Genomic DNA, 142,263 nt, shown 5'->3' with positions numbered 1-142,263 from the left:
TTTTTTTTTTAAGATTTATTTATTTATTATATGTAAATAAACTGTACCTGTCTTCAGACACTCCAGAAGAGGGAGTCAGATCTCGTTACGGATGGTTGTGAGCCACCATGTGGTTGCTGGGATTTGAACTCTGGACCTTCGGAAGAACAGTCGGGTGCTCTTACCCACTGAGCCATCTCACCAGCCCGATTGGAGTTTCTTAATGCCACTTCTAGGCCATTTCCAGATCTGTTTGTGCATAGTATGGTTCCATAACCTGCATGTTCTGAGGTACCTGGGAACAGAAGAGGACTCTTGTGGCTCTGGTACATGCTAAGCAAGAACATGCTTTACCACAAACCCTAGGCCCATGGTAGGTTTCTTGTGGGTACTTACTTGGAAAGTACCTGCAGCATGGGTCATGGGGACTTTTATTTATCTATTTCTGCTGTGTAGCCTGTACTGGCCTGAAATTCATTTATGATCCTCTGTCCACTTCCAAACTGTTACAGGAGCAAACCACTAGTCCTATGGGGATTTAATTTAAAAAGCACAGAACCAGGAAGCCTGGGAGATTATGTGGCTGGACTTTCTGGCATAGGGTGAGGGAGGCTTACAGAAGAGGAACTGTGGAGCCTGGCTGTGGACTTTCCACCTCAGTCAGGAGCTCCCCCCCCCCAAATACTTCCACCCCCTGGAGGGAACAGAGCAGATATAAGATCTGCTCTACCCTGAGCCTTACAGGGTCCCTGCCAACTGAATGTCCTGGCCTCCATTCCACAGGGTCTCCACAAACAGGAAGCAGAGGCCTATAGATGCTAGGTCTGCCCATATACACACATAGTTGACACAATAGATTTTGGTTAAGATTCTAACTGCTTACAGAGTGGCCCACGGTCTCTGATGGATCCCTATGAGGCTTGCTCCTCTCAGGTCTGTGCCTAGCTGAGGTCATCTCAGATGAGCTGATGCAAGAGTCAGATAAGCAGGCATAAAACTTTAATATCAGTGACATTAACACGTCCTTTGGGTTCCTGGACAAGGAATGAGGGCTGCAGAGGTCAGGCAGCCTATAGGCTGGCTAGGCTGCTTCTGAGTCCTGCTCCCCACCCCCACCCCAGCCAGCCTACCCAGGTTTTGCTCCCAAGACTTGTTTAGTCACTCTAGGCTGATGTTTTGACAAAAATTTGACGCTACTAGTGATCATTTATTTCTTCAGTGTTTTTGTTTTTTAATATAAATATATAATTCCTGGAAAAGTTCATTGGTCTTCCACCTTGCCCATTTCATGCTAAATTTAACCGAGGTTCTTGTAGAGGCCTGAGGTCAACCGTGAAGCTACTCATCAGGAGTGGATCTTCATACTCCCTTCCTGATGGTTCTTCCAGGTACCAACAGGGTCTACTTCCCGTCCTGGCACAAGAGAGCTTCCTGGAGGTGGCAGGAGACCAGGCCTTTGTCCCTTACTTGTTGCGGGGGGGCGGGGAGGGCGGGCGTGGACCTCTGGAGAAGAGCCTCCGGGGCTGGATGACGTGGCTGGGCACCTGGGGATGCCGCCCATTCCTTCCTGTATTCCGGGGGACAGGAGGAGGGGCCAAACCCGCAGAGGGGCTTAGGAAATGACTGCGCTTGTGTGGCGGCAGAGTCCGCCCGCACCCCTTCTCTCCGCCCCGAAGAGGCCACACCCACGCAGGTCCGGCCAGACACGCCTCCATAGAAGTCCTGCCCCTGCCAAATCACAGACCAGGCTAGTTCACGCTATCCAGGCCCCGCCTCCTAGGTCCCGCCCACACCAGACCCCCACAGGCCACGCCCCTCCTATTTGCTCGTAGGCCCCGCCCATTCCGCGGACGCGGCTGGCTGGCAACCAGCCCAAGAGAGGCAGCGAGGCTTGGGCTGGGGTGCTCCGCTTGGGGGTCTGGGTTGTGGGCGCCGGTGCCCTCTGAGTCGCGTCACCCCGGCCGGACAATCGAGGGCTCGGAACGCAGTGTGCCAGGCGGGTGGCGGGAAGGTCATGGCGGAGCCCGCGGCGCGACACCTGTCGCTGCCCTCGGGGCTGCTGGAGTTGTGCGCGCTGCTGGGCGCCTCTCAAGACAGCCTCCGCGGCCTGGAGCAGGTAAGGGGCGAGAGGGGAAACTGAGTTGGGCTGGTGGGGATAGAGAGGTGCCAGCCAGGTTTGAGTGGGGCTGGCTTCAGAGGCTACGCACCCCTGCGGCGCCAAAGCCTCAGGGTCAGGTCCCAGCTGTGAGGGATGAGCATAGCTCATAGGGAAACTGGCGGCTGGCCTTTCCTCCCTCCGGGACTGGGCGGCTTGGACTTGGTACTTGTGGTGGTGCAGACGAGCTTCTGTGCACTGAAGCGTTCCTCCACACTCAGGATGCAGCCATCTGGGGTGAGGTGCTGGCCCAGCGGGACCTGCTGAGTTCACGGGCAACTAGACAAGGTCTTCTCCCAGTAGCGACTAAATGGTTCCCTTCACTGTACAGAGAGCTTCACTGCCTAAGTGATGAGTTCTGTACTCCGTGCCGAATTGTGAGGTTTCAGGTGTTAGAGTCAACCACCAGCTTTGAATATTCCACTTTTAGTCGGGCTTGCTGCATAGCCATTTTCTTCACTTGCTGTGCAGTCCCTCCCTTCTCTCCGTCTGTGCCTAGCAGCCAAAGATAGGTTCATCTCCCTGTCTCTGGAAAGACAGCGGCGGCGTCTGAACATCTCATACTCCTGATTTCTGCGCTGTGTTTTCTTTCGTTTTTATTCTGGAACCCAGGTTGTTTTCTCCCAATCCATTGGTGCCTCAAATTTTCTTTTGAACCCGGCATGATTGGGAACTGCCATTTTCTCAGCGATTTCCGTAGTATCCCGTTAAGTGTCTGGAGAGATCATCTGAGTGTTGCATATCGATGTGATGAGTGGTGGAGACAAAACAAGAAAAGTTAAACGTCAGTAAAAGTAGCCGAATGAATGTTAAAGCTTAGATAGTTTGGGCTGCTGAGATGGCTCCCCGGGTAAGAGCACCGACTGCTCTTTCTAAGGTCCTGAGTTCAAATCCTAGCAACCACATGGTGGCTCACAATCATCCGTAATGAGATCTGATGCTCTCTTCTGGTGCGTCTGAAGTCAGCTACAGTGAACTTACATATGATAATAAATAAATCTAAAAAAAATAAAGCCTAGATAGTTTCTTCCCTAGGTGAATGTGACCAGTAAATGACCCTTGTCCCTATGAAAATTTGTCATTCCTCTGATGTCCCTTATAAATGCCAGTGCGTCCTCCATTGTCTTTGTGCCTCTAAGTTACCAAACAGCACTGCCTTTTTTTTCTTAGAATCGGAAATGACCTGGTTTCACTGTGGTCTCTCTGGGCATCCGTCCGTGTCTTTGTGCCCTGGGTCTTGCAGTATGATTCTTGCCTGTTGGGTGTGAGGCATGGCTTTGAGAACCGGCTTAGTCAACTGGGGGATTCAGAATGGTACTTTCCTGAATTAGGCAGTCAGTAGCTCCCAGGTGAGAGGGGGAAGTTTCAGGCTGGTTTACCTCATTGTGTGCTCTGCTAGGAATTTCAAAGAGAGAGGAGAAAAAAACCAGTCCAGGTTTAGGGGGGAAAGGAGAGTTAGAGATGGACTAAAACTTTAGAATAATTTCATTTTATGTCAACATCACTGTTAGAGTTAGTCAGATTTTATTCAGTTTATTTTTTGTAGTAATTCTCTTTCGAATGTTCAAGGTTTTAAATTTTTGTTTGTTTGTTTGTTTTGTTTGTTTTTTGGAGACAAGGTTTCTCTGTATAGCCCTGGCTGTCCAGGAACTCACTCTGTAGACCAGGCTGGCCTCGAACTCAGAAATCCACCTGCTTCTGCCTCCCAAGTGCTGGGAATAAAGGCGTGTGCCAATAAAGGCGGCAATAATTTTTAATTTTACTTTTTAAAAAAGGCATTTTACTGAGTGTGGTAGCTTGCTCCTGTAGTTCCAATCCTCGAGAGCCGGAGGCAGGAGGACCGCTGTGAGTTTGAATGCAGCCGAGGTTATAGAGTGAGTTCTAGGTGGGTCAACCTGGGCTACAGAGTGAGATCCTGTCTTCAGAAACAAAGCAAAACAAACAAGCAAGCAAACAAAACTTTATGGTGGCACAAATCTATAATCCCTGTACTTGCAAAGTAGAATTGGGAGGGTAAGAAAGGAGCCCAGAGAGCGGGGCGTGGTGGCGCACGCCTTTAATCCTAGCACTTGGGAGGCAGAGGCAGGCGGATTTCTGAGTTTGAGGCCAGCCTGGTCTACAAAGTGAGTTCCAGGACAGCCAGGGCTATACAGAGAAACCTTGTCTCGAAAAACCAAAAAAAAAAGAAAGAAAGAAAGAAAGGAGCCCAGGATGGCCTTGGTGGCAAAGTGATTTCAGAAGCCAGCCTGAGCTACATGAGACCCTGTCTCAAAAAATAGTTACCATTTCTCTGTAATCTGAATATTCCTATTTGGTGACTCAAAAAAAACAGAAGGCTGGAAGTATGAGAAGAAATAATCCAGTTTAAGGTCAAGAGATGTAGAGCCCTGTTTATTTCTTAGAAGGTGCCTTATCTCTGTGGTGTTTCTTAGGCGGGGGTGGGGGTGGGGTAGGGAGGACCAGTCATTTGTTGGACATCCTGACAGGTACTTCAGAGTTGACCAGTCCCCCTGTGATTCAGTGCGGTTAGTTCTGGTTTCCCCTTGACTGAGGCTGGATCCCTGTTTTGGTTGCTGGATGCTGTGAACTCATCCAGGAGTGGGCGACGTGCTCACACTGCCTTCGGAACCATACCAGTGAACTGGCCTTCTGTTCTGTGGGCAACAATACCAACAAAACTTCCCTGGACCGTGACAGTGTTCTCCATTAGTACCGTCCAATACTGTACTCACTAGCCAAACATGGCTACTGAACCCTGGAAGAATGGCTCGTGTGTTGGGGAACACTGGATTTTACATTTAATTAATTAATTAATCTTAAAAATAAATTCTGTTAAAAGATTTATTCATGTTATGTATATGAGTACACTGTAGCTGTCTTCAGACACACCAGAAGAGGGCATCAGCTCTCATTATAGATGGTTGTGAGCCACCATGTGGCTGCTTGGAATTGAACTCTCTGGAAGAGCAGTCGATGCTGTTAACCACTGAGCTATCTCTCCAGTCATTTTATTTTATTTATTATTTATTTATTTATTTGCCAGGTGCTGTGTACACACCTTTAATCCCAGCACTTGGGAGGCAGTGGCAAGTGAATCTCTGAGTTCGAGACCAGTCAGGGCTACACAGAGAAACTTGCTCAAAAAAACGAAAAAGAAGTTTAAAAAAAAAAAACAAACCCAAAACAAACAAAAACAAACCCCAAACCAACCAACCAACCAAACATTTATTTTTTTTTTTTATTTTATGTGTAGGTATTATGTGTGTATGCATGTATGTGCATCATGTGCATGCAGGGCCTGCAGAGGACAGAAGAGAACATTGGACTGGGGCCATTAGTTGTATGAGTTATCATACAGGTCATGGGATTTGAACCTGGGTCCTCTGGAAGAGTAGCTAGGGTGCTTAACTGTTGGAGCCATCTGTCCAGCACAGTTTTAATTCCTTTAGATTTCAGTGGCCTCCTGCTGTGACTGTGTTGAATAGCACAGTTCCAGAACATTAAACACATCTGTAATCCTCCAGGGAGGAGCATTGCTGCTTTGTAAGAAGACTTAGAAATAAATCTGTGGGGGCTGAAGAGATGGCTCAGTGGTTAAGAGCACCGACTGCTCTTCCAAAGGTCCTGAGTTCAAGTCTCAGCAACCACATGGTGGCTCACAACCATCCATAATGAGATCTGATGTCCTCTTTTAGTGCATCTGAAGACAGCTACAGTGTACTTAGATATAATAATAAATAAATATTTAAAAAAAAAAGAAATAAATCTGTGACCTGTGAGTTAGGCTGCTGTGGGTTTCACTTGTGTTTTTAAATTTTTATTTATTTATTTATTTATCTATTTATTTATTTTGGTTTTTCGAGACAAGGTTTCTCTATATAGCCTTGGCTGTCCTGGAACTCACTCTGTAGATGAGGCTGTCCTGGAACTCAGAAATCTGCCTGCCTCTGCCTCCCAAGTGCTGGGATCAAAGGTGTGCGCCACCACGCCCGACTTCGGTCATTATTTTTTAAAAGCCAATTAAAAAGTGAAACCCAGGGCTCAGAAATGGCTCAGTGGTTAATAGCACTGTCTGATCTTCTAGAGGTCCTGAGTTCAATTCCCAGCAACCACATGGTGGCTCATAACCATCTGTAATGGGATCCGATGCTCACTCTCTTCTGGTGTGTCTGAAGACAATGACTTTGTGTGTGTGTGTGTGTGTGTGTGTATACTGTCTTGTTAATCCAATCAGAAAGGCAGAAGTGTTTTCCATGTGAAATGACAGTTGAGACAGTAAGTTAGATTTTTAACACATTTTTTTTTCTCGATCTATAACTCAGGTTGGCCTAGAACTCACAGGGACCCACATGCCTCTGCCCCTTGGATCCTGGGATTAAAGGAGTGAGCCACTGTTCTGGCTAGTTTAACGTCAACTTGACACAGACTAGAGCAGTGGTTCTCAACCTTCCTAATGTTGCGATTTTTTAATACAGTTCCTCATGTTGTGGTGATCCCCAGCCATAAAATTATTTCCATTGCTGCTTCATAATTGTAATTTGTTATTTGAAGTTGTAAATATCTGGTATGTGACCCCCGTGGAAGGGCCATTCAACTCCCCAAGGGCTCAACGGCCCACAGGTTGAGAACTGTTGATCTAGGGTCATTGGAGAGATGGGAACACTCAATTAAAAATTGCCTCCATAAGATCAGGTTGCAGGCAAGACTGTAGGGCATTTTTTTAAAGATAGTGACTAATGGGGAGAGCCCAGCCCATTGTGGGTGGGGCCATCCTGGGCTGATGGTCCTGGGTTCTATAGAGCAGCCTGGCTAAGCCATGAATGCAAACCAGTAAACAGCACCCTCCATGGCCTCTGCCTCAGCTCCTGCCTCCAGGTTCCTACCCTGTTTGTTTTCTATCCTGACTTCCTTTGATGAGGAACTGGGATGTAGAAGTATAATTCAAATAAACCCCTCCCTCCCTTTGGTCATGGTGTTTTATCACAATAGTACCCTTACTAAGTCACCCTACCTAAGTCCATTATTATTTTTTTTTATTTTTATTTTTTTTTAATTTTTAATATTTTTTATTACGTATTTTCCTCAATTACATTTCCAATGCTATCCCAAAAGTCCCTCATACCCCCCCCCACTTCCCTACCCACCCATTCCCATTCTTTTGGCCCTGGCATTCCCCTGTATTGGGGCATATAAAGTATGCAAGTCCAATGGGCCTCTCTTTCCAGTGATGGCCGACTAGGCCATCTTTCGATACATATGCAGCTAGAGACAAGAGCTCCGGGGTACTGGTTAGTTCATCATGTTGTTCCCCCTATAGGGTTGCATATCCCTTTAACTCCTTGGGTGCTTTCTCTAGCTTCTCCATTGGGAGCCCTGTGATCCATCCAATAGCTGACTGTGACCATCCACTTCTGTGTTTGCTAGGCCCTGCCTAAGTCCATTATTAATTTTTTTCTGATTTATTTATTTTTTATGTGTATGGGTGTTTTGCCTACATGTACGTCTGTGTGCCAGATATGTTCTGTGCTCAAGGAGGCCTGAAGAGGGCATCAGATTCCCTGGGACTGGAGTTACAGATGGTTGTTGGCTGAGCCGTGTGGGTGCGGGTCACTGAACACACCACTTCTGGAACAATAGCCAATAAGCTGAGCTGCCGAGCCATCTCTCCAGGCCCTTGAACACACCATTCTAAGTGGCCAAAGAGAGAATGACACAGGCTTTGGTGCGATGTCACAGTGTATGATCCAGACTGAATGAGGGCTCGGGATGACCAGCTGCCAGAAATGCAAACCCAGGGACAGTATCACCTGAGGGTCACTTGTGCTGCATGACGGGAACAGAGAACTGTATAGCCTCGTCTCTGACTTTCCCACCTTCACGACTGTGATGATGGCATAGTGTTGGTGAGGCAGAGAAACCCGAAGCTCTGAGAAGTTGAGGTCTTCGAGGAGACCTTGAAGCAGGGCGTGGTCCTGGAGGGGGAGGTCTGGGAGGAGGCCCTGTAGGCTCTCTGGTGGTACAGGTCTGTAATAGATTACCTTCTGGCTCCTGTCTGGTAAATGAATAATATGGGAGCTAAAGGTCTTTCTGGTGAGAAGGTAGTGTGGGCAGGGAGTTTGAGAGTGCCAAGCCATTGAAGAACAGCAAAGCCAGTCAGTTGGCAGAGGTACTGTATGCTTCAAGACCCCTGAGAGGGTAAGTTGTACGTGACATTGGGGTACAGGTTATCATTTTGCTCAGGGCACACAGTGCTGTGATACATGCACACATATGATAGTGTTCACGGAAGGGATAATGACAGTGATATTCAGACACTGGAGTGTGGCGCAGGGACAGATGGGGGCCTGCAGGGCCTCTGCCTCCCTCAAGGCACCTGGTGTGCTAATTAGACCCTGTGGCTCTCTTAGACGAGTCTAGATGCAGATGCTGGTGGCAGCCTTGTACCAGGTACAGGAGGTGTCTTCACTCTTCAGGCAGAACCACGAGAAGTTTGCTTCTGAGACACAGGCTCTCTGGTGATCATTTGCAGTCGTGGTGGCGTCATGATGGCCGGGAGCCTTGCTCAGGCCGGTGACAAGGTGGAGTTTGCCTATGGTGAGGGGAGGATGCAGTGTCCACAGGGCTGGAGTTCTACGCCCAACATCCCAACCTCTTTCATCCTCACTAAAGAAATCATTGGTGTGGAGGAGTGAGGGGTTTCAGCTTCCCCGAGTCCCTCCTCTGCTTTTCTGTGTGTGTTTCTGCTGTGTGTTATTTTTCCACCCCTAAGGAAAGCCTTTCTTCTTTTTTTTTTTTTTTTTTGAGACAGGGTTTCTCTGTATAGCCCTGGCTGTCCTGGAACTCACTCTGTAGACCAGGCTGGCCTTGAACTCAGAAATCCGCCTGCCTCTGCTCCCGAGTGCTGGGATTAAAGGCGTGCGCCTGGCAAGGAAAGCCTTTCTTGAGTAGCTGAAAGCAAAGGAAAACTGTATGTGGAAGTTAGAGAGTCTTGGAAACTAGCAGTGTATGTAGCCTTGAACTTGAAAGGGGTCCCTGATCCTACATGGATATGCAGGGAGGCAGCTGAAAATACCTGAGCTGGAGCAGGAGCCCGGGAGCTGTCTGCATTTGCTGCAGATGTAACTTCACAGGAAGGTAGCCTACCTTGGGAGCCTGGAGTCTGAGCCCGAGGACTCCAATCTGGGGAGAAGGCCCTGCAGTGAGCCAGACTGGAGTAAAGAGGAAAAGACTGGGATCAAGGGGGTCCCAGAACACAGTCTCCCACGTTACCTGGGGCAAACTTGGTTAAGCTTGTGACTGGTGATTCCTGGTATAGAGACCCTTCCCTCTGTCATTGTAGCTCTAAGGGGAGCAGGTGGAAGGTAGATCATGTCTTCAGTTAACATAAGACCCCTGACTCTCTGCTTCTGTGACTGGAGCCATGCTAGGTTGTGGGCCTGCGTCTGCTCCGCCACTGGGCACGGCCGCTTGGGGACCAGGCTGACCCCACATGGTCCATGACCCTGTAGAGCCACAGGCAATCTGGTTTTTTGGTCTCCAGCCCCACAGGTTTGTTTTCCCCTGAAAGGTGAAGCGGTCGGTAGTAGAACTTGAGTGAACCGGCATCCGTGACTGCAGAGAGTTTCCTGTCTCTTTGCTAACAGATGTTGCTCAGGGAATACTGCTCTTGTGTGAGGCGGGAGCTCTCATTCTTTCCTCTGATTGTTGTTTTTGTTTTTTGGTTTTTTTTTTTCAGTTTTTAATATGTATTTTGTGTGTGTGCCACGTGTGGGGACATTTTAGTGGCATGCCATGTTGTGGAGCTCAGAGGACTGGTGGGAACTCCTTGTCTCCTTCCACTGTATGGGTTCTGGTGCTGGAACTAAGGTCCTTGGGCTCAGTAGCAAATGCCTTTCCCTGCTGAGCCATCCTCCTATCCCACTTTTTAATGGGACTCTTAGCTCAGCTGACCTAAAGCCACTATGTTACGGAGAATGACCTTGAACTCTAGCCCTCCTCTTATCACCTCCAGGTGCTGAGATCTGTGCCACCATGCTAAGGTGATCCCCTGGTGTCTTAGTCAGGGTTTCTATTCCTGCACAAACATCATGACCAAGAGGCAAGTTGGGGAGGAAAGGGTTTATTCAGCTTACACTTCCACGTTGCTGTTGATCACCAAAGAAGTCAGGACTGGAACTCAAGCAGGTCAGGAAGCAGGAGCTGATGCAGAAGCCATGGAGGGATGTTACTTACTGGCTTGCTTCCCCTGGCTTGCTCAGCCTGCTCTCTTATAGAACCCAAGACTCCCAGCCCAGGGATGGCCCTACCGACAAGGGGCCCTCCCCGCCTTGATCACTAATTGAGAAAATGCCTTACAGCTGGTTCTCGTGGAGGCATTTCCCCAACTGAAGCTCCTTTCTCTGTGATAACTCCAGCCTGTGTCAAGTTGGCACACAAAACCAGCCAGTACACCTGGCTTTTTACTAAATATTGACTTGTGCTGGTTCCTTTTTGGCTGGTCATGATCCCATCTCTTTTGAGACAGTGCAGTCCTTCCTGTCTGCAGTCCTCCCTCTCCCCATTCCCAAGGCACCAGTGATTGCCCAGTGCCTGACATACTATACCCGCTTTCCTTTGTTTTGCAGTAGTGGGATGGGACTCCAGGCCTTAAGCAAGCCCTCTGCCACCCAGCTACACCACAGCATTCCAATTTGGGTTTACAAGAAGCTGGACTATTTGTCCGGCTTTTACTGCTTCCAGAGAACCATGTGTCCAGCAGAGATAGATCTGTTCCTGCACTCTGATTATCAAGGCCTTGCCCATTTCTCTGCTTATCTGTCCAGACTGGCACCAACTGGATATAATGTGAGTGACAACTCGGGGTGCCTGAATATAACGCCGATGCAGGTGTTTGTGCAATATGGCGAAGCTGAGAACTTCTCGGTGTCTGCGCTCCCCCCTCCCCCCCTGCTACTCTTGTTTCAGACACATACAAGCACTCCTGGGGCTTCCCCTGACTGAACCCTTGACCCATGTGCTCATTTGTTTGGTGCACTCAGCTGGGAGAGGAAAATGCAGGTGGAGTGGCTTGCTTCCAGCAGCTCGGGGCAGAGCTGGCTGGCATTTGAAGTCATTATCTGTACATCAGAACCCAGATCTAAATTGTGGTACGTCGTACCGACAACCGGACAAGTTGCTTCTGAATGTCCAGCCTCTGGGGCACATGTAGGGTCTGGGAAGAGTCATTTGCTGACCTGAGTCTTAAAGGGCAGGGTTCCTCTGCCAAAGCCTGTGTGTACGGAGGAGAAGCAGAGATGTCCACAGGAAGCCCACCTAGAAAGGGTGTCATGAATGAGGGTGGCCACAGACAGTAACTTTTTTTTTCCTTTTTGCCTTTAGCTCTGTTCACATGTATGTGGCTGTGTGTGTATATGTGTATGTGGGTGCATGCGTGTACATGCGTACATATGGAGGTCAGAGGTTGATGCTGGGTATCTTCTCTGTCACTTTCCACTTTAGTTACTGAGACACTCACTGTTGCTCACCAAGTCACCTAATCTGGCTAGCCAGTTTGTCCTAGGGACCCTCTGTCTATGCCTCTTGAGTGCTGGGGTTACAGCTCGGGCATCTTTTATGTGGGTGCTGGGAATCTGAACTCCTGCTCTCCCATTTGCACCTCAAGTACATTACCCCTCTGAGCCATCTCCCCAGCCACACACACACTGTGACCTCTTATTTTCCTTCTAGATTGCCCAGAAACGAGGAGTGAAGAATGCCTCTTCCCTTGTCCCCGAAGTTTTGTCTGTTTTTGTGCCTCCTTTCACCACAAAAGAGGATGGCCAGGTACCGGGAGCCAGCTGTGCTCTCGGCAAAGGCAGGAGGCGTTCCTTCCGGAAGAAGCGAGAGAAGCCCAGGATGGAGCCCTGGAAGAGCCACCCTGGAGACCCTAAGGGGCCCGATTCTGAGGATGTCACCATCCCAGGAGGTGTGGACCTCCTTGCTCTGCCTCAGCTCTGCTTCCCAGGTATACTGTCTGTGGTGGCAGCCTGCAGTGGCCTTGGGCTGGCTCCTCACTGAGTATTCCACTCCAGAGGTGTCCACACTGGGGACCACAGGACCTTGGCTTTGTCTGGGGCTGGTTAATGGGATCGAATTTCTCTTTTTCTGTCTCTGTCTCTCTCTGTCTCTGTCTGTCTCTCTTTCTTTTACTGTTTTTTTTTTTTGTTTGTTTGTTTTTTGGTTTTTCCAGACAGGGTTTCTCTGTGTAGCCCTGGCTGTCCTGGAACTCACTCTGTAGACCAGGCTGGCCTCGAACTCAGAAATCCACCTGCCTCTGCCTCCCAAGTGCTGGGATTAAAGCATGTGCCACCACAGCCCGGCTCTTTTACTGTTTTTTTGAAGCACAATCTTGTTCTGCAGTCCAAACTGGCTGAAACACTGACTTTTCCAGCTTTAGCTTCCCAACTCGGGTTAGAGACACACTCAGAACACCTGGTCATCAATCTTTTTGTCTGGGGAAGTTAAAACTAGAGAGGCCCAGAGGGTGCCCGCACCTCCCTCTCTGTCCCCTGCTTCCTGTTTGTTAGAACAAAGGGAACAGGTCCGTCTCTGAGCTCAGCAGTGACAGATGAGAGTGTGTTTGCGTGTGTCTCTGCTTTATGTCTCTGCTGGTCTTTAGAAACATTAAAGGACTGGTGTGGTACACTCAGCCGAAGGGCTGGGTCCGGTCCGGTCCCTCCTCGAGCCTGCTGCCCTTTCCTGGCTGCAGGAGTTATAACAGAGGAGCAGGTACCGGTTAGTCTGCTGTGTTCAGAAGCATGGTGTGTGTGTTGCTGCACCGCACGTGTCTACTGGGGCAGGGGGTGGGGGGACTGTGGAGAAGCTGCAGGTTGGGGGAGTTTGAGAACGGGAGCTGGCTAGATCAGGCCCAAGAGCGTCAAAGCTCCGGGTGGTTAGTAGGGGAAGTGTAGGTCTTTGATGCATGCAGCAGCCACCTGACTGGCTTCCCCCTTCTTTCTGATCTCCCTCCAGGGTGTGTGTGTGTGGCTTCGGAACCCAAAGAGGATTACATCCATTTCCTGGTGCTCACGGATGTCTGTGGAAATAGAACCTATGGTGTGGTCGCCCAGTACTATCGACCCCTGCATGTAAGTGGACCTGTTGCTGTCCTCCAAGTTTGGGGTGGGCCTTTTCTCTTGATGTTAACTGTGGTATGGTGATACGCCCGTCACTTTTTCAGCCATTGTGTCTTGTGTGACTCTGAGACGTTGTGTTTCCAGTGTGTGGGACCTCCGGAACATTTTCTTCTCCAGCTCTAACTCAGCCAGCTCTCACTGTCACCTCCATCCCCCCCCCCCCCCCAGCCCCAGCAACGACTCAGCTGCTCTCCCTCTCTGGATTTGTCCTCTGCACACTCCAGGTTGTAGATCTGCCTGGTGCTGGGCCTATTGGAATGTCACTAAAAGCTGTGTCGGGTGTGCCTTTGTGTTCTAGCAGCATGTCCCTGTTCGTTCCAAGGCTGGAGGTCTCTAGGGTAACTACCTGGTCCTTGCTTCCAAAAACCCAGTGTTGCATAGTGTGACCCTTTGTAGGGCCAATCTATGTGGATTGGAAGGCCAGAGCTGATGAAGACCCTTCCTTCTATGCTGTTTCTGGATGAGATGCCAACTGTTCTCAGTCTGGGGCCTGTACTGCCAGCACAGGAGGTGACAATGTGTCTTTGTTGCTCTTTGTCCAGGATGAATATTGTTTCTACAATGGCAAGAGCCACTGGGAGCCCAGCGTGATCTCAGCTAGGTGCTTTGTGCCTTTTGCAGTGTGTGTGGTGTCCCGATTCCCGTACTATAACTCCCTCAAGGACTGCCTTTCCTGGTAAGTTGGGGCCAGGGTTGTTAGTAAGAGCTAGGTCAAGTGGGCCATGGTCAGGGGGGCCCAGGAGCACTGTGGGAAGCCTGAGTTTCTGTCAGCACAACATGGAATCAAGATGGCGGGAGGAAGGCAGCACTGAGGGCTTCAGCTTTATTATTCTTTTTTTAAAAAGAACATGGTTGGTGATGGTGGCAGCGCACGCCTTTAATCACAACACTAGGGAGGCAGAGGCAGGCGGATCTCTGTGAGTTTGAGGCCAGCCTGTTCTGCAGAGCAAGATCCCGGACAGCCAGGGTCACACAGAGAAATCCTATCTTGACTCCACTGCTACCACCACCACCAAAAAAAAAAAAAAACCATAGCTAGGCATGCGGTACATGTCTTTAATCATAGCACTTGGGAGGGTGAGGCAGGAGCATTGCCTTGAGTTTGAGCCTAACCTGCCCTATGTAGTGAGTTCCAGGACAGCCAGGGCTACACAGAGAAACCCTGTCTCGAAAAAACCCAAAAAAAAAAAAAAAAAAAAAGATAAAAAGAAGTGTATTTGAAGAAAACTTTGGGCTTCATGACCTGAGAGAGTCAACTGCTTGCTGGATGGTTTGGTGACATTCACAAATCCATCAAATCTGGCATTGACAGCCTCTTCTGCTACTAATGAGTGAGAATTCTGAGGATATAGGGTATTTCTGAAAGACCAGGAAGGCATTTGCTGGGGCTCAATGGATGCTTATAAGCAGAGGCTGTGATTGAGAAATGGGTTAGGGCCGGGCTGTGGTGGCTCACACCTTTAATTCCAGCACTTGGGAGGCAGAGGCAGGTGGATCTCTGTGTGTTCGAGGCCAGCCTGGGCTACAGAGAAGTGGGATGGCGTCCTCCCTGGGCATTAGCCAGGCTTGGAGTCCTGTGAGTTGACATTTCAGAAACTGTGGTTCAAGAGTCAGGGTGTAGTTCCGCTGGTAGATTGTTTGCCCAGCCTTCGCAAAGCCGTGGCTTGCATCTTCATAAACCTGGCCTGGAGAGTGTGCCTGCCGTCCCACCACTGCAGAGACAGAGGCAGGAAAATCAAATGTAATTCTTAGCTACACAGGGAGTTTGGGACTAGCCTGGACTACATTTAAGGAAGTCATGGTCTTGGAATTGGCACTTCTGGTTTGACTAAAGACAGAAGGTGGCAGGCAGCAGCAGGTCCCAAGACAGAAGAGCAAACCTCAGCGTCACCGAATTGCTAAAAGGCATTTGGTGTGTCTTTTTAAGACACACTTGCCGGGCAGTGGTGGTGCATGCCTTTAATCCCAGCACTTGAGAGGCAGAGGCAGGTGGATTTCTGAGTTCGGGGCTACTGAGTGAATTCCAGGACAGCCAGGGCTACACAGAGAAACCCTGTCTCGAAAAACCAAAAAGAAAAAGAAAAAATTAAAAAAAAGACACACTTAATCTTTACACTTAGGTCACACAGTGAGACAAGTACCTGCTGGCTGAGCGGGAGTCTCAGCCTGAGTTCCTAGCATCCGTGTTTGAATTCCAGCCCTTTAGCCGTTCACTTTTCAAACAGAGCTGCCTCTTAGACATAGTTCATTGCTGAGTCTGCGGTAGACAGTGTCTTTGTAGAACGGAAAGCTTGGTTGGTCTTAGGGAGGGAGATGAGGAATTGACTGCTTACGGAAAGGTCTGGCAGCTCAGGGAGAGATGGAGGGGCCTTAGGAGTGGCTCCCCTCACCTCCTCACTGATGGTCTTCATTTCTGGGAAGTGGACAGCCATGCTCTCTCTCCCAGGCTCTCTTCCACAGAGCAGGTGATGCTTGTCACCCTTTGCTGTTAGAAGTTCACGGCAGGAAGGTGTGTTTTCTCATTCTTCCTGGGCCAGTTCTCTGTGCCAATTAAGCAGCTGACTAATGACGTGGTGGCAAACCCTCCTGCTGGGTGCCAGGGCAAACATGTGATATCAAAATGTCCACTGCCATGTGTTCTGGGTTCCCTCCTTTTGGGGTCACTGCTGCACTCTTGGAAGTGAAAACAGCCAGAGAGGAGCAAATGACAGAATTGCAGAGTTGTAGCACATGTGGGGTGTGGAGGCCCACACCTGCCATCCCAGCCCTCCCTGGGGAGGGGGGCGAGCATCAGGAGTTCAAGTCATCCTTAACTAACAGGCAAGTTTGAGGCCAGCAAGGGCTCTAGGTGACCCTGCCTCAACCAACCAACCAACCAACCAAAGTGACATGTCTAAACAGCCTTTGGACACACATCAGAAACAATACATTTATGCTGGGGGCAGTAGATTACAGACAGTTTTATTTAAAAAATATTATCTTGATGCTATTATGTTTTTACAATATATAAAAATAGGAAATACTGAGCCAGGCGTGGTGGTGCACGCCTTTAATCCCAGCACTTGGGAGGCAGAGGTAGGCAGATTTCTGAGTTCGAGGCCAGCCTGGTCTACAGAGTGAGTTCCAGGACAGCCAGGTGATACAGAGAAACCCTGTCTCGGGGGGAAAAAAAAAAAAAAAGAAATACTGGCTTTTTTTTTTTTTTAAAAGATTTATTTACTTTTTGTAGTGAATACACTGTCTTTATACCAGAAGAGGGCATCGGATTTCATTAAGATGGTTGTGAGCCACCATGTGGTTGCTGGGAATTGAACTAGGGACCTCTGGAAGAGCAGTCAGTGCTCTTAACTGTGGAGTTATATTTGGTATTTGTGTAAAATGGGAAGTGCTTGACTGTGGTTGTGATGGGGGGAAGCTGTCTTTCCTGGGGACTGCCTGACAAGCTGGGGCCCCATGGGTACTTTCTTAGCCCCATGAAAACAGCACGTTCTCCACTCAACCCCACTCAACCGTAACCTCTAGGCTCTTTATAATTCTGTAGGCAGAGTCACTCTCTTTCCTGGTCAGAGCTCCCTCCTTAGGGCCAAATTGTCACTGACCCAGTCCCCTGGGGTACCAACTGCACTTTCGCATACAGTAATGAAGATCAAGTTTCTGTGTAGGTTCCCCACTTGTATCCTCTGTGACTACCTCCAAGATCTTCTGCCTTTCAGTTAGGGCCTCTGATCCAAGGCTGCCACTTTCCTGTTTTGTTTGTTATTTCTCGATTGACTCAGTGTTTTGTTTTATTTTTCGTTTTTGACATGACCTCTCTGTGTAGCCTAGGTTGGGTCCTCCTGTCTCAGCCTGACTGCTGGGGTCATAGTTCTGTATGCCATCCCTGGCCACCCCGGACATTTTCAAGTTTTACTTTAGAAGTACAGATGCACTTCAGAATGTCATGTTTCTCACGGAAGCGTACCGTGCATTCTGTTATACATACACATTCAAGCCATCTTTTCCCCACAATCCCCTGAGTGATTAGCACAGCTAAACGAAGGGTGGCCGTCGGAGTGCAGTTGTACTTTGTGACATTATTGTTTGTTTGTTTTTTGAATTTCAGTTTATTGACTCATCTGAAGCTCTGTAAAGATTTTGAAGTTGACAATCACATAAAGGATTTCGCTGCACGACTGTCCTTAATACCTAGTCCACCGCCTGGGCCGCTCCACTTGGTAAATGAGACCTGGAACTGGGCTGGGCTCTTCTGTAGTGTGTTGAAGGCAGCAGAATCTAAATGTGTGAAACTGTTTCAGGTTTCAGCCATGTTTAGCCTGCTCTCCAGATGCTGGTCCCCTGGAGCCCTCACTGAATGGCTTCGCATGTTCACCTGAGGGTTTTGCTGAATGGTGTGACTGGCAGAGCTGGCCACATGTGAGGGGTCTGTTAGTATTAACGCATGAGATCCCATTTCTTGCTCTTCAGAAACTACATAGTCCAGTGTTCAGTCTCAGGAAGTCCTTTTAGTTTACCTAAGTTCGAAGCTTCCTTTTCATTTTCATGTCTTGGATGTTGGGTACCAGGCTTGCCTTACTGCATTGTTTAACAGCAGACAGGTATTTCCCCACCTGGGTTCCGGCCAAGAAATGTTACTGGCTCTTTCAGGCTCCCAGAGGGACAGCTCTGGGGACTGTCCCATCCTGCTGGGAGCTGAAGGCACAGTGCTGTTCTTGGCAGTAAGAATGTGTGGCAGTGCCTTCGAGTGTAAGGAGGCAGAGGCTAGACTAAGTCTGGGCTTTAGTGGCCAGAGGCCCACCCACAGCTCTCTTCCGTCATCCTGTCCTCAAATCTCTTTTGGTTTTTGTTTTTAAGACAGAGTTTCAGAACTGCTGCCCTGACTGTCCAGGAACTCACTCTGTAGACCAGGCTATCCCTAAACTCAGATCCAGCTGCCTCTGCCTCCAAAGTGCTGGGATTAAAGGCACATGCTACCATGCCTGGCTTAGCCCTTATTTGCCCAAACTGAACCACAAGCTGGGGATGAGGTATACAACAAAGAGCCTGTTAGGTGCATACCACATTCAGGCTGTAACAGAAGTCAAGTCAGAGATGGGGCAGCCTGCACCTACCTTTTCATGCTCCCCTTTTTTGAGTGGTAGGTGAGGCTGTGGAGCTGTGCAAATGGGTACTGCTCATCACTTCCTGTCTGCTCTGGACACACAGACTATATGATTCCACTTTTTGTTTGTTTGTTTGTTTTTTATTTTTTTATTTGTTTGTTTGAGATAGGGTCTCATTCTGTATAGCCTTGGCTGGCTGAAACTCAGACCAGGCTAGCCTTGAACTCAGAGATCTACCCAGAGGCTAGGATTAAAGGTGCGGGTCGCCAAGCCTGACCTGACATGTATTTTGTTTTATTTTATTGAGACATCACAAGGAATGTAGCCATGATGTAGGTGCAGGCTGGGGAGTCCTTCATCTGAACTGCTTGGCACCACAAACCTTTAGAATGTGTGTGTTTACAAGCCTGGACCCCAGCACTCTGGAGGCAGAGGTAGTCAAATCCCTGAGTTTGAGGCCAGCCTGGTCTATAAAGTAAGTTCCAAGGACAGCCAGGGCTACACAGAGAAACCCTGACTTGAAAAATGTAAAAAAAAAAAAAAAAAAAAAAGGAAAAGAAAAAGAGAAAAGGAAAAGAAAAGAAAAGAAAAAAGTGTGCATTTACATAAAGAACTATATTAGGGAAGGAACTCAAGTTGAAACACAAATATGCTCCTGTCTCATACCTTACCCCACAGCCTGGAAGGAATCTTACCCAGCATTTTCATTAATACATTGATAGATTGCTTTCCTGTGTACAGGTGTTTTGTCTGTACTGTTCCCTTCCATGTTTATTTTCCATTGACATGGCACTAGCCTTCTCACATGGGATTAGAAGGCACAGCCCGCTTGCTAGCTGGCTGGTTCTCCCTTCACATGTCCCCTGCTCAGAGGCTACAGACAGCAGAAAGGCTTCTAAGCCCCATTCTATTTTTCTGCATGAACTCTCAATGGCTTCCCACTGCACATCTTTAAAATGTTTTCAGTTTAATTTCATGTGTATGATGAGTATTTTGTCTGAATATATTTATGTATACCCCGTGTGTATGCCTGGTGTCCACAGAAGCCAGAACACATAGGATCTCCTGGCACTGGAGTTTGTAGGTGGTTGTTAGCTACCATGTAGGTGATGGGATTCAAACCTGGATCCTTTGAATGGGCAACAAGTGCGCTTTTGACCCCTGAGCCACCTCTCCAGAGCCCCCATCTTTAACTCAGCCCTGCATCCCTGCTTTGGCTCACTGTCTGGTGCCTGTGCCTCGCATCCCCGGCCCACTGGGCTCCAGCTTCACACATGCACATCGATCCCATGGGTACGGCCACTGGCTTTTCCTCTGCGTTCTTAAAAGAGGCTGCAATTTAGCTCTTCTACTCATGTTCTCCCGTCTCTCTTCTATTGTGTAGCTATTCTGCTGGGTGCATACACTGCCTTACAGTACTTCGCAAGCATTCTTTGACTTTCAGACAGGAACTTCCTAAATTACTCAATCTAGCCATGAACTTACTATGTAGCCCAGGCTGGCCTTGAACTATTACTCCACTGCCTCAATTTTTCAAATAGCTGGGATTATAGGCCTGAGCCACAAGGCTCAGCTAATGTATTTTATTCCTTTGCTCTGTGGTGCTGAGTATTCAGATGCAGGGATATGCTAGGCCAATGTTCAACCATGAGCCCCACCTGGCCCACCTGGCCCACTCACCTCATTTGATCCTGGAGACACCCTGGCCCTAGCAATCACAGAGTCCCTGTGTGTTATTAGGATGCACGAGGTGGCACTGTCACCTCCAAGAGGCTATCATTTTCTTTTGTTTTCTTTTCCTTTCCCTCTCTCTCTTTCTTTCTTTCTTTCTTTCTTTCTTTCTTTCTTTCTTTCTTTCTTTCTTTCTTTCTTTCTTTCTTTCTTTCTTTCTTTCTTTCTTCCGAGACAGGGTTTCTCTGTGTAGCCTTGGCTGTCCTGGAACTCACTCTGTAGACCAGGCTGGTCTCAACCTCAGAAATCCACCTGCCTCTGCCTCCCAAGTGCTGGGATTAAAGGCGTGGGCCACCACGCCCGGGTATTATTTTCTTGTTTTCCACATTTTCATAGGAAGATAAACTCGACACAGGGACAAGCATGAGTGTTGAGAAGTCTGAGGAGTGTGTGTCCCCAACTCCTTTGGCTTTGTGTCATCAGTACTGCCCCCCATCTGATCTGATGCCCATCGTGGTCCTGATGTCTGCTTTGCCTGCGCCCAGATCTTTCTACTCTCTCTGGGTAGAGAAAGGCACACAGCACCGTGGGTAGAAGTATAGCCGCACATCCATGTCTTGCTGCAGGGACCAAAACTTCTTCTCAATTTCTCCCATGACCACTTTGGGTCTCCTAGCACGCTTGGGCATTCTGTGAACATGGAGTTGAAGTTGAAGTGTTATTTCAAAATAATAAGAGTAACAGGTCTTCCATAAAGTGTTCTGAGCTACAAGTTTGAAAAGAACTGTGGGTATTCAGTGAGAATACTTAGGCTATGTGCTTTCAGTAGTTAATACACGCACATAATACCCCAGTGTTCTTCCAGCATGCTCAACTTAGCTCAAGACGCTGGGACAAATGTCTGGGTTAAGACTAAGGTTTGTTCTTTGGTGACCAGCATGCTGACTAGTTTATGGGCTAAGAAAGTTAGATGTAGGGAGATAAGGAGGTCAAGGTCATTCTTTGCTAGATTGTGAGCTCAAGGCTAGCCTGGGCTACACAAGACCCTATCTAAAAGACAAGACAGAATGTCACTTAAGGGCTGGCATGTGAGTTCATACAGAGCACTTGGCTGGCCTGTGCTAGGCTTGGGTTCAGGTCCCAGCATAGATCACTGGGACCTGCCTTTCTGCCTGACTGTCATCTAGCCAGTCCTGTCCTAGGCTGCCCTCTCTGGGTGCTTTCCTTTCTGTGCAGTGAGTATGTGTGTTCGTGTGTGTACAGGTGTGTGTGTGTGTGTGTGTGTGTGAGCTCATGCCTATGAAGGTCAGAGGGCAGCCTCAGACAGCATTTCTCAGGGGCTCACCGACTTTTTTGGGTTCCAATTAGGCCACACTGGTTGGCAAACAACCTCCAGGGATCCTACTGTCCCTGCCTTCCTGGGGCTCCTACTGTCCCTGCCTTCCCAGAGATCCTACTGTCCCTGCCTTCCCGGGGCTCCTACTGTCCCTGCCTTCCCAGGGATCCTACTGTCCCTGCCTTCCCGGGGCTCCTACTGTCCCTGCCTTCCCTGCTCTGCGATAATGGTGATTTTCCTTTTTATTTAAGTTTTTTAGGTTTTATTTTTTTAGTGTGCAGAGTGCTTTGTCCACATGTATTTCCGTGCACTATGTGTGTGCATGGTGCCCATGGAGGTTAGAAGAGGCCATTGGGTCTCCTGGAACTGGAGTCACAGATGGTTATGAGCCACCGTGTGGCTTCTTGGAACCAAACCCAGGGCCTCTGTAAGAGCAACAAGTGCTCTTAGCCGCTGGACTCTTTCCAGCTACTGGTTTTCTTCCTCCTCCTCTTCCTCCTTTCCTCTTCCTCCTCTTGTTCCTCCTCCTCCTCCTTTAGATAGGGTTTCACTGTGTAGCATAGGCTGCCCTGAAACTCACAGAGGTCTGCTAAGCCTCTTCTTCCTGAGGGCTGGGGTCATGTGCCGCTGTGCCCAGCCTCCCACTGGGGTTATAACCATCACAGTTGGGTTTCTGTATGGGTGCTAAGGATCTAACTCAGAACTTCATGTTTGCAGGCAAGTGCTCTGTCAGCCAAGCCATTCCCTAACCCTGGCGACAGTTTCTAATGTTGTTTTTCTGTGCCCAAACAGTGAATGTAGAGTATGTTGACCCCGGTTCTAGACTGCTCTCCGAGTTAACAGTAGCCCTTGGTCCTCACAGATATTTAACATGAAGCCGCTGCAGGTCGTCTTTCCCTCTCGAGTGGACCCCGAGAGCCCCATCATCGACTTGGACCTTCACCTGCCCCTGCTGTGCTTCCGGCCTGAGAAAGTGTTGCAGGTGTGTGGGTGCCAGGAGCGGTGGTTGTTAAGACAGGATTGGACTGGGTTTTATAGTGGGGGTGGGGAACTGGCCTCAGCCTCTGGGTGTGAACCCCAGAACTGTCAAAAAGGAAGCGCAGAACCAGGAACCCAGGAACCTGTGTACTCAAAGTATTCGTGCCCTGTGCTTAGACCCGACACTTAATGCAGCAGTGTCTCTAAGCATCTCTGACTTTGATTTTGTAAATAGGATGCAGGAAGAGGCTAAATAGCAGCCTCTGGTTTGGGGGAGGGGCCTCCCACGTCCGGCCGGAAGCAACTGGAAGCAAACAGTGCTCTTGCTCCCCTAGATCCTGACCTGTATCTTGACGGAACAGCGCATCGTGTTCTTCTCCTCAGACTGGGCCCTGCTGACGCTCATGGCCGAGTGCTTTGTGGCCTACCTCCACCCGCTGCAGTGGCAGCACACGTTTGTGCCCATCCTGTCGGGTCAGATGCTGGACTTCGTCATGGCTCCCACGTCTTTCCTCATGGGCTGTCATCTCGACCACTTTGAAGAAGTCAGAAAGGTTAGGGAGGGAACTTTGATGGGGAGGAATAAACTCATGTGACTTCATTGTGCAGGAAGCTGCGTTTGAAAGCGCTCTGCGTCTCCATGCAGTGAAAAACAGAGAAGAACGTGCTTGCGGTTCGGGGGTGCACCACTGTTATGTCTGGAGGCTCCCGTGCTCTGGGCCCCACACCACACACATGTGTCTACACGCAAAGACACCATGGAGTGTACCATGTCCTCTGCTCCTGGGCTCTTATGAATGTGTGCATACAGTGCAGTCTTCTTCACTCTCTTTCCTTTTTCTCTCTGCCTCGGGATGTGTTTGAAATCAGAACCCCTGCAATTCAAGGACCAGAGCCTTGTGTTACCTCCCAGTCCGCTTAGGTTCAGAGCAGTGCCGGGGGCTTACAGTAGACTTTGAGGGGGGGACAGACATTCAGGCAATGGTGTTACTTCCAGCCTCTGTTGCTAATCAGCCCTGTAGCCTGGATGAATCAGTCCCTCTCTGTGAAGGGAGGCAGCAACATGTTAGGGACAGGGCTCCCTAACAGCTGGCTTGTCGGTGGCCACTCTGTTGTCACCGCAGCATGCTTTTTGTTTTATGTGTGTGGGTTTTTTTTTTTTTTTAGATTTATTTATTTAATGTATATAAGTGCTCTATTTGCATGTATGCCTGCAAATTGAACTCAGGACAGACCTCTGAAAGAGCATCCAGACAGAGCTCTTAACCACTGAGCCATCTCTCCAGCCCTGCTTTGCTGTTTTAACTGTCTCCACTGTGCTTTGGTAACAGTTGGCATGAATTGCACAGCAGGCCGCTCACAGTGTTAGAAGCATCCACTGGTCCTGGTGTTTGCCCTGTGTGGCTCCTACTTACTGAAGTAGCAAATTTCTTTCTCTCTCAGCCATCAAAGGACAGCAAATCTGTCAACCTTGTTGCTACAATGAAGATCAAAGGAGACACAGCGTAGCTCCTGGCATACTATAGGAGTTGAATGGAGCGTCACTGTGCAGCTGATTGCAGATAGTGTGTGTGTGTGTGACAGAGTGTCACATTGTGGCCTCCTAGGGCACTCAAGCCCTCTCTGCATTCTTCTGCCTCAGCCTCCCCAGTGCTGGCTCTGGGATGTGTTTACATTGTGATCGGGGTAGACGGGTCCAACTGTCAGCTTGAAGATGGTTGACAGATGACGCGATCATTCCCTTTTAGCTGTAATGGCAGTGCTGCCGAGGACCTTCTGAGGCCTTGCCAGCCTCTCCCAAGGCAGCTGCTGGACTTGAGGACACAGAAGCAGTCCTGTCTCATGGCGATGCCTACTGTTTCTGGTCCTGGTGCTCCCGTGGGTGGGAACCTGGCAGCTCAGTGCTGGCCAGTGTTCATTTACTTCCAGTTACCAGTGGCATCTGGTATCTTTTTATGTGCGCACTGACGGTTCCGTAGGACAGGGAGAATGACATTGAATTGGCTTCATTTTGTTCCTTTTTAAAAATTTTATTTGTGCGTGTGTGTGTGTGTGTTTATGTATGTATGTATGAGGTGGTGGTGGGATACATGCCACATGCCTCGCCATGTATGTAGAGGTCAGAGGACAACGTTGAGAAGTCAGTTCGCACTGTCCACAGCGAGACAGGATCTTTCTTGGTTCTGCCTCTATGCTGTGAAGGCCAGGCTCCCTGCCTAATGAGCTTCTGAGTAATTCCCCTGCCTCCACCCTCCATCTCACCGCAGAAGTGCTGGGATTATAGATTTGTGTCACCACATCTAACTTTTTTTTTTTTTTTCCGAGACAGGGTTTCTCTGTATAGCCCTGGCTGTCCTGGAACTCACTTTGTAGACCAGGCTGGTCTCAGACTCAGAAATCCACCTGCCTCTGCCTCCCAAATACTGGGATTAAAGGCGTGCACCACCACTGCCCGGCTTTGGGTTTTGTTTTTTTTTTTTTAGAAAAATTTATTATTTTAAAGTATGTTTGTGTGTGTGTGTGTGTGTGTGTGTGTGTGTGTGTGTGTGTGTGTGAGAGAGAGAGAGAGAGAGAGAGAGAGAGAGAAAGAAAGAAAGAAAGAATGAATGAATGAATGAATGAATATGGGAGGGGGCCTCGATGTGTAGCTCAGGTTGGCTCAGAACTCACTGTTGAAGCCCAGGTTGGCTTTGAACTTATGATACCCCTGACGTATTCACCATATCCTGCATTTGACTTTGTGTTCTGAGCACTCTGTGTATGGGCAAAAGCAGAGAAGGGGACACACTGGACACCCAGTGCTCCTGGGCTTTCTGGCTCTGCTCTCAGCCTCTTTCAGATTTTTCTTTCCTTCTCACCATTTCCTAGAAACTTAGAAGAAATCCCGCCTCCCAGGCTGTCCCAATTCTCCTCTGTGGGTGGACGGGTGGGCAGGCTTGTATATTCTTGCCAAAGCCAGTGACTCACTGTGGAAAATAACTTAGGAAGAGGCCATTCAGACCTCCCCCAGGGGGTTGTAAGCAGAGAACCTCACCCCAAGTGCCTTATGGACCAGAAAAGATGGGCAGTGCTCTGATGTTTAAAATCGTCTCTCTCTCTTCTTCTTTTTTTTTTTTTTTTCATGTCGCTCATGAAAAGCCGTCTTGTTTGGGCTCTTCAGGCAGGAAGTTTTTTTTTTTTTTTTTCCCTTCCCCAGACATATTTACTTAGCAATTCCGGTCAAGAATCTTGCAGGAAACTAGCTTTGTGATTTATTTGTTCTGGAAGATTCCAAGAGCAGCAGTTTGGGCCTGTTTGATGTTAACAATTCTCATGGATGGGGTTAGCAGGGAAAGAACCTAGGAGCCCCTGGAGCAGTCCAATCAGGTCACCTCTTGCACACACAGCACTGTGTGCCTAACCTGAGGACCCATGTTGGCCTAGTCAGACTTGGGCCCAGAACAAGTTGTGTTTGCACAGGTTACATATGCCACCCAAGGGTGGAGATCAGGGTCAAAGCAGGAGTGGTATCTTCTGAGTGTCCCTGTCTCTCTCTGCAGACTTAAGAGTCTTGGGGTCTAGACCTATGGGCATGCCAAGTACTTGCTGTCCCAGATAAGACTTTAGAAGTCCCCCAGTGTGCATATTTTCGGAAATTCCACCCCTGTATTGAGGTCACTTCGCCTTGTGGTCTGGGTCCTGGGAGGCAGAGCTGTCTGGACAGCAGAGTGATACACTAGGCAGTGAGTGTAGTAGTACACTTGGGGGAGTTCCAGAATGCTCCTTCAAGGCGCCTTGAAGTACTACGTGTAGTGTTTGTCCCAGGGATGACGGAATCTTGACAACCTGCTTGGCTTCTAAACTCAGAGAAGGGCTGTGGTCCACATACAGGTGAACGGCTCTGTTTTCACAAGGAAAGGGATTCTGAGCCCTGGTACAATCCAGACGCTCCTCTAAGACAGTTGAAAGACAAGGCATACTTGGTGAGCTCACTCACAGGGGCTCCTTAGAGCGGTCAAAAATCATAGGAACCCAAAGTAGAATGAAGGATGCCACAGGCCAAAGGGAGGAAGAGACAGTGAATTAACCTGGAGTGGGAACACGGCAGACTCAGAGGTGGGTAGCTATGAAGGTTGTAGAGTAAACAGAACAGATACTGTCGTAAAGCGTGCATTGTGGCCATTTTCTTGCAGTTCAGAGAAGTAAGAGACAGGCACATTGAATCAGATTTACCCATAGCCAGAACTCCCAGCACCCTGTGCTTCTGTGGAGGTTGCATGGAGCAGGATGACCTAACCCTGGCACTGCCTCAGGGACTGCAAGTACATGTGTAGGATTTTCAAGCCGTGTGCCGAGTCGGAGTCTTACATTTTAAAGGTGTGTGCAGACTTGGAGTCTTAGGTTGACCTCTGCCTTCCAGGAAGCTGATGGTTTGGTCCTGATTGACATTGACCACGGGAGTGTCACCTGCTCCAAGTCTTCTGACGACAACATAGACATTCCTGATGTTCCCCTTCTGCTGGCACAGACCTTCATTCAGAGGTAATGTGAAATGGTATGTTTGAGCATGCCTGGGTTCCAAGTCTGTGTTTGCCACTTCCTTAATTTCTCATTGGGATGTATATTTTATGTAGTTAGGATTTGGGCATTGTATTAAATAATTCTCTTCCTCCTCCTCCTCCTCCTCCTCTTCCTTCTTCCCCCCCCTCTCCTTCTTCTTTTTTTAAGACAAGGTCTTACTATGTCGTTCTAGCTGTCCTGAATCTCTCTGTATAGACCAGGCTGGCCTTGAACTCAGAGATCCACCTGTATCTGCCTTCTGAGTGCTGGGATTAACGGCATGAACCACCATGGCTTGGCTCTAGGGGTCGCACCAGGACGTGTGTGTGTGTGTGTGTGTGTGTGTGTGTGTGTGTCAAATGCTCACCTGCTGAGCTACACGTATAAGCTCCCAGCCCTTATATGTGTTTTAGGCAGGGTCTCACTATGTAGTCAAGGCTGGCCTCAAACTCCCAATCTTGCTATTTCTGCCTCTGAGTGCTAAGGTATAGATGTGCTCTCTGGTCCCCTTTGGTCCTCCTGTTGGGGGCCCTGGAACGCTGGGCTGGGAAGCCAGGGCATTGTGTTTGAGCATGTCTGCTGGGCTTTCCTGAGCTCTCATGCAGGCTCTGTGGATATTCCCTTTCCTGGATGGTGCCTGCTAATTATTGGTAAAGTATCTCTAGTCTGAAAATCCAAGCTTTAAAGTACTTCAACATCTGTATTATTTTGAATGCTGACTCTGTGCCAGGAAAAAAATGTTTCATCCAATCTCATGTGACAGGTCACATTCAAAACACAGGTTTATGAGCCAGGCGGTGGTGGCACACACCTTTAACCCCAGCACTCAGGAGGCAGAGGTTAGTGGATCTCTGAGTTCAAGGCCAGCCTGGTCTACAGAGTGATTTCTAGGACAGCTAGGGCTACACAGAGAAACTCTTTGCCTAGAAAAATAAACAAAACAAAACAAAAACCAAAACCGTGGTAAAGTGCCTTCATCTATCTATGTCTTCATATAAATGTCCTTGGTGTTTAGGTTTGGGTCCGGCACTGAGATGTATAGTATATGACGAATATATACATATTCATAGGTGTATAGACTATATGCATATATGTTTAGGTACATGCAGGTATTCAGACTTTCACACCTGAAACACCTCTGCTCTCAAAGCTGGGTTCTTTGCTCTGGGGTGGGGTTAGAACCCAGGGCCTCAGCACATGCTAAGCCACATGAAAGACTCCACAGTCAGGCTGGAGAGATGGGCCAGCAGTTAAGAGCACTGGCTCTCTCCTCTTCCAGAGGACTCAGGGTCAGTCCCCAGCATCCACATGGCAGCTCACAGCTGTCTGTAACTGTGTCAGGGGATCTGACTCCCTCACACGGGCATGCATGCAGGCAAAATACCAGGTAGTGGAAAACATGGGGAGTTCACGGCTGCGGGAGCTACAGTTATAGCCATCTTCCTGCAGCGGCCTGGGGGGTTGGCTCAGGCTTCTGAGTGGATTCCTCTTGATAAGCATGGCAGAGTCATTCCATGCTGGCCTGGCTGTGCTGTTTGCTTTGGCGGAAGAACCTAGCATGGTTGGCATGCTTGCTTTTCAGAACTCAAGTACAGGGGTGTGGGGTTGGGTCCCTGCTGTGGCTGGCAGCCTCCTCCCCCCCCCCCCATGTGCCTGTGGGTGAAGCATCTTACAGAGTTTCAGTCCAGGACCACTGTTTTATAAACCTGACAGATCTATATACTTCTAAGCCCAATCCAGGCCATTGTGGGGGCTCCTTAACTGTCCTAGAAGACAGAGCAACACCTATATACACACATGTTTGGCTGGAGGGACACAGGGTAGGGTTTTTATCTCCCAGAATCCCCTAGAGGTCCTGGGCCACAGTGCTCTTCCTTTTCTTCTGATAAGAAGCTTTCTTCACTGTAGGTCAGGAATAAGGGCCCCTTTTTTGGTAGTGCCGGCTCTGTGTATGTGTATGTGTATGTGTATGTGCATGTGTATATGTATGTGTGTGTGTGTGTGTGTGTGTGTGTGTGTGTGTGTAGGACAAGGTTCTACAGGGAACAGCTTCTTACTCCCAACTGTGCCCAAACAGAAGACCACCACACTGCAGGCAGCACCGCTGTGTTTCATTCAGGGGAGTCCCTGGTGTTCTGTCCCTCCTGTCCCCTGCTCTGTACTCTGCCTGGCGAATGTCAGTTTGGTGTTATGTGCAGTTGCCGTAACCCTGTCACACGGGGAAGGACCTGTGAGGCCTCACTGGTTAGGTCAGCAGGGCTGGGACACTCACCCAGGGCAGCCACACCAACCCGCACCTGCTCCTTTATGGTTCATGTGGTTTTGAATCATGCCGGGCCCTGCAAGCTCACTGTGCTCATGGCAGGGCTGTGGGCACCCAAGAGCATCTCCTCCGCCTTACCCCTAGGGGCCATGTACCTCTCTTCTTACAGAGCAGGGTCAGACTCTGCCTTTTCACGGTCATAGCCTCACCACAGGGAGTCTCCACTGGCCTTGATTATGTCCTGCTCTGTGGCTGGCTTCTCTTTTTTTCTGTTTCCCCCTATTCTGGCGTAAGATCCATGCAGTAGGGCCTCTGCCTGGTCCATACTCACAATCTGTGCCTGACCCACAGTGGGTGCACAAAGAACATTTGTGGAACAGACCTTGTGTTGCTCCTGCCTGTTTTAAATGACAGGCTTGTTTGCTGATGCCCAGGGCCTCCCTTGGGCAGATTTCATGTCCTTGAAATGCTGAGGACTGAGCCTATATCACCAAGCTTTTCTCAAAACATGGGCTTGAATGCTGATAGGAAGGCCTAGGCCTGGGTGGTGGCTTTGGCTTTGGGTGAGTTCCTCTGTGCCTGAGGACCTGCAGATGAGCCAATGGCTGCTCTATGCTAGAGCACTGAGTGGTGGCACTCAGGACCAGAGTGCTTCCGGTCCTGCCTGGGCAAAGGATGTTGCTGGGTCGCTGATGGGGCACTGTTGGGAACTATGGGAACCATGGGAACTCCTGGCAGCCCTGACACAGAAATTTCTTGTGTCCTGGAAGGAGGCCTGCTTGAATCTGAAGCAAGGCCTTCATGTGGTAACATTTGGAATTGGGAATTAACTTTTGTAGCCCTGGGCTCTTAATGCCCTCCCTCACTGATGACGGGCCTCAGAGCATCTTGAACTGTCTACTTGGCCTCTGCCCACGTCACACCAGGTACTCAGCTTCTCCTGCTTTTCCTCAGAGTCCAGAGTCTCCAGCTGCACCCGGATTTGTACCTTGCCCACCTGAGTGCCAGCACAGACTTGAACGAGGGCCGAGCCCGCCGCCGAGCCTGGCAGCAGACTCTCAACTGCAAGATTCAGCACATTACTCTACAGCTGCTCGTTGGCATCTTCAGGTATCACAGATCTGGGAGTGGCTACTGAATTCATTCCCCAGCCTTTCCTCATGACCAGCACAGCAGGGTCTGCTCTGACCTTGCCCAACACCCTCCCAGTCTTCACCATCTCTCTCTCCTATCACTGGATACACTTAAATGGCCATTTCCAAGGTGGCTTCCTGGGAGATGGTGCCTGTGTGCTCTGGCTGAAGGCTCAGGGTCAGTCCAGGGAAGGTGTGTCCCAGAAGTGAAGAGATACTGGGGAGGGTGGGGGGCATAGCCACAGGACTCAGAAACCAGCCAGTGCGCCATCCAAGGGGCTCAGGACAGATGAGTGTGTGCTTTGCTGCCGGGAAGCTCTTTGACATTGCCCACTTCATGGTGTGTGCCTGTGCTGCCTGAGCCCCGGGGCATCGGCTAAGTAGTCAAGTACAGTTTGTGTGTTGAATGTGACACTGTATAGGCGCTGAGTTCTTACTTCCAACAACTCAACCCGCATCGATTAAGGAGTTGTATCACGGCTTGGGGCCTTTTCTTCCTTCCAACTCTTACTTCTGTAGCATCCTGCTCCTCTCTTGCTGCTTGCTTCCTGCATCCACAGAGAAGGAGGCTCTGATGCAGGTTCTGGTCTCTTCTGACGGGTTGTCCACTCAGGGGAGGGGGTTGGCAGAGAGCCATGGCCCTCCCAGTAGTACTCTGATTATTTCCAAACTGAAACTTAAACAGCCTTGTCTTTTTGATGTCTTCACTTACAGAAAGCAAATTGATTAGTAAGAAAATGAAGTGGTATGTCAGAGACAGATTATATTGGTTTTTGTTTGTTGGTTTTTGTTGTTTTTTTTTTTGTTGTTGTTGTTAAAACTGTGGTCCTGGATATGTTTCTTTTTTATTCTTGGGAGGTACATTTTTTTGTAAAAAGATTTATTTATTTATTTATTTATTTTATGTATATGAGCACACTGTTGCTGTCTTCAGACATACCAGATGAACACATCAAATCCAATTACAGATGGTTGTGAGCCACCATATGGTTGCTGGGAATTGAACTCATGACCTCTAGAAGGTCTCTTATGCTCTTAACTGCTGAGCCATCTCTCCAGTCCCAGGGAGACCAATTTTTTTTTTATAACTGAAGCTGAGTTTCATAACTGAGTGTCTTTATTTATTTTTAAGCAAAACAACAACAAAACAGTTTATAACCAAGTATCCTGGTGCAAGCCTGTGATCCCAGAATTTTAGGAGGGAGGCAGAGGTAGGAAGACCCATAGTGCAAGGTGTATCCTCCAAGTTTGAGGCCAGCATGAGCAACATGAGAGACTAGTCACTCTGCCCCACACAAAACAGCTGGAAGAAAAGAAGATTCCAGGCTGTAAGACTCTGTCTCTCTAAGGAAGACACCAGGCACATCCACCCGGCCATACCCTGCAGGCCGTCGAGTATTTATAGCATGCCTCTGTAGCTTGGGGATATTGTAAACTGAGGTCCCATGGGCTGGTGGGACAGGTTATGGAGTGGAGAAGCTTGGCTGAATAGACTTGTGGCTGCATTGTGGGCAGCATTTTCATGCCCTCTACCTCCAAATTGACCTCTGCACCCAGTGGCTTTTGTAGCACAATAGCTGATTGTTGAGTCTTAATTGGCATAAAGAGCTGAGGTCCAAGGAGGCAGTGGCCCTGTCTCCCAGCTTCTTCCTGGTTAGAGAAGTGATGAGGACCACACAGTCCATCCTGATGCTGTCATCCTGGGATGCAGTGAGCTCCGAAGAGTGTGTTGCTCAGCACCATTCTGCTGCTGGACAGCATGACTTTGGGCATTGTGGTGGTTGAGTGCGTGGCCCACCTTCTCTTTGCTAGGGAAGTGAAGAATCACTTGAATTATGAGCACCGTGTCTTCAACAGCGAGGAGTTTCTCAAGACAAGGGCGGCAGGGGACCAGCAGTTTTATAAGCAGGTAAGAGGGGCGGGGCTGGGAGGCTCCACCCACTTATTCCTCCTTGTTGAACCGTTTCTCAAAGGCCTTTCCTGATCTAATCATGTCTTATTGTATTGGTCTTTTCAGAAGTTTTTTTGTTTTTGTTTTTGTTTTTGTTTTTGTTTTTGTCTGATTCCATTGCTACCTCATTTCTAAATTAGCTTTGTAGTATAGTACATTAATTAAGAGACACAGGATAAAGCATGCGGTTTGATGGACTGTGGCACATGTGCCTTCCTGGGTGACCATGTCCTCAGTCAGGGCATCAGGTCCCCTCTCCCTGACTTCAGCCTAGGCAGCCTTTGCTCTATGTGTGAGGAGAACTTGGCCCTGGGAGGGTTCCTTGCCATTGCCTTGCTAGTCTGAGAGCACCGGTTCTTTCTCTCAGAGACGGACCTTAGCTGTGTCTTGGCAGCTTCCTGACATTAGCCTAGGTTTGTGGGGGAGCCCTCTGTTTCTGCCCAACCCTTAGTGACTGGTTTGTCCAGTGTACAGAGCACAGGGGTCTTTGATCTGGCAGGCAGCCCTGTGCCCCCCCCCCCATGGGTCTGTTGTGACATATTTAAGGTGGGAAGAGCTGCCTGCCTCCAGGGTACAGCCCAGCCACTGGGTTAACTGGTATGACTCCCTCATGGCGCTTAAGTATGCCTCTCTTCTCCTTTTCTGCCCTGTGACCCTCCTGGTGTCCTCTGCTTTCTTATAGTAACCCAGGTCGGTTTGTGGACCCACTATCCGGGACAGGGCTCTCCATGCCAGCGCTGGGTTCTCTAGCTATTCAGACTGTTCCCTTCAACCTTTGTGTGGCCTATTTCTCTTTTGCATCTTCCTGCCTTTGCATACCTGGCTTGGGTATTCCTGGAACCCCACCTTGTGCATCTGGGTACCTTTTACCTCCTCTTCCTGCCTTTGTTGGGAGGAACCTGTAGTCCGAGAGCTTGCTTGCCTGTCAAAGCAGACAGAGCTAGTCTGGGCGCTGTAGAGTGTGCAGAGGTTCCTGGGATGCGGGGCACATATACCACAAGCACAGCTGGCCTAGTGGCCAGGCGACCTGGGCTTTTTTAGCTTTCGTGTTTTTTCAGGTGCAGGTCAGGAATCTCTGAGTCCATACGAACCAATTGCAAGCCTAGAGAGCTGGCTCAATGGCTAAGATTGTATTCAGTTTCTAGCACCTACCCTGAGCCCATAATCTCAGATATGGGGGATCTGACTCCTCTGGCCTCTGCAGGCACCTGCATATATTCACAGACACATTACTAAAAATAATAAAAATAAAAATGCATCCATTGTGAAGTTTCCTGTTTGTGCAGACTCCTGCCCAGTGGAGCCGGTGGGGGAGAGGCCATGCCTCAGTGGGGCTGCTGTTGGCTTTGGATGGAGGCCGGAGGACCATGAGCGCAGCATGACAGCCTTTCTCACATGCAGGTTTTGGACACCTACATGTTCCACTCCTTTCTGAAGGCCCGGCTCAACGGCAGGATGGATGCCTTTGCTCGGATGGACCTCAACACTCAGTCTGAGGAGGACAGGTGCCTAGCTCTGTTCGAGGTCCTCTTTGGGGGACTGAGGGTTCATATGTCCATTTCATTTGGACATACAAATGATCAATTCAGTGGGCTATTGAGCAGTTCACTAGGAACCTCCAAAGGTGCATCCTCTGTGTGTCCCCATTGCGTGCAGGCAGGCTTTGTGTGCCTGGCAGAGCATCCTGCCACACCCTGATCTCTGTCCGTCTTCACTTCCTTCCCATGTTCCCCACTCACCGGCCTATTTTTTTTCCCCTATGTTTTCCTGATTTCTCGTGTGCATCACCCACGGCCATGCCCTGTCCATCTCTGGGACTGTGGGCTGAGAACCTCTGTCCTTTCCCCCTGAGCTACTTGAGGCTGGACTTAGTGACAGGTTCTTACCCGTGCATGCCTCTCACCCTGCTCATTGCTCTGGGTGCCATAGGGAGTAGAGGCTCACGCTTACATCTTTGTGCCCATGAAGTGAACTCTTGCTTTTCCCTAGGATAGACAGGATGCTGATAAGTCCAAGGAGACCTACTGTGGAGAAGATGGCCTCTAGGAAGGCCTCACCCCTGCACATCACCCACAGGCGCATGGTGGTCAGCATGCCCAACCTGCAGGACATCTCCCTGCCCGAGCTGCCGCCCAGGAACTCATCGCTTCGGATAATGGACACCTCAAACTGCAGAAGCAGCAGTCCAGGTGAGGTGCTACACTCCTGCATCTATTCCCCCAGTGTTGCAGCTTAGAGATCATAGCCTGCTTCTGAGGGAGGGAATGTACTTAAGAATATAAACTATTTTGGCCAGGCATGGTGGTAAATGCCTGTTATCTTAGCAGCTCAGGGGTCTGGGGCAGGATTGGTGCTTGTGAGTTCGGGGCCAGCCGGGGTTTCAAGCTACCCTGTGTGAATGTGGTCATAGTGAGACTGAGTTCGTGCCTCCATAAAAACAAGGGGAAAAAAAATCCAAAAAACTGGTTTTTAAAAACTATTTTGGGGCTGGTGAGATGGCTCAGTGGGTAAGAGCACCCGACTGCTCTTCCGAAGGTCCAGAGTTCAAATCCCAGCAACCACATGGTGGCTCACAACCATCCGTAACGAGATCTGGCGCCCTCTTCTGGAGTGTCTGAAGACAGCTACAGTGTACTTACATATAATAAATAAATAAATCTAAAAAAAAAAAAAAAAAAAAACTATTTTGTGTCTCTGCCCCCACCACTGTGTGGGTGATAGATAAAATGCATGTCTGTATTTACAGATGTGTGATGGGATGCCCCTGGTTGGTCCCAGTCCCTTCCTAAAGGTTGCTGTTAGCTAGTTACAAGCTATCATTGTATTTCTGCAAAAACTTCTCAAGGCTCATCCTGTTCTGTGTGACATCATAGGCGTCTACTGTGTGTCCCACGGAGTCCTTACTGGGTAGGGAAGATTGTTGGGTGCTGTGCATGGCCTTGCAGCTGCTGGTCTTAGCTCGGGCTGTCTGTCTGAAAAGACAGTATGGAAATGACAAAGTCTCAAAGCTCAGAGCAGTAGGAGGAGGTGTGAGCCCCTTGGCAGCCACTTCCTGAGTGTCTGACCTCAGACAGACCAGTTCCTTTTCTGGGCTTGGCAGGTGTGTGCACACTCACTCTGGGACACAACCTGCCTGCCTTTTCTATGTTCATCTGAGCTCTCTGACCATTGCGGGCTCCACCTTCCTCCAGCCTCCATAGCCAAAGGACCACCTCTCGCATGGGTGTGGATGCAGCGGCTGCCTCTGGTCCCCTATTCCAAGGAAGCTTTTAGGAGGAGAGGGACTTCAACTCTTGGTCAGTGTTTAGTCCCCAGGGGGCTTCAGAGCATGCTTCAGAATGCCTGTGGCACTTAGCTCCGGTCTCTTTAGTCCTGACCTTTCGGATCTTTGCAGTGGGAGTACTGGGCTACCACTGCCCAGGCCACTGTTAAGGTGACAAATGCTTCTAAAGGCTGGGCCCTACTTGGCAGGCATATCTTGGCTTTGGTTATCAGCTTAATCTTCAAGGGCCCAGTCCTAGCATTTTTACTTAATATTCATAGTTTTAAAAACATAATTGTCCCATGGAGAATAGTTACTGCCCCTCTGGGAACAAATGGACTCTTCTTTACCTCTGGGGTATTGGGAATGCCCTGGAAGGGGCATGTGGGTGTTGCAGGAAATAGTAATAATTAAAAAATGAGCTGCATGCACCAGCAACTCTCTTACCGGTGGGCTGGCTGGCCCTGCAGTAGCAGGCAATGGTCGACTTGTTTTATCTCAAGGAGACTCTCTGGCCTGGAGCTCCTGGAACATCTCCACCCAGCTTGCTAAGTTCCTCCTGGTGGGTTGCTACCACACCAACCCCAGGCTTCAAATCCTCCATGACCTTTGTGGTGCACATCAGGCAAACTCACGTTTTGCCATCATACCTTTCTCTCTTGAACCCAGACGAGCCACCGCTGTGAAGAAGGACACAACACAAACTTAGTTCTGAAACAACAGTAACTCAATCACTAGGCACAACAGCTAAAATCCTAACTTGTCAGCCTTATTAAATCTAAATCCTCCAGTGGCAAATCCTGACAGATCCACCATTGGAACCCAGAGATGCTGTAATTACATCTTGTCCTCACTTTGTGCCTGTCCTAAACACCTAACTCTCTCCTGTTTCCTCTCTTCCTCTGTCCAACTCGGAAGTCCCGCCTACTTGCCCAGTGATTGGCTCCTTTATTCCTTAGGGAATTGGTTCACAAGAACAGTACCAGGCCCATCCACAACACGTGGGTTCTTGTCCAAGACACACAAAGCTGCCCTCAACAGTGTTATGGGTGCCTCTCTGCCTTTTCCAGGACCATGCTAATTACATGCATTTTTCCTTGTTTGTTTGGTTTTTAGTTCTCAAAGTGACCCCTAAGTCAACGTCTATGTTCAAGATCCCTGATATCCACTTCCCACTGGAGAGCCAGTGTGTTCAGGCTTACTATACAGACTTTATCACTCTCCTGAGCAAGACCATGGCGCTGTTGGGTCCTGGCGACTCTCTGCTCCTAGCGAGGTACTTCTACCTGCGTGGTCTTCTCCATCTGATGCAGGGACAACTGCTGAGTGCCCTCTTGGATTTCCAGAACCTGTATAAGACCGACATAGGGATCTTCCCGGCTGATCTGGTCAAGAGAACGGTGGAATCCATGTCGGCCTCTGAGCGGGCCCAGGCGGAGCGGACGCCTGAGCTCAGGCGGCTCATCACAGAGGTCTTTGATAAGCACGGCGAGGCCCCCAAGGCAGATGACGCCGTGAAGAACTTCGAACTGCCCAAGAAGCACATGCAACTCAATGACTTTGTGAAGCGAGTCCAGGAGTCGGGGATCGTGAAGGACGCCATCATTATCCACCGTCTGTTTGATGCACTGACCTTCGGTAAGAGGGCCCCACAGCATCTCTGGGTACCAGTGTCCTCCAGGTCTGCAGGTCTATAGCTGTAATTCAACCTCCTAAAGATTCAAGGTATAAAAACGATCTGTGTCCTCACTGAACATGGACACTGAACATGGACAGGCTTTTTTTTTTTTCCTTGTCACTGCTCCCTAAGGCCCGGCTGCTTAAATTCGTACTCATAACCATTTTCACCCGAGAGATTCCCAGAGAAAGTGCAAATATGTGCAAAGCAAACACTGACTGATACTAAATCACAAGGACGTGTATTTCTAATTATATTGTATACAATATGATATTAACATTGGTTGGAGAGAGAAGCAGGACTGGGATGTAGTGCCTGTCTAGTGTGCTTGAAGCCCTGGGTCCAACTCCAGCACCTACAATAAACTAGGCATGGTGGCGCACGACTATAATCCTAGCACGAGAGAGGGGAGATGGGAGCGTCAGAGGGTCAAGGATACTTGGTTACATAACAAGTTTGAGAACAGCCTGGGCTGTGTGAAGCTGTCTTAAAACTTTGTATTTTAGGGGGCTGGAGAGGTGGCTCAGCAGTTAAGCGCACTGACTGTTCTTCCAGAAGTCCTGAGCCATCATGTGGTGGCTCACAACCATCTATACAGGGATCTGATGCCTCCTTCTGGCCTGTGGGTGTATATGCAGCAGAGCATTCATATATAAAATAAATTAAAGAACATAGAAAAAAATCTATTAAAAAAAAACAGATGAAAGCAAATATCCCACATAAGGAGATGAATGTACTTATTTATTTTCACAACGAAAGTTAAATATTTTATTTTTATTTATTCTTAATGTATGTGCATTGGTGTTCTGCCTGCATGTATGTTTGTGTGAGGGTATTGAATCCCCTGGAATTGGAGTTACAGACATTTATGAGCTGCCATGTGATTGCTCATGTTGGAATTGAACCCGGGACCTCTGGAAGAGCAGCCAGTGCTCTTAATTGCTGAGCCATCTCTTCAGTTCCCCCAACCGCCCCCCCCCCCCCCACACCTCTGTTTTTGATACAGAGTCTTGCTGTATACCTCTAGCTGTCCTGGAACTGACCAGGTTGACCAGGTTGCCCTCAAACTCACAGAGATCAGCCTGCTGCTGCCTCTTAAGTCGTGGGATTAAAGGCATTCATACTCATACCTGGCCAAAAGTTAAACAGGGGGACATTGTGCCTCATATCTGCAATCTTGGCACCTGGAAATTGGAGGTAGGAGGAACTGTGAGTTCAAGGCCAGGCTAGACTACATAGTGGGTTTTAAGTCAGTCTGGGCTACAGAGTGAGATTGTCTTAAAAGAAAAAGAAAAAATTCTTGTAAAATCTTGACCAAATATTTGATTCTGCAGGGCATAGCCCATCTTCGGGGTTTTTCCAAGTTGCTATTTTGATTTCGTAATTGTCAATGCTTAGAATTCCACTTTGCATTAATACTTCATAAAAATGGTAGCTGTCTGAATGTTTAGTTTCAGAAATTATCTGAAATACCATCCTAATTCAAAGCCAAAATTCCCATAATGGTTTTCTTTAAATCAGCAACTCAAATTTAAGTCAGCGACTCAAGCTTAAAAAGCAATTTTGAGGTAAAATATTCTAAGATGGTGCAATGCAAAGATATACTAATTTGCTATTTACATGCTGAGTAACGACAGTAAGAAGATATTAGAAGTCTCTTTTTTTTTTTCCCCTGTAATGAAACCAGTATGTGTCTGTAAGAGCAGAAAACTCCGTACGTTAAAGACACTATCACTCGACACTATCACTCACAACACCCAGTAACTTCAAGTCCAAGTCAACGTCTTAGGCAGCTTTTGCTGGTGTTTATGTGGCCGGATGATATGCGCAGCCAAAGTGCACACGTGTTCAGAGTGAGGTTGCATGATGCAGATGGCTGACTTACACATGAGGCTAGCTGCCTCTGCAGAGTCATCTCACCCGGTGCTCACCCGGTGACTACACAGCTATGGCTCAGCTAAAGCACTCACGCATGCCCAGAAGCACAGAGGCAGCGTGCCAGGTGCCCGGGGAACCCACCTGACTAAGAAGGCTTTCCCTTCACCACGAGGCCCTTGTTCCTTGGGTTTGGCTTTGCTCTGTGTCCCCAGTGAAGCACTGTCCCCAACCCAGGCTCCGCTTTCTGTTCTGCTTAAAACCTCTGATGACAGATGCCCCCCGCCCCCGACCCCCAACAACATGCAGCAATGACTCACGGATCGTGTCCTGCCATCTGTGGAAGTTTGCGATCCTAATTTATTTCTCACTGAACCATGTTACCTGCACCGACACAGGCATCTGTTCTGTCTGCTGGCCATGGGGAGGAAGCCCAGCTCATCTATTGTCTTTTAACTGGGAGGGTCCTGGCACCTGTCCCTAGGGTCTGTGTAAGCTGGTTCCTCAGCTTAGAGCCAGGAGCTTGGTTGAGCTGAGTGCCAGCACCCTGACTGAGTGCCGCCCACTGCCTGGCAGAGCCTGCCTCATTGCCCCAGTGGTCTGCCTGTCCCATGTGAGCTAACACCGCCTGGCTTGTGTCCTCACTCATCTGATCCCATGCGGGCACTTGAATTTTGCATTCACCGGACTCTGCTGGCCACTCAGGTTTAGTCACCTGTCCATTAAGTTCGCCATCTGTAGATAGAAAATATCTGGAGAATGAATGTGCTTTCCGCTGAGCATGTGTGATGTTTTTCTTGTCATCATTCCCCAAGCTGTAAACTTGAACTTCCATGATGTTGGGCACATGACCCTGAAAGGGCTTAGAGCCCACAGGAGGGGTGTGCAGTTTCCTGTTAACACCATGTCACTTATAGAAGAGACTTGATATCTGCATATCCGGAGGAATAACTGTTTTGGGAGAGACAGGGATGATGGGCTACCTGTCACTAGCCAGGTTCAGTAGAATGCATACTTCTCAGGCCTCTGTGGGATAGCCTGCACTGCCTGGGGTCAGGAGGTGTGGACAGCTATGCGTGTGCTACTGTGTGAAGGGAGACAAGGCATTCACAGAAAGACCCTGAGGGGCCTACGGGCACACTTTTCCTCTTCCCAATGTGTGACCTCATAAGGATGTGAAGACTCTAAGGGTCCCCTGTCCTCCAGGGGCCCTCTGTGCAATGGCCTGAAAGGAGTGACTCAGACTCATATGGTTATCATTCTCCTGTGGCACCATGCTGAGCATGTCTGGTGGCCCCTCTGCTCGTCCTCAGCCCTGGTATGGCCTGGTCACCTAATTACTCAATGGCTGGTGGACCCTGGTGTAGGAAGAAAACCTGCCTTTCAGTGCCTTTCTTCCTCCTCTGTATGTGGTGGCATTTGACATCACCCCCTAGGTGCCTGAGAACCTGGGAAGTGAGTTGCAGCCCGGCGTCTGTTGTTCTGTAGTTGTGGACTTGGCCAATGAGCTATCAGTGGCCTTCAGTTATGTGGTTCCTTAAGTGGGAAAGTGCCCTGGGAAGGGGCAGGACCCCACTGTCACTGCTATGCGTGTTTTAGTTAAGTGGAGTGGCCACGCTGAAAGTAAAACTTGGCAAAGCTGAGTGTTCCCATCTGTCTTAATTAGGGTTTTACTGCTGTGAGCAGACACCATGACCAAGGCAACTCTTATAAGGACAACATTTAATCGGGGCTGGCTTACAGGTCCAGAGGTTCAGACTATTATCATAAGGTGGGAGCAGAAGACTGACTTCTAGGCAGCTAGGGTAATGTCTTAAAGCCCACACCCACAGTTGACACACCTACTCTAACAAGGCCACACCTCCTAATACCGCCACTCCCTGGGCCAAGCATATTCAAACCACCACCCCATCTTAGAGTGAACTCGGTGAGATCCAAGTGTACACAGGAGGCCTGGGGCATAGCTCAGCAGAGAGCTTCGAGACTGGTAGAGGCTAGGCCCAGCCAGTTTCACAGACCAAAGACCATCGGAATGGTTAACTAAGAAGTAGAGATTATATCATTTTGTCTCCAGACATGTGCTTTTGATTTTTCATTACATGTCTGGGGTTACAAGTTGAGTCACAATTAAAAAGTACAAATAGAACAGATTTCATTTTCATTATCGGCCTATAACTTCAAAGGATCTAAAGAATGCCTCCACCAAAGCAAGCAGGTTTATATAAGACAGTCTGCTTTTAGGCTGGCGGCATTTGCAGTTTTAAAGCACTCTAGGCAAAATATCTGAACCGGTCGTTTTATGAACAGCAAATCCTAACTCCTCTTACTCTCTCATTTCATCTATGCTATAACATAGGAAAAGTTATTTTAATCTATTTACTAAATTCTATTCCCCCAGGGCTGTACCCTCTATGACCCCTGTCCTTAAACCACATTTTCAGAGAGCTCTAAGCATACAGTAAACAGAGGCCTTGCATCTGTAACCAATTCTCCTGGCTAGTGGGAGTTTGTCAACTGTTTCTGAGTTTACCTGTTCCAATTATACTGCCTGAATATGTTTAGGGGCAGATAGACACCCCAAGAAGAGTCCGGGAATAATGGCCTCCTTTAGTGTTTATTGTGACCTCTAGGGCATACAGAAGGCTTCCAAATAGGAGCAGATGCTTCTATTTCCCTAAAAGCAGAAGGGACAGTAAGTTTAGGACATTCCTCAAAAGAGTCAGATATAATTTTCTCGGGAAAAGACGCAAAATGAATCATAACACAGAAAGTCCCCACGCATGCAACATGCAGAGACCAAAACTTAAAAGCGAGAGACAGACAGACAGACAGGCAGCGGTCACAGCATTCGGCTCAGCTTTGCTGGAACCGTGTCATACAGTTGCGCTGGCTTCACGACTTTTGCCATCTCCAAGAGACATGGCTGTGCCACAAGACCCTGGGTTCAATATCCAGTGTCCCAGTCCCATCCAAAAGAATATAATTTTAGTATTTAAAATGCTCATACACATTTGTTCATGTGAAGCCCAGTGCTGATGAGAATACACATTCTGCACTGCAGCTCACAAGGACTGGCCGTTCACTCCCTGTGCCACCTTCAGTGTCTGTAGCTGGCTCTCATGGGGATGCTGCCTGGAGGCTGCTGGGATGCGCCGGGGCTGGGCTGTGGAGGGAGGTGGGTGACAAAGTGGAGATCCACAGGAGTGGGCATCCTGTCTGTGGGTGTGGCCATTATGCACCTGCAGACTATTGCAGGTTGTCAGACAAACTGAGCATGCGTGTGACCATGTGCGGACATAGTGGCTGTGGGTGTGCACAGGGCTGGGGAAGTACCGTCCTGGCAGTGTTGTGGCATCCATGGCTAGCTGGTGTGCTGGCTGCAGATGGGAGAGGGCTGCCTTCCATCTAATGGGCTGTCCCTAGTCTTGTTGCTCCCATTGTGCATGTCCAGAGCACAGGAGCCCCTCACCTCCAAGGACAGGCAGGCCACTTGTCTATAAGAGGACATTTTGGGTTGTGCGTGCAAAGGCCTTACTGTGTGCAGCCCTGTTGACTGCTGTGGTGTGGGTGCTCAGAGGGTCTGTCCTCAGGGACGCACACGAAGGGTCCTTGGCTCTTTCACTCTCTCGGGCACTGGCGTGGTCTCGCCTTCCCTGTTCTGTTTGTTGGGCTCTTCCTGCACCACACGTAACTGAAAGACCTCTCATGTGATGTCTGATGGGGCGTAATGTGTGCTGATGGTTCGTTCCAGCTCTGTCAGTCTGCACCCTGGGGCCCCAGTAGGCTGTTTGTAAGGTAGCAGAGGAGGTCTCCAGCTGGGGATGCCTATCGAGCTGTCAATCACCTCAATGGACTCCTTGTTCAGTGTAAAAGGATGCAGAGGCTTGTCCCATGCATGGGGTCACCCCATTCCCTGTTATTTGTCTTCCTTAGTCACTTGTGTTAAACATTATACAGGTGAGTGCTGTATCCCTGCCCCAGGTGAGATTTACTTTCTCATTGGATGGATCCAGTGACATCAAAGCTTACATGGGGCTTGGGGTGTAGCTCAGTGGAAGAATATTTGCCTAGCATGGGCAAGGTCCTGGGTTCACCCCCCAATCTCTGCAAAACAAGAGAAGAAAATTTAAAATACATATTGTTCAACTACTTTGACTAGTAAAGCATAAAGAAAAAGAATTAGAAATGGCGCCACCTGGTGGACATTCCCATGCATGCATTCTGGTACTACCTAACTGATGATAGATCTTCCTTGTTGGACCACCTTCCTGTGGCCCCCAGCTGCATTTGTTATTTGGAAATTTCCTTATCCTTTTGGAACCTCTCACATCCTCCACAGCCCGCACATGGCTGTAAGCTTACCCATCACACAGTGGCAGCAAAACAGATGTACCAGGCAATTGTCACCATGACACTGTTACCACGCAGGCACGATGATGTGAACCCAGTGGGACTTTGTCCACCTCAGACCTGGGCCTCTGAAGGCTGGGCACAGGGAGGCTGGGCCTGGGGAGACGCACAGGTTCTGTGTAAGCAGGAACCAGCTGGCAGCGGGCAGGGTCTGTTCTTCCTCCTTCAGTTTCCTAGTTTGTACACAAGCCAGATAGGGGCTTCAAGGACGTGCTGGAGTTCTCTGTGAACCACACAGGTTGGGTGTTGGCAGATGCAGGTAGTTGAATTCACTGGTGCCCTGAGGGAGGTATGTAATGCAGCCAGAATAGCCTGCACTGTCAGGGAAGGCCGTGTATGGCGCTGTTTGCCTTTGTGTTGAGGGCAAGAGGAGAGCTTTTGTGGTATGATAGTTAGGATGAGCACATAACAACATGGCCTGCTGGGGAAGTGCTTGGTATGGCTGGGGTAGGATGTGAAAGGAAAGAGTGGACAGTCTGAGGGAACTTGAGGTCTTATGTGGCGGAACAGTCCAGAAAGGTTTGAATGAGGAGCAGGAAGGTTCACTTATGCTTTAAAAAGCAATTGTGGGGACTGCGAAAAAAAACCAGAGGCAGAGATGGCAGCAGAGAGGAGCATGGCCTACGCAGGAGCGAGGGCTTGAGACACACCAGAGCAACAGACAGGCTCCGGACGCATAAGCCAGGCGGGGGTAGGCGTGCAAAGTGAGCAGTTGGCAGGTGTCAGAAGCTGAGTGCAGGTGAGGGCTCTGGCCCAGAAGAAAGGAGCTTAAGACCAGAGGGAGGCTCTAAGCCAGGCACGGGGGAGCAGGACCTCAGAATACAGCAGGAACAGAGAATTGGCGCTCAGTGCGTGTCAGGCCAGCCTCAGAAACTGCTCAACTTTGCCTCAAAACAGTGTCCTTGTTGCAATTACTGTGACGACCTGTAGTAGGTCAGATTGCCCTCCCTCTGAGGGCTAGAAGGGACAGATGACCTCTACCTAAACCTTCTGCCCCACAAGCTGGGACAGCCAAAGGCCCTCCATCCATCCACAGAGTCCTGGGCACTGGTGCCACCTGCTGCCTGGCTTGGGTAGTGCCTGCTTAAAGTCCCTGGTGCTGATGATAAAGTTTCCTCGTTAAACTCAGGACATGAGAAGCAGATTGACCCTGAGACCTTCCGAGACTTTTACACCTGCTGGAAGGAGACTGAGGCAGAGGCACAGGAGGTCAGCCTGCCCGCGCTGCTCATGGAGCACCTGGATAAGAACGAGTGCGTCTACAAGCTGTCGAGCTCTGTGAAGACCAACCGAGGCGTGGGCAAGATCGCCATGACCCAGAAGCGCCTGTTCTTGCTTACCGAGGGGCGGCCCGGCTATGTGGAGATTGCCACCTTCAGGAACATAGAGGTGAGACGGTCCTGGCGCCAGATGCAGCAGGTCCCCAGGCTGCCGGGTGTCCTCTGGCACCTTCTGCACAATGGGCCTTTTGTGGCCCAGCTTGCTCAGCTCATATTATACACACACTCTCTCTCTCTCTCTCTCTCTCTCTCTCTCTCTCTCTCTCTCTTTGAGACAGGATGCTGATACCCAGCCTGGCTTTGAGTTTGCAGTCTTCCTGCCTCGGCCTCCTGAACATTGGGGTTATAGGTATGTGCTGTCATGCTTGGCCATATTCATTTTTTTAAATTTAAATTAAAAAAATTATATATATGAGTACACTGTAGCTGTCTTCAGATCCACCAGAAGAGGGCATCAGATCCCATTACAGATGGTTGTGAGCCACCATGTGGTTGCTAGGAATTGAACTCAGACCTCTGGAAGAGCAGCCGGTGCTCTTAACTGCTGAGCCATCTCTCCAGCCCCCTTGGCCACATTTATTTATTTATTTGAGACAAAGTCTCTCTATGTCATCTTGATTGTCCTGGAACTATGCAGAGCTCATGAGAGATCTGCCTGCTTCCTCCTTGGAGTGCTGGGATTAAAGGCACGTGCCTAGCCACATTACATTCTTCCAAAGGAGGAGGTCTGAGTCAGGTGTATTGGTGTGTGTATGTAATCCTGGCACTTAGGAGTCAGAGGCAGGAGGATTGTTGCAAATTTGAGGCCAGTGTGGTTAACAGGAAAAAAAAAAACAAACCCAAAAAGCTGGTCTGAATTGGGACCGGCTGATCTTATTTTGTGTCTTATAGTTATATTTACTGTCCCAAACTTGAAGCGCAGGGGAGTAGAGCTGGGGCTGCCAAGTGTCCTCAGTCTGAGTGGTCACAGCAGAGAGATGGACCGAGACCAGTGACCACTGGATTGCCACACAAGGCCTACAGCTGTAGTCCCTGCCTGACTTGCCAGCTGGCTCCAAAAGTCCTCAGGGAACAGTAAAAGGTTGTAACAGGCACTCATGCCCGGCATTGTGGCCAAACTCACCCTGTGTGGTGGCTTCAGGCCACTTGTTCTGTCCGCCATCAACCCAAGCATCCTCCCTGAGGTCTCATGTTGTCCTTGTCCCGCAGGAAGTCAGAAACAGCACTGTGGCATTTCTCCTCCTGAGGATACCCACCTTAAAGATCAAGACGGTGGCCAAGAAGGAAGTCTTCGAGGCCAATCTCAAGTCGGAGTGTGACCTCTGGCACCTCATGGTGAAGGAGATGTGGGCCGGAAAGCAGCTGGCAGATGACCATAAGGTCTGTCTGAGGTGGGGGAGGTCCTGTGGGCATGGGTGGCACCAGGTTCTGAAGGGGGCATCCAGAGCTTGCAGCACTTGGAAGGGAGAATTATGCTGTCTGCAGGGACACAGAGGCTGTTGTCCTGAGACCTGAGACCATGTGGCCTTTGGGGTATGAGAGGACATATGGGCTTCATTCAGTGCCCCTCTGTGTACACTCAGTTCTGGTGTCTTCCCAGTGAATGGGGGTAGGGTTGTTTAAATGGGGAGGAAACCATGTGTCAAACAAGCCAGGTGTGGTGGCATGTACCTACCTCCTATCCCAGGACTCAGGAGGCTAAGCTGGGAGGGTCTGGAGTTGGAGGCTAGCCTGGACCTTAGAGCAAGACCACGTCTCAAACAATCACATAGCCAAACCAAAGTAAATGGACCAAGGCTACGAACAGAGAACTCGCACAATGGAACTGCTGGTAAGGGTATGCAGGGACTTGTAGCCTCACCAGTCACCAGAGAGATGCAGACGACAATGGTGCCTACCTTTGGCACATCTTAGAAGGATCGGGCTATCTCGTGGCAGGAGAGGAAGATGGCCACTTGGGATGGGCTATTGCCTGTCATGGATCAGAAGTGAATTTGGATCCTCTCTAAGGTTCTGTATTTCATGAGCCCTGGCTTAGATGGTCAGTTCCACACCCACTGAAATACGATATGCAGATTAGCTATGCAATGGGGAAAGCCCACGGTGGGACCATTCCCACGCCTGTCACCGGCTACAGTCACAGCCAACTGTTGCTTTATGAAATGCCCCTGGCTATCATAGTGTGGTTGGGACAGGCATGAGGAGTCACGAGCTCCTGCCTGCCAGCATTTAGGGAAGAGAATGTGCTGGCTCTAGGAGTCAACCTCGAGGACTTCCCGTAACTAGAGAAGAAGATTACGTGACACAAACTCCAAAGTCCTCATCCATTCGGACCCTTCCGGTTGCCCTGACAAACACGAGAGGAGAAGTACTGTTCTCTTCAGTGAAGGAAACGCTAGGGAGACCATCAGGATTCGCACTGGGCTGACACACAGCTGCCTCTCTCCTAGGACCCACAGTACGTCCAGCAGGCACTGACCAATGTACTGCTCATGGATGCCGTGGTTGGCACGCTGCAGTCACCTAGTGCCATCCATGCTGCCTCCAAGCTGGCCTACTTTGTCAACATGAAGAAGAAGTGTAAGTTCTCTTGCTGAGCCGTGCTTCTGTGCTAAGAGGCTGTCTCACAAGAGCGTTTCTTCTGGTTGGCATCTATCACTGAGAACCCACCCAAGCTTTCTTGCCTTCTGCTTTTACTCTTTGGGGAGGGGGTAGGTCTTGCTTTGTAGCCCAGCTGAACACAGTCTCACAGTACTCATGCCTTAGTCTCCTGAATGCTGCTGGGATTACACACTCAGCTATAATTTTCTTGTCACTGTTGTGTGTGTGTGTGTGTGACTTGTGGACACACATACCATGTCACACAGGTCAGAGGACAACTTGCTGGAGTCAGTTGTCTCCTTCCACAATGTGGGTCTTGGAATTGAACTCGGATTACCAAGCTTGGAGGTAAAGTGCCTAAACTCTGAGCAATCTCAAGGGCCCTGGTTTGTCTGGAATAGCACTGTTGTTCATGTGTTTGCTTTTTATTGCTTGAGATGGAATTGGTCTAGCATAGGCTACCCAGGAACTTAGCATATAGCCCTGGCTGGCCTTGAACTCACAATCCTGCACCAGCGAGTGTTGCGATTTTTTTATAAGCAGTTTTAGGATTTTTTTTTTTTAAATATCACTTGTTGGCTTTCGTCCTCCCCTTCTTTATTTCATCTTGAACCTTGTAGCTCCTTGTTTTTTAGAATACACCTGCTCCTTTTTTTTTTTTTTTTTCTGGTGTCCCATTTTACATTGTAAACTGCAGGTCCTGATCCTCAACTGAAGAATCCTTTGTCTGGCTCAGCACACTAGAAATGTCTGGAAGGCTGTAACTAAGAGCCTCTCTGGTCAGTGTTGGGGATGTGTGTGGTCAGAACCACATGTCCTGGATAGCCATGGCCTTTCTGCACTTGACTGCCTGTTAACAGATGGCAAGGGTAGCCCTGAATGCGTCTTCCTTTCCTTCCCTTCCCCTTCCCCTTCCCCTTCCCTTCTCCCTTCCTTCTCCGTCCCTCCTTCCTTCCCTCCCTCTCTCTCTTTCCCTCTTTCCCTCTCTCTCTCTCTCTCTCTCTCTCTCTCTCTCTTTCTTTCTCTCCCTTCCTCCTTTTCTTTCTTTGATTTAGTCTTGGGTAGCCCAGGCTGGTCTTGAACTCTCTCTGTAGCTGAAGATGGCTTGAAATTCCTGATCCTTCCGCCTCCACCTCCCAAGTGTTGGCTTTACAGCTATTAGTGGCCAAGCCCAGCATCTTTTTATCTTTAAAGGCTAGGCTCCTGGGACAGAAATCTCCAGCCTCCTTTCTGTTTGTTTCTCTTTGGCTCTCACGTTCTGAAGCCATCCTGAGGTCAGGGTTTCAAGTCTAGGATCAGTGTGCTAACAAGATGTCTTGAGCCTTCTCGGCTTCCGCTGTTTCCACTTTAAATGTCCTCCTGCAGCCTCCAGCTTTGAGACCAGCATACTAGAAATAGCAAACCTACGGAGGCCACAGAGAATGTGTAGCTTAAGTGACAATAGGAAGTTCATTTCGGAGCACGGGTTGGTGAAGTAGGGATGTCTGCCACACTATCTGGGTCCTGTTGATACTGAGATGTCACTCTTGTTCTGGACCCCTTTACCCGTGACTTCCTAGGGTTAGGGTACTTGAAGGGAAGTGCCACCATCCCTGTGATGGCTGACACACTCACGCTCTGCAAGAGGAATCCCCACACTGCTCAGCACCCCCTTCCGTGCCCTGATGGCCCGTTGGTTCACTATCACCGTGATCTCATCTGTCCAGGGTGTCTCCTGTAACCAGGAGCCTTCCTGACTCCACCCTTTCACTCAGCCCAGTGTTTCCTCAGTGACTCTGTGAGGTGGCTTGGGCTGGCACTTTCCCTTAAGGAAAATGTATCGATGGTGAGGTGTGATGTTTGTGAGTGGATGTGTGCGTGCCACAGGCGAGTGTTCATGCAGGTGTTGGTCCTCACCTTCCTCCTGGCTTCAGGTGGGGCCGTGTCACTTCTGTCACTTACTGCCGTGTACACCAGGCCAGTTGGCCCACAAGCTGTCTCTGCCCTCTGTCTGGCCATAGGAACAGGAGTTGCAGGGGCTCACCCGGCTCCTGGCTTACCATGGGTCCCCATACTCATACAGCAAGCAAGCATATATATATAACCCATTTCTTTCTTTGTTTTTATTTTACTTGTAATTCACTTCATATCCTGATCACAGCCCACTTCCCTCCTCTCGTCCCAGTCCCACCTTTACAAATCCCTCCCCTGTTGTCCCCTCTCCTTCTCTGCAGGGAAGGGGAGAGCTCCTTTGGGTACCACCCACCCTGGGGCATCTAGTCTCAGCAGGTCTAGACACATCCTCTCCCACTGAGGCCTAACCAGGCAGTCCAGGTAGAGGAAGGGGATCCAGTGGCAGGGAACAGAGACTGAGATAGCCCCATTCCACTTGTTAGAGCAACCATATGAACACCAAGCTGCACCTTTGCTACAGATGTGTAGGGGGCCTAGGTCCAGCTCCTGCGTGCTCCCTGGTTGGTGGCTCAGGCTCTGTGAGCCGCCATGATCCCTGGTTAGTTGACTCTGGATCTTCTGGTGGTGTCCTTGACCCCTCCAGCTTGCTCACTTCTATCCCCCACTCTTCCACAAGACACCCCAAGCACTGCCTGATTTCTGGTGTGGGTCTCTGCATCTGTTTCCATCAGACGTTGGATGAAGCCTCTCAGGAGACAGTTCTGCTAGGCTCCTGTCTGCAAGCAGAGCAGAGTGTCATTACTAGTGTCAGGGGTTAACTCGGTCACATGGGATGGGTCTCAGGTTGGGGTAGTGTTGTTTGTCTGCTCCCTCAGTCTCTGCTCCATCTTTATCCCTGCACATCTTGTAGGCAAGACAAACTCTGGGTTGAGAGTCCTTCATTTCTTTAGTGGCTATGATACTGTGTTGTTTGGCAGTATTACATATTCTCTACCCCTTCATCTGTAGTGGACACTTAGGTTGGATTTGCCTTCTGTCTAACAAAGGAAGGCTGCTGTGAATGTCTGTGAAGTGTGTGTCATTTCATCTGTCTTGGGTGTGCAGTCAGGTTTTACAAAGAGCTGTCCAAGAATTAGAAAATGACACCTTGGCTTAGCTTCACCTTGCCCTTTGTAATCTGTGTCACTGACTGTGTGGCCCTGATGGTTTCTGGTCATAGAACCTGTTCCTAAGCTGGGACAGAAGCCAGGAGGCTCAGGTGTCCCCAGGTTGCCTGGAGACCCATTGAGCCCTCCGGGAGCTCTAACAGTTTTGGGTCTCAACAGAACTGCTCCTGTGCTCAGATGAGAGTAAACTCGAATAAACACTATACTTCAGCTGTTTATACAACTTTAAATGCGCTCCTCCCTGGTGCCAGCAGTTCATGGAACAGCTTTCGAGAGCCTCTGTAAACAGTTTACAGAGTTGCCATAGTAACACCCAGCACACAATCTGTCATCATCACCTTGTTCCCAGGACGCAGGAGGAGCCATCTGAGCTCAGGTCACAGCACGCCGAATTCCTGATCCTGGTTTTAGCAAATCCAGAAATACCTTCTAATGCATGGCTTAACAAAGTGAGGACTCATGACATGAGATTCCAAGCTTAATTTGGAAACAGGGAGTCCACCTGTGATGGCAGGTCTATAAATATACAAATGAAAGGACCCGAGTCAGTCACCTGAGGCAGCAGGTGGAGAGGCAGTGGCAGAGGGTCCGGCCATCACTTCCTGCGTTGTTGGAACCCAGGAGCCATGCGGGAGGCATAGTGATTGGCAGGTTGCTGTTCTTCTACAAGCAAGGGACAGGACTTGGTTGTTTCTTTTGAAAAATGAGGACAATAACAATCACATCAGACGTAAAGCTTAATGAAAGGCCACCAGCGAGTCCCTAAGGCATAGCCTCTATTGCAGTGCAGGGGGACCCAGGGGACAGGAGGAAGTGCCTCAGGGTTAGTGGGAAGGCCACTCAACCTGGCAGGTGGTCTCAGAAACCTCCAGGGAAGGCAGTTTTTGATGGAAACGTGTTTGTGCAGAAAGAGGTGCAAGTGTGGTGTCTTGGTCATGTAACTAGACTAAGTGTCCATTCACAGATGAATGCAACCTCAAGCTGGCAAGCTGGCTAACTAGGTAAAGGCACTTGCTGCCAAGCCTGGTGGCCTGAGCTCAGTTCCTGAGATCCGCATGGCTGAAGGAGAGAACTGACTTCCACTAGTGCTTCTCTGATTTCCACATACATCCTGTGGTGTGCACACCACACACAAAAATGCTAACAACAAAAAAAAATAGTAACATAATAGAAAATGTAACATATACACAAAGGTGCACTGTTCAGCCAGAAAACATAAGTAGCTGCCACCTTCTTGCCTCTGCTCCGCATTAGGGATGAGGCCAGGGGCCACCTCCAATGCTACTCTTCATAACAGGTTTTCCAAGAGCGCCCTCTTCAGGCCGCGTACGGTTTTACAGTAAACTAACAGGCAAGCTTTACTTGTCCTATCCTTGAAAGGGGTAACCCAACTCTCGTGCCTGTGTTTCAGCACCCATGGCGGTCCCAAAGACCACCTCGGAGACCCTAAAACACAAGATTAACCCTTCAGCCGGAGAGACCGCTCCTCAAGCCATTGAAGTCCTGCTGTATACTCCAGGTATCTTGGTTGGGATGAACTTCTAGACTTGGGTTGGAGGTCAGCCTGGCAGCTGCAAGGGGAAACCCCCTTCTAGAAACAGCAAGGGTGCTTTCTGTCTATAGGATGGGGTCCTGACCCACAAGGGCAAAACTCTTATGGCCACTCTGCCCTCCTGTCGGTGTGGCACCTTATACTTGGGCAATGACTTTGGTGGAGACCGGAAAACTCACTCATCCCCTGCCCTCTATGGTATGGGACATTTCAGGTGCTACGTGTCAGCTCTTGTCTTTGGTTGAGGAGGATGCTGTTGGCAAATGGTTGTGTAAGCATAGGGCAGAGGGCTAGCCTATCTCCGTCTGGGAAGCCGGGCGCCTGCCCACTTCAGTCACCACACCAGCCCCAAGTGGACTGAAGTCTAGATGAGCAAGGTGCTTACAAGTAAGCGGAGTGAGTGACTCCCGGACCAGCACCCCCAACAGCACAGGCGTGACCTGGCCAGCCCCAAGTTCCTAAGCACTGAAGGACTCTATGTTTAACTACACTGGCGGTTTCTGGGCTGGTGAGGTGGCTTAGTGGGTCAGGGTGCCTGCCTGCTTGCCACCAACCCTGACAACCTGAATTTGAACCCACATCATGGAGAGAACTGACTCTCCCAACTTGTCATCTAGCTTCCATTTCTTTTTCTTTTTTTTTTTTCTTTTTTTAATTTTTATTACATATTTTCCTCAGTTACATTTCCAATGCTATCCCAAAAGTCCCCCATAGCGCCCCCCACTTCCCTACCCACCCATTCCCATTCTTTTGGCCCTGGCATTTCCCTATATTGGGGCATATAAAGTTTGCAAGTCCAATGGGCCTCTCTTTCCAGTGATGGCCGACTAGGCCATCTTTCGATACATATGCAGCTAGAGACAAGAGCTCCGGGGTTCTGGTTAGTACATCATGTTGTTCCAACAATAGGGTTGCAGATCCCTTTAGCTCCTTGGGTACTTTCTCTAGCTTCTCCATTGGGAGCCCTGTGATACATCCAATAGCTGACTGTGAACATCCACTCCTATGTTTGCTAGGCCCCGGCATCGTCTCACAAGAGACAGCTATATTTGGGTCCTTTCAGCAAAATCTTGCTAGTGTATGCAATGGTGTCAGCGTTTCATCTAGCTTCCATTATGTGTGCACGCACACAAACATACAGATAGATGATTATGATTATGATAATAATAATAATAATAATAATAAGGGGGCTGGAGAGATGGCTCAGTGATTAAGAGCACTGACTGCTCTTCCAGAGGTCCTGAGTTCAATTCCCAGCAACCACATGGTAGCTCACAACCATGTATAATGGGATCTGATGCCCTCTGCAGGTGTGTCTGAAGACAGCTAGAGTGTACTCCTAAATAAAAATAAATCTTTAAAACAAAAAAGAACATAATAATAGTTTCAAGAAATTACAGTCAGGAGAGAGGGAGCTCAGAGGCCGTGCTGGCTTGTGTAATCCTGGGATGTGACATCCTCCCCATGAGGGACTCCCACCCAGCCACTGGCGCCTAACTCTCTGAAACACAGACCTCATGGAGGAGGCCACCCTAGTGCTGACACTACTGGCTTCATGATGAGTTAGGGCAATGTCACACTCAAAGCTAGAGTCGAGCTGGACAGGATGATATTGGCCTATAGTCCTAGATACACAAGAAGTTGAGTCAGTACCAGCCTGGGAGAGTACTAAGATCTTATCTCAATACGCAACAAAGAGTATCCCTTAGAGTGCTCAAACTTTTAAAAAAATGTATGCCAAACTGGATGTGATATGGTGCATATGTATAACCACAGTATTCAGGTGGCTGAGGCAGGAGGATTATCACAAGTTCAAGGTTAGGGTGAGCTACATGAGACCTCATCTCAAAAACCCTAAATAAATAAGTTGGGCCCAAGCACTAAGTGTTGATGAGAACCTGAAGCAAGATGGTATGTAAGCTTTGGGTAGGTATGGAAATCGGTGGGCAGACAGTGCTCTCAACCGCTGAGCCATCTCTCCAGCCCGCCGGCCTCTCCCTTTCACGCCCAGTGTTTACCAGTCCTCTTCACACCTGCTTACCCGTGGACCCTGGTGCAACAGTACCTCCCCACTCGGCAGAGTTGTGAGTTCTAGGAGCTCACAAGACCCCAGACTCGCCAGGGAGTCGTCGTCACGCCCCTGCACTCTGCACTGGTGTTCTGTGGTTATCTGGAAGGCAGGCGGTGGCCGCTCCCCACCACCACTGATCTGACAGCTTTGTTGCCCCTTCAGGGCGCCTGGATCCTGCAGAGAAGGTGGAAGATGCTCACCCCAAGCTGTGGTGTGCCCTGAACGAAGGCAAAGTGGTCGTGTTTGATGCCTCCTCTTGGACCATCCACCAGCATTGCTTTAAAGTGGGTTCCTCGAAAGTGGTGAGTGCAACACCTTTAACCCAGTGGGATGCTCAGAGTGACTCAATGGCAGCCCTTCACCTAGCAACCCGGGGTGACTTTAAGAAGCCAGAGAGGCCTTAAGAGCATGCTGTCTGCAGAAGCCCTGATGGCTTGCTTGGCCATTCCTACAACCCATCTCCATTACTGCAGATTCAGCCACCTGCTAAACTTGTCTTTACTCCCCCTTCCTCCCTCCCCCCGCCCCCAAATCAATGCTCACTGTGTGTGACTTAAACAAGGCTCTGACTTGTCAGACCCTGCAGGATCATTGCTCTTATTCGCAGATTTGGGGCTGGTGGTACATGTGCAGACTGTGAACCTGGCTTGTACATCTCTCTTCCATCTTGGCTCCCCTTAGAACTGTATGGTGATGGCGGAGCACAACCAGGTGTGGGTGGGCTCCGAGGACTCTGTCATCTACATCATCAATGTCCACAGCATGTCCTGCAACAAACAGCTCACGGATCACCGTTCTCCGGTCACTGGCTTGGCTGTGCACAATGGAAAGAAGCCCAGGTACCAGGGTCCTATGGAGCAGGAAAGAGGAAAGGCTTGTCTCCCAGGGGTGTGGATGGTAAGGGGTCCCGGCCTCCTGGCCAGGCAAACAGTGTGTGGAAGGAGACATGCGTGGTCTGGTTCTGCTTGTGGGTAAAGAGGAAGGAGTCTCTTGAGATGGCATAAACGGTTTTGGCTCTCTGCTTTACAGCCAAGAGTACTCAGAGCAGCCAGTGCTTTTGGCAAAGTGGAGAGGGCGCACCCTCCAGGAAGTGCTGGTTGTGGTTGGATTTCTCATTCTTCCACACATCAGAAATCTGGCTTTGTATGAAAGAGCACCTCAGTCCTTGATGTTGACTCTCTCTAAAATGCCACTGTGGGATATCTCTCCCCTATGACCCCAAGATTCGCCAAAAGGCCAGCTGTTTGCAGGCTGATGGGGTCACTTCCCCCTGCTGAATCTGTAAGCTAGTGTTGTGTCCTGGGGTGGGTCTGGCATCCGGGTTACCTTTATTTTCAAACCCATCCAGCTTGCTTCAGGGGGGTTCCACCCTTGCAAGGCAGGCAGCTCTGGATGCTGGCACCAATGGAAGGTCACCCTGTCATGTGAACCCCATTTTACCCCCCAGTTTCATGACCAAGCCATTTTAGGAGAGATTTGACCCATGAAGCTCTCAAATTATGCTGGGCATTATGAGGGTACCGGGGTGGGGGTGCAGGGTGTGACCAGGATGGATGGGAACTGGGGTATGGCTCCCAGACTGAGGCTTCCCTATCTGCCCATCCTCCAGTGGAGCCAGCATTCAGAGGCAGGTTTGGGAAAGCCATGGAGGTCACCCACCTCAAGGCCACCTACTTCCGGGCTCACTTGTCCATGTATATCCTGATGGAGAGCCTCCCTTGTGTATTGGTCTCCCAAAGCCACAACAGTGCCCTAGACAGAGAGATCACTGGGGTGGGCTGGGCTCCCTCTAGATGCTGTGGGAGACTCTCTCTGGCCTCCCCAGATATGATGGTTGCCTTGGTGTCTCCTGGGTTGTATACATTATTCCAACTTCATGTTACCACACCTTCCCACAATGGCCTATGTCCATTTGTAAAGACCCCAGTGCTAATGGGTCAGGGCCTGCTGTAATGCTGGTATGTCACCTTGGCTACACCTGCAGAGACCCTGTTTCTGAGTCAGGCTGTATTCTGAGGTGCTGAGTGCAAGGAATCCGCTGTGTCATTTCTCGGGAACACAATGCAACCCATGATTGTGTCACTGTCTTTAAGAGTGCCAACTTCTAAGCGAGCTATCATACATGCCCGACAGCATGGTCAGATCTGACGGAGTAGAGCCCAAGGGAATTCTCGGAGAGCAAGGCAGGGTCTTCTAGCTGGGTGGTGCAGCCTCAGTCCTAGCAGCATCTGCCTATGCTTCGTGCCACCCCTATCCCTGTTCCCTAATGTGGTACCAGAGGTGCTCCTGTCCTCCCAGGCTCAGGTCAAGTGGGACATTTTGTGCTTACCTGAGAATGACAAGAGCTGGGAAGTCACAGGGGTCATCAGTAGTACTGGCCACTGCCCATCTCAACCAGCCACAGTGGATGCCTACCCCAGGGTGCTGATGTGCCTGCCCTCCCTGGCTCCTCTGAGCTGGATAGCCCTGCTCAAGATTTGGTGCAGTGAATGGTGGCACAGGGTTTCCCTGACACCCCATCAATCCCACAGGGGCTAGAGAGGGGAACTGAGCACCTAAAACCCTGATGTGTCCCTGGCGTGTCACACTTATCATCATCCCTACTGTGAATGGTGCCTTTCTTATCCCCAAGGTTAGATGTGAGGTGTCCCGTGGCCTGTTAAATGCATATGCGTGTTTGATCCCTCAGTGAGATCTACTCCTGTAGTCTGGATGGGACGGTCATCGCATGGAATGTCAGCACACTGCGAGTGATCAGCCGGTTCCAGCTGTCATACTTTGACCTCCTGTCCATCAGCCTGCACAATGACCGTGTGTGGTGTTGTAAGTTTCCAGGTCTTTGGCCAGTGAGCATGGTGCCCTGATGCTGCGTTCGCCCAAGCCCCTTTCCCTCACTGTACTTGTTTCCAGCTTTGATTCCTCCTCTCCCGACAACCATGCTGTCCCAGTAGCTTGGCTTGTCCCTCTCCATTCCTTGACATGCTGGTGTATTATAGATGGCTGCCATTCTGCTACTTCTCTGCCAGTCCCCGGCTCCTTTTCTGTACCCTGGCCCAGTGACCCTGTCTTGTCCCCTGCAACCTCTTCTGAGTATGCCACACCTGCCTCTGAAGGCAAGCCTGACCCGGCTGGCTCGGCTCGCTACTGTGTCTTGTGTCATTCCAAGCCCCTCCCTAGGACCCCAGTGTCTAGAGCCGAGTCAGTTTGCCAAGGGGTGGTGGGACGGCCAGGCTCTAGGCTGGTGGCTCGTGTTCCGGCACAGTTTCAGAACATCCTGGGGCACGGGAGCCACCTGTACTGTGAGGCCGCTCTGAAGCAAATGGGAGCCTTGAATGCAGTCGGCCATGTGCTTAGACTAACTTAGTGTGCCATCTCTGCATGTGCTTCCTTGCTCTATCTGTCTCTGTTGTTCCAGGGTCCTGTGTAGGTCACACTAGCCACAAATTCGCTAGGTAGCTATGGCTCGTCTTGACCTTGCAATCTTCCTGCCTCCACTGTCCCCAGCCTTCAGTGACTCAGAAGGGACCAGGCCTTGCCTAAGGAGAGCTGATGGACTCGAGTCTGCCAGCCTTGCACACGCTCTCTTACCTTGCCTGCCGCCACCCTCACTGAGTATTTTAACCCAACTCTATCTTCTTTTCTGCTCTCTTTTCAGCTTCCCTTCCCGCTTCCCTTTCGCATGGGTGCTCTTAAGGGTGGTACTGCGTGGTCTCTCATCACTGGGCAGTCAGCAGCCTTCAGAGAAATTAAGAGAACTTATTTTGCCAGGATGCCTAGTTCCTGGTGAGTCCCGCCACCCAGCTTTCCCCTGCTTGCTGTGCTCAAGAGGACTGAGCTTGGGACCCTGAGTTCCATGAAGTGACCGAGTCCAGGAAGTACCTGTCTGTGTTAGAACATCTCATGGGAACTGTGAGACAGGCTTCATGGCCATCATAGGAAGAGGGACCCAGCTGGGCGGGCAGTACCTGCCTTTCAAGGGAGACCTAGGTGCCGGTACCCCTGTAGCTCCTGACTCTGCCTGACTCTCGTTTTCCCTCCTCCTGACTTGTGCACACCCTGCCCACCCCTCCTCTTGGTTTTTCCTCCTACAGGTACAGCCCACAAGATCTTGGTGGTGACCCCTCAGGGCTTTGTTCGTCAAGAGCTGAAGCATCCGAAAGATGCCTCCTTCCTGGCCTTCCAACTTCTGCCTGAGGTACTCCAGGCCTGTATGCATAAGTCCGGCCTTGGGCTGTCTTGGTTGCAGTGCTATTGTCCCACGGTGATTTCTATCCCAGGAGCAGCAGCTGTGGGCGGCCTCTACGGGGCTCAGTGAGCTGTATATGTGGAGCCTGAAGGATCTGGACCAGCCTCCTCAGAAGACTGACTTACAAGACTGTGCTGAGGTCACCTGTATGATCCGGGTGAAGAGGCAGGTGAGGTGAAAGTGTCTGGCCACCAGCATCCCCTCCGGTTCCTCTGGCCTTGTCTTGGTGGCTCGGCCTCCTCTTGCAAGGTTCCTTCCCACCTTAGTGGGAATGAGTGGGATATGAGGCTGGCTGTGACACAGGTTGTCACGTGCCTCAGATTTCACGGTGCTCTGTCTGCCTCATTTCTTCCCCTCAACTGGAGTCCCAGTCAGTCAATCCCAGGAGTGGGCAGGCTAGCTGCTTTTCTGTGGAGCTTCTGGTGCCTGGCAAGGCCATGCCAGACCATCTTGGCTGGTGGATGCCCCTCTTCCATCTGCCAGTCCTCATGTGGCACCGCTCTGTATTTCCCCAAGGCCCTGGGCCACTGACGCTGGCCACATCCCACCTAGACTCTTTCCAACTCATTTCGCTTTCTGAAAGGGTGTGACTTCCTGGGAGACAGTCCTCACCACAGCATAGTCTGCCCAGTTCACAGAGGTCCTACATCCCTGGTACAGCCATATCCTCTCCTCCAAGCCGGAAGTCCCAGCCTACTCGTCACTGATTGAGAAGAGCCCAAGCCTTAACTGATAGCGTCAGGTGCCAGCCTTCCATCACCATAGCAAACAGCTTGAGGAGGGGAAAGGTTTCTGTAGGCTATGGCCAGCAGACCCACAGTGCCAAGGTCCAGCCTCAGCTTGTAGAGGGGTTCTGAGAGAAGGGGTCTGGGAGTGGCAAAGACAAAGGACTCAAAGGCAAACCCTGGGCCCAAGATGATGACTTCTGTCTGCTCCGGACAGCAGCTTCCCAGTCGGCTTTGTCCTGCGTTCTCTGGAGATCCCAGATAGCTCTCTGTTCTGCTCTCTAAGAGACAGCAGCTCTCCAAGAAGTTCTCTTCTGCTCTTCTAAAAGTCCTCTAGATCATACACCTGCTCTCTTATTTACATATTAGTCCAGTCATTTTACTCCAGGTTCCCCTTTAACTATCCCACAAATCGGCATCCCAAGACCCCAGCCCCTTAATTCTTTGGAGACAGCAAGCACACATTTTCTTTTAACTTTGCAAAAAGAATTCACAAAGATCTGCCTGCCTCGGTTAAGATAGCTAGGTGTCCTGAATTTTCCATTTCTACCACACCTGGGCCTAACCTCGCTGTGTCCCAGGGCGGCCCCAAGCTCAGGAATCTGCCTTTGTAAGTGTAAACCAAAACCTTAGCTGGGTGGGATCTCCTTTGCTCACCACTCCCTAAGTCTCTTCATCTCCTTTCTTAGTATCTTTCTGACAGGTGGAGTCATAGTGCAGCTGCCTTTGTTCCTTTAGATCTGTGAGGTCCCTTGTGCAATTCATATTGCATCCTTGTATTTTTGCATAGTTGAGAAATTATGTATTGTTGAACTCCTATTTTTAGAGTTCTTTTCCACAGCCTTAAGGGCTGTCCTGAAGGTCCCATTATTTACCATTCTGCTGAGACATCAGCCACACCTTCACCTCCCAGACTCCTGCCTTTTCTGATTAAAATAGACTCCTTAATGACAACTGGGAGGCCATTCTTTAAAGGAAGAACAGGAAAATATGTACATTATGTACAAACAAGCCTTCAGCCTGCAGCAGCCAAGGACACTCCTGGAGGAATTAAAAAAAAAAAAAAAAAAAAAAAAAGACAGATGTGATAGGTCCCAGCCCTGACTAACATGTGGCAAGGTGTGGTCCCACTGTGTGGCTGGAGTCAGCTGTCAGCTGCTCTGCAGTGTGGATTTGGTGTGAGGCACACATATGCTCACCACTCAGGTTCCCACACCCATCCTCTCACAATTACAGCTGAAGTTGCCCTCAGCAGATCTCAAGTCCAGGAGACAGCGTGAGCTGTGGCCACATTATCCTGGGGGCTCTCAGGCCTGAAATTCTGTCCTAGGCCCTCCAGGTGGCCCAGCCACTTGGCCAGCAGGAAGGACACGCGTTTGGGGAGGTGCATCTGTCACAGAGCACTGAGCTTCAAGGGAGTATCTCTGTTTCTTTCCTGCAGATCTGGGTGGGCGGCAGGGGGCTGTCTCAGGGAAAAACCAGAGGGAAGATCTACGTGATGGATGTGGAGAAGGTGATGGTGGAAAAGGAGCTGGTGGCACACTCAGACACCGTGAGGACCCTGTGTTCTGCTGAGGACCGCTACGTACTGAGCGGAGCGGGCCAGGAGGAGGGAAAGATCGCCATCTGGAAGGTCGAGTGAGAGCTCCATACTGAACCAATGCTGTCTGTGAGGGACCGCCTCCCGACCCTCCAACCCTCCACTGTGTCAGTGGCCAGCTAGGTGGGGCCTGTCTGCTCTGGTGGCCTTCACCTCCTTGGGCGAGCAGCTACAGCTTACTGCTGATAACCTCCACTGTAAAGTTACCTCATATTACCTAGAAACTCCCAGAACCCATAACTAGAAGTCAGCACCTGAGCTGCCAACTCAGCTGAATCCCATGTGACTTGTGGTCCTCTAGGCTGGCCTCTCCTCTTCGTGTTTACCCTTAAACACTTGGGCTCATTGCCATTGGTGTAGGGCAAAGGCTAGTGTGTCACAGTCAGCCACAGAAACAGAGCCTTTCGGGTTTCCACCAACTTCCTGATTCCAGAGAGTCTTCTGAGCATTCGAAGGTAATCACCGACCGAACTGGCTTGCACCGACCGAACTGGTTTGCACCGGGCAGGTGATTCCTCCTTCAGGGAAAGTGACCAAGGCCTGGCCCAGGGAGGGGACAGTGCTGGCCAGATTTGTCTGTGTAAAAATTGGGCAGCTGAGCGGCTCTGTCTTAGCATTAAAGGTTTAATGAAGACACCGAGGACTACAGGCAGGAAGCACATCTCACAAGCACAAGCGTGAGTGACTGTGTCACTGGCTTGTGGCATAGCTGCACTTTGCGTGTCTCCTGCATGTGTGGATACAATGCCTCTCTCTATTGAACTGTACATAGCTATCTGCACGGAGGCTTGTGAATGTGTTTGCCACACTGGCCCAAATTCATTCTGCAAGTGTTCTGTGAGGTTTGTATGGATGCTGGACACGTAGAGGAAATGGCCTATCTCCTGTGTGTCCTCCTGTGAGTTCTGCATGGAGCCCTTGGGATCCCCTGCCTTGGGTTTTCATGATTCTATGTCCACCATTGGAGAGGCAGTCACTAAGAGGTTACCAGTGGTCTACGCCCGTCTCTGAGATCAGACCAGGGTCCAGAGGTACTTGAGCCCATGCTTGTGAAGACCCAGGCCTGAAGGGTCCGTGTCACTGACTGCTGGCTCACTCGAGGTGTGGCTCCCTTGAACACAGTGCAGAGGATCTCGGAGCCACACCTCTCCCTAGAGTCTGTGTTCCCTAAGGGGTGTCCCATATGTCCAGAGGGACAATGTGGCCAGCGGCCAAGGGCACAGGTTCACATTGTCTTTGTAAAAGTCGATCATAAATGCATTCTAAGTTATTTAATGCCAGTCCATGTATGACCAGGTGTTTACAACTTGTGATAATAAACCCTTTTTGTTAATAAATGCTGGTTGCTTGATTTGGCTGCTGTGAATGGATAGCAGGGTCTTGAGACTGGAAGTCCAGTTTTCTCTGCAGTGCTTGAGATTGAACCAGGGTCTGTGTCTTCCTGATAAACAAGGGCTCTAGCACCGAGCCACATCTTCTCAGCCATGGAGATGTCTGGGAGTTGAGCACTTTTGCTTTTGTGACAAGGTTGAACTCTGTAGCCCAGGGTGGCATCAACCCCCAGCTCCTGCCTTGATCAACCAAGTGCTGCCGTGATAGGCATGCCAACCATAGCTGGGACACATGGGAGACCATTTTGAATTTCTCTCTTTATTCTAAACACCAATCAAGCTGTTCCAAATCAGACTCATTTGTGGTGATTTTAATTTCTACGATCTCACATAGAACAACCAACTGGTACAAAGAGCCAGAGGCTTTAGGGAGTAGGCACTTGTACCAAGAGGAGAAGCAGTGGAGTGGCGAGGGCCATTCCCTGGTACCCAGTGGACTGGAGTGAGCACATGGCGTGATATTTGTGAAGGAGCCTTGTGAGGGATTATTGAGATGAAAAGGTGCACGTCTGTGCCTTTGGTTTCTCCCGTCTTGGATATAACCAGTTAGGGAGGGTAAACTCATCCTGACGGTGAGGAGCGTGTCTCGCTGGGTCTAAGTTTTTCCGTAAGGGTAAGAAGTTGTGTTGTGTGGCTGAGGGTCCTAGGAGTGGGCCTGCCATGGCTCTGCAGGGCTTGACAGTGGTCAGGCAAGGGCAGGCAGGACCAGTGGTGTAGTCAACTGTGCATCACTGACATCTCCATGTGAATGGCCGCAAAATGAAACTTACAGAATGACCTACCAGGCTGGGCAGTGGTAGTGTATGCCTTTAATCACAGTACCCGTGAGGCAGAGGCAGGAGGATCTTTATGAGATTGAGGCCAGCCTGGTCTACAGAGTCAGTTCCAGGACAGCCAGGGTTACACAGAGAAACCTACCAGGCCCAGTAGTGCATGCCGGTAGTTCCAGCCCTCTAGAAGCCAAGGGTCATAAGCTCAACAGCAGTGTGAGTTCAGAGCCAACTAGGGTAACTCAGTGGGGGAAAAGGTGGAGAGGGGCTGGGGTAGGGCTTAGTGTTTGCATTAGTTATGTTTCTTGTTGCTGTGACAAAATTTGTGCCAAAAACAACTCAAGGGGGGTGTATTTTAGCCCACAGTTTGAGGGTCTGGTCCATTCTAGTGGGGAAGTTGTGATGGCAGGAGAGGGTGGGACACTGGTCCCATTATATCGACAGGCAGGGACAGACACAGGTGATTGCTGGTGCTGAGCTGGGCCCCTAACCCTTGGGACGGTGCCCCTTGAATTGTATTAAGTGTGCATGGACTCTATTCTCTGATTAAAAGAGAAAGACTGGCTGACTACATAAAAATGATCCAACTGGGCTGGTGGGATGGGTTCAGTGGGGAAAGTTTGCTACCATGCCTGACAACCTGAGTTCACTTCCTGGGACCCACATGGTGGAAGGAGAGGATGGTTCCTTCCTGAATGTCATCCTGTGTTGTCTACCAGAGATGCGGTTGGTAAAAACATGGCTGCGATAAAGGGCAAAGGATGGGATACAAGCAACGTGCACACACCACGCATGTGGCTGTGCTCCTGTAAGACCCGACCACCTTCGGCAAACTGTCACTAACTGTCAATTTACAAAGTGAAGGCTGGGGTCAGGAGTTCAAGGTTATCCACAACCATGTAACTTTGATACCAGCCTCAATAAATAAATAAATAAATAAATAAATAAATAAATAAATAAATAAGACACAGTCTCATATTTAGTAAGATGTGTTAACAGAGACATGAAACAGAATATGGACAAACCCCAGACTAAGGATGGAAGCTATGGTATCTTCCTATCAGTGGCTTGGTGGAACCCCGAGGGGGTAGAATATCCAACAGCAGCAGTGTAGAGGGAAGGCTCAGGCTTCCCTGCTGCAGATGCTGGACAGTACAGTTGGGAAAGGTCTGACTCCCAGAGAACAGGAAGATGCTCTCTGACTACACAGCGTTAAAGTCCTAATCCAGCTCAGGAGGCAGAGGCGGGCTGTTCGGGGACAGCCTGGTCGACAGAGTGAGTTCCGGGACAGCCAGGGCTACAAACAAACAACAAAAGGTCCTGACCTTCTAGAACATGCTCTCTGACCACAGAGTTTCATTCGATATCGCTACACTAAGTTTATGAGGTGCAGTAAATCCCTAAAGGAACCGGGCTACACCCTCAGTTCTAGCCATGGTGTTTTAAAGTGTTGGCAGCTTACGAAGGCATTTCCTCAGAGCACCTATTAGGTACACACATGACCTAACAGGGAAGACTCGCTGCTTTTCCCAGGATGGGGAACAGGCAGGATGTTTGCTCTCATGTCCAGGCAACACTGCATGGAGGCTCAGCTACTACACTGGGCAACAACAGCAAACATACAGAGAGTGGACTGGTTAGGTGTGGAGGCTCATGCTTATAAGCCTAGCATTTGCGAGGCTGATTGCCAGGAGCTTGAGGCCATCCTGAAGCTATAAGATGAGACTTTGCCCACCCCCACCAGAAACAGAAGGAAAACAAGGGCTGAAGAGATGGTTCAGTGGTTCAAAGCACTGGCTGATCTAGACGATTTAGGTTTAGTTCCCAGCACCCACTCGGCCTCTTCTGGCTTATTTGAACACTGGGCAGGCATGTGGTGCACAGAGGTTCAAGCAGGGAAAACAGCCATCCACATAAAAGAGTGCAAAACAACAGCTAAGGAAGACTAGTCTATAAGGACCAAGGCTGTCTGCTCGCAGCCTTAACCTGAAGAATGTGAAACTCCCCTCGGTAATGGATGTGATGTCAGGACACAGGATTGCAGCAGAACACTGGAGAGATTTAAGCTGTACTGATAGGGTAGAGCAGCCTGAGGTGGAAGGATGGAACCAATGGAAGAGATGGAAGGCCAGACCTGAAAGCTCAGACACCCCGGACAGAAACTTTATAAAAGTCTCAAAAGACACATTGTGTTCGTGAACTGCAAAGCTTAATATTGTAAAGACGTTCTCTGCGAAGTGACTGGGATTCATGAATTCCAGTGGAGCTGGGATTACACTATGTAAAGAAATGCTAAGAAAACCGCCTTAAAGAGAGATCAGAGAAACAAATGGCCCAGGATGTGAGTTTGTAAGCATCCCTCCAGACTGCAGTGATTGGGGAAGCAATGCTGCCAGAAGGAACGCACACCAACAGGAAAGCCACTGGATGAGAAGCACAGAGATGTGGGAAGGGTATGCATCAGTGTTAGGCACTCCCCTGACATAATGCGGAGTTGGATGCTCTAAAGACAACTTTGGGAAACTACTGCAAGACTGCTTTCAAGAACATGTGAAGAATGCTACACATGACTCCATCGAAACACAGTATGAAAGTGGAAAAATGAAAACCCAGGCACACTGGCTCATACCTGTAATCCCAGCTTTTCTGAGGCTGAGGCAGGAGGATCACGGTGAGTCTGAGGCTACCCTGAGCTATAGAACAAGGCCCTGTTTCAAAATCCATGATATAAATGAATAAATTAAAATAGAAAAAAAAGGAACCATAACTAGGGGAAACATTAGATCTGACAAAAGCCTTTTTTTTTTTTTTGGTTTTTCGAGACAGGGTTTCTCTGTGTAGACTTGGCTGTCCTGGAACTCACTCTGTAGACCAGGCTGGCCCCGAACTCAGAAATCCGCCTGCCTCTGCCTCCCAAGTGCTGGGATTAAAGGCGTGTGCCACCACGCCTGGCTGACAAAAGCCTTTTTAAAAAAAATTTAAATCCCCAATATGTAAAGAACATTTACAAATTAAGATGAAAAGCCCAACTGAAAACTGAGTAAAAGGTACCTTACCAATGAAGCTACTTAGATGGCCACTTTAAAAAGATGTTCAGTGGGGCTTAGTGCTTAAAGGCACTTGTTTCTGTTGTCCTGGGTTTGGGTCCCAACCTCCATGTGTTGGCTCACAGGGCCTGCACCTGCAGCTCGAGGGCCTTTGCAGGCACCTGTGCACACAGGGTGACTGTGTAAACACACAGGCAAAACACTCATAAGTAAGAAACAGTTAACGTGGTTAGTTTTTATGCAACTTAAATCGAGTCATTTGATGGCCAAGTGTGTGACATCACACATTTTCATTAGCACAGAAAAAAGTGAACTTCCTCAGCCAGGAGCACTGTGCATACCTGTCACTCCAGTGTGTCCGGACACACATGGGAAGTCTATGGGGTGACAGGAGACTAGGGGCTCTTCGCCTCAATAGTCACTGCATACATACAATCTTAGAGATTGACCTTTGGAGAGCTAGGAGAGGGTCCTGGCCCAGGACTGCTGCCACCTCTCAGCTGAGGTTACACAGATAGGGTGTTTGAGCCATAAGTCACTCACTGTCTGACTGCTGCTAAAGGCCTGGAAGGTGTGGATTCTGGCTCCTGCAGCCAGCAGTGGGGTGGATGACCCTTCGGAGAAATTCTTTCCTGATTGCCACCCTTGAGATCCCCTGAGATCTCAGGCACTTGTCAGGGCTGGTTGATGGTAGGGGTGCCACGCCTAGCTCTCCCCGTCTGACTTGCGTGTGTATGAAGCTAGGATCCCAGGACCCTGAACCAGCATTTCCTGTCAGAAACCACTGTTCTTTGGCCCAACTGCAGTTTGTAACTGTCTCCAGGGTCCTTTAGGGCTCCACAGTGGAAGTTCGTAGCTAATGTAGCAGCAGCTAGAGGCTTTCCACGGGTATGTATGTGTATGACTCTAGCCCCATGCTCAGGGCGTGACCCAGGTTGAGAACCCTATCAAGGGTTGTTATAAACCGTAGCAGGTCACTAGGAGACACATGACACAGTCTGCCCCAGGAAGGAGGCATGGGACACCCATCTCCAGCACCCAAGGGTGTACACGCACACAAGGGACAGCTCCCACCAGACACCTCCCCCTTTGCTCATTGGAACCTCTCATTGCTCACCAGTTTCCCTACATCAGGGAGGGCCCCATCCTCCCACCAGGTACAGGCCCGACCTCCTCACCTCTGGGCAGGAATGACTCTGGGAGGCTGAACTGCAGGAGCCTACTTTGCAGACTCAGGGGAGCTCCGGGGACTCTGCTGTGCTTTGCAGGCATTGGCCACAGCCAGGAAGAACATTCTGCCTCCCACTGGACTCAATAGGCAGGCAGCCACTCAAAAAAGACAAGACCACACTGTCATCTGCAATGGTAACATTTATTGAATTAACCACAGCGTAACAGCAATAGCGGCAGGGAGACGCTAGCCTGGCAGGAAGGAGTCAGGCCATACACGCTGAGTGATGTACAGGGACCAGTAGCCCAGCATGTGACAAAGAAAGGACAAAGCCCTAGAGGGGCTCTGGACAGCAGCAGACATCAATATCCACCTAGTAAAAAACAAAGTTGTCGTGTGTGATAGTACTCTCTCTAGAATCTGTTTCTTCATAAATTGTAACATGTGTTTAACACACACTTAACTGTTGCTAAAAATCAGCAAGAGCTATTACAGTGCTCCAACTTAATAAGTTGATAACAGTTGTCCTGTTTCCAGTTCACAAAGGAACTAAATCGTTTTTTGTTCCGAGGTGCCTGGGGAGTGCCATTGTGCCGAGGCCTTTCTAACAACTGTTCTTCCTGCTACTGGGTCCCAGCACAGGACCTTCAACAGGCAGCAGGGGAGGCAGCTGGGATGCCCAGGTTGCTCTGTGCTCCTGGAGGCCCAAGGGTTGCTGTCAGAGGGGCTGTCTCAGGCTTCCCACCATGATGCTGGCTTTTCATGAAGTGGTGATGAGCTATGGGTGTGCACGCCCCCTGCCTGCCCCGTTTAATAAGAGTCAGTCCAGCAGACAGCATGGCTGCCGTGCTGGGCAGTCCCCAGGCACTCTCGAAAGCTCACATGCAGAGGGGTAAGCCCGTTTCTGGTGACAGCCATGGAGGAGGACCCACCGGTGGCTTCACCTGCACAATCCAGGTGTTGGTTGGTGGCTGAAGGCAGAGGTTCATGGGGAAGCGGCACAGCTAGGGGGCCATGGCGTTTGGTGTATGTGAGGTTGATGAGCGTCTGGTTTCAGTAGATGTTTTAGGACACTGACCTGTAGCACACATAGCCATGGTTGCTGCTCCTGCACTGACCACTGGCCACAGACAAAGGGAGCCATTAACCCCATGCGTTGCAGAAGCCAGTGGTAGGTACCAGGGAGATAAGGCAGCCAGGCTGCAGCTGATGGGAGGGGTCACTGCACCTTCTATGACATCTTGACCACTCCAGGAGGCTACCATCCAGATCCTGCTCTGTCACTCCCAACTTTGTCCAAACCATCTCTCACAGGGCCCTGAGGATCTCAAGGGTGGGAGTCTGAGGGCTGTGCACCTGTTGGTGTGAATATTCCAGCTGAGACCTTAGGCTAAGAACAGACAACGTCCCATAGCTAGCTTTCCAGATACCAGGAAGTGCCACCATGCCATTCTGCCCCCAGGCTGTGGACCACTTAACGGGCTTGTACTCTCTTGCAGGCAAACTTTAAAAAAATGTGTTGATTTTCACGGGAAAGAGAAGCGGGCTCCCTTCCGTTAGTAACCTGCATGCAATTCTGTGGCCTGGGACCAGTGGAATTCCTGCTAATCCCCTACCACACAGGTGCTTTTCACGTCTAAATCCCAAGGTATTACAAAGCTAACTCCTCCGTTTGCATCCTCAGCACTGGCCACAAATGGGCATCTGTTTGACCCTTCCAGTCCCCTGGGTCCAGGGAACCGAACCACCTTTCCTCTCAAGATCATAGGCCACGGAAGAGCTACTCAGGTGCACTCTCTGGGATCCCAGTGCCTGTGAGTGCTGGGTCTGCAAGTCCAAGTCAGGAAACAGAAGTACCTGGTCTGGTCTGAGCAATACAAGCTTTGGCATCACCCACTGCAAAGCCAGCCCTCGTCCCTTGGCATCTCAGTGAGGGAAGGGCTAGGCAAAAGGGCCTGGCTACTTGTTTACTCTGGTTGAGACATCATCCACCTCGAGGCCCATGGCTCACTATATTTATCTGTAAGGAAGCCCAGAAATCAACTCTGTTATCACCCTTGGGTCTCATCCCAAGGGCCCTCACACTGGCCAGACCCACAGACAGCGGCCTTTGGATGCAAACCCTAACAGGCTCAGGTCTTAAAAAGTACCAGATGTGCAGCCTGATCTGACAGTAACAAACATGCATGCCTCTGGCTGACTGTTCTTACTGGGTGTCAGCATTTTACTGGTGGCTTTGCCAAGACCTGTGCCATAAACACAGTATCCTTGTGGTACTTCAGCTTATGGTAAGTGGAAGCCATGGCATCCTAAGGTCTGGACCACTGTTCGTGGCGATCCTATTATCTCTTGCTCCTATGGGTGTGGTCTCTGCTAGACCTCAAGCCCCCTGTCAGTCATTCTGCTTCAGTGGGGAAGGTCTGCAGAAGCCTTTGGGTGAGGTGTTGTGAGCAGCGTGTGTCCTAGGACCTCACACTCATTTTGATGGTTCCAGGTTTTGCCCACCTAAGTGTCCTATGCGTCCTTGCCTCTCTCTGTGTCCTCCTATGGCAACGTGGAAAAGCAGGGTGCCTGAAAACAAGAGGCTGTAGTCCTTTGTTTCAGGAAGGAGGGAATACCATCTTAAAACTATGTTGCACAAGAGTGACCTGCTAAGGATGCTGGTTGGAGGGAGGAGCCCAGAAGTGCCTGCTTCCCCAAAGAGACAGAGCACCCCGCTGATGGGGCTGAGCTGGCTGGGGGCTTAGCACTGGGACTGTGTTTTGGAGTCCAACTTCCCCTACCCAAGAAGGAGACCTGCAATTCCATTCGCAACACAGAAAACACTGGAAGGTAGAGACAGTTCTCTGCAGGCATAGGCTCGAGGGAAGACCCAGGCAAGGGGAAGGTACCCTTGTATCCTGAGCTTGCCTCTGCTTCCCAGATATAAAACACTAAAGACGACAAAGTGCCACCTGTGTGGGGAATGTGGCAAGAGAGCCCAGGCCAAGGACATAAACACAGTGTTCCTTTGAAGACACAGAAAATTCAAGTAATTTATTTAAAAACTGCTTACTTTCATCTTGAAATATATATGTATATATATTTGCTTTAGAATGCTCATATTGCAGCATGATTCTCATGCACTTTAAAGTACTTTATGTAAAAACACCAACCGAGGCAACAAGAGCATGGCTCTGACTTCATCTGGGTACCATCCAGGGAGGTTCTCCCCTCTCCTGAGTGCAGACCGACTGTTTCATGAACCGAGAGACTGGAGTTGTTAAACAGAGACGTCGTTGGAAAGTCTTTACCCACAGCTGTACTTGCTGAGCCTGCTTCCCTGAAGCCCATGTTCTGCTCATGTGCAGAAACGGGACACCGCAGGGATCGTGGGTCAGCAGCCCGCCTGCTCAGGCAGATGCTTGCTGTTCTTTGCCTTCATCCCACTCCAGTGACCGTCAGCAGGAGCAGGTGAGGAGTTCACAAGACTTCAGTTAGGTTCCAGCGAGAATCAATGTCAGCAATGTGGTAGGAGGTAGGCTCGGCACCTTCCCGTGCCCTGCTCTGATGCCACTGTCTCCCACTCTCGAGGTAGCCGTGCAGCAGGACTTGGGAGCCGATGCTCACCCGGAGGAGCTCTGTGCCTGATTTCCAGCCAAACGTGTAGAGACAAGCTGAAGTGTCCCACGGAGCCAACAGCTGCCCTGTGGTGGCTTCTGGGGAGGACCACGAGGGTAGGGACTGGACAGACAAACTTACACACAAGCACGCAGGAGGCACACTGAGAGTTCACATTCAGCCCTGCTGGTTGGTGCTGTCCCTGGGTGGGATGTCTGGAGGCTGCCCTGGGGAATGGCTGCCTTCTGCTCAAACACCTCTGGGACCTTTCCCCAGCTTTGGTGTGTGGTCTCAGCTGTGCACAGGATTGCGAGCCTAACTCGCCAGAGATGATGTTCTTCTAAGAAAACCACAGTTGTGAAAAAGAAAATACTGTTTCTAAAATAAACAGAAAAATACTCTGAGGCGCTGCAATACCAGACTGATGCTGAAGGTGTCTCCAACAGACACCTGCTGGGCAATCTGGAAACTGCGCTGCTGTCTGCTGCCTTCAGATGGTATCTGCCAAGGGAGTCAGTTTCTGCACTTCCAATTACTGGTTTAGAAATGCAGACCCTTATGTTTTCTAAATTGCTTATTGACTATGCTGTGAATATTTCACAATTTAAAACATGCAGAATGATAATACCTGCAGAATAAAAGACAGCTGAAATTAAGTTCTTTTTCAATAAAAAAAGATTTCAAATGATTTTTTTTAATCGTGGGAAAGGTAATTAGTGTGATATTTTTGTCTAATAGCTCAAACCTACCCTACACCTAACACCTACTGAACTTGGACTGTGCTCTGGGAAGGAACTCCAGCTCGCACGGTATGGGCAAGCCTAACCCCCAGCGCGCCCTGCCCTCCAGTGTGGAATGTACCAGCGGGGGCTCACACCATGGACTCCGTCTCCAGCAGCCCCCGAAGGCCCCCTTTCCGAGACAGCTTCAGTACAGTGGGCTTCTCACTGCCCGCCCCACCCTCGCCTTCGCCAGCGGGCCCTGAGGACAGGCCTTTCTGTTCCTCCTTAGGCTCCTCTGACACCTCAGGGTAGATGACCAGGAATGTGGCTGTCAGGAAGCCCAGGAAAGAGCCCACAGAAGCCACTATGGGGATGACAACGATACTATTCACAGCGTCGACCACGCCTCCAAGGGCAGATGCAACCAGGATCTGGGAGATGTAGACCTGACAGGAGAGGATGGCGCAGTCAATGCCAAATCCACGCTTGGAATTCCCCGGACTGTGGTGGACATACTGCAAGGGAAGGGACACAGGTGTGAGGGCACAGAGAAGGCGGTCTTCATTAGTACCTCAAGGCTATGCACACCGACTGCACTGAGGGAGGAGACACACTTGCCTAAGCTAGGCAGCTAGCAACTGGATTCTCCAGAGCCCAGCCTGGCACTGGGCAATAAGGAGAGAGGTAGAACATTATGGCTCATAGTGGGAAACACAGAAGTAGTTCTACAACCTAATCAGGACCTTATTCCCCAGAAAACTACCTCCAGTCCAAAGAAAGAGAGGTAGGGCAGACTTAGGGGTGCCCCCCCCCTTACCCTGAAGATCTCCTTGGAGAGCAGGGAGCTTAAGTCACTCACATGCATGTGGGCTCAGGTGACAGAGCAGGGAACACCAACCAGGCAGTTCTATTTGTTCATGTTTCTTGAACAACATGAACATGTGCATGCCTGGCACAACATGGCTACACTCACCCAAGTCTCCAAAGGAGACTTTGTCCTAGAGATATGAAGGCCAATCTACCCAGAAGATAGAAACCACAATCAGATTTTAGACTCGTGTACACCACAGTCAGAGGGAGATTTTAAAGACACCTTGCAGAAACCAGAAAGAACAGAAGAGAACCCCACCTTACTCAACTGACAGAGGCCACAAGGGAGCACCACCCATTTCACCATATATGGGACATGCTAGGCCACAGATGGTATAATCAATCAATTTAAGGACTGAAATCACGTATGTATGCTTTCTCTAATTTTCATTATTAGAAACCAGTCTACTACTACTATCATTAAAAACTCCAAAATGGGGCTGGTGAGATGGCTCAGTGGGTAAGAGCACCCGACTGCTCTTCCGAAGGTCCAGAGTTCAAATCCCAGCAACCACATGGTGGCCCACAACCATCCGTAACAAGATCTGATGCTCTCTTCTGGTGCGTCTGAAGACAGCTACAGTGTACTTACATATAATAAATAAATAAATCTTTAAAAAAAAAAAAACTCCAAAATGTCAGAAATTCACCATCATACTGAATAATCATGCTGAATTCAAATCATGGGTTCAAAATAGAAATCAAGACAAAAAAAAAAACCATAAAAATCTGTGCACATAGGGAGACAGATGTCAGCACAGGTGCCTGTCTTCCTCTGCCACTCCTCACCCTGTTCTATGAATAGGGTCTCTCACTCAGAAGAGGGCGGTCTAGGCTGCAAGCCCCAGGGACTGTCTTTGCCCCCTGGCACCGGGGTTATAATTATGGGCACATGCTACTATATCCCAGGTCTTACATGGGTCCAGGATATCTGAACTCAGAGCCTCATGCTTGGACACTACCTTTATCTACTAAGCTATTTCCCCTAGACCTTAGGAAAATCTCTGAAAAAAAGATTTTTTTAAAAGTAATACAGTATCTGGGTGTGGCTATCCGTATTATGGATCTCAGCACTCAAGAAGCAGAGGCAGGGGCACTCTGTAAATCCCAGGCCAGCCCAGAGATACTAGTGAGACCCTGCCTCTGAAGGAAAAAAAGAAAAGCTGTATATTGAAACTTCTAGGTGTACATGACAGCTCATGTCTGTAATCTTAGCACTCACTAGACAGAGACAATAGGGCTTCTGGGAGTCCAGGCTGACCTCCATAGGAATTCTTGACCAACACAGGCTACAACGTGATCACAGGGGTGACCCTGAATAACAGAGCCGAGCAGCTCAGGATGCGTGGCATCAAGACAGAGCTTCCTACTTTAAAGAAGAATGAACCACACCTGTCAAGAACAGAGAGAACTGGCCAGAGGCACAGTACATGCACTTATGTGGCCATCTGGTGACACGGCAGATAGGGTGGGAGGCCCTGGGTCCCACGACTCACTTGTGAAAGGCTAGCAGGTGGTTTAGCCTGAACAGTTATGAACTCTGTAGAGTAATGCATCTATAAAACACCACCGCTGTTAGGAGTGGGTGTGGTGAGCATGAACTGAGAGAATTGATTTTGCTTTAATGATTAATGGGATCAAAGGTGTGCGCCAGCGTACCAGGTGCATACTTGTTCCTTTCTTTATAAAATAAGGTCTTAAGTAGCCCAGGCTGGCCTTGAACTTGCTATAAAGGATCTTGAGGTTCTGGCCATTCACCTTCCTAGTGGGTGTATAACTGCTTCCTCTACACCTGGCTCCAGACCCTTTACATAGGGCCCAACAGTAGCTCAAAAGCCGTGGCTAACAGAGTAGCTCTTCAAAGGCCACAGAAGTGAACGGCACTGAGGCTACTAGATCAGGGGCCAAACAGTGAGTCTGGAAAGGGAACTGCCCACAGTGGGGAAAATGATGGTAGAGGGGGTTGTGGGTCCAAGGGGCAGAATGGTCAGAGGAGAGAAACCCTGGAGCCAGAGGATGACTAGGAGAGGAACAGCTGTTGCCTTCATCAGAAGGGATGACAGAGGACAGCAGGTCAGAGGCGGCCTCATCATCACCTCACTTAGCATCCTTAGACTGCTGTACCTCCTTGATGTCATGGTAGTGCCCTAGGAGGGCATAGGGGCAGTAGGAGATGCTCATCGAGACAACGCCCATGGTGCTGATGGTGACCATGGCCACGTAGACGTTGGGAAACATGGCCATCACAGCGGTACCCACGGAGAAGCCCAGTGTCCCCAACATGTAGATGATCCTGATGCTCAGGTCATAGTTGTCCAGGTACTTCTGTAGCAAGGCTGTAGAGAGGGTCACAGGGATAATGACTTAGGTGCTGTCCACACACACCCTTTACCCCCAACACTGCTTCCCTCTGGTTTAACCTAGGCCTGCAGGTATAAATTAGTCTCCTGACCACCTGAACCGCGCCGCCCCATGCCCACCTTGATTCCTGAAAGAAGCCAGCTCTCTGGCCTCCATGGGATGCTGACTGCCCACCCATGTCTCCTTGGGAGAAATCTCTGGCCCTTCCCTTGTCACTCTAGGTTCCCAGCACTCAAGGCCAGTCTGAGGATCCTGCCTCCTGATTGGGTCCTCACAGGTACTGCCTCCTGCAGGAATCATACTGGTGATAGTGGTGTGGTCCCCGTCACCCAACCTGTCCCACCCTTCCCGCTTCAACTTCAGATCAGGCAAAGCTGACTTCCATTCCAGGATCAGACTGAGTATGGGCAGATAAGAAGGAGGACTGACAGAGGCATGCTACCTTAGGATGGGAGTCTATCACCCCAGCCATCAGGCTCCTGTCCTTGGCAGGCTGGACAGTGCCCTTCAGACTGCTGGGCCCCAGAGGGGGTTGGCATGCCAGGGACATCATGCTAATCAACAGGTGCCATCCATGCTAGACAGTGTCCTGAGCCAGCACACAGGACAGCCTCCTTGATCCCAGGCCACAACAACCAACTTTAGCAGCTTTTCCTCTATGGAGGCAAAGGTCAGGATTCCGATACTCTGGGCATGCCATCTTCTCACCTGAGCAGATAGCACCAGTAGCAGCGTAGATGACCAGGCCCCAGCAGCCCATCTTCACGCCAGCATTGTAGGCATGCCACTTGGTGGAGTTGGAGGGGGCCTGTTGTAGAGAGAGAGGAGGTTGAAGGTGTTTGCTGCCCTTAGGGCAGAGGAGATTACTCTGCACCCCATGCAGGCAGTCCAGGTCAGTATCTGGTAAGCTACTTCCAGTCCCTTCCTGGCCACATGCGACTGTTGCCCACAACGAGAAGTGGAATCCTCCTGCCTGGCCCTGGAATAAGGCTGGTCTGGACCTGCAGAAATGGTTCTGCCTTCTCTGAGCTGCCATGCTAGCACCTGAAAAAGGTATAACAGAACAGACCATTGTGGCCACCTACACAGACAGTGTGAGCCCAGAAACACAGGCAGGGCCTGGCAAGAATAAAAATAGGCTGTTACACTTTGATAGTTGAATCAACACTCTGTTCACGGTTTTCAAAGTGGCTCTGGCACTGTGAAGGTCCCTGGCATCACAAATGGTCAGCACAGGGCCCACTGCAACAACATCTCTGTCTCAGCTGTGCGAATGACCATGCAACAGGATGCACATTGGCCAGCTGCCTGCTGGGCATTCCCTGACCCACATGGCTGTGTGAATGCAGGGGCAGTGCACGCAGGATCACACAAAGCCCTGACATGGAAGCTGCCTAGCTCCCTAGGCAGTGGAGTTAGCAGCCAGAGGCTACTCACCTGCGGGTTCCCTTTGAAGATAACCTGGCCCATGAAGTCAGTATAGAAGACAGCCTCTGCGATGACAGAGAACCAAGTGAGTAGGTGGCAGAGGCAGAGCCACATCAGCTCCTTGGGCATCTTCAGCATGGACAGCCACAGCAGGCGCACGGTGGTCTCTGTCTCACCCTCCTCACTCTCCGTGTCCCCGCTGGAGGCAGTGGCCCCACTCTGGTTGCGGTGCCTGGAGCGCTGCCGCTGCTGCAGGTCATACAGGTCGCTCATGCTTCGGGACGGCTTGATGAGGACCACTGCGTTGGCCCGGCGGTAGCGGTAGCAGTGAGATCCAATCTTGCCGTAGTATGAGAAGGTGCTAGAAGCCTGCCTGTGAAACATGTGCCTACGCCGCCTCATGGAACCAGATGTGACTGAGGGCTTCAAGTCTACCTTGGAGCGGCTGAGGGAGTTGATTGGTGGGGAGCCTCTCCCATTTGGGACTTTAGCTTCATTCAAGTGATTATCAAGCAAGGTGTCGTCCTCCTTGGTGGACTCCCTGAGGAACGTGGACAGGCGGGGCAGCTTGGCCCTCAGGAGCTCTTGGCTGGTGCTCTGGGGGGTGCTGGGGTAGGAAGCGTCTTGGAAGATGGAGGGTTCGATGTCATGCAGGAAGAGCAGCTGGGGCTCCATGTCCAGTGTGGCGTCAGCCATGTGCAGCACCGAGTCACTCTTGCTGCGCACAATGTCCACATCGAGGTAGTCCAAGGACAGCTCGTGCTCTGACTGCACCTCATCTGGGAATGGGGGGCTGCCGTCCTGCATGCCCCCACCAAGGGAGCTGAGGCGGGAGGCAGGAGCTGGGGCGCCAGGCTGAACGCTGGTGCCGGGCAGGGTGGGATCCTCAGGCCCGCGGTCCTGCTGTGGGCTGTACTGCTCCTCCTCAATGCTGAAGAGATGCAGAGCCACCGACACAGAGAAGATGACGGCAGCAAAGAAGAACAGCACCTGGTTCTGCGTCTGGAACCAGTCACCTAGGAAGGTCTGCGTCCAGTCCAGCCCACCCAGCACGTAGCCAATGGCCCCACCAAGGCCTGTAGATAGAGAGGGGACAGTGAGCCTCAGCCCCAGCACAGGGCTGTCCCTTGCACAGGGTTATGTGGCGAATCAGTGAGATGGAGAACAAAAGGACAGCTGAGACAACAAAACAGAACAACTCAGGGGACTGCACAGCTCTTAACACTGGCCTAACACTATTCCCAGTCAGAAACCAAGACAACAGGAGTCTTGGACCCAGAGCAACCCTAGCGCACCCACGTGCTCCCCTCAAGCTGAGTGACAGAGCCTGGGCAGTGTCTGCCTGGCAGGCATGTCACCCGCCCAGGCAGGCCTTGCTCCCTCCTAGCCTTGCTCCTCAGCCCCTTTATCCTGTTGGGTTCACATGTAAAGTGAGTCCCAGAGCTTCCTAAAGCCCTGTCTGTCATTGATCACCACCACCAATGACCACCGATCCCTCCCGCCCACCTGGGGCCTGGGGTGGGGCTTTACCAGCAGAGAAGGCGTGTATGTTGAGGGCCATGTCTTGCTCCTCACTGTCTACCACATCCAGCAGGTAGGCACGAATGGGCCCTTCAGTTGCATCGGCACTGAAATCCAGGACCACCACTCCCAGCACCGTGAGGACAATGCCAATGGGCTGCCGGCTGGGAACATCACCGAGCGCCAGACCTGGACAGAGTGTGGGGAAGCAGTCATATGCCAGTGCCAACTGTCAGGCTCCTCAGGCAAATGCTTTCAGGAGAGCAGGAAAGTTGACCCCATTCCTGTGGTTTGTGCATGTCCCCTTTTGTCCAGCCCTCAAGAGCTCCCTCTCTTAAAAAGGATTTATTTTGTTATGAGTGTTTTGCCTTCATGTATGGACGTCCATCTTGTGTGTGCTTGATGTCGGCCGAGATCAGAAGAGGGGATCAGATCTTTTGGAACTGAAGTTACAAGTGGCCACCATGTGCATGCTGGGTGGGACTTGAACTTGGGTCTTCTGCAAGAGCAGCACTGCTCCCTACTAAGCTACCTCTCCCTCCCTCATAGTTTTTCAAGAAAGAAGGGGAGCAGGTTTTTCCTCCTCTGCCAACCAGGCAACAGTGGCCACCAGCTGGTAAACCTACTGGCATCAGCTACACTGGCTGTGCAAGGACCCCTGCCTGTCTCTATGAGGACGCCATCTCCTCCTGTGCCCACCAATACAAACTGCTCTCTGCTGCTTCCTGGGCTGGTTGGCTCTGCCTTAGCCTCTAAACTAGACCCAGGCTGTGAATACATAAGGACCTAAGGCCACACCTCCTTGGCAGGCACCCTGAGCACCAAGGCTCACCTGATAACCAAGCCTGCCTAGACTGATCTCCAGACCTGAGCCCTCCTTAGCTTATACTGGGACCAACCCTCAGGACTAGAGGTGGGGCAAAGACAGGTCTGTCCATGAAGTACAGTCCTCTGGTGACACCTTGACAGGCTGGCCCATGGGTTGCCCAAGGAGACCCTGCTAGCAAGGGAAGAGCTCAGGCTGAAGAGTGGGTGCCTTCAGCCTGGCTGTATGCGGCAGTGTTGCTCTCTATACATGCCTCCACATACAGCAAAGTAAAGGAATGCCTGCAGGTGATATAGACAGGCCCAGGGCCTGCAGAAAACAGCGGAAAAGTGTCACCTGCAGACTCCTAGCTGGGAACCATCTCTGCTGGAGGATCCGCCTGGTACAGGTGTGACTCAGCCCAGAATGAGAATGACTGTCCCTACCCTGGCTCTCAGAGCTGTGACTGCCCCCTGGGGATGGTCTTGTGGGGCCCCTCTCTCTCCATCCACAGCCCTGCTGCCTCTGGAACGTGGGCAGACCTGTCCCTTAGAACCTACACTGCACTCCTTCCCCCGAGGAGCCAAAACACAAGGCTTTGTTTCTACCGGTTCTGAATGGTGCCCGCAAGGCAGAAAATATTTTCCCACAGAGAGTGGCTTTAATTAAAAACAAAACAACAGAAAGAGGCAAAACAACACACGAGGCATGAACCAAGAAAACAAACATCAGACTGGGTTCTGGACATTCTCAGTACCATGTCTAAGAAAAGGAGAACAAAAAAGAAAAGATAATTTCTGAAATCCTTCTGGAAACAGGACGTGGTGTCAGATACGCATTAAAAACAAGCCATCACAACAGGAAGCGTTTCCCTGTGAACAGGTTCCTCCAGCTTTCCCATGTGGGGCCGGCTCTACTGCCAAGCTCCCTGCCACAGTCTCCACCAGGAGGTCCTCAGCAGCCTGAGCTGGTCCTTGCACAGTGACCCAGTGAAGTCACCAGATAAGGCCCCCAAAGCACGTACTACTGCAAGCTCGGCAAACACTCACCTATGGCGGAGCCGTTGAGGAAAAGTGCAACACCAATGAGGACCCCCACACACAGCGCAAGGATGAAGGGCCGCCTGCGGCCCCAGCTCAGGGTGCAGCGGTCACTTGCAGAGCCAATAAGCGGTGTGAAGATGAGGCCGAGTACGGGGCTCAGGAACCAGGTGAGGCTGTAGTACTTCTCAGGGAGGCCTGCAGGGACACACAGCCTGTCACTCATCATGTACACCCTACATAAACACATACTCTAGCTCCCTCAAGTCTCCTCAGGATACATCTTTTCCCTAAGGGTCCTCTGGAATTGAAGATGCTAGACAAAGAGGGTACTCCAGACCTTAGAACCAGTACTGGGCTCTGCCTGAAGGACCACTATGTTGCTGGTACTGAGCAGGGCTGAGCTACTCAGCTACCCTGTCCCTCTATGTCATACTATGGAAGTGGTACAATGCCTTTGGTTGCAGGAATAGAACAGCCACTGAGGAAAATCTATTATAGAAAGTCTTGGCAAGGGTCTCCAGAGCCAAAGGCCCCCCAGTGACCCTCCTGAGCACCGGGATCATAAAAGCTCACATGTATCCACCTGGAGCCAGGAGGTCACGCAGGGCCCTGTCTTCCATTTAGCTTTCCAATCTGCCCAGGCATGACATGGTGAGTGTGGTGGCCTCTGGATGGAACCTGGACAGCCTGACATCAGAGGCTATGCCACCTTCCTGTCATACAAACTCAAAAGTGGTGTCAACAGAGCAGATGAATGATGGCCCTGGGTACAGGCCAGCAGCTCTGAGGACCCTCTGTACCACAGAGACCTTGCACCTGAGCATATGCCACACCACTCCTTGACACGTAAAGGCTCGTCAAGGAGCCTGTGACTACAGGACAGAGTGCTGGTTGTCCTTAAGGTAGAGGGCAGTGAGTAGAGGCTGGAGAAGCGTGGCACACCATGTGTCCTGGATGTGAGTGCCGTCACGAGATCAGCAAGACTCCCCATTTTACAGCGACCCGAAGTGTGCTTAAGATCACTTCACCACTTCACCAGACAAGCACTCACACTCTAGGGACACTGAGGAAACAGACTCATGTTGAGCTGGCAATCAAAATAAACGTGTGGGAGGAGAGCATGTCAAGGGAGGAAGCACCTTGCAGAACCTCGTGCCATCACGCCATTAGGTACCAGGGCACACCGCCAGGGTCTAACGTGTGTGGGCTGACCTCTGCAGCCATGCCTGGCTACAGGAAGGCTAGATCTGTTCCCATCCCAAGTCAGCAGAACAGAGTCAGGGAACCAGCGTCTGCCCAGTGAGTTCCGACAGACAAGCCAAATGGAGTTCTAATGGTACGGGGCTCTTCAGTCTTACTAGGCAAGGCAATCAAGGGACTGTTCTGCCCTTCAGTAATGCCCATGTCACGTGTCCTGTCTCTTAGGGGAGGGGGAAGCATCCGAAGCCTCCCACCCTGTAAATAAGGGGCTCAATTCAGTCTTGTGGGCATGGGGCATTGTCATAGGACCTGGTAGAACCTTAGCAGGCTTGTCCTTCCCTGCCTGGAGCAGCTGTCTTGCTGTCACTGTCTCAACACCTGAGGAATGGGGAGGATTCTCCATTCAGGTACCACCGCCTTCTGCTGCCCACAGCGCCTATCCACCCTGAGCACAGGGTTCCATACTCTACAGAGTAAGGCCCTGAGTTTGTCTCAGTCAGGTTATAGCTCTATGAAGACACTGAGACAAACAAGTCCCCTTGCCCCTTTCCAGTCGAAGAGCCAGAGAGGACGTATAGAATTTTACTAGGCTGGATGGTGGTGGCGCATGCCTTTAATCCCAGCACTTGGGAGGTAGAAGCAGGCGGATTTCTGAGTTCGAGGCTAGCCTGGTCTACAGAGTGAGTTCCAGGACAGCCAGGGCTACACAGAGAAACCCTGTCTCGAAAAAACAAACAAAAAAGTTTTGCTGACTCAATTAAGTTGTGAGACAAGGCCCATGTGGGCCAGGCCCTCTCTCCTCCTACACAGTCTCTCCTCAGAGCCGATACTGTTGATGCTGTTGTACAGTTCCCGGTGGCCAGCCTGCCTCTCAGCAGGCAGATACCCTTACCCAGGTGCCTCACGGCCTAGGCCCAGCAGTATGGCCCCAATACCAACTCTGTTTGAGACAAGTCCCCATGGGCCAGAACTCTCCCAGTGAGGTGACAGTGCAAACACCAATGAAGCCTGTGGCCCCACCGCCCTAGCATCAGTAGGCCCAGGCATCAACCCCTCGAACACACAGCTTGGCAAAAGCCACACTGGCAGGTTACACATACAGGTAGACAGGAGTCACAGATGACTGACAGGTTCAGAAACTGCACGCAGGAAGTCTGTGGCATCTAGCAAAGGGTCAGAAAAAACCCCAGGCAGTGAGAAAGGCAGGCACATGTATTCATCTGAGCATAGAGACTGGAGAACAATGTGCTTCCTATCGATGGACTAGAGTACAGAGTAGCAGTCTACTACAGCACTCTACAGACTAGAACAGAACAATAGATGCTCTCACAGATGGACCACAGACAATGCAGGCTTTAGAGCAAGGTGCTCAACATTTTGGCACTTGAGCATGGCACTGTCATCTGTAGTGTGTTGGGTTACAGACACATCCATCTGTGGGCTGTAGGATGAGCACACACAGTATACAACAACAGGCCTTGCAAGCAGCCAACAACCAGCTATTAAATGAGGCCCTACACTGCTGGGGTAGCTAATGAGAGACAGAGGGGCCAGTGAGTACTGGCCCCCTCCAGGTGGGCACATCACACAAGACTACCCAGGAATGGAGACAGAAGCATCATCCAAGAGACCTTGGACCAGTTGTCACTACTTTTACAAGAAGTGACAGCTGTAGCCATCACGGCCCAATAGCCATGGTTCCAGAACCAGTAAGAAAACTCTGCTGCAGAGATCACATGGCCTCCCACACACGCCTTACAAAAGATGGCTGTAATACTTCCTGACACAAAAGACTTAGAGAAGGGCTGGAGAGATGGCGCAGCAGCAATGGCTGCTCTTCTAGAGGACCTCAAATCCACATGTCAGCTCATAACTCCAGTCCCAGAGGATCCCACACCTTATTTAAGGATTAATGTCTAAGTTTTATGTAGTCAGTCTGTCTGTCTGTCTGCTGGCGTCCAGGGCTGCTCACTCACTGGTTCTAGGCGCAGGGATGAGCACCGGCCTACAAGCTGTCAATCTCAACTCCAGCCCTTTGAAAAGCAACCAGGGGAGGAAAGAGTTTATTTGATCTTAAAGTTCCTCAGGTCACAGTCCTCCGGGCAGAAATCTGGAGATGGCAGCTTACTGGCTTGTTCATCCTGTCTTTTAAAAATAAAATGTAGGACAAGCTAAGTAGGGGTGACAGTCCCCATAATGGGCTGATTCATGTCAATCATGAATCAGAAAAATTGTCTACATGTCAGTTTAACAGAGGCATTTTCTCAGCTAAGGTTTCCTCTTCTCAGATGACTCTAGCTTGTGTCAGGATGAGATAAACCAACCAAGACACCCTTGGAGAGGTTAAACTGCTGTGCCTCTCAGTACCGTTAGGTCTGCATCCTCTGTACTCAACCAGGCAGCCACCTTGTCACTGCTGATGTAGGAATGCGAGCTACAGTGTGAAGCTCTACACTCGGCACTTAGCTGACACTGTTGTACTCTGCAGTACCTGTGACAAGACACTGACCAAGCACAACAGCACCCCCCACCCCCAAGTTCTCTCCTGGAAGAGGTATGGAGCTGGGTGAGACCTCCACATGCTGCTAACAGCCATAGGGTGGTTGACTGACTGCTAGGAGGCCTGGTGATACACCAGTGTGTTGTGCTGGAGGAATCCAGAATCTACTGGAATAGGAAACATGGCTGGGCAGCTGTGAGCTCAACTGTGGAAGACTGAAGGGTAGTAAGTAGCACTGGCAACAGAGACCCAGGGCTGTGCAAACCAAAGAGGGGGACACAAGCACAGGGGACACAGTACCAGTGGTGGCATTTCAGCTGCTTTTTGTCACCCCCGTCTATTCTGGAGTCCATCTTAGACTCCAGACCCTGGCCTCCAGGAAATCAAATGCCATTTCAGCTACCTGTATGAGAGCTGCCAAAGCACTGACCAGAAGACAGCACTCTGTTCCATCAGAGATCTCCAGTGCTGCCCAGGGTGAGCAAAAGTGCTGCAACCCCCAACACTCGGCTGCCAGCACCCACATCCCTGGGATGCCTCAGCCAGGCAATTCCCAGCAAAGCCCTAAACAAACACTACGCCAGTCCCTAGTAAATAATTTTTGTTTTTTTTTCAGGCAAAGGTTGAACAACAATGGTGGGACCCGGAAGGTTCCCTGTTCACAGGAAATACTCACTGTGTCACTGTGTGTACATGGGACAGCCCACTGCAACACTTGGGTCACATGCAGAGGTTTCTATTCACAAGGGCATTTTTGATAAACTGGTGTTTTGTGGGGGAGGGAGGCTGGGAAACTGGCCTATAAATATTTAACAAAAGGTCCAGGATGGGAATAAGAACTCATTCTTTCTCTCAATGGACAAGTCTGCGAGGCCAGATAGGTTTGTACTCCTAGACAAAAACCCCATGATAACACGCGCTGGTGAGAAGTTCTTCGTGGGAAAACTCAGCATCCTCGAGTGACCTCAGGAGTCTGACAGCAAGCTGAGTGTGAACCCACTGCAGGGCAGCCATGCTAGGCTGCAGAGTGAGGAGTGGGCTGCCTTCCCCAGGCCATGCCACAACCTACACAGTTGGAGAGGTTGCCTCAGCTCTGGTAGCAGCACTCACATCCAGCACTGACTCCCACTGCCTTAACCTCCACTTCATTTATGAGATGGGGTGAGGTATGCACATCTAAGGACCCAGGGACTTAAGTAACACAGAGACACCACCACCATGAGCCACTCCACTCCAGCAGGTGTACACTCTGCTTGGCACCAGGGAAGCAGAGACAAAGCAGCCTGGGATAAGGAATAAGCAGGAAGGAGTGTCTTACCAGACGCCAGTGGGGAATGGTACAGAGGATGATGGGATAGCACTGAGCTGGTCTGAGTCCAAAGGAAAGGTAGTCAGATGGCACAAGTGAGTAGCTCAAGACAAGCTTCCAGAGCCTTTATAGTTATACCAGTAACTAGGACTAAGGGAAGACGTGCAGGTAGCAGGCAGAGGACCCCAGCAAGGAAGCACAGGTGCTAGACTGAGTGGCAGTGGGGGAGGGGGAGAACAGGGCCTCTGGTGCCTTTAGGAACACAGTCTGGTTTTGCTTGTGTGTGAGCATTACTAAGCCACTCCATGTTGGACATCTATTTGTGTAAAACGGTACACAGGAGTATGGCCAGGTGGCATCCCTGCTTCAGTGGCATCTCTGAATTGTGAGGACAGACAGGAAGGCGGAGGAGGAGCCATGCAACACCTTTACCTAGGTCTGAGCAAAGCAGCCTCCATTCCCAGACACCTTTCTCTGCCTCCATTCCCAGACAGCCTTTCCTTCTTCATGTCTAGGGCTAAAGAGTACCCAGAGAGGAAACACTTGGCAGGCGGGCCTAGTAGGACAAGACAAAGAACAGGAGTAGCCCTGCCTGGAAGGAAGGACTGTTGGAGGAAAGGAGCTATGGAAACCTGCAGACAAGCCAGGTAGGCAAGGCTCACGCGCCAGGAGAAGCTCAGAGGTATCTAGTCCAGAGCTGTGGGGCACCAGAAGGGCAGACAAGCTTTAGGGGGTGATATATGGGGGCTCAGAAATACGTGTGTCCAAGGGTCCATCAAGTCCCCCAAGGTCAAATGCCAGGAGAGTACAGGCTATAGAACAAATAGTCACTGGGAAGCCCCTGCCTGGCCTGGTAGCTCTGTTGAAGGTGACCTGGGTTGGAAGGACACTTCAGACTTTTGACTCATTGGCTAGACTCTGACAGTACTTTCGTTTTCAAAGTTTCAGTTCCTTAGACAGGACATGGAAAATGGGCCTTCGTGCCTATTCTCTGCCTCCTCCCATATCCTTCTAGGTATTATTGTATTCCTCCATCTAAACTGGCTTAGACTTTTTAACAGAATCATACATCCCCCAGGGAGGAGTTCCAGAAGGAGATGGGGGCTGTGTACTGTGAACTCTTAAAGCAGATCTGCAGCACTCCTGCCTTAGCATAGACAGACTAAGACTGGACTCAAGTTTCCTGTCGTGTCATCTACCCCTGAACAGGTGACCCTTTTGTTTGCCCTTCTTGAGCATAAGGTGCATCTGGCATGCCCAGGGCTGCTCTCAAATGAGTTATGTAAAGTGAAACAGACTCTTCAACACTGGGCTTATCACTGCCTCGTTTCCTGTGCAGGTAAACACCTCTGCCCAGGTCTGCATGCAGAAGCCATACTGGGCCTGTCCAGTCAAGTGTTGAGCTGCGTTTGGTCTGCGCAGCACTGCTGGGAACTGGTGAGACAAACATGTCACCCTCAGGATTCTGCACTCAGGACGGCATATACATAACCCTGGTCACTAGTCACGACCCCCACTACTGAAGTACACTTCCAACCCAAAACCTGTACTGCGACGACAGCCGAGCAGCCTCGGGTGTCACAAGGATACAAGTGAGGAAGTCAGGTTACACCCATGTTCTGGACAAAGGGACAACAAAGGACAACGAATCCAAAGTGGTCCTCAAGGAGCTGCCAGGCCTCATGAGGAAGGCTGCTGGCAGGGAGGCCAGCCAAGCTGGGCACAGAATAGAGAAGTGTTACTGGGCTTCGGGTTCTACAAGAGGAAGAGGCAGTGCAACTCACAACTGCTGCTGGGTCAGAAAAAAGTGCCGCCTAAACACAGCAGTCGCTGTAGTCACTCCTTCACAGGAAAGCCCAAACTGCAGGTATGCGGGTGGCAAGAAAGTAACGTACAAATTATGACTGTTCCTCGAGCTACTTGCATCTGCCCCAGCCAGCACATCTTGGCTATCAGACCCAATCCAGGCCCAAGTTCCTCCTCTGCCCTCACCTTAGCTCAGCCACCTGTTGGAGAAAGTCCTCCCTGCCCATCTCCTGCCTCCCTCAGTTTCTCTCGGCTCCCCTTCTGTACTCTGTCTGCAATGCCATGGAGGCTAATGGGCAGCTCTTTGCTCTGATGTGCCCACGAGTTACAGATTGCATCACTTCCTGTCACCACCATATCCCCGTCCTCACTTCCCTGGGGATGTGGCTTGCCTGACATTCGCCAAGCTCCAGCTCCTTTAAAGCACAGCAGAAAGTACAATACAAAATAAAAAGAGGAAGCTGACAACCCATTTCTCACCAAAGGCAAGTCCTATTTATAACTGTTTACACAAGTTACATGCGTGCATATTCTTTGTAACTTCAATTGAAACAGTTACCTTTTCTTCCACGTTAGGCAAGAATCCAGGGTTTTGCACAAGTCAGGCAAGTGGTCCAGTGGACACCTTTTATACTGCTTGCTTTTAAGAATAAAGGCAGCAGGCTGGAGAGATGGCTCAGCAGTTAAGAGGCCACACTGGACTGGACTCTGTTTAAAAAGCCCACTTCTCCCATGACAACAGTATGCCATCTCCCTCATGCACACTCCCTAGCTGTGCTGGACTAATGCCTGGCACACAGAGCAAGCACCTGTGGGCCTTGATGGGGTCTCTGGGTGGCTGATACCTTTAGTCTATCTTTTCAACATATATTTGTAGCATTTTGTTAACATTTAACTCACTTCTGGCTTTCATCATAAAGTTTTAAATGGCCATTTCCTGCAGCAACTGATTAATTTTTTGCCTTCATTAACCTGTTATGTATGTTCTATGTCCTACTGCTCTGTCCTCAAATACAAGGGACTCTGTAACTTTAGCAAGTGCTTCTCAAACCACCCTGCCTCATCACCAGCCTCATGCACAGTGCAGTTCGGGGGTCTGGAGCACATCTCTGTGAGGCATCCAGGCTCTGAATCACAGCATCCTCGAGCACTGCTCCTGGCTCACTAACCCCGTCTGGTCACTATGTAGCCTTCACCTTCACTTCTCCTCACTCAGCACTCAGTGATCCTCAGAGACATCGCCTATTGTGTCCTTCCTCCTGTACTCAGCCAGGGAACCTCCATCAATACATCCCTATTGTTCCCAATTCTGTCTCTGAGTCATGACAGGGAAGACTCCATCCAGGCAGAGGGCATCCAGGGCAAAGTCCACAACCTCTGCCTCAACTCAACTGGAGCCATGTTCACTTACAAGCTTTCTTCTCTGCAAAGTAGCAGTTCAGGTGACATGCCCAGGTGTCCTGGCCAGCCCCAGGCTTTGGGCTGCCATGTCACTTCCACGCCAGGCACGCTGCCCAGCACAAACAGGCAGGCGCTTAGTAAGAATCTGACAAAAGAACAACAGCCTACAGAATTCCTTGGGAAAAACGACTGCGGTGACTATTTCATTGTTTGTTAAACACAATGATCTGAAATGCAAGGAAATCCAGACTTCCCTCCCAAACACAGGAGCATAAGCTGCTATACCACTCAAGGTGGCCCCGCCCCGCCCTCCACATGCATACACCATGCATGTACACACAGACAAGCAGGCACAGTGTTGCCCTTCAAGGGACCACAGCCCTGACTGTCTGTGGGGGAGGCGAGGATGTAGGTGGCACAGGAACTCTTTCTTGGGTCTCTGCTGGGTGGGAAGTTGCTGGTGAAATATACCAGTATATTCTATTTCAACCAACCAACAACATGCAGCACATTTCCAAACTGCCCCCTCTCCCCATGCAGTGTGTGTCCTGTGTGTCCTGTTGTGCCCAGCTTACATCACTGAGCAGAAAGCCCTCAAGGTTTGCCCCTCAGCGCCTCCTCAGTGCCCCCTTCAGCCCACATTGCAGCAGCCTTGGCACAGGGCATAGAGCACTCTGTGGGGAAGGGGCCATGGGATAACAGGTAAGAAGCCTGAGTGTAGGTGATACTTTGCTCTTGTTTTCCTGGGTTAGGACTTGAGTGCTGCAAACATGCAAGGGATCACAGGTCACTGGCTGAGGTGCTAGTCAGGGAGCCTGGGTAAAGTTCCCGAGAGGCACCTGTGGCCAGGCTCCCTCACTCTTAGAGCACCCATTCTAGCCCAACAGTGGCAGCACACGCTGGTGTGACAGTCACACCAGGTAGCTACTCTCCTAAAGTTCTTCTTTCCTATGTCAAGAGCCAGAGCTCTAGGACTGCATTTTCTCTGGCATGAACGTCTGTAACCTGGGGTGGGGTGGGGGCAGCACACACAGTAGAGCTCAGTGGATAGAGTACTTACCCAACACAGACTAGGTCGTGGGTTCTGCCCCTGCTACCACTACCCTTCAAGAACAGGTAAGCCTGGGAGCTTATTTTGTCTGCCAGGATGGTTAAGGTCCACAGCTCAAATGAACCTTCTACCTAGCCTAGTGCTTTCTTTGGGAGTGGAGGGTGAGGGTTCTGATGCCTAACTCCAGCATTCAAGCACACTGGACATGGATACTGTATACTTCCACAGCCCTAGGTATTCAAGACAGGTAACAAACCAAAGGCGTGCTATCTGCACATAAGCCCTTGAATACCAAAGGTGGCAGAAAGAAGTCCTTAGGAGAAGTCAGAGCACCCAAGTGGCAAGAGGGTACATACCACTGACATGGCATACAGACCCTGCCGTGGTAGGGAACACCTCCAGCATCCACACATCTGCATGTGCTCACACGCTTCCTGTAGAGATGAGTTGTGCTTAGATGCCTCTGGTGGGATGGTGCTTCTCGGGCGAGCTCACCAAAGGCTTGCCATGTTGTGTGCTTCAGAGGCACAGCAAGGCGGCCAGCTTTGGTGGCCGTGTGCTGGGAACCTAAGAAGGGCTGGGCTCAGCCACAGCCAGGAAAATGACCACCCTGATGACAACTCAGTGTCAGGCCACTGTGCCTAGCCTACTGGCATCTAAGAGTGCATGCTCCCTGCCTCCCTGGACATTCCTCACACAACCCCTTGAATGGGGAGGGAAGGGCACAGAGGTTGTTCTCATCTTCCAATGTCTCCGTGTGGATGATTACTAAAGGGCTGGCTTTCCCCACAGGAGGAGGAGCTGGCTCAGGCTTCAGCGAATGAATCCTAGACACTCACCTGTTCCCCCGGAGTCTCTATAAAGACTGCGTTTACAAAGTGCCCAGCTCTATCCTGACGTGGGAGACAGTAAACCAGCTTTTCCCACGCACCAAGCTCCAGACCTCACTGTTTGCTCTTGGGTGCTACTCTTCAGAACCTTCCCCTAAGCAGAGCAGGCAGGATCTCACGCTAGCCCCGTAGTTATTCATGAGTCAAGTCCATAGACCACAACAAAAGGCACCCTTTTCTCCGTTATCTCATTTTCCTTTCCCCTTGAGTATACTTCCTGAGCCAAGAGGGAAACAATAAATGGTAGTAGGAGACTGACCCCTTCCTCAAGGGGAGAATGGAACAGGAGAACACAGCACAGGGGGGCATCCAGGAAGGCTAGGCTGGCTCTCTACAAGTTTCCCAGAAACTCCCCAGCAATCTGTTTCCAAATCTGTCTTTCAAAAGCAGCTGTATGCTCACATCTGGTCCCCAGTTTGAGATGCCAGAGTGTATGTGATCTAGGAATGGCAGGGTGCATCACAAACCATAGAAGATAGGCAGGGCAGGTGTGTAGATCTGTCCTGAGGTGCTCTTTCAGGCCCTGCCTCTGCTCAGACTCTCTGGAAGGGGCAGCCTGGTAGCCAGCTGGCTTCATATCACATGGGGGTTAGGAGAGGATGGGAAGCTAGGAATGATGGCACACGCTGTAATGCCTGTACTTAGAGGTAGAAACAGGAAGACCACTACAAGTTCAGGCCAGCATGGTCTACACACTGAGGCAGTCTGCCAAGACTACACAGAGACACTGTCTCAGACATACAAAGGAGGTTGAGTGAGAGGACTTGGAGGGTAGTAAGCAGCACTGGTCAAGCAAACCATGATAGGAGGAGAAAACTGCTCCTCAAAGTTGTCTTCTGACCTGGACACTGGCACTGTGGTGTGTACACACACGAGCTTGAGTGCACAATACAAATAATGTGTGAATGAAAAATAATACATTAAAAGCCAGAACAAAACCTACATCCACATTGGGGACAATGACAAAGCATGAATTCAGGTGCCTAGTGTGTAACCCTCAGAGGAGAAGGGGACAAGAATGAGAGATTTCAATGTCTTAGGGAGTGTAGAACATTGGGATTCTGAATGGGGTAAAAATATCATCCCACCAAGAAGATGGCATTGAATTTTTTGAATTTTTTAAAGAAATATCCTGTGAGATGGGGCTTAGAAAGGCAGGTGGACTGGACTGGGTCATGCATATCTCAGTGACACTACTGGTACCTGGAGTTCTCCAGTGTCAGGTCCCTGTCACAGCAGCCCAGTCACCTTCTGTCCATCAAAGACTCCCTCAGGGATTCAGCAACAGCCCCCGACCACAGACTGGCACCTCCACCCTAGGGCTCCTTCCCAGAGAGAGGGCTTCCCTGTCAGATTTACTGGCATTCTGGGAGCTCATGTGGGTAGAAGAGCTCACCAGGGGCAAGAAAAGAGCCGAGGTGCAACATGAGCGGTGGCCAGGCCTATAATTCCAGTTACTTGGAGTCAGAAGCAGAAAGGCCAAGAATTTAAGACCTGTCTGAGCTATAGAGGGAGTTCAAGGGCAGCCTGGGAGACTGAGAGTCTGCCTTGAAACAAGCAGGCAAGCAAAACAAACAAACAAACAAACAAACAAACACCTAGCCAGGTTTGGTGGTGAGCACCTTTAATCCCACTACCTGGGAGGCAGAGGTAGGCAGATCTCTGAGTTTGAAGCTAGCCTGGTCTACATAGCAAGTTTGAGAATAGCCAGGGGAACACAGAGAGAGACCCTGTCTCAAAAATCAAAAGTAAAAAGTTCAAAGTGAGCCAAGGGTATGACCCAGTGGCAGAGCATGTGCCAACCACACAGCAGGCCTTGAGCTCAATCCTAACTCCACATACATCCAAAGTGCACTAAGAAGTAGGTGCCGTGTCACAGAGCTGCAGCCCCAGCACTTGGGGAGTCTGATGGGGAGAATTCAGAGTTGTAGGCCATGCTGGTATACAGAGAGAGAGAGAGCCTGTCTCTAAATAAAAGGTTTGAAGTATCAACAGTAAGAAGAATTAATATTCTGAACACTCCTGCATGGTGGGAAGCTGAGGACACAGGCTGGGATCTTATGAGAAAAAGAAGTCTCTTGGTCTGTCACGTCTCAAGCTGAGTAACACGGTGATGCCGACCCTGAGAAAAAGACCCTGGTATCCAGGAGCTCAGGCTCTTGTCCTTACCCAGGTGTTCTTGCTTAGGGTTTCACTTTCCTTGGCAGCTGTGCAAAGTGATGTGGCCCAGGCCTCTGTGGGAGCCCAGGTAAAGGAGGAACAGCCGCTCAGGTCTCACATGTGCCAGACTCCATTGGTGTAAGCACTCTAGATATGTGACTGTTTTCAAAAGAGATGTTGGTATAGAAATAAACCCGCTGGCACTGGATGAAAAAGAGAGCCAAGGCTTTCAAAGAGTCAGCTTTGGCTGTGGGACATGGCACCTTCCAATACCCACCACTACACAGGCACAAAACCCACCTATGCCATTTGAGCAAATAATGGAGATGACATAGAACCCAGGGGGGTCTTTGAGCTGCTATCCTAAAGGCAAACGCTATGGTGTATCATAGGTGGAAGGGTGGCTGGCTGGCCACACCTCCTTCTGCTCAGTCCAACCTTCTGGAGTCTCCTCTATTCCCACCCTTTCGTTGGGGCCACCATGGGGAAAACCAGGCTCAGAACAACCAGACATTATTATCAAGGGCGGAGGATACTGAGGCAACCCCTTAGAGGACATTGGCTTCTCCGTGCTAACAGGTCCCAGCCAGCCCTGTGCCAACAAACAATGTAAGGCACAGGGAACACAGGCTTCGAAACTTGTTGGTACATCAGAGGGACAAGGGAGGCATCCTGCCACATGGCTGGTGACAGCCAGAAAGAAGTTGGTAAGCAGCACTTGACAGCCTTTCTGCACCCACCACGGAGGCTCACTGACCAGCTTTGCAGGCAACAGTGTAACAACAAGGACAACTCACTGAGAGGCATGCACTCACAGGACGACCAGGGACACTGCCGAAGGGCGAGCCTGCAGATCCTTGTCTGACTGCTGCTCCTGGACTGAGCCATCCATCAGGCCCACTGGCGTCAGAGGTTTGAACCTGAGCGATACTCTGCTCACTAGCTTCTGCCTGCTGCCTTCCACACAGGAAGTTTTCTATGGGAAATTGAACATTTGAAAAAGAAAGGGCAGGCTTCCTACCACAAACCATAGACAGACTTTATGAAGAGGTATTTGTCAATAAACACCTGTCCTTTGAAATCACTCTGAGGGCCAGTAAGATGGCTCAGTAGGTAAAGGGAATTGTTGCCAAACACGATGACCTGAGTTCGATTCCAAAGACCCCACACACACAGTGGGAGAGAACTGATTACTGGAAGTTGTCCTCTGACCAAGTACAGAACTACAACCAATCAATCAGTCAGTCAGTCAGTCAGTCAATCAATGTAAGTGAAAATTTTAAAGCAATCTGACACTTTTTAGAAAGATGAATATACAGCAAGGCAGTGGTGGCACATGGCTTCAATCCCAGTACTGGGGAGGCAGAAGCAGGTGGATCTCTGAGGATAGCCTGGTCTACACAGTAAGTTCCAGGACAGCCAGGGTTACATGGAGAAACACTGTCTCAAAAAATTTTTTTAAAAAAGGGAAAAAAGATAGATATACTCAGGTAACAGGAAAACACTATGTTCTAAATCATAAAGGGTTTATAAAGTGAAGCCATAAAACTTCAAACAGAACACCAAGAGCCCACATATCAGCTTCCTATTGCTGTATGACAAGGGGAACAAGGCAGAGTGGCTTACAGCATTTGTCATCTCACAATTTCTATGAGTCAGGAACCTGATGTTCAGCTCAGTAGTTTGGCTCAAGGTCTCTCAACAACTGAACTGCAGGTCTTGACCGAGGCTGTGGTCACGGCAAAGCTCAGATGGGAAAAGGTCTGTCACCTAACTTCTCACCAAGCACTGGCAGGACTGGTTTGTCACAAGCTCTTAACTTTTAAAACCTTGGGCCTTGCTTTGCTGGCTCTTGGTTGGAGCCCTCATTGTCACGTAGATATCTCCAAGAAATCACAGCAACTTCTAGTAAGATGGGGTCACTGAGGGACTAGTAGTTCAGCCTATAATCCCCGCTACTTGGGAGATGTACATGGTAAAATATTTATTACCCTCAAATTAAGTAAAATTACACAACCTCATGTAATATTTAAAAACAAACAATAAAAAGTGCCAAAGGTTACGTGGCAACAGTATAGCCCATGAAGTGTGTAGGTTCCAGGCAGCTGTGGCTCCTGGGTCTCAGAAGCTTGGGACTGTCAATCACATCACTGTTGCTATAACAAAAGAGGCAGACCAACATAGAAGGCCATTCTGGCTCCAGATCTGCTACAAGATCTGGATGGAAGCCAGTTCTCAGAAGGCTTTGACAGGACAAAATAAACACTAAGTAAGCCTGATGCCTCTTTCCCCCACACTCTCTCACTAGACAAGCTGACTTCTGTGACCATAGCATGACTCTCCTCTCCTCTGGCCCTGCTGTCTTGTACCCTTTCCCCAGAAGTCAGTATCTTCAATCCTCAAGATGGTCTATGTTTCTTTCCCTCGGGGCACCTCCAAAATGACTGGGGGCGTGGTGCTGGTGCTTCATGTTATTCATCCCACCTCTCTGAGGCTGAGGCATCTAAGGACAGATGTGGTGTCCTGTCTGCCCCAGTGCCTTCAAATGACAGGCCCCATAAGGGATGAGCAGCTGCTCACGGTCAAGCTCAGCACCTGCTTACCCTCCAGGAGAGCCCCCGGTGCACCTGCGCCATAAGCCCTCTGGCCACCTTCCAGGCCTTCTGAGAACTGGTTTTGGAAGCTCAGGGTAAAGATTAAGGTCTAATTCCCAAAGCTAGTTTGCCAGAATTCATAATGGAACCCCAGAATGAGACCCATGCTAGCTACTTTCCTAACTTGGGCCACAGAGCAGTGTGTGAGGCAACGAGGCAGTGTCATAAGCCTGCTCCCACAGAGACCTGTGTGCTGAGGCCAAAGCCACATCCCAGTGTGATGGAAGAAGTGGTGATGACCTCACAGGGGAGGGCAGTCCACACGCTGAGATGACTAACATCAGCACATCAGGGTTAGCTAGCTCTCATCAGGCAAGGAAGGATACAGTAATTTTCTGGCAAGAAATACTGCGAAAACAACCAAAGTGGACAGATTTTTACACTATTAATCCTAATTCCATGAACATCTAGAACAAAACTGATGTTTCTAAATTGAGTGGCCCTTTGTCTAGTTGCTTAGAAGCTTCAGAGCTGAAGAATTAAGTTTTTAAAACTCCCCGTGCCTACAGAGAAAACCAAAGATTCTGACAAACTTTGGGAACAACCCCACTCTAGTGGCAACCAGGGAGGTTGCAGAACCTTTGGGGTGGAATTACATTCAGCCTCATTCCATAGGTGAGAAATTCAAGTGTGACACAGGATGGCTTGCCATGGGGGTCCAGCCAGAGACCTCCACAGTCAGTGTGCCCACCATGGCCAGAACCAGCTTTTCTCAAGTGCCCTGCCATAAAGACCTGCAATGCAATGTCCAAACCACAGGAAGGAACAAACCCTGAACCAGGTTAACAGGAGAAAACTGTCACAGAGGACAAGGGCCCATGGCAGTGCTCCCCAGGACCCTGAGTTTCAGCAGCTGTGACTAAAGCTGCACACTCAGCGGTTGCCAGGCCCACCGTGCTGACTTACCTATCTGTAACAGTATAGGTGTAACCAGTGCTGTCTCCATCGCGTAACAAAATTCCCTGCCAAACATCACTGCCCCATGCATGACCCATAGGCGTGTGGGGATTCTGTCTATGGACCCCTCGCTTGTGGTCTCCTCTTGGGTCTCCGCCTCTGGGTCTCTGGGTTTCTGAGGGTCTGGCAGGGGCACAGGCAGCTCTTGTACTTGCATAGATTCCGAGTCGGCATTCTGCGGAGCCATTTTCATTACCACCAAAATATATATATTTATATATATATTTATTCTACCTATATAAATAATACTATCATCTCTCTCCAATGATAAATTAAGACGTCTTCTCGCTCTGCTGCAGGTGCGTTCCACGGCAAGTAACTCTTGTATTCCACTCTGTACCAACAGGCGTCTCAACCTCTCACAAGAAGTGCAGCAACACGAAGGGTTTTTGGTTGAACTGTAAACATATGGCTTGCTGGCTCACTGTGAGTTAGAGTTAAAAATCCATAAGGGCCACTCAGTTAATACCAGTTTCATCATCATGACTGTGAAGGCGCTGTAGTTACTTCTCTTGCTACAGAGAGGTGGGGATCTGACACACACAGGCGGTCTTCTGTGACTCCCCATCGAGCGGCTAGAGGATCTGCAAGAGAGCAAAGACAAGCTGCAGTCAGGGGTGGTCTCTGTCCACCACAGCTGCCACTCGACCCCCCGGAGCCTGCTCATCACCAACAGCACTCAAGCTCCTGAGAATTATACCTGAGGCAGCGTTACAAAGTGCAGTCAGAAGGGAAGTGGACAGGAAATAATGCTCACTCTCTAGCTAACACTGATACACTGGCACCTCTGTGTCAGTCAGGTATTCCTGTTGACAAGAAGCATCAGGACTGTCCTGCTTGGCCCACCAATATCATGAAAACAGAGTACAAAGGAAGAAAGGGAAGCTGGGAGAACAACTGACAGACCCACAAGAGGATTCATGAGACACTGCCTGCAAATGTACAATAAAAATAGAAGAGAAGGCCTGGAGAGATGATGGCTCAGTGGTTAGAACTGGCTGCTCTTCCTGAGGACCCAGGTTCAATGCCCACATGGCAATTCACAACTATCTGTAACTGCAGTTCCAGGGCATCCGGCACCCTTACACAGACATACATGCAGGCAAAACACCAATGTACATAAATAAATTTTTTTTTTTTTTAAGAAGTGGAAGAGGCAAGCTAGACAGTGCAAGGATACCAGCCCCACTGCTTCACAGGCAAGTTCAAAAATCTATGCCGAGGCTGGGTCTCAGCATGGAATTCAACAGCAGCTTGGGAAGTAGCCCTTGACCTATCTAGATTAGAAAACACAGTGATAAACAAATGAAAGTTAAAAGACCCTGCATACACACACATGCCACACTGTTAACTTCTAGCAGCAGAGATACCTTGCCTAAGTGTGGCATTACCAGGGGCTTCAACACAAGAGCCCTGTCTTGAAGTCTGTTCCATTCCAGTTTCTGTGACTAGCTTATCTCTACTTAGACACACACAATGGTAATGCATCAATTCCCAGTGATAACTGGGTGTGTCCTCTTAGAAAGGATCCAAACATCAATATGGTGGCACACAGATGTTAGGCCAGCACCAGGGAGATAGAGGCAGGAGGATCTTGAGTTCCAGGTCTGCCTGACTACACAGCAAGACCTTGACTCAAACCAGTGTGGGCATGCGCACGTGTACCACCCCAACCTCTTTGAGAGCTGGACCTCCAGATGCTGGGTTCCATTTGAAGGGCTACAAAAAGTATTCCCATTGGATATGAAGTTGGGTCTGTAGGCTGACAACTTACCAAACGTTTCTCAATGACTGCTTTGGATAAAGTATTTCTAGTACTATCTTATTAGTAAAGGTGAGTTCTAGCTAGCCCCTCCTCCCCTCCCCTTCTAGGATGGGCAGGAAGCTTGGGGTGAGCACCACTTAGTCCTCCTCTCAGCAGCCCTCTGGGCAGGCTCAGGACAGCCCACCAGAAGGAGGTTTCCCAGAGCACCGCGTTCAACTCTTCCCACCCACTCCCACTCACTTTGTTCTTTGGTTGCAACTATAACCCACTCCTCAGACCCACCCCCACTTCACTCCCAGAACAGAGATTCAGCAGTCTCAGCTAGCTACAACGATTCTCTGTCCCCAGTATCACTGCAACTCCACACTGTAGCCCTCATCTGCAATCTCCCCCTTAACTATCCCCTCTTCCATATAAACCTCAGTCAAGGACTATAGAGATAGCGAGACCACTCAGCAGTCGAGAGGCCTTCCTGCCAGAGGACCCAAGTTCAGTTCCCAGCAACTGTTGGGCAGATTACAACTTCCTATAACACTTCAGGGGATTCAACACCTCTTACCTCTTAGGACACTAGCACTCATGTGCACATAACCTTACATGGATATTAATACATATAATTAAAAATAAAACAAAAAAAACCCTATTTACCCACTTTATAACATTTCCAAGATTTTATCAGGAGCCACTTGCAACACATACTTAACAGCGGTGAGGAAACTGACCCTAACGTTACCCCAGCTTGCTACTCTTGATCTCGACTTTTGTCCCGTCACTGTCGAGAGAAAACACCATGGCTTGCTTTATTCATGTCAACCTGCCAGTCTTATGTCAAACAGGGCTCTTTGTGACAGGGACATTTTCAGGACATGTGTCCATGAAGTTTGTGAAGCAAAAACAGATCAGCTGGTGTTGGACAGAACAACAGTGATTATTTTGCAAGCAGCCCTAGATACATAACTACAAACACCAAAGCATTCAGCTCTGCTCAGTGGCCTTTGACCCACTGCTGCTCAGCCTCAGAGACGGTGTGCCTGAAATGCATTGCTAAGACTTGGCTCTGCAGCAACAGTAAAATGAGGCAGTAAATCTGAAACCAAGCGGTGGTACATGCTTATAGTATCAGCTCTTTGCAGGGTGGAGCTCAAGGTTGTCCTTGGTTACATAGCAAGCTTGGGCTACATAAGGCCTTACCTCAACAAAACAAAAATAAAGTAAGACAAAAATTAACCTCCAATATACAGGTGTGCAAATCATTCTAGGCAGCCCATTCCAGTCACAATGTACCAGGGTATCTACTGGCCAGGGACACTCCCACACTCTGTGGCAGTTTGCAGCACCCAGCCATCAGCCCCAAGGCTGAGTAATGCTGGTCCAAGGGTTTCTGTAAGATGGTTGAGCCTGGGCCAGCTAGTTGGCTCAGAGAGCACAACCTGATATCCTTGGGACCCAAAAGGTAGAAGGAGAAGCCATCACCTGATTTCCACTCACAGCATGAGAAATCTTAATCAACTCCAAACCAAGTATGGCCAACTTTCTTGTAAAGTCACAGATAGCCTCTGTTGTACGTCTATTTAGTTGTTGGTTTTGAGGGTTTTTTGTTGTTGTTGTTTTATTTTGTTTTTTGTTTTTCTAAACAGGGTTTCTTTGTATAGTCCTGGCTATCCTGGAACTCCTTCTATAAACCAGGCCTGGAACTCAGAGATCTGCCCGAGTCTGCCTTCCAAGAGCTGGGGTTAAATGTGTGCTAGGCATGCATTTCCACCTCAAGGCTTGCTGGGTTGTTTGTCTTTAACAATGCGTTTAAAATGCAAAACCTGTTGACCAGTCCAGCAGAACTAGGACTCCAGGCTAGATCTCACTAGGCTTTTCTGAGATTACAGGTGCTGACCTATGCCCTGGAGACAGACAGGTCAACTAGCCTTAGGAATCTCACAATAGAGTAGGTTTTTTTGTTGCTCCATCCAAACAGCTTCTGGGCTTCCAATTCCCACCCGACCTGACCATATCACCATTGTTGATGTGTTATCCCAGGCTGCACAAGACAGAGCTGGAAACCACATGCCATCAAGCCATTTGCTGGCTCTGAAGATGTGATGCTCTCAACTAAAGCTCAGTCTCCACAGCAACACTACACTTCTCAGACTGGGGATTTATCGCAGCTTACAAGGAAGAGAAGGCCAAGTAAGAACAGCGAGTATCCAGCAAACCACTGCACAGTAGTGTGCAGTTTCTGGTCACAGCTAGCACCAAGCCTATGGAACTACACACACCTCTGCCTTACCTGGTTAGATCAATGCATGGTGGCACAAGGACCAGGGGAGTGCAAAAAGAAACAGACATCAAACGGGAGTGGGGAAGGGAGATGGACAGACTCTGGGGACTCACTATTCAAAGACTCAGAATTTGTGCAGGGTGCGCAGATGAGAACACAGGTCCAGGCAGTCTCAGCACCCATTATCTCAGAAAAACCTGGCATTGAGCTGCACAATTTACCTGGAACAGTGCTGCCATCTTTGAAGGGGCTCAGTCCAGTCCAGCTCTGGGATCAGAGAGGCCTATTGTAGCTGCTTTTGCTCCCTGGAAGTTTACACCGTACAGCCCTACTATGCTTCCTGCCTCTCTATACCAGCTCAAGACACACCAACCTTCCGAGACTCCTTCCCAGTTAGGACCGTGGGCTCTGCTCCTGCCAATACTGTTGTAACTGCTGGGCTGGATGGGATAACACACAAGCCAGCTGTTGAGCAGTCCCTCATGATGCACTAGGAACTCACTTCCCTAACTTGGTCCTCCTGCTGCTCACACTGAAACTGGCCACACATCAGAAGGCCAGTGGGGTTCAATGAATGATGATGTACCACCTAAGAGCAGTAGCAGGAAGGACACCTGGGGCCTGTCCTGACTACTGTCACACTCCAGAATTCTAGAACAGCCATGTCTGGTGAAAGGCAACCAGCCCCCTCATCCTAGGTCTCGCCTCTCTGGGATCCTTGTGGATAGTGTGAGTGAGTGTGTGTGTGTGTGTGTGTGTGTGTGTGTGTGTGTGTGTGTGCTGGGTTGGGTACCTGCCGCTCACGTGGTCCAGATGAACAGACAGTAGATCTGACATAGGCAAATGCCATGAGCACCTTCCAGATGTCCTGAACGAGCAGGCCTACTGAACATGTCTCAGTCTGTAAACTAAGTCCCAGGCACAGCCAACCCACAGCACAACCCACCACAAAGCATCTATCTAACCCTCTAAGAGTTATATATTTTTTTATTACATCTTTTCCTCAATTACATTTCCAATGCTATCCCAAAAGTCCCCCATACCCTCCCCCCTACTTCCCTACCCACCCATTCCCATTTTTTTGGCCCTGGCGTTCCCCTGTACTGGGGCATATAAAGTTTGCATGTCCAACGGGCCTCTCTTTCCAGTGATGGTCGACTAGGCCATCTTTTGATACATATGCAGCTAGAGTCAAGAGCTCCGGGGTACTGGTTAGTTCATAATGTTGTTGCACCCATAGGGTTGAGGATCCCTTCAGCTCCTTGGGTACTTTCTCCAGCTCCTCCATTGGGGGCCCTGTGATCCATTCACTAGCTGACTGTGAGCATCCACTTCTGTGTTTGCCAGGCCCCGGCATAGTCTCACAAGAGACCGCTATGTCTGGGTCCTTTCAGCAAAATCTTGCTAGTGAATGCAATGGTGTCAGCGTTTGGATGCTGATCATGGGATGGATCTCTGGATATGGCAGTCTCTAGATGGTCCATCCTTTCGTCACAGCTCCAAACTTTGTTTCTGTAACTCCTTCCATGGGTGTTCTGTTCCCAATTCTAAGGAGGGGCATAGTGTCCACACTTCAGTCTTCATTCTTCTTGAGTTTCATGTGTTTAGCAAACTGTATCTTATATCTTGGGTATCCTAAGTTTTGGGCTAATATCCACTTATCAGTGAGTACATATTGTGTGAATTCCTTTGTGATTGTGTTACCTCACTCAGGATGATGCCCTCCAGGTCCATCCATTTGGCTATGAATTTCATAAATTCATTCTTTTTAATAGCTGAGTAGTACTCCATTGTGTAAATGTACCACATTTTCTGTATCCATTCCTCTGTTGAGGGGCATCTGGGTTCTTTCCAGGTTCTGGCTATTATAAATAAGGCTGCTATGAACATAGTGGAGCATGTGTCCTTCTTACCGGTTGGGACATCTTCTGGATATATGCCCAGGAGAGGTATTGCTGGATCCTCCAGTAGTACTATGTCCAATTTTCTGAGGAACCGCCAGACCGATGCTCATTATGAGCATATGGACTTTAAAAGCAGCCTGATGAGCTCGGGGGGCGGGGGGAGTCCTTTTATAATCTGGACTGGATTCCACTTGTGTTTTGGAGAACTGTTGTCCGCTATAGTCTAATCTTTGGTTTTCTTTCAAGTCTTCTCTGAGGAAAGCCCTTGAGGACTCTCCAAACTTTTCCTGCTCAGTCTTAACTCCACTTGCCACGTCTCTGTTAGCAAGATTCCTTCTTCCTTGGTCAGTGAACAGTTGAAAGCTAATAATGTTGCCTGCTCCCTCAGACGTTTTATGACCCTCTTCATATACCTGAGGCCACTGACTTTTTGTATTTCAATGTGTCTAATGCTTTTGTCTGTGAATAGACAAAAAGAGACTAGCCAAGTTAACAATCTGCTCACCATTCGCAGACTTGAATGGCAGAGCTTCTGAATCCCAGAGATACCTGGCTGGCTGGCTTGCTCATTCGTTTCCCTGGAGACAAGGCAATCCTAGATTTCTTTCAAGACCTCTCCATCTGAACTCAATCAAGCATAGCTCCTTGTTGGGACTTAGGTCCTTGCTATGCCTTTCCTGGGCACAAAGACCTTGTGGGGTGGAAATTCTTCCCTTGTGGGCTCCCTATGCCATCTCTGGTATTCCCCATCAGAGCCCCAAAAAAGAAAAGGAAAGAAGCTTGAAGAAGCAAGCAAGGTGGAGCCCTGACTCCTGACCAGAGAGAGGCCTAGCACCCAGCACTCAAACCAGCACATTTCAGGAGAGAATCAAGTATCATAAAAGTAGGTTCACTGCCCAAAAGGCAATGTCCAAAGCGTTATCTCCTAGTGCAGGACAGCTGCTCCTTGGAAGGAGCTGCTCCGATGCCATCCCTGGAGAGAACACTACGTAGTCACATGCAAAAGCTTCCTCTGAGAGACACAGTGTAAAGTGCCCAAGCTAAAGGATGATGGCATGCAGGAAGCAAGGGCAGAGGGACCAGCTGCATCTGCTCATAGCAAGGCAGCTCTGCACACCTGAGAACTTGAAGGGAACAGCATAAGAGCAACTGTGGCTTCTTCTGGCATCTTCTATTAAGCAACCTGTGACATACCCAGGACAGCTTTCCTCCAGTACAGCAAAGAATGCTTCCCTTGGAGCCTGCTCCAGCAAGTTGCACACTTGGTGAAAAGTCTGCAGATGTACTCAGACAAATGCATCGACGATTGTTCCAACCAACAACTTCCTCTATTGTCCTGTTTCTAATGTGAGTGACTGATGCCAAAACATGTGACTTCCTTCAAGCTGCTGTGGAAAAGTGGCTGCACAGCAGCTCTGATCCGTACCCAAGCTTGGCTCAAAGTTCTGGGGTATGTTTTCTAGGCACATGTGTGTGTGTGTGTGTGTGTGTGTGCATGGTAGAAGGTGTGTCTGTGTGTGTACGCATGTGTGTTGCATATACAAGTGGAAGCCAGTGATTAACATTGGGTTTGGGTTTCTTTCTTAGTCTCTCGCCAATTTGTCTACTCAGGGATCCCTGTCTCTGCTTTCCAAGAGCTGAGGTGACAAATGGGCTACCATGATCACCTGGCAATTTGTGGGTTCCAACCCTGGAAGAGGGCAGGCCCTGCACTTCTGAGCCACTTCCCAGCTCCACAGGTGGAAATGGCTACGTTCACTCACCAGTGCTGTCAAGGTCAATGAGGCCCTCAGCCTGGCCATAGCTCGTCACACATATCCTCACACGTGCAAACTGTGTGTTCTGACTCCATGTGGCCAACAAGTGCTCAGGGCTGACTAGCTTGTCGTAGCACCCACATTCACATGTATATACAGGCATAAATTGAGGTACCACACCCTCAGAACACCAGGAGTGCAGGAGATGCTCTTTAATTTAAAAGTGTAGTCGCTCAATGAGCCTTGTAAGTTGAAAATATCTTTAAAATATGGTGATTCTATCCCTATTCACCCTGTGGCATAGCCTTCTAAGTACTGTTATCAGCTACTCTCAAGAGCAGGTGGAAGTCTGGATTTTTGAGGAACATAGAGAAAGGACCTTACCAAATTGCTACCCTGATGTGGGGGATCAAAATTCAAAGTTCAAAGTTAAGTATGGAGAGGGAGTAACCACCTGCCTTTTTCACATCAACGTAAATCCAGAAAGTTGCTGGGGCAATCTGACAGAGATCACAGTGTAGTACTAGGTAGTAATGGAACCACAAACAGCCCTGAATGATATTCACTTACATGATGTTCACAGCTTCCTGGTCCCCACTAGCACCTCTCTCCAGATGATCAGAAACACCACAAACCAGTAAAACTGGACCAATGGCAGGCAGCAGACAGCAAAGAATATCAATGAGTGGACCAAGAATTAAAAAGATCAGTTGAACCCAGGCAGTCTGAAGTGTCCATGGTACAAATGAAATACAGCACACAGCAAGCCTGTTTTTTACTGGACAGCACGTAAGCAATGAATTTGATGCTGTATTAAGAGAATGAGAAGATAAGCCACAGACTAGGAATAAGGATTTGCAAAGAACACAGCTGGCAAAAGACAGTTATCCAAAACACATGCTAAGAAGACAGCCTGATTAGAGACAGGCTGAGGGCCAGGCATGGTTGCAAAAGTCTGGAGCCCTAACATGTGGGCTAAAAAACCAGGGAGGGTCAGAGAGTAGTTCAGGATTGGCCTAGGCTGGGTATTGAGTTCAAAGCCAGCCTGGGCTACATGACATGAGATTGTCTCAAAAATTAAAAACAAACCCAAAAAATTAGTCAAGGATCCTAAAAGAGAGGTCAAAAGACACAGATATATGAAAGCATGCAAAGTTATGAAAAAAAGGTCCTTCATGTGTCACCTAAGTGCCAGGTCTCTACACACCTGCCAGAATTGCCCAAATCCAAACACCAAGCACTAGTGAGATGTGGTACAGCCTTGCTCAGTCACTGCTGGTGGGATGAAAAGGGTGCAGATATAGGACCCAGTCTGAACTAAACATATCACCCTGCAATCCAGAATTCAGTTCACATGTTGCATGTGCTTGACCCCAAAACCCTGCACACAAACACTAACACATAACCCTGGTTGTTAATCTGGAAGCAACCAAGATGTCTTCCAGTAGGAGACTTAATGAACTGTGGAGGAAGTCAAATATGGCACACATGCCAGCACCCAGCAGACCGAAACAAGAGGATTATGACAAACTGGAGGCCAGCCCAGTCTACATGGTGAGTTGTGGGCTAGCCAGAGTTCACATCAAGACATAGAGAACTGTTAAATGCAAACTGCTAAGCGGCAGGAAATGAGCTTGAGAAAGGAACCAACCATGACTCCGAGGCCTTCTAGATAAGAAGACAGAGAGTAAAGAGCTGAGCCTGTCTTTCTACCTATGCAGCAGGCTGAGGCAGGAGGATTGCATGTGCAAGGCTTGCTTAGGCTACAGAGTAAGGACACCAGCCCAGGCAACTTACCAAGACCCTGCCTCAAAAACAAGAAGTAACAACATTTGGGAGGCTGAGCAAAAGGAAAAGGGGTTCAAGGCCAGCTTCTGGTACATGAGAACCTGTCTGAAAACAACAAGAAGAGTAAAAGTAAATGAGTAAGAAGGGTTGGAGACCTGGCAATGGTAAACTGTGCACTGGACATTGCCAGGAATGAATGCTTAGAAATTCTGAAATCCCTCCCTCTTGCCAGGAGTGATGGTAATACTCGTAATTCCAGTATTTGGGAAGCTGAGGCAGGAGAACTGCTGCAAGTTTAAGGCCAGCCTGAGGTCTCCCATTTAGTGAGGAGGAGAAGAAAACAATCACAGAACCCAAAGATACAATTCTCTTTCACTAGACAAGAAGCAGAAACCAGTGTGTCAATACCAGTGACTCATCAAGATGATTAAATTTTTACTTTTGTTAAGAAATTGGCACACTGCAATGAAAGTAAACTTCAAGACAAACACACACTAGAATTCATTAGTTCATCTAGAGAAGCTGTCACACCCTCCACATAAACTGTTTATGTAGACAGGGAAGGGTGGTGGGTACCTGGAATCCCAGCCCTGGAAGGGTGCAACAGGAGGCACCATTGTTACAGCTTCAGGAAGCCAGAACAACAGAGTACCAGTGTCAAGGTCTGCAGAAGTGGTATGGGGACCACCCAGACCCTCTTGACCCTGCCCAGTCAGGATGTCTCAGGTACAACTAAGGGTTCTTCCTCTAGCCTGGTGCCCACCACCCAGGACCCCCCACAACAGAATCCCTCAGTTTCTCTCAGCCTGTTTGTCAGTAGCTCCTGATTCCTGTATCATCAACTAGTGGGCATATATCTAGGATGTACTGCAAGACCCCAGCAGCTGACAGAGAACATGACTACCATAGGATCCAAGGACCTAAACTAAAGTGAAGCTGTCTCAGCACCAACTGGATACTGCAAGGCCTCCAAGCCGATTTGCAGACCACGAATGTAACTCACAGGTGCTGTGTTTACATGGCTGGCACACCATTTCTGGAAGCAACTTTCCCATCTACAAAGGAAAACATCAGAATTGCCAAGAGAGCTGCAAGAGACTACTGGGAATTCCCAGGGCCTTTGGGGCATGGAGTACAGCACAGCCTGGCCCAGATATCTATGAACAGAGTCTTAGGAAAACAGCCTGCAGCTGGACTACCAGCACTAGTCCCTGCATGGAGATGGCTGGGATGAACTGATGGGGTAAAAAGCAAGCACTAGCTTAAGAGTCAGGTGGAGGCAAGAAGCTCAGCCCCTTTCCATAACACCTGTCCTGTCCTGTCCCTCAAGCAGCAAGCCACGGCACCAACTCAGCTCTGACATGGTTGTGCACACTTGCAAGAGTCCACAGCTTTACCAACATAGCACACAAGAGCCATAAACACGCATAAACACACACACACACAGAGACACACTGACACACAGATACCCTACACAGGGAATCAATCTTAGACTGCAAGAACTACTGGCCTCTTCAACTTTAGTTTCTCATGGATCTTCCTGGCCTTTAAATCACACAAAGGACAGGGATGGTGATCATGAAGGTTGCTAGTACTAACAAGACAACCCCCAATATACACTGAGGCCAAAATCTTGAGTGGAGTTACCCAAGGGTTCGGGCTCTGCTGAACTCTGATTTTCAGTTCACTCCGAATCCTGTAAGAACTCCCACCTCTGCCCTTCTAACACTTGAACGGCCCCAGAACGAAGCTTCTTACCTGGGCCGGTTACTTTCCCCTCACACTGTAGATCCACTCTCACCGTCAGAACCCTGAGAATACGATGTCCATTATACTGTCCCCTGCTTCTGCCTCCCCCTTCTGCACTGGCTTCCAAAGGCCCTTCAAAGAGCCCCTGTGGCTCTCCAGCAGTTATCTGCTTTAAGCTGTCCATACAAGGTCCACCCCAGGTCACATATCTGCTGAGGTCTCTCTCTGCCAACTGCTTTCAATGCTCAGAAGCCCCTTCTTAGTTGGCCTACACAAAGCAGCTGGGCAAGCCTAGATGCCAGAACTGCCTGCCACACTAGACACAAACAAGGTGCCAGCTTAAAAGGAAATGCCACTGAATCTGAGTCAAACAGGTAAACCCCAGTGGTGAGTAACACAACACTACATATGTGCTATTACTATTAACAGGGCTTCATTGTGTAGCCCTGGCTGGCCTGGAACCTATGTTATAAGACCAGGCAGGCCTTGAACTCAGAGATCTGCCTCTACCTCCTGAGCGCTGAGGTCATAGACATATCGCACTATGCACAGACAGAAAACACCTTTAATATGGAATCAAATCAAAGTATCCATTACTCTGTTTTTTACAATGTGAAGGACATACTGCACACAGCAGTGCACACCAACCACATGGGAGACTGAGGCAGAAGGATCACTTGAGCCCACAGTCCGAGGTCAGCCTGGATAACACTGTCAACCAAAAGCAACAACAACAAAGAGCTGGGCAGAGTGACTTATGCTTGCCATCAGCACTAGAGACGCTGGGCAAGAGAACAGCCATGAGCTACAGGCTAACCTGGACTACATAGAAGATTCTGTCTCAAACAAAGGACTCGAGGGGAGACATGGGGATTTTAAATGAAAAACATTTTTACGCTGTTTTGTTCTGAGGCCTAGCTGGTCCCACACTGGGTTCTCTAGTGTTACTCTCCGGAGGGGGTTTGGGCAGGACAACTATTTTGTTGTTGTTGTGCTTTTGGTTGTTTTTGTTTGTTTGTTTGTTTGTTTTTTGTTTTTTGAGCAGGGTCTCACAGGGCCCAGAGTGGCCTCAAACTCTCTAAGTAAGGGTGACCTTGAACTCGACACCTTCCTGCTTTCACCTTCCTGAGTGCTGGGATTAGAGATGAAAATACTTTGTAAACAGACTCCCTCTACGTTTTCTACTAAAACCCAAATGTCAAGGGGATCAAGCTGGCAGCCAGCATTTGAAGGCTCATAACAAAAAACTACTCGAGTGCAAAATCACAGTGAAAATAAGACAAGCAGCCCCCAAAGAAAGGGTTCTCTGTGGCGTGGCTTCCTTACCTGGGTCTGTATGTTTCTTCGATCTGCACTATCAGCTGAACAGAAGGGATCTGTTTTTTAATTAACTGGCAATGAGAGGTTTCTCCTCCCTTTTTTCTAAAGGTTTCCAGCACTGGCAGATTTGCTGCTTCGGGCCACTAGAGTCAGAATGGAGCTCTGGCTGCCATGGAAACTGCAGCAAGCTTCTAAACAGAGAAGCTCCTGGAACCCAGGCCGGCTGAAGGAAGATGTTACAGCTTTTAATATAAAACCCACAAGATGAGCCCCGATCAGACCCTCTCAGTGCTATGTTCAGGGCAAGCCAGATGCCAACAGACTGTGATTCTGTTACTGACCATGCCCTCCAGGGGTCAGGGCAAGGAAACAAGTAGAAGGAGCTACATGGAACGAAAAATTAAATAAAAGCCTGTCATTTACACACATATTCAGGAGCATTACTCACGAGCAGACCTCAGAGACAGGACTGCAGTTGAGCAATACCACTGTGTTGAGTAAAATCCCTTTGACAGTGGTGCATGTGATGTCTAAAAACAGAGCCTTTCAGATCCCAAATGTGTGCTGAGGCAAAAGGGGATGTGAGGTTCAACTCTAAGTGGTGGGAGTTTCCTGAAATGACAGTCCACGTGCTCAGATACATGCTGACATTTTAAAGGAGGGGAGGTCTGAAGAACTAACTAGTCCCCTCTGCCTGCAGGGTGACACCCCAAGCACCCTGCTATATCACTTTCTTCCACCTATGCCACTCAGGGCTGCAACTTCCTCGCTGTGCTGTAGAGCGAAGGGGCGGGACTGCAGAGACCACAGCAAGTTCAGCATAACTCTTCCTGGATTATTAAATTAAGGACCTTCCTTGTTGACTGAGTGAGTGGTAAACACACTGTAGAGCCAGGACAAAGGGACTCAGCCCTGAGGTGGGCATGAAGGAACAACAGAGGCTTTGCCACATTACTCAGAATGCACACGGTTTAAACAACTTTTAGAATTTTCTTTTTAACAGTTTCAGACCTTGGTTGCCAGCAGATGGCAGACAGCAGTAAGTGAGGCTGGGAACGGGAGTGGGAGAATAGGAAAGGATTGCTGCTGTATTTGGTAAAATGTTAAAGCTCATTTTCAGAAAGTCCAGGTTTGAACAGATAAAGAAAGCTTACTTGTGGCTGCAGCCTGGGACTACCAACCCTCCTTAAGGCCAAACAACCCAACAGCAAGATCAGTACCGGTATCCAAGCAACCTCACCTGGAACCACAGGCCTGTGAGTCATCGAATTGTTTATCAGCATAGCTTTGTCTGTGTTCAGCCTCCAAAGGAGGCTGGGAAGGTCACCTCTGAGGAAATAGCACCTGGAGGACTCCAGCTTCGCCCTGGTAATCCAGAGTCCAAACAGACCCCCATGCCACTCACTGAGAGAGGAGGGGACCTGGTCAGTCACTTCTTCCTTTTCTCCTCCCTGCTCCACTCAGAATAGCTGCAGACTTTGGACAACTGGCATAGCAGGAAAGGGCCATGTCCCCTCAATGCACACCCCTCCAAAACCTCCACCTCTACAAAGAGGTTTTCTGTGTCGAGGAGGAGGAAGTGCTGTTTGGCACTCCTCTGGCTCTGGAGAAAAACTGTTATACCAGGTCCCCAGCATTTTCTTCACACTAGGGACTATGGCTTGCTGTTCCTTGAATTCCTGCTGCACTGGAGCCTCTGTTGGCTGCTGAGATGGCAAACCTGGGCAGGACACAGCGACAACATTACAGTGCAAGGTACTAACACTCAGTACCCACTGCCTCCAAAGGATCAAAGCTGCTGGGGTTTTCCACTAAGAAGTCTCCAGTGCCCACAGACGTTAGCTACAAAGTGGTCACCCATACACAAAATCGTGTTGTATATTGTTGTCTTCTGACAGGAAATACCCAATGCTAGACGTAAAAGATGCACCCCTTCTAGGCATTAAGTCTTTAGCGTATGAACACATACACAAAAACATCATTTCAGGCTGGGTTGTAGCTCAGTGACAACGCTTGCCAACATGCACAAGGTGTCTCACTGCATCTCTGGCATCACACACAAACCAAAAAAAAAAAAAAAAAAAACCAAAACAGTGTTGCTTCTGTGGGTCACAGCCAGGTTATTTATGCTGCTCTATCACTAACTTCAGCTAAACACTGAAGACAGGCCGTCTGCTTGTCTACCCAAACATTCTCCAAGGCTCAGATACATAACAAGGTGGCTCCTCTTTCTAGGTTAGAGGAGAAAAGAGACAAGAACCCTAAGCCTGCTTCTCCTGGGAATGCACAGGCCTATATGGGTCAAGAAGCTCTACACGGGCCAGGTATAGAGGGCATATGACAATTTCAGTATTTACGAAGGAGAGCCAAGAGGATCTCAAGTCTGAGGGCAGTCTAGACCTCATCATAACAAGACTCTAAGGTGGGGAAGCAGCCTTACTCCCGCAGTGCTTCTCAGGGTCAAGCAAAAGGCCCAACTTGGTTTTATAACTAAAGACATAAACAGACCCCCTTTCCACTCAGTCACTTGTGAGTGCCAGAGGCCTAGACTCATACAGCACCAGGTTCTGGTCTGGGAGCCAGTTGGATAATGCCGTTATCTTGAATAGGACTAGGATACAGCCACTTGCAATCCAGCTGCATGCAGGTGCTAATTCGGAATGGTCAGGCACAGGCCAGAGGTCACTCACAGCCTTTCACAGAATAGCATGCTATACCTGGCATGCAGATCCAAACGTGCACAAAACATTTCAGCCATTCTGTGAGACTAGCAGCCATCTCTAAGACTATTGTAGAATCCTTAATATCAGATGCATTCCAGTCAAATAAAGACTGGAACCAGCAGACTGGAACATCCGTGCAATCAGCACTTAGAAACAAGAGAATTAGAACACAGCTATAGTGATGGGAGTTGCAGACAAAACCCATTGCAAAGATGATTAAGGAATGCTTGTCCCTTAGAAGCAACTCTTGCTGCTCTGCCTTGGCTATGAAGCTGAAACATGAACCTTTATGCTGACAGAAGTAGGCAGGCAGGCCACAGTACACTGGGCACAGTGTTTCCTCATTCTTGTATGCAATATATATGTGTGTGTGTGTGTGTGTGTGTATATATGCATATGTGCGTGTGTTTCCTGTAAATGCCTAGTGCAGGGTCACATGTGAGTCTACTATAGGCACAAATCACTAGATTCTATAGTAGACCATGCCAGAATGAATACATGTAAAGTGGTCTGCATTTTGTCTAAAGTGTAAACAAATGGAAATTCATTTGAAAATCTGTATTTAGACTGCAAACTTCTGTGCAATCGGCCAATTCTACAGTGTTCTTTGACTCAATGCTGCCATCCTGGACATCTGGGTAGAGTCCCCTAGTGTACTCCATAGAATACAACCCAACAGGAGTTTTATACCCAGGTTGATGCCCAAGGGGATAGACAGTGGCCAGCTGTGTACGCTGCCTCAAGTTACAGAAAGAGCTCAGAGTGTTGGCCAAAGGCCAGAGCAGCAAGGGCAAGGGCAAGGGAAAAGAGCAAGAGGCTTGCAAGAAAATGGAATCAGCTGACCAGAGAGGAAGAAGTCCTAGGGTCTTAACAAGGTCAGGAGAGTCCAGACAGAGCTTAGCCCAGAACCTGTCACATCAAGAACTGGAGAGACTGAGAAGATGTGGGGGAGGGGCTCGAGCCTCCAGGACAGTCACCTCTGTCCTTAACTTTCTGGCCTCTAGGCCTCACCACTGACTTCCTTACTACTGCTCTCAGCTCCACATGTACTATCACTGGCAACCCCCTTCGTGCTCTTGAGGACAGAACCCATCTCTCAATCTCAGACCATACCAGCCCACCCTCACTCACCTTCCTATTCTGAGTGCCTAGAGAAAGCAGGAGCTGCTCAAAGTGGAAGTGCCCTGGATGCCAAGCTCCTGGCTCCTTCCTGCCTTCCAGGAGGCATTTCACAGCCTCACACCCACCCATTCGGAAAGTCCAGGGAATTGCCACGTGAAGGGTGTGCACTAGAGGGAAGCCAGCTGTGGCTAGCTTTACTACACAATAAAGGAGTTCAAAACCAACCCCCATCCTTCAGATCTGTGGTCACCTCCATCACACTCAGAGGGAGGAGGTCCTCCCAGGTTTTAAAGTGACAACTCATATAAAGTTGGGGGCTCCTAGTATAAAAGTCTGCATTTCTGAAAAGCCTGCCAATCATAAAAGAGCATGCCTAGGGAGCTGGGAAGATGGCTCAGTGGTTAAGAATTCTGACTGTTCTTCCAGAGGACCTGAGTTCAATCCCCAACACCCACATGGCAGCTTGCAACTGTCTGTAACTCCAGTTCCAGGGACCAAACTACCTCACAGACACACATGCAGGCAAAACACCAATGTACATAAAATAAAAATTAATAAATCATATTTTTAAAAAAAGCATGCCTGGATATATGCATCACAAAAGCTCCCAGTGTTCCTGGTCTAAATCTAGGTCTGAGCCCGCCACAACAGACAATATATATCCACATGAAGAAGAAGCCTTTACAAGAGAGACCACAACAATTCCATCTGTTAACAAATGCTAATCAAAAGTCAGGCACAACTGCCTCAGTTTAAGGCAGTAGTTCCCTTTCAGCAATTAATAAAGTCCTTGTAAATGCTCCCCACGCCAGCATTTTTTAAATTTTTTTTGGAGGGGGCAGGATAAATATTAGCTTGGGACCTGCCTACACAAGAAGTGAAAGCTGACAAAGAGGCAGTTTTACAAAAAAAAAAAAAAAAAAAAAAAAAAAAAAAGGAAAAAGAAAAAAGGAAGAGGAAGAAGAGAAAGAAGAGGAACAGGAACAGGAAGAGGAGGAGGAGGAGGTAGAGGCTGCAGTAGTTGCAGGGCTTTGGGTGCCAGGGTGGGCTCTGCCTCTGACCTCTCTGTTCCTGGTCCCGTTCTCTGTGTTAATCCTCAGCACCCTGCAGGTGGCAGGTCCTGGGGGCTCACCATCAGGTGCACTGCCACAGTCTCCTGGGCAAGTTCAGTACTCAATGATAGAACAGAGAATGGAAAATGAGCTTATTAAAGGGAGAGGCTTAAGATACTTTGGGGAATAAAAGAGAACAGTGGGATCTTGAGTCTGACCAGCTTAGTTTCTTTCCTTCCTTCCTTTTTTTTTTTTTTTTTTTTTTTTTTTTGGTTTTCCAGACAGGGTTTCTCTGTGTAGCCCTGGCTGTCCTGGAACTCACTCTGTAGATCAGGCTAACCTGAAACTCAGAGATCCACCTGCCTCTGCCCCCCTAGCACTGGGGTTAAAGAGACGTGCGCCCATACCACTCCGCTCATCTGCTTGAGCTATTAATAAAGGGCTAAGTTTCTGATTTGGAATTACAAAACTTTAGATACCAGTTTCTGATGGAAGCCAAGTTTAAGAAACCTCACTTCTGCCCACTGTGTATAAACCTTCCCTAAGTCCTGCTGTTGTTCACAGCCCTGCCACCCAGTTCCTGCTCACTTCAGATTCCTTCCAGGTGGGTAGCAGCGGGGCAGGCCTTGCTGCCAGAGCAGCAGTCAGCCATGGAAGACAGGTGGGCAGGAGGGCAAACCAGGAGGTGTGAGAGAGAGACTCTGCACTCTGGGGCCTTCGTCAGCTATCCTAGGAGACACTGAGGGCTTCGGCTGCTCAGTTTTCTGCCACTGAAGACAGAGTTGCAGGGATGGCTGGCAGCACACCAGAGAACTGGTAAGACATTTTCCACAGGAAGTCTAGGACAGATCATACAACTTGAGCATGTTCCTGTGTGGATGCTACAGGTCAGAGCTAGGATGCTTTCACACAGACCTTACTAGTACAAACCCACTTTAACATGGGTCCAAAGGATGATTTGTCAACTGCCTTTAAAGGGCACATTCAGCACCATGCTGACCTCCGACCACAACATTCTTACAAACAAACTGCAGGAAAGCCAGAACGAAGAACACCAAGGCCTGCCCCATGGCAGGGGGCCCAGGCAGAACACGAGAGAGGCAGGCCAGAGCCGTAGGGGCAAGGACAGCCCTGGCCTTCTCCTTGAGGCACACTATGGACGGAAAGTTAGCCACAGCTGGCAAGGCTGCCTGGTGTCTATAAAAGCGTTCCTCCCAGGAGATGGCTGGAAACAGACACTCTAAGATACTTTCATTCTTTTCCTTATTTGCCGTTCTGAAAAATAAGCTGTTCTTCCTACTCTGCAATGGAATAGGGTCAAAATCTTCCACAGTCAACAGCAACCCAAAGAAAAGAGCACCAGATCCAAGATATTTCCAGTTTGGCAAGTGGCCCAAGGTAAGTAACTCTATGCTGTTTACTTGGTTCAAATAGAATTCGCCTGGGGATAAAAACCTAATCCCTTAACCAGTCAGCCTGTGTCCCTTAGTCCTGCAGACAGAGGCCGAGGCATAGGCACTTTTCATCTCCTTTTCATCTCAATGTTCCTCTGTCTCTGTGGTGCCCACCACCTAGAAATGTCCACTCCAGACCCACTGTGGGTGTACAGCCTGCATGTTCCCACTCAACTAAGTGATCTATCAATGTGTGCAGAGGGATAGCTAGCAGAGGCCCGTGCAGAATGGCCTCTGAAGCTGACAACAAAGCTCTGGGTTCACCTGCTCCAAAAAAGGATAGCCATCTCAGGACAGGGCCCTCCTAGGCCTCCCTCACCTTTCAAAGATGCTCCAATAACTCCTCCCTCTTTTGCTATAGGACTATCACTGTGGACTCTTCATACTACCAGTGAAGTGAGTCATGCATAGCAACAAGAAAGGCCTCTCCAAGGAGCCATACACAGATTAGGTGCCCCAATGCAGAGATGAGCATTGGCCCTCCCCCAAAGCCAGAGCCTATCCCCCGTGTGCAGAGATCTGCAGGGTACTTCTAGGTATACAGCCTGCAGAGTAGTCTTCGGTAATGCCTGTGTGAGCTGCATCCCACTGAGGCATAAGCCACTGCCTCCAATACACACTGCTTCTCCAGGACACACACCTACCTGTTATATAAGCAGTGCTCAGGCACACAGGCCAACAGAAGACAAGGAAACTGCAGCACATACAGCACGGGACTCACTCCTAAGGCAGGAAACGCAGCTAAGCAGGCTTTGGACAAGGAACACTCTCTGCAGCTGCCCCAAGGGTCTGCTCTTCTCAGCCAGGACATTTAAAGCATTAAAGTTTCAGTCTTCTCACCGAAAACCCTCAAAAGGCCAAATGACAAGCTTCAGCAAGGGTTCACAGTGCACCTCCACATTCCCAGGGCCAGGGAGCGGGCTCCCATCCCATGGTTTCTATTCCAGACACGGCCTCCAGGAGTTGGGATAGATCATCAGCAAGCGCAGGGGTAAAGGACAGAGATCCAGTGGATCTTCTGTAGCTGAATACACAGTTGGCTAAGGTGTCCACTACACACTGGGGAAGTCTAAATCAATTTCTAACTAAAGGTCAACTTGTGGACAGTACCTAGAGTCACAAAGGCATAAGGGGAGATTCCTAATTCCAACAAGAGGGAGCCCACTGTGACACCACTGTGCCAGATGCCTACATCCCTGCTACCACCTCCAGCCTCTAGGAGGACAGGTCAGAACTCAGCTTCTCTTCTTCCCAATTTCTGCTGGAACTGATGACAAGGGAACAATAAATGACTCGGTTTGGTGAGTGTTCTGAAAAGCCATGACCCTTAGCACCAGAGGACCTCTAATGGGGCTCCAACCTTGTCCTTAGACACTTGGTCTGTGAGGTAGCCTCAAGTGCAGTCATTTAAAGCAGATCAAGGCAGGAAGTGGTCATTGTACAAGCCCACAAACACGTGCAGACCCTTAAAAAATTCAGGGGCAGGAAGGGCATGACAGCACACACCCATATTTCCAGCACTTAAAGGATCCCATAGGTTCTAGAACAATGTGACTTACAGTGAGTTCCAGGACCATATAGGTTAGGAAGAGATCCTGTCTAAAAACCCAACATAGGCCTGGAGAGATGGCTCAGCAGTTAGGAACACTTGCAGAGGACCCAGGTTTGTTCTTAGCACCCACATCAGGCGATACACAACCGCTTGTAAATCCATTTAAGGGGATCCTGGCCTCCATAGATACAGAACTCTGCTACACTCAGACATTTACATATTCACATAATTAAAATTTAACTAGATTGCCCGGTAGTGGTGGCACACGCCTTTTAATCCCATCACTCAGAAGGCAGAGGCAGATCTGAGGTCCAGGACAGCCAGGGCTACACACAGAAACCTTTTTTTCAAAAAAATCCAAATTAGAAAATAAATTAAACCTGGGGCTGGAGCGCTGGCTAAGAGCACTTGTTGTTCTTGCAAAGGACCCAGGTCCGACTCCCAGTATCCATGTTAGAAGCTCATTGTCTCCTTGGGCACCAGACATACATGTGGTGCACAGGGGTACACACAGGAAAATACTCATAAAAAATAATATTCCTTTGTCTTAGCTGCCCTAGGAATACAGGTGTGTGCTATCATATCCAACTTATTCAAACTATTTTCAATCCAGAAAATAAAAGCACTAGCTAATTAACCCTTATTTTTCAAAAACCACAGAAACACCCAGGATTGTTGGTTCCTGTACTGGTTCCTGGTCCCTGCAAAAAGGCCAGAGCCCATGGGGAAGGGAAGGGTTGGAGTCACCCGCTGTGGCCCTCCCCAACATGAACCTCTACCATTCTCTGCAAACCCACTACACCTCAGGTGGAAGCCATCAAATGAATTACCAGTGCAGTGTCAACTGGAAACATCCCAATGTCTCCATGGTTTGCCCTGCTCAAGTCGGATTCCATCCCTGACTATTGAGAAACTTAGCAACGGCTTGAGCAGAGCAGGATCCCAAGAGCAGCATGGGCTCCAGCAGGTCAGACAATCTCCTCAGACAGCAGGACATCCTGCCAGAAGAGAGCAAGAACCACCCACTAAGGCAAGGCCCAGGAGAAGGACCCACACTGTAAACTCTCAGTACACCTCACTTTTTCCTCAAAAGACTGGTTTAGGGAGAGGACATGGTCACACCTCAGCAATCTTCCCAGGCAGTGCTGATTCACAGCCCCAACCCTGCTGACAGGTGAGTTCACTTGGTCCTGAAAGTCACCAACCAAGGCAGATCAGATCTCACTACCTGTCCCCAGTCCCCACCCTCCCCAGGTCAGCTGGCCACAGGCATTAACCCTTTAGGACTCCTAGAGGGAGGGAGTGCCCAGAGCTGGGCACTAGGCTCCTGACCCAGTTAGCTGAGGTGCCAGTGTGTGCTGCAGACCCTCTGGGTCCCTTTGTCTGCATAGAACGAGTCTCTGGAGCAGGTGGGCAAGGAGTCGGCAAGTGTCAGTTACAACAAAAATACAAATTATCTGCATGATTATAAACAGAATATATTCCTTCAGGTAGCTAATAAACCTAAAAATAAATAAATGGGAAAAAGCAGCAGAGTGTCCCAGCCAGTGCTGTAATCTTGACACTTGGGAGGCTGAAGCAGGAGGAATGCACTGAAATCAAAGTTGGCCTGGGCTATGGAAAAGTCAGTTGTAGGACATCCTGGGTTATACCACAAGTCTGTCTCACAGGAAAAAAGGAAGGGACCAGAGAGATGGCTCAGCTGAGTAGACACCTACTGCCATGCCTCAGAACCTGCGTTTGATCCCCAGACCCTGTGATAAAAGAAGAGATCCAACTCCCTTTATCTGTCCCTGACCTCCATATGCCTGTACACACACACACACACACACACACACACACACACACACACTTTTTTTTTTTTCTTTAAAAGAGTCTATAAAGGCTTTAAAAATTAATGTAAGCTGGGCTTCCTAATCCCAGCACTGAGGAGATGAAGGAGTTGAAGGCCAGGCTCTTCACTTACATGTAGGTTTCCCTTCAAGTCCTTACTATTCGACCACCTTCCAATTACCTCTTCCACCTCCAGTTTCACTTCCCAGGCAAGCTGACCCATCCTCTGGCAGCCACCTCTCAGCATTTTGAAACCTGGATCTAGCTCCACACTGGAGGGACCCAGTGCCCTAATACGAGTGACAGACAAACAGTACTCACGCTACCTCCCAGCCAGCCATCAAGCCCTGCTCCAGCCCAAAGGAGCCTAGCCTGTCCCTTCTCCTGTGACACATGTCTAGGATCCCCCACAGGTCAGATCATCCAGCTATGTCCCACCACAGATCATCAACTCCACAAAATCAAGAAAGCCCTTCCATCCTCGGGCCTCATACCTGTCCTCGCGGGACCTGCAGAGCCTGTGTGTTTGGGCTCATTTTCATTTCCCCGCAGACACTGCCTACTCAACTGTTTCCTGTGGGTGTGCAGCAAGCGGCGCTGAAACTCACAAGGTGTTTCCCATGAGCCAACTGCTTTTCTAAAAACTCCATCTATACTAGCTCACTAACCTCCCAGCAACCCCGTGTGGGAAACTCTAACATTAGTCTCATTTTACAGAGAAGAAACTGAAGCAGGAAGGCAAGAGCAGAAAGGTGTCAGAACCCTTCCCCCTCCCTTCCTTCAGTCCTGTCCTATCTGTACATAACATCCCCAGAGACCCCAACTTCCCTAGAGGAAGGCAGAGCAGGCTGAGGTGTTCATAACGGATTGGTGCCTGGTGTACATCACAGCCAGTCTAGGGCCTTCGGGAGAACTTCAAGCCCTCGAACATCCAGAAGAGGAAAGAGGGTATGGCTGATGAGGCCTGACCGGCTGCATTCTCCAGGAGCAAAGCCAGAGTGGTCCTCCCCTCCTCCCCTGGTTGTTAGCTGGAGTGACTCAGGGAGAGTTCATGAGCAGGGAGAGGTGATGTGAGAAGGAAAGAAAGGGCCGGCAGTGAAAAAGCCAGGCCCTTCCTCTCCAGGTTCACCAGTGCCAGGAAACTCGGTCAGCAAGCACCCGTGTACGCCCGGAAGGCAGACAGTCCCACAGTGTGGAAGACATTCAAACACACCCAAGCATTCACAGGGAGCTAACAGATGGAGCACCTGACTCAGGGAAGGTGACCGACACAGCTGGGCAGTCACCTGTACCATATAGGCGCCATTCTTCTAAACACAGAGACTTACAGCAAACTAAGGTTTCTATCAAAGCACTCTCCAACCAGAAGGGAGTGGGTACAATCTCAAAGCAGAGAAAGCTCTTCAGACTGGCACGAAACTCCCAAGACACGGAGCAAAACAAAAAAATAAAAAAGATAAACCAGCCCACATGGAAGCCTCTGGGAATAGGAGGATACAGTACTCTAAAGTCCAAAGACAAACTGGGACAGCCTTGTCAGTGCAAAATGAACTAGTGCTGGCAGCAGCAGCTTCTCCTGAGAGGTTCGCTTTTAGAGGAGGCAACTGAGCTATGAGGGGAGCCCTCCTCCACCCCACCCACCCATCAGGTCCATTCACAGCTATCATTCCTACAGAATCAATACACATGCTGCTTTGGGTTCGAAGCTGATACCCAGCTTCATGCCTCTACCTGTTGTTTGGGGCACATGGCAGGAGCTGGGCTGGGCAGTTGTTCTGCCCCTGGAGCACCTATTATACTACCACTGCCAGGGATGGGAGTGGGTATGCATTGTTCTAGGGGAATCCTCTTCCATGTAAAGCCAATGGGGAACTGGATCTGACACATAGGATGCTAAGTGATGTGTAAGATGCAGTGAGATCTGACTGGTAACCCACAGGTGTTAGGCCTTGACAATGCAGGGGGAAGTTCAGGAATGCCCTATCATCCCAGGAGGAAAGATGGAACAGTGTGGGAGTGTGGTTCAAAGGCATGGGGTACCAACCTAGCAAACTGTGGCCTAAAGACACAGATAACCCCAAGAAAATGGCTCTAGGGAGCCTTGGGCACAGAGACCAGAACAGTGATGGTTGGAGGAGATGAGGAAGGACAAGCCACACACACTTCTGCGTAGGAAAGAATAGAGGACTCCTGGCAAGAGCCAGGTGGTCAAGTCTTAGACTTCTATTCTGTTACTGAAGAAATGACAGCCAATCATTTTAACACACATTGATAATCCCAGCTCTCAGAAGCCTGGGGCAGGATTGTGAGTTCAAGATCAGCCTAGGCTACATAGCAAGAGACTATCTTATAAAAAAGGAAACTGTAGGCTGATCAAAGCCCAAAAGCCACTAGTAAGAAGTGATATTACAGCTTGGTTCTTCATGGAAACAAGGGCCTGTCCAGGACAGAGGGATGGCAGAGGTGACCTTTGTGGCTGGCCTTCTCCTGGGCCTGCCTGCCAGGAAGCCAGGTGCTACATCTGCAGAAGCCATGCTGAATAGGAGCAGGCTTCCTACCACAAGAGGAACTAAGTGGCCACATGGAAAGACTCTGGAGGTCCCTGTCTGTGGCCTCTGCAGAGGAGTCTCAGGGGACGCTAGTGAGCAATGCTGCAGCCAGCTCCTCCAGTCCTCCAGCCCCGTCAGAGGCATCCATCCCATCCCTGCCACCCCCATGGTCAGCAGCCAGCTAAATACCATCTCTGATCAGCAGGCCAATACTCAAGGGCTCAGACCCTAGGCTGGTCCTTTGCAGTCAGTACCTGCCAGTTCTTACTGAAACAAAACATGAACTACTGACGAAGAGAAAGAGAAAAGTGAAAGTGTATGACAGGGCTACATCACCTAATACAACATGCCTACTCAGTATACAACACATGGCACATGCAGTTTATCTACCTGTGCTACAACAGTGTGACAGAACAGACTTCATGAATGTACTACATAAGCTACCTTCTACAGTAAGACTGAATCAGACTGTGTACAAAGGACTACATTTATCATATAGATTCCATAGCTCAGCTGTTCATATGCCTACCTTCTACATCTACTGACCCAACCAACTACAGGCAGAAAATAGTCACAGAATTGTCATGTCAGGCCGGGCGTGGTGGTGCACGCCTTTAATCCCAGCACTCGGGAGGCAAAGGCAGGCGGATTTCTGAGTGAGAGGCCAGCCTGGTCTACAGAGTGAGTTCTAGGACAGCCAGGGCTACACTGTCTTGAAAAACAAACAAACAAAACAAAACAAAACAAAAAAAAAACAAAAAACTACCCTCACTCTGTTGTTGCCTTTATGATTTAGTTGAGCAATTTATGTTGGTACAAGGAAGGAAGGAAGGAAGAAAGAGAAAAAGGGAGAGAGAGAGAAAGAGACAGGCAGACAGGAGCTGGGGATGCAACTCAAAGGTGGAGCTCTTAGCTGATTATGTATGAGGCCTTGGGTTCCATTTCCAGTACTTAAAAAAATAAAACCCAAAAAGAAAAAACAGAGAAGCCAGGGGCAGTGGCACACGCCTGTGGCCCCAGCCTCTCCCCAGGCTAAGGTAGGAAGAAAATACTTAAATCTACAAATTTAAGAACAGCTAAGGAAAAGGATAACACTGCCCAGCCATGGTGGCACACACTTTTAATTCCAGCACTAAGGAGGCAGAGGCAGGTGAATCAGGCAGATATCTGTTAGTTTGAGGCCAGCATAATCTAAACAATGAGTCCCAACATGGCCAGAGCTATGCAGTGAGATCCTGTTTCAACAACAACCAAAAAAGGAGGAGGAAGAAGAAAAGGGGGTGGGGTGGAGAGGGCAACATATCAAGGCCTGCCCTGCCCTCCTCCTCGAGGGAAAAAGATGGTTTTTAAGTTTAGGAAACTATACGAAACTGGCCAGGTCACCAGGCTGAGATCCTTCCAGAGCTCAGCAAACACTTGGTGGTATATGAGAACATGGGTCAAACTGTTTTCTAGGCGCAGTCCCAAGAGACAGACAGAAGTATAAACAGCTATAAGTAAAACTGCCACTCTGTCCAGTCAGACCAAGTAAAGGAAGCACAGGGGTGCTAGTGTCTGCAGACAGGCAGAGGTGTACTTGATGAGAAGTGGTGAGTCTGCTTGTTTTGAATCTTCTGCGCATGGCCTTAGCTCCCTGTTTTGAGAAGAAACCCAGGGCTGGCCCTCTGGAGGAAAGGCAGAGCTAGCAACACACTCAGCAAAATCCTGGTTTCACATTTCATAACCAACACATTCCCTTACCCAGATAAGCCGTGCTGTCACCTCCCCCTTCAGCTTAAGCAAGCCGCCCAGCACAGCCCCTTCTCCAAGGTTCCAGAAACTAAGCCTACTCCGTCATGCTTGCACCTGCCTGCTAGGTGTGTGTGTGTGGGGGGGGGGGGGGGGAACGGGACGACACGGACAGACAGACAAGGGGGAGGGGGAAGGTCTATAAGGCCACCCCAGCACACAACTGGCAGAAAACAAGGCCAAACAGTGTTCACAGTATATTCCTGGGATGGCTCTCACTGCACAGTCACAGAACATGTCCCCAGGGAAGTCACAACTGCAGCCAGACCCACCACGCCCCTGAGTCCTGCCTTCTCAAGCTACACTGGTGAAGCCAGCTCCCTCTCCTCCTGCTTTTCCCCTAGACCCTAAGCACCCATGAACGCACAGCCAGGAGCTCTCACCACACAAGGGCCATGCCAAGTGACTCCAAGGGAGTCTTTCAGATCAGGCAGGGTCACCATTAGTTAGTTAGGTGCACCCCTCTGTTGAAGGCCCAATCCTTGCCCGCCCAGCTCTGTTCTTTCATCCCTATGCTCTAAGCCCTAGAGGTGGAAGCTCCCTGCGGGCTGCTCGCTCACCCCAACTCCTTCTCCCTCCCTCTACTCACAAGGGTCCCACACTACGACAACACCAGAATCTGTCTTTCCATAGAAGCAGTCCCCTTGTACACACATGGCTTCATATGCTTATGCATATACCAGATCTCCATGGAGCCATTAGTGTGAAAAAATAAGCAAACAAAACTGTGCAAGAGGCTCGCAGCTATAATCCCAGTACACAGGACACAAAGGCAGAATTTAAAGTCAGGTTCTGAGGGTACAGCTTAGTGTTACTGCACTTATCTAGCATGCATGAGGCTGTGTATCAAACCCAGTAACACCGATAAAGAAAAAAAGTTATTCTTGAGCAGAGGAATGTGAGGTCTACCTTGGGCTAAAAATCTAGACAAGACTGGGCTATAGAGCCAAAGGGGAGGGGGCAACACCACCACCACCAAAGTGGAAGCAAAACATATCCATCCTACTTCAGCAAAGGAGGTAATGGACAGTAAGGAGGGGGCAAAAAGGACATGGGCACGAGGTACAAAGGCCAGGTGCAGAGGACCGCAGAGGCAAGCAGCACTGTAGAGTGAGCACTTACCTCAGAGAGGCTGAGGGCACCTGGGCTTCCCCAACCCTGCTTCCAGGGGAACTCCCTGAGCTGACGGGAGTGTCCGGACTCACAAAGACTTGGGAGGAAGGCATCAAGTCCTACTGCTACAGACCTCCAGCCCCAGGCATACCACCATTCTCTCCTCAACTGACCAAGGAAGAAGCTGGTCCACCAGAAAATGGAAGACTTTTGCTTGAGATGGATGTAGGTGCAATTCCTTTACACTGAAATGATGTCACAAAACTTCAAGCATATCCCATCCATAATCCTTACATCTGCTAGCATGTGGCAGAGCCCAAGACACAATGGAGCTGTGTCAATGGCACCCACAAGTATCCAAAGAGGTTCAGCCAAGCCACCTCACAGTCTCCTGAGATGTCTAGTAGGCACTGTTTCTCTGAGTTGTTTCTAAGATGAGATCCATAGGTGGACAGAATGACAGAAACAAACTCTCAGTGCTAAATGTCCAAAGTCAAGGACCGCAGACTGAGATCCAGTCTGGTCTCCTGATTATGAGAAAGGGAGATATATACCCCTTCAGCAGGACTCTGACAAGGCCACCAACCAGGTCTGCCCCACTTCCCAGAAAGCTGAGGGCCAGGCCCTGTCTTTCCCACCACCTATGGAGACGACTGGGAGCAAGTAGAGGTCCTGCCAACTCCACCTTCTAAAGCAGCAACTGTTGCTCAGTCAGATGCAGCCAAATGGTGGCTTGGCCCCCAGAACAGATGAACATAGCACCCCAGGCTCCAGCACCCTGAGCTCTTATGTGATATCTCGACAAGACCAAGGTTATGTCCCCCCTCATCTCACACTGTGCTTAGCACACTGACAGAAGAGATGGTCAGGAGCAAGATGCCCAGGTAAGGGCTATGGCAGACCATGTAACAGGGGTGAGTCAAAGCGTATGCAGCACTCCAGGCAGTCAGTGTACACTGGGCCTACAGAAACTGGACCCCACAGCAGGCCAGGGGCAATTTCAAGGGGCATTTCTACACGCTGTGCCAAGCAGGTTCTATGGTGATTAAGATCACTTACAAAGAACCAAAAGAGAGTGCTACGGCTAGATAGCACATACCCTCCAGTCACATGCAGGAACCCTACTCCAAGGAGGTGGGGAGTGGGGTGATGAGATCATGACAGAGACCTGAGTGAGTGAGTTCCTCCTTCATGAAAAGGTTGGGTTAAGGCCTTGTCCATTTCTAGCACAAGGCTACAGCCATAAGGCATCTCTCGGAAGCACCAAATGTTCCTCCCCTCAGCAGACAGTCCTGAGAGCACCCTTGCTCTTTCTTGGGCCTCCAACCTCCAAGTCCATATAATGGGAAGTAAACTGCTGTTTCTAAGGCCCCAGCCTATAGTATTGATAAGATCCTGGTGTCCCACTAAATTCAGTACACCATTCCAGAAAAGCACTCAGTTCCCAGAGGTGGCCTGGGACCAGGACTCTCAAATCTACCCCGTGGTGTTGTACAAAGTATAATAAGCATCACAACTGCCTTCCCTGTAGCCACTAAGATCCAATGCACCAGGTCCAGCAAAGGGCCCACAGACAGGAGCAGGAACCCCCTGCTTACTCCCAGGCAATGCTCTGCAGGAGCCATCCTAAGACTCCAAAGCAAAGCAGAATTGGGTGGGCATCAACAATTCACTGGGTGGATCAGGATCTGGGCAAAGCATGGGGAAATAAGCCTACATTCCCTGTTCTCAACTGTTTTCCTGCGCCATTCTAGAGGTGGAAGCCATGCTTTGTACTGTTGGCTTCCAGTCTCCCACAGACCCACATAAAAACCCTATCTGGGCCTGACACCACAAACCACCATCACTCCTAGCAGGCTTATCGGGACATAGCGCCCCTTGCCAGAGATGGCACAAACTGTCAGTGCGGGCTGATAACAGTGGTGACAATGCCACCCGTCTGCACCCACAGCTGCTCCTACCCTGGAGACCTGCGGGCAGAGCTTCTTTCTGCCCCACATCTTCCTCCATTCCTGCTGACACTGCCACGGGCAATCTACTCCTTCAAACCCTGCTCTGATTTCATTCTGCACTTGGTTGGTTTTAAGCATCGCCTCACTCCAGTATCTTTCACACATGCAGAGTATTAGGTGAAAATGACACTCAGAACTGGGAAAACAAGCTGGGGATGGTGGCCATATGCCTATAATCTCAGCACTTGGGAAGTGGAGACAGGAGATCAGGAGTTCAAAATCCACCCTCAGCTGTCAGCCTCAGCTACATGAGGCCCAAGTTCAAAACAAAAAATTATATATATAAATTAGAAGCTCAGGGCTAGGAATATGGCCTGTGATTGAGTGTTTGCCTAGCATATAAGGCCCACCAAACTTTTCAGGTCATAGTGGCACATGCCTAAATCCCAGTAGTCCCAAAGCTTAGGAGACTGAGGCAGAAAGAGGACATGTCCCAGACCAGCATTGGCTACATAACAAGACATGTCGAGCAAAACAAAAAAAGACAGTTCAGACGAGAAACACGTAGATAGTTGTAGGCGCTGGGTAACAAGCAGAGATGACAATATCTCTTGTGCTGTTCACCTTTCTAGGTCTGAGAACAGCAATAACAAATTTCAAAAACAACCTTCAGATCAGACTAGGGACCACCTGCCTGGACATCTTCCAAAACTGGCCCAGGTCAGGTTCCTGTGCCTGTGGGCTCACTGTGCCAAATGTCTGGCCACACAGAAGCATCATCAGGGCAGAATAGATCTTAGAACCAACCAGCCCTGGCCTGGCTTACAGCCTAGCTGACCTGACAGGAGGGAGGACATAAGAAGGAACTGGGTACCAGGGCCGTGCTGGGAAAGCTTCTTATCCTCACAGCTGTAGAGAACCAAGTGAGACAACACAAGGACTGAGCCAGTGAGTACCCCATCCCCAGCTCAGGGATCCTTCTTGCCATACTTGTAATAAAGAAGTTTAAGACCAGCAGCTGAGCAGCCAGTAGCCAAGATGAGCCTCGTCCAGCAGTGGGCATTCTCTTGGCATGGGTAGCAACAGCAGAAGGGCCTCGAGCTGGAATGCAAGGAAAGATGGCACTTCCACATTTCCCTGGGCAGAAAACAAACAGCATGTTAAGTAGCGCTTGACTTGAGAACATAAGCCAAGCAGCCTGACACACCCTGGGTATGCACCAGGCTTGGCCACCCGTGATGGTGCTCTGGGCAAGTCAGTTAACCTTCACATTCTGAGTTCTATCAGAGAGTTCAATGCCCTTTGTTAGTGGCTGTCACTCCTACTCTTCAAGTGTCTATTCCACAAGAACAAATACCCCTTGGGCCCATGGTTATCATACAGAGACCGAAGGCTATGTGAACAGTGGTGGTTTCTGGGCCAAGGACACAAAGCCAGGGCTGGCCACTCCCTGTACTCCTCCCAGGACAAAGCTGGGCTCTGCCAAGCTCCCACTAAACAGTAAAAGGTACAGGCCCCTCCCTACCCTCTTCAGAATTAAGATCACATTAGCTATATATGACTCATTCAACAAGAGTGGAAATGTTCTCAATAGCTTTGCAATTCCCTGTACTTTGCCTTAAGACACAACTGTTGGTCTCCCAACACACACACACACACACACACACACACACACACACACACACACACAGGCCCCACTCCCCATACATACCCAGTTATAGGCCATTTGTTGGGAGAAGGACAGTTTGACCTATAACCTGACCTCCCTGTTCAAGCTCTCCCCAAGTCAGACCTACCTTCAAATGTGCTGAGCAATGGCAGAACAGGCTGGCCCATTCCTTGACCTGACTCCATCCAGCAGAGGGGAGTGCTGCACAGAGGTGTACAGGGCCTCACTCAGCGGGGGAGGGTTCCCCTATTCCAAGCTTTGATGCAAACCGTTTTACATAAGCGATATGAAAAACCACTAACAGTCACTTCAGTATTCCAGTTGCTTGCCTGACTGGGAGATTTGCATGCTGGAAGGAAGCCAAGGGGAGTGCAGTTATTTCTAAAGAAATAAAGCAAGAGGACCTCTATCCTTTCCTGTACCTGCTTTCCTTCAGCACACAGATTCCCCAAATCAGGAGACCCTACCCTCCATCCTGATGCCCCAAATACCAAGGGAACTGAAAAACAGCTGCTGTGCTGGAGATAAGCAAGCAAGGCTCCATCTTCTGGGGTCACTCGACATCTCCGACAGCCTCATTCTTTGATTTCAATTGTCTTCTCCTACCCCAGGAACAAAGGGGACAGGGTCCCCTTTCTATGCTGACATGTCCTTGCTTAGACTGCACTCTTTGGTTTGTGGGTTTTTTTTTTTTTTTTTTTAGTCTTGCTCTGTAGCCCAGGCTGACCTCAAACGTCCAGTGGTGGTAGATGTAAGTCTCCACATCCAGCTCTCATGTGCTGTGCACACCAGCAGTGACAGCAGAGACAGGTGAAAAGCCAGGCTGGACCATGCTGTGGGACTCTAGAGCAGTCAAATCTCTTGCCCACTGGGCATACAACACTATCCCATATGGCTGGTTTCACTGCTCTCCAGCCACTGCATGTTCTGTTCTGAGCATGAGGTGACAACAATTTGTTGTTGAATTACTAAACATCCAACAAACCAGCATTAACATGCCTTAGCAGGATCTGAGGATAGTTAAGCACTCCACAGCAGCCCATCCTGGGTTCTCAGGAAGAGGTTCCAACACCCTCGTTTCCCAGTCTCTTCATCATCCTCCCTAATCCACCCAGTGGCTCTCACCTGAGACCTGCAGGAGCCCTCAGGCCTAGAGCAGGAGAAAGAGCAAATGGAAACACTGGATTACTAAGCAAGAGGCCCCAAGAAGCCCCAGGCCCAACCACCTTAGTCTTACTGCCGATGCCTTTTTCTGGCAAATTAAATTTTAACTCAAGGTGTAATGCCATAGGCTTACATTTTAACCAACCCAAATAAAGATGCAAAGCCCTAACTGAGCCACAAATGCCTTTGAAATTCCCCATCTTTCTGCCATTTAACACTGAACACTCAGAAGGCATGCAACATAATACTGAGCTATAAGACAGACCATCGCCAGGGACAGCGTAATGAAGCAAGGGCTTTGTCCCTCAGATGTGCAGGAGGCATGTAAAAGCATGGGGTACCCTGCAAGAACACTCTTAGGGTCCCCAGGTACAGTCCTCACAAAGTATCTCCTAAAATTAACTGCCTGAGAAGTCCCTGGCAGGCCACATCTAAACTCAAGGTCACCTTCATGCTTTCTCCACACCTAGACAAAAAGAAGGCTGTCAGACAGTGTAATGGCTTGTGCTTATAATACCAGCACTTGGGAAACTAGACAGAAGGATTGCTGCAAGTTCCAAACCAGCCTGATGTGGTACAAGACTCTGTCTTTAAAAAAAGAGAGAGAAGACTGTTCTCACAGAATGTTCCAGCAGCAGAGGTCCCAGGGACAGTTCAGTAAGTCCTTTCCCTGAGACAGACACCTTATAGGTCCCCTACTCAGCCACTCTGCTCAGAGACCAAATTCCATGGTGTTCCAAGGCATTCTGCAACGTCTCACTAGGCCTGATAATGAGTTATGGTTCTGTGGCCAGGGTCATAGACGAGAGTTACAAAAGTCAAAACTGCTTTTCTGGACTGAGTTGACACAGCTTAAAGATTACAGAAATGTTCTGAATTCAATTTCCACGTACTTCTGTCACACAAAAGAACAAAAGTAACCAATAAAAAGTCTTTCCAGTATAAAGATAAGTTACATTAGAATAAAACTTCACAGGCAGAAAATGAAGCACAGCCATCATCAGTATGGGGGTGGGGGTGACTATTGTTCTTTTAAGGGGCATTGATGGTGGGAATGGTGTCACTAGGGTGTCTGGCATTGGGTCTTACTTTTAAATGCCTACAAATAATACAAATGACATCTTTTAAAGTTATTCAAAATTGGAGCCAGGCACTTGGGAAGCAGAGGCAGGCAGATTTCTCTGAGTTCAATACCAGCCTGGTGCACACAAAAAGGTTTAGATATATCCATATTTTTAAATATGTCCAAAGTTTTTTAAAGTTATATGACAGCATTTGCACAAAAACATGGGCAGGCATCTATTTTAGTGAAACTTGACCACTACTGTAGATGAGAGAGATTTTTTTGGTATTCAGCTAGTCTTCCTGGGTCCAGCTTTCATCCTCCTGCCTCAGCATCCTGAATGCTAGGATTACAGGTTTGTGCCACCATGTCTGCCTCGATATTTTCTTTCCCCCTAGTATTTTGAGACAGGGTCAGTCATTGCCCCAGACTAGCCTAGAAATTATTATGTAGCTCAGGCTGGCTTCAAATCTGCCTCAGCTTCTTGTTCAATACAAGTGATTTTACCTCCATTATAGATGTCAAACCCTGGCCTAAAAAAAAAAAAAAGATAAAAATAAATAAATAAATAAATGGTGGTAATGCACACATTTAATCCCAGTATTCTGCAGTCAAAAGCAGGTGGATCTCTTGAGTTTGACGCCAGCCTGGTCTTCAGAGCAAGTTTCAGGAGAGCCAGAGAAACACACAGAGAAACCCTGTCTTGAAACAAACCGGAAAATAAACAAATAGGTAAGTAAACAGATGGAAGTCTAGCGCCATAGCTCAGTAGGTAGAGGAAATTGCCACATGAAGCCACAGCAAAGCAGGAAAGACCCACCACTCAAGTTGTTCTGACGCCCACATTTTGCACAGTTGTACAGACGTTAAAAAACTGTTAAAAAAAAAAAAAAACTGCAACGGTGGCACACAGCTTTAATCCCAGCACTTGGGAGGCAGAGGCAGGCAGATTTCTGAGTTCAAGGCCAACCTGGTCTACAGAGTGAGTTCCAAGACAGCCAGGGCTTCTCAAAAAACCAAAACCAAAACCAAACCAAACCAAACCAAACAAACAAACAAAAACCAAAAACCCTAAAACAACGGAGGGCTGGGCATGGAGTCTGTATCTTTTACTCCAGCATTGGGATGAGGAGCCAGAGGCAAGAGGGTGCCTGGAACTCACTGGCCAGCCCCCAGGTTCAGTAGGAGACTCTTGATTCAAAGTTAAGGTAGAGATCTGTAGAGGAAGATACCCAGTGTTAGTTTCTGCATACACACACACACACACACACACACACACCCACACACCCCCCACAGTGATGGAGAGCTGCAGTGGTGGCAGTGAGCACCACACAGGAGCCTGGGCCTCGAAAAATTTGATGGAAAAATACTCCCTCCTTACTCCAAACCAAAAATCACACTCTGCTGATTGGCTGCACTTCCCTCAAGTGGTGACTAAGTTGCTGGCAACAGAGAGCTATTTATTATCCTTTGGCTTACAACATCTAAGTGACTGCATAAAATTATGCAGTCGGACTTGTACACAAAGTACAGTGTCCACTGCATCAGAGCCAAACGCATGCCTACCTCAACACTTCAATCTTTCTTTTTTATCTTCTAGTCTGAAATGTAGCTTTTCTCACTCCAGATTTTCCCTTGTCTGAAAGGGGGATGTGGTGGCTAACTGAGTCATGTGGCTGCAAGTTCAAGAGACACTAACTACAAGACCTCAAGCCAGGGGTTGGCTGTGTAGGATCCATTAGCCATGCAAGATTCTGGCATAGCAGTTCCCATGCCAGGGCCCTTCCCTCCCTATCAAACTGTCCAGCTGGGAAAACCCCTCTGTAGCTGTGGGAAGGTTCAGCTGGAGACAGGGAAACCCAGTCTGAACAACAGCTCCCAGGTCTGGGCTTCAAAGAGGAAAGGAAGCTAAGCTTAAGGTTCAAAACTATAACTGGGCGGTGGTAGCACACGCCTTTAATCCCAGCACTCGGGAGGCAGAGGCAGGCGGATTTCTGAGTGAGAGGCCAGCCTGGTCTACAGAGTGAGTGCCAGGATAGCCAGGGCTGCTCAGAGAAACCCTGTCTCAAAAAAACAAAAATAAAATTAGATTAAAAAAAAAAAAAGGATCAAAACCATAAAGCAGACCCCAGAGCCTACGACTGTTCTGGGTTCCGCTTGTGAGCAGCCTGGCACCCTCAGACCCATGCACTCAGAGGCCATGCCTAGCATCAAATAAGGATGAACAAGACAATGAGAAGGTTAGCCCCTTTTAAAGGAAACCCAAGCCAGGAGTGGCAGTTCATGGTGGGAATCTCAGCAGTTTTGGGATAGAGGGAGGAGGACCAGAAGTCCAAGGTCATCCTTGGCTACATTACGAATTTGAGGCCAGAATGAGCTAGGAGACTGTGTCTCAAAAAAGCAACAACAAAAATGGGCTCCTCCAGAAAGCTGATTCAGTGGTTAGAGCACTTAGTCTTGCATAGGATCTGGGTTCAGTTCCCAGCACCCATGTGGTGGCTTACAGCCTTCAGTAACTCCAGCCCCAGGAGATCCTCTTCTGACCCCACTGGACACAGTCACAGATATGTAGTAGGACATACATTCACACACATAAATAGTAAACGCCAAAAATAATAGACAGTCATACACACAAAATAATAAAATAAATAAATCTAAACAAAAAACCAACAACAACCACACCTAAGCAGTAGCTGAGCCACAGGGAATTTGGGACTGTCCTCTCTCTGGCCTCAGGCTGTGTGTCCTTCCCACAGCTCCCAAAAGCCCAGCAACAGCATCACTGGAGACAGATACACTCGGCCATCCACACTGCCTGTCAGACTCTCTATGGCACTAACACCCACACCCTCCCAGGAGGACACAAGGCTGGCCTCTTGAGAAGGGGCATGAGGAAAGCTCACGGTAATTCCAATGAGAAACAAAACACAAATGGGCTATGTCTGCTGAGTCTGTGGTATCCAATCTTTTCTTTTTTTAAATAGGTCTCAGGCTAGAGAGATGGCTCGGTGGTTAAGAGCATGTACTGCTCTTCCAAGTTTGATTCTCAGCATCCACAGCAGACAGTTCACAGTTCCCCAAGACTCCAGCTCCAGCGGGCTGGGAGGCTAACACCTCTGGCCTCTGCAGCCTACACGCTCATGCACATATCCATACAAAGACACACATATATAGCTTCAAATAAAACTTAAATATTGAAGAAAAAGGGGACTCCCTACATAGGCCAGACTGAACTTGAACTTTCAATCCTGCTGCATCAGCCTTTAGAATGCTACAGTGTTTTATTCTTAAAAACACTTTACAGAGCCAAGCACCTTGGTACAAAACTGTAATTCTAGCACTTGCCAGGAGGAGGCACCCAGGAGGTAGGAGTATCAGGAGTCCAAGGTTAGTCTTAGCTTATGTGAGACCCGGTCTTTAAAAAACAAAATCCCAAACACACACAACCAATAACAAACCCCAGGCACACTCCAGCCTTCACATAAAAAGCAGAGCAGTGCCAGTCCTGAGCCTGACCAGGTTCCTCAGGCTGGGAACAGGGCTGTCTTTTCCCCTAGCATGGAAGAGGCCTCAAGTTTCTCTGAAAGGGAGTATCCCAGGGCTCAGAACTTGATAGTGTGTGTGTGTGTATGGGGGGGGGGGGGGGAGACACGACACTCGAGGCACATTTTGAAAGTTCCCATTTAAAAAGATCCTTGTTCATTGACTTTGGTGGAGCAGTTACGCTAATGCAAACAAGGAGAGCTTGTCTAGGAGCTGGTGGGGGAGGTGCTTCAGCTGAGCCCTCTGTAGACTCTGGTTTGTGGGGTCTTCCACCCCCATGATGGCATTTCATACATGAGACTGTCCCCACTGCTGAACCTTTACTGGGTACCTCTGAATATTTGTGTTACCTGGCCTGCAGTCAAGGCTCTCTCCTAATGGCATATCACTAAATGTACCCTCGGTGACATAATTACATTATGATTAAAAAAAAAACAAAAACAAAAACACAAGGAACCACAGGAGGCGAGCATGGAGCAGCATCTTCACCCACCCTTAACAAGAACACAGCTTTTAGCACATTCTGGTTCCACAAATTACAGGCACAGTTCTGCCAGGGGTGTTCCCCAGGAGGGCACTAGCAATTTGGGGTTGTCTGCCACCTACAATGATCACCAGCCACTCTTATTCCATGCCAGGCCACAAATCTGTCAGAAACCACCCCTGGCTGCCTATCCAAAGCTGGGGCACCAGGGTCCCCAGGACAATGAGAGGGCACAAGGCAGGGCAAGCAAGGCATCTAAACCCCACCACCACCCTTGTGCAATGCCCTCATCTGCCTTCTTCTGGATGACAGATGAAATCAGTTCAGCATCCCCTGAGCACCAGCTCCAATACCTTCTGAAGATCCTTCCCTGCACTAGAGACCAGCAGTGGCAGCATCATAGCCCCCTTCTCCCCAGCAGCTCCGCAGGGCAGTCAGACAAGGGCAAGAACGGTTTACTGCTCCCCCAGCCCCGACTCCCTCCTCTCCAATAAGCAAAGTTGGAGGGTGTTAAAAGCAAACTACCTTGGAGATAACCTGGTCCAATCTCTGGTCTGCTTTCACAATGCAACAAGGGCCAAAGCTGCTGCACACAGCATCTCCGCAAGGAAGCCAGTGAATCCTCCAAGGCACAGGGCGCTGGCCCTGGGCCACCTCCCTTCACAGTCGCTGGGTTGAGGCAGGGATGTTTCCCAAATAAATCACCCCCACATATACCTAACATGCATTTCAACCCTTTCAAAGGAACAACTTCTTCTCTGCAGCAGTCACAAAAATGACCACAATCAGCCCGACTGCCACTCAAGTGCAGGATTTTCAGGTGACCTACTTCCCCAATCTCTCCCCCAGAGCACTTGATTTCTTCATTATGCTGGCGTCTCTTCCCACCTGGAGCCCACACAGCTTCAGGCCAGGGTCACTGCCTCTCCCCCTTCTCAGCAGCTTCTGAGAAATCTCTGCAGAGCCTTAATCAACTTGCTCTTCTAATGCAGGATTCGGATCTAAGCAGCAAGAAGGTGTTGTTCACATTTGTTTCAAAGCTGATGGAGGCTCCCGGTTTCAATGACCAGCCATTTGTCACCCTTAAGCAGTAAGGCGCCCCTCTAGCTTTTCACTTATGCTTTCCTACTACAAGGAAAAATAACAGAGGAAAAGATTTCCACCACACCCTACCTGTCAGCAGACAGTGGAGCCAGCTGCAGAGAATTTGCTTAGAACACACTTCACCGTGCAGTGAGGCGACCCAGGTGTATTAAGGCCCACCCTAGGAGTTTCTGGGCCTAGACGACCACTAGAAACAATTGTTTCAATCATTCGCTCATCTTTCAAATTCTGTTTGTCAGGCATTCATCTTTCTTTGAACACCTCAGTACAACAAGAAGCTGCAAGCCCCGTGTGTGGTCAGCAAGGGGACCAGAAGGAGAAACTAAGGCAGAAGTTGAAGCCATATTCTGTCAGTATCCCGCGGGGAATGCACAAAACCCTGACTTCCCCAGGACACCTAGTACCTCTTCCCACCCATAGCTGGCCCCACCTTGTAGAACTCTTACGAATAACTAACCAGCAGGCTGTGCTGCCCAACTTGGACATACCTCCCCTGGAAAAGCCCTCCGCAGGAGTGTGCTCTCCGGGCGCCCATCTAGCGCAGCACACCTTGGAGAGGAATGGGTTAAGCTCAAGGGACTGGAGGAAGATTGGTCTCGGGGAGAGGGACGGGGCTTCTCCAAATCCGAGGCTCTGCACCCGGAGCGGAGCATAATGCTCCGGTCTTCTCCAGGGACGAGGTGGGCTTCGGGAAATAAAAAAAGGTGCCCGAAAAGGGTCAGGCCATCAGCTAGCAGCGCTGCAAGCAATGCGTGTTTGGGGACAAGGATAGAGAGCGGTGACCCAGGAGCATTTCAAGGTGGTGGGCCCAGAGCTTGTGAACTCCCAGAAGTTAGCAAGGGCTGGGCAGAGGAGGGTGTGCACCCAACGCCAGAGGCGGGAGGTTGAGTGCTGGGGTGGCCCCGGACGGGTGTACAAGGAGGGCACAAACAGCGGCCGCAGGGCCCGGGATGCGGACCAGCAAGGGCAGGTGCGGGATGCACCGCAGCAGCCCGGTGGGGGCGGGGAGAGACGCGGGGTCGGTCGGGCCACCGGTTCGAGGCCCGGACCGCGCGGAGGGGGGCGGGGCGGCAGGTGCGGCCGCTCACCTGTCTCCTCCGGCCGGGGCCGCGGGGCTGGCGGGGCTGGCTGGCGGCTGGGGTGCGGGGCCCCGGGCGCACCGGGGCGGCGGCGGGGCGTCCGGGCGGCGGCTGCGCCCTCGGCGGCGGCCGGCCGGGCGAGTCCGTCAGTCAGCTTCTCGGACGGGGTGCGAGCGCTGCGAGGCTGCGGCCAGCGCGCGGGGACAACGCCGCTTTATCAGGTCGGAAACAGCCGCTGCGCGCCGCTTCCGCTGACGCAGCGCCGGCCTGCGCCTCATGACTATGCAGTGGACTCTAGGGGCGGGGCCTGAGCCGCGGGCGTCCATTGGTCAGGAGCGGCCTGTGGCCCCGCCCCTACGAAGGTCCCGCCCCCTACCGCGCCCCGCCCTAGGCCTGTTGGTGGGCTCTAGAAGGGGTTGTGCGTTTGGCCGCCCTCGCCTGGTTTTCCTGCCAGACACCCTCAAGGTCTCCAGGCCGCAGCTGTGTAGCGCGATGTGCTCACCCTCCGCCAACAGAGCTGCACCCCTCCTGAGAGCAAACTGACTGCTTGTAACTCCCCCATCCTTATTCCTTCCCAACCATCGCACTCCCCGGGCATCTCCCCTTTCTGAAGCACTTTGAACATCCTTCCAATCCTGTGAGCCCTTGGGAGAGTTGGGCAGGATGTGACCCATGCATGCCCAGGGCATCCAAGCCTGGGCCACAGAGCCGACCTCTTCCCATTGCTGAGAAGCAGAACAAGGCCAGGTCCGGAACCGGGGCTGGACAGATAGAATTGCTGCCTGATGTCAGACAGCCCTATTGGCATCCCAGCCCTAAGTCCGTGCCAAAGTTTAAGTGGTTTTGGACGAATTATCACACCTCTCAAGGCCCCGATGTCCTCATCTGCAAAGCAGAAACCCTAAGATCTATCTGAGAAGCTAGGAAGAAATTTAGAAATAAAGTGTCCCGGTCAGCCTCCAGAACAGCTAAAATGGGAAAATCTGACAATGCCAAGTGCTGGCAAGAAAGGGAGCAACTGGAAGGCTTGTACACTACTTTTGTGGAGGTGCAAAACTCACTGCCACGTGGATATCTGCTTTCTTATTTGTTTTGGGTTTGGTTGGTTGTTTTTGAGGCAGAGCCTCACTACATAGCACTGGCTGACCTTGAATTCACTACCTAGACCAGGCTGGCCTCAAGCTCACAGAGATCTGCCTGCCTCTGCCCTCTGAGTGCTGCCACACCATGCACAACATGGAAATCTGCTTTAAAGGATCCAGTGCCCAGTACTTTCACACCCAAGAGGCTTACTGAACTTCTGTTTTCTGTTCTTAGCAGTGCTGTTTGGAGTAGCCTTAAGTGGAGACTGTACTGATAACCTGTAGGTCATTAAAGGGTTATATAAATTGTGGCATACTCACTATTGGATTGACACTGAATAATTTACAGCCACATACAAAGTATAAGGGGGACTCTTACAAAAGGACTTTGAGCAAAAGAAGTCAGATAAGAGCTAGGAACCAATCGATCAGTGTAGAAACTTCGAGATTCTCAGAAATTCAAAGCCAGCTTGGGCTATTTAGTGAGTACCAGCTTGGACTACTTCACACACACACACACACACACTCGCATGAATGAATGAATGAATGAATGAGGTACAGTACTCCACTTGTTTTCCCAGCGCTTGGGAGGTCTGTGTAACATTGAGAGTTCCAAGCTGGCTTTGAACTTCTGAGAATCTCGAAGAAAAATCTATCTCGGGGAGGGAAAAGTTAGATGTATAAGGTCTCATGCCTATGGAGTTGTAATTGTGTGCAGCAGGTATTGGGAGTCAGGACAATGGCTAAACTTGAGAGAGGGTGCCAGGAAGTGGGTATGATGGATGAGTCCGGGTACTAGTTTGCTTGTGGTTTTTGTGCACGTCTGTGTGTGACTCATGGGTGACCGCCAATGAGGGCATGGCTCCCCTGTTCACATTTTGTTGTTGTTATTTGGGTATTTACTTATTTAGTGTATATTTTTTTCAAGGCAGGGTTTCTTTGTGTAGCCCTGGCTGTCCTAGAACTAGTTCTGTAGACTAGGCTGACCTTGAACTTACAGAGAGCCTCCTGTTTCTCCCTCTCACATGCTGGGATTAAAAATGTCCACCACTACTGCCCATCGAGAATTTTCTTTTTAAATTGTGTGTGTGTGTTTCTCTGTGTGTGTTGCTGTATGTGTCTGTGTGTGTTGCTGTGTGAGTGCAGGTGCCCACAGAAGCTACAAGAGCCAGAGCTGGAGTTGCATGTGGTTGTAAGCGGCTGATATGGGTGTGAGATCCTCTGCAAGAACAGTATGTGCTTTTGACCAGTTGAACCATCTTTCTAGCCCCTTGCAGGCCTCAGGGAACAAACTCGGCTTATCAGACTTAGCAGTTAGCACCTCTAACCCCTATGTCATCTCATAAGCCTCTCCCTGGTCGGCTTTTAACTTGTAATTCCAGCTGCAGTGTGTCATCTCAGTGACCATGTACTTTCCCGAGTCCTCATCTGGAAATGACCATGGTGATGACAACTGGAGAGATGGCTCAGCAGATAGGACACTGCTCTTTCAGAGCTCAAGTTTGGTTCCCAGCAACCCCATCGGGCTCCCAGCTATCCAACTCTCTGTACCTACAGTCCCAAGGAGATTCAACACTTCCGGTGTCTCCACCCCCACCCCCCTGCCCCCCGCCCGGCACTGGCACTCTTGTACACAGACACACACATACACACAATTTAAAACAATAAATCTTTCTTTAAAATAGAGTTCTCTATGCCATTAAAGATTAAATAAAATAACAAAATGAGAAGTTTCATTTGTCTGAAACAGAGTTTCGTGTAAAGCAGGCTATCCTGCAATTCACTGTGTAGCCAATGATAGATACCCTTGGACTCCTGAGCCTCCACTCCCCAGGTAACAGAATTGCCAGAAGAAAGTGCTAAATCAGCTGTTTGAAAGATTTCTTTCATGTTGTTGTTGTTGTTGTTGTTGTTGTTGTTTGAAGCAGGGTCTCATTAGCCCAGGCTGGCCTCAAACTCTGCCTGTACCCAGGGACGAGTATTTTATTCGTCCTTTTTATTCTCCTGGTGTAGACCATTACATTCAGCTTTAAAAAAAAAAATGATGTCTTTGAAAAAGACAGTACAGGACGAAGTACCAAGGGCGGCTGAGAATGTTCGTTGTTTAATTATTTACTAACTGATGATATTTATTGATCTTTTTCCACCTTCATTCATCAGCAAGCAGATAGGGAGTGTCTGGGAACGGCGACCTCAAGCCACACTGGACTCCGTTACTTAGAGCCGGGAACTCCTCTCCCTAGGGATGCCACAGACGAGAGGGAAGCAAATACAAATGAGTGAGTGAGCATCAGCAGAGGCAAGAGCCTTGTTACAAGTTTGAGGCCAGCCGGGGCTTCAGCTCCATGACAAGACTCTGTCTGAACCAAGTAACAGAGGACAGTAGGACCTGGGTCACTGGGATGTGTAGGACCTGGGTCACTGGGATGTGAACGGTCATTTCTGAGCCTGAGGTGTGGGAATAGCTCAGGCGTTTAGTTCTGTGGTCTAGAGCTAAATGAAGATATCAGGTAAAAGGCGAGAGAGAGACTAGGGAGATGGCTCTGTTGATAACAGGGCTTGCTTGCTCCTTAAGCATGAGAACCTGAGTTTGAAGCCCTACCATGTTTTGAAAAGCCTCACACATTGGGGATGGAGAGACAGCTCAGAAGTTAAGAGCCCTGGCAGCTCTTCCAGAGGACCTGGGTTCAAATATATCTACACATATACATATTTAAAAAGCCTGACAGTGCTACACATAACATAATCACAGCTCTGAGGAGCAGAGACAAGCAGCTCTCCAGACCTCTGCAGTCTGCCAGCCTAGCTGAAAGAACAAGGCTCAGATTCGGCCAGAGATCCTGTCTCAGGGCAGTAAGATAGAAAAAGATATAGGAAGATTCCTCAAGTCCTTTTTTGCCCTCTGTATGTAACTGCATATTCAAATATATGTGCTGTCCCACACACATACACACATCACAACACACAAACACATACAGCACACACACATGCACACACACCATAATACATTAACACATACACACCCCACAACATATACACAACACACTACACTACATTCACAAACACCACATCATATGCATACACATACTACACTATACATACCACAATATATTCACACACACTATGCACACTACCACCACCACAAATACACCACGCTACGCATAGCACATATACACTCACACAAGGTTAAGGAAAAGTATGTCCTCACTCTGTATGTGCTGCAAGCACTATGTGCGCCTGTGTATGTACATTTGCATTGTCACTATTCGGAGGTGTGGCCTTGTTGGAGTGGGTGTGTCTTTGATGGAGTGGGTGTGGCCTTGTTGGAGGAAGTGTGTCTCTGTCCAGGGGTTGGCTTTGAGACCCTCTACTTAGCTGTCTAGTCTTCTCCTGGCTGCCTTCCAATCAAGATGTAGAACTCTCAGCTTCTCCAGCACCATGCCTACCTAGAGAGTGCCATGCTTCCTGCCTTGATGATAATGGACTGAATCTCTGAACCTGTAAGCCAGCCCCAGTTAAATGTCCTTTATGAGAGTTGCCTTGGTCATGTGTCTCTTCGCAGCAATGAAACTCCAAGACAGTTATGCATGAATGTGCCAAAGGTCTAGGGTTGAGCCACCCTGACTGTATTCTGTCCCAGGCCAGGCTTAATATCCAATGCTGCCACCAAGGAGGTTTGATGGGTGTGCAGCCTTTGGCTCTGCTCTCATGCTGTCCTTGGCAGCTTGGGAAAGGGTTCTCAGTCACCAGGTGACTTCTCCCTTCTCCAAACTCTCCATGATGGACAAGGTCGTGAATAGTTGCTGCCCCACCCTGTCCCAAGAGAGCTTGACATCAGGCAGCCTTCTTGCACTAGGGTCTATAAGCCCTGTACCCACACCTGTCTTCCTAGCACTGGGGAAGACAAGGCAGGAGAATCAGGGGCACATGGCTCTTCTCTGCTATAGAATGACCTTGAGATCGGTCTGGGCCACACAAAGCCCTGTCTCAAAACAAAAATAAATAAGCAAGGCTCTGTACCTGGACTGTTTTAGGGGCAAGAATGCTTGGACCCTTACCTGTCTTTGGGCTGAGCCTGGGGAACCCCACTGGCTTCATAGACAGGAGAATGCCAGTTTTGATTTATCATCCCATCTCCATCTTCAGATGCTTAGCAGTTGCTTTTTGAACACTTAGGGTTTTTTCCTTTAACTTTGTGTGTATGTGTGTTTATGTATGTGCACGCATATGTGTACAGGAGTGCAGGTGCCCTCAGAGGCCTGAGGAGTTGGATCCCACTGAAGCTGGAGTCATAGGTGATTATGAGCCACCTACCTAATGTAGATGCCAGGAATTGAACCCCACCCCACCGAGCCCTATGGACTCAGCGATCTTCCTTTTTTGGTTTAGTTTGGTTTTGGTTTTTTAAGACAGGGTTTCTCTGTGTAGCCCTGACTGTCCCGGAACTCACTCTGTAGACCAGGCTGGCCCCCGAACTCAAGAGATCTGCCTGCCTGCCTCTGCCTCCCAAGTGGTGGGATTATAGGCTTGTGCCTCCACCACTCTGCTGCTCAGCAGTTTTTAAAACAAGGGAGCCACAAACTACATCGCAAATCTGGAGTTCTTGTTTGTAAAGAACAGTGATCTCCCAGGTGCTTGGGAGCCTGGAGTGCCACGATAGCTTCATTGCTGTCTGCTCTATTACCCGAGGAGGCCTGCTGCATTCTTTCCATTTTGGGCCCTGTGTGTGTGTGTGTGTGTGTGTGTGTGTGTGTGTGTGTGTGTTCCTCTTGAGACAAGAAGGCCTAAGAAGTTGTACCTGCCTCTGTACAGTATAGTTGACCCAAACAAGACTCACCTCTGGGTCACATCTCATTAGGTGTCCAGTCAGCAAGATGGCAGATGCAGGAAGGGAGGATTCTGTCTATTGTTGTAAGGTGTCTTTCCTTCCCTGCCCATCTGTGTGCCTTACCCATGAGGAAATGAGGGCCCATTCAATAAGGATGTCTGCACTGCACCCTGTGTTAATCAAGACAGCTACCAACTGGTGGTCTTCCCTGAACTGCTCCTCAGCCTGTGCTAAGAAAGAGGAAACTCCCACCTCTGGAGTGCATAGCAAACCTGCTGGACCACAGCAGAGGGGAGGACGACACTTGGCAAAACCCAAGAAGTACTCAGCAGAAAAGGAGATGGACTTAACCCAATCATATCTATCCACACCCTGCCCTTAGTCTTCTGTACTTTGGGCACTGGCATGATCCCATTTCACAGACAAGGAAGCTAAATGGGGGGCAGGGGAATGTCTAACCTGAGTATCCTCCCTGCTTTGCAGGAACTGCTGAAGGTTGAGGGCAGGATGGCCCCAAGGGAAAATCGATGGAGGCTGTTGAGAGGTACAGATGCCTATGTGCATCTAGGGCACACTCCCGAGGGCCTGTCCCATCTGCACTTCCACAGACCCTCCTCTGACTCTTCAGGGTGACTGTCCTGATTCCCTCTGAACTTTCCTGGGGGAGACGTCTGGCCTCTCTGCAGCGGAGGACGCGACAGATTGATAAGCGATAACCTTGGACTTGTGGGTTCCCGGGAGGGGAGGGAGGTGAAGCACATTGAAGCCCTGCGTAAATTAGGATGGCTCAGATTGTACTATGATTAAAATTCAATAAAGAACTGGGTGTGGAGGTCCACGCCTGTAATCCCGGCCCCCGGAGGCTAAAGCTGAGGCTGCAGGATCGAGAGTAGGAGGCCAGTCTGGGCCACAGAGTGAGACTCTGTCACGAAACAGACAACTAAACAAAACAACAACAACAATAAGAACAACAGTAGCAACAAGCACACCCACTTATTAATTGAGGCCCCTTGCTACCTTGCCAGATCCCTTTCATCGGAAGGTAAGTTCACTCGGAGTACTGTTGCCTGCTTCTGAGCATGGGACAGGTGGTTCTGAAGAGGGTAGAGAGAGAAGACATAGGCTGTGTGGCCTGACTGCACAGTCCCTGGGTAAGCACCTTTGCTCATACAACTGTTTGCTTTCATTTGTTTTGAGACAGGGACTCTCACAGCCCAGAATGGCCTCAAACTCACTAGGTTAAACCAGGATTGGCATCAA

General features: G+C 49.6%; 2 protein-coding genes across 7 annotated transcripts; one reads left to right on the top strand and one right to left on the bottom strand.

The window, feature by feature from the left end:
• Positions 1-1,836: 1,836 nt before the first annotated feature.
• Dennd3 (DENN domain containing 3) lies at positions 1,837-61,974 on the top strand. 4 transcript variants are annotated; one of them, XR_015045505.1, is made up of 23 exons: positions 1,837-2,095; positions 11,861-12,137; positions 13,145-13,260; positions 13,851-13,984; positions 17,411-17,522; positions 22,277-22,396; positions 22,728-22,946; positions 26,792-26,913; positions 30,149-30,304; positions 32,140-32,236; positions 33,680-33,783; positions 34,268-34,467; positions 36,657-37,178; positions 44,633-44,892; positions 45,993-46,163; positions 47,234-47,363; positions 51,855-51,962; positions 54,229-54,368; positions 54,748-54,905; positions 56,756-56,889; positions 57,722-57,849; positions 58,158-58,261; positions 58,344-58,469. XR_015045505.1 is itself a non-coding variant. In XM_085831353.1 (23 exons), exons 1-23 carry the CDS (start codon positions 1,994-1,996, stop codon positions 60,677-60,679), a joined length of 3,807 nt encoding a protein of 1,268 aa, XP_085687479.1. In that variant the 5' UTR covers positions 1,837-1,993; the 3' UTR covers positions 60,680-61,974. The 4 variants fall into 4 exon arrangements, 3 of the variants coding, with proteins under 3 accessions (XP_085687479.1, XP_021039003.1, XP_085687480.1); XM_085831353.1 differs by lacking the exon at positions 57,722-57,849 and adding an exon at positions 60,479-61,974 and having other exon boundaries at positions 54,229-54,350; positions 58,344-58,481; XM_021183344.2 differs by lacking the exon at positions 57,722-57,849 and adding an exon at positions 60,479-61,974 and having other exon boundaries at positions 58,344-58,481.
• Positions 61,975-70,021: 8,047 nt separating this feature from the next.
• Positions 70,022-135,333, bottom strand: Slc45a4 (solute carrier family 45 member 4). Of its 3 annotated transcripts, XM_029469804.2 has the most exons (9): positions 126,784-126,940; positions 125,978-126,124; positions 95,244-95,878; positions 79,373-79,561; positions 77,528-77,707; positions 76,007-77,073; positions 75,278-75,377; positions 74,333-74,544; positions 70,022-71,853 (listed from the first exon to the last, which is right to left on the bottom strand). In XM_029469804.2, exons 3-9 carry the CDS (start codon positions 95,485-95,487, stop codon positions 71,488-71,490), a joined length of 2,358 nt encoding a protein of 785 aa, XP_029325664.1. In that variant the 5' UTR covers positions 95,488-95,878; positions 125,978-126,124; positions 126,784-126,940; the 3' UTR covers positions 70,022-71,487. The 3 variants fall into 3 exon arrangements, with proteins under 3 accessions (XP_029325664.1, XP_021039669.1, XP_029325665.1); XM_021184010.3 differs by lacking the exons at positions 125,978-126,124; positions 126,784-126,940 and adding an exon at positions 135,103-135,333; XM_029469805.2 differs by lacking the exons at positions 125,978-126,124; positions 126,784-126,940 and adding an exon at positions 134,503-134,653.
• Between the last annotated feature and the right edge of the window lie 6,930 nt (positions 135,334-142,263).

Source organism: Mus caroli, unplaced genomic scaffold (assembly GCF_978045245.1).
Source record: "Mus caroli unplaced genomic scaffold, Mus_caroli_1 scaffold_16, whole genome shotgun sequence".
NCBI classification, from domain to species: domain Eukaryota; kingdom Metazoa; phylum Chordata; class Mammalia; order Rodentia; family Muridae; genus Mus; species Mus caroli.
The sequence above is the reverse complement of the archived record's forward strand: the minus strand, read 5'-3'. Positions and strand labels throughout refer to the sequence as shown.

Excerpts from the sequence above, each read along its gene's own strand:
- Slc45a4 (XM_021184010.3), bottom strand. The coding sequence starts at position 95,487 with ATGAAAATGGCTCCGCAGAATGCCGACTCGGAATCTATGCAAGTACAA. Across the intron at positions 79,562-95,243 it reads ACCTATACTGTTACAGATAG|GCCTCCCTGAGAAGTACTAC; the intron begins GTAAGTCAGCAC and ends GTGTCCCTGCAG. Across the intron at positions 74,545-75,277 it reads TACTGGTGCTATCTGCTCAG|CCTTGCTACAGAAGTACCTG; the intron begins GTGAGAAGATGG and ends CCCTCTCTACAG.
- Dennd3 (XM_021183344.2), top strand. The coding sequence starts at position 1,994 with ATGGCGGAGCCCGCGGCGCGACACCTGTCGCTGCCCTCGGGGCTGCTG. Across the intron at positions 17,523-22,276 it reads CGCCTGGGCCGCTCCACTTG|ATATTTAACATGAAGCCGCT; the intron begins GTAAATGAGACC and ends TGGTCCTCACAG. Across the intron at positions 54,369-54,747 it reads AAGTGGGTTCCTCGAAAGTG|AACTGTATGGTGATGGCGGA; the intron begins GTGAGTGCAACA and ends GGCTCCCCTTAG.